This window comes from Schistocerca serialis, chromosome 8 (assembly GCF_023864345.2).
Source record: "Schistocerca serialis cubense isolate TAMUIC-IGC-003099 chromosome 8, iqSchSeri2.2, whole genome shotgun sequence".
In the NCBI taxonomy this organism is placed as follows: Eukaryota; Metazoa; Arthropoda; class Insecta; order Orthoptera; family Acrididae; genus Schistocerca; species Schistocerca serialis.
Genome location: NC_064645.1, coordinates 249113825 through 249258003, shown reverse-complemented (window position 1 = coordinate 249258003; position 144179 = coordinate 249113825). Strand labels below are relative to the sequence as shown.

The window sequence follows — 144179 nt, the reverse complement described above, 5'->3', positions numbered from 1 at the left end:
ATGTGATCTCAATGTCATGGGGTTCGGACCCTGAGAACTGTGAGAACTGGTGGTGTTAAGTGCCCGAGTGCTGCATAGCTGCTGTTCCACCTACAGGATCTTTGAGTGGATGACAGCCAATACCCAGAGTCGGATGAAGAGTGGCGGACTTGTTTTCCCTGACTCCGGGGAAAGCTGCAAAGAGGAGGTAGACTTTTATTGATCATATGTTTATCCAAAAATGTGGCACCTATTTGGCCAAATATTAGAGTCTTTGCCGAAACTCTTTATTATTATTTTATGGTCAATAAAATCAATTCATAGCCAGAAATGGCATATCAGTCACAGGTGAACTCCTTGTGACTGACGTGTTGCTTTGAAGCTTCTTCCTTGGGTTATTACTGGGGGAGTGATGCACAGTACACAGGCCTAGCCCATTTAGCCTCTCCTCTCCCGCAGTCTTACCCCCTTCAAGTGGGCCCACTGATTTCGCTCAGTGGACAACCGCACCTGAGCTTGGGGGCGGTTACAAGCCTTCCCTCGCATTATACCCTTAGATAGTTGAGGGCAGCACAATAGAGAATACGAGCGGTGGCCCTTCTGCTGAAGGCGCCACCACCACCCCGAATCCCATCCGACCAACTGGCCTGGTCAAGGATCCTGTGCGGAGGGCAGCATACACCTGCAGAGTGTGACACCACACTTTCACAACAAAGAACAGTCGCAGGGTCAACTCCACTGTCAATACCATGCAGCCACCAATGAAAAGATTGACATGGAGAGGCACTGCGAAAGGTGGACGGAAGAGGAAGTTCTGTCACTCGCCTTGTCGGAATCCAAACCATTTCTCAAGAGGGACGCCGGGTTCTTCTTTATTAATCAAGAACTAATAAGGATGTTCCCCAACTGCACACTCAAAGCAATTAAGTGCCAAAGATGGAAGCCTGCCTACAAACTGAGGGTCCATGAATCCATGGAGGCACTTAACGACGGTCGGGGAGGAGAGCCGGTGTCCAACTTGGGGGCTAGAGGCTCCTGCTTGATGCGGGCGACACTGTGTCAATGATGCGGGGAGGGACAGCACAACAACCGACACCGAGGCACCACCAGTGGGCCGATCTACACTGCCATCTGGGAGCTCCTGGCAGGTCTACCTGATTTATGCCCAGTAGTTCTCGGCCCTGGACTGCATCATCAGTCTGGGGCCAGGAACACAGCCCAATGTCATCTTGGGTGTGATCCCGGATGCCCTTGTGTCAGTCGGTTCCAGAGAGGAAGAGGAGCAGAGGAAGCAGATGCTGCTCCTGCCACCCAGGTGGCTGTCGTCTGTGGGCTGGTGCAGCAGTGCCTTTGAGGGACCGGTCACCTCCGAGGAGGTCAAGGCAGAGGGGTTTCACAGCAGGCCCTGACAGCCTAATTCCTATCAAGCTGTGGTGCCGGCCTCATGAGGTTCTAGTGAAACTGCTGTATCTTCTCCTGGCAAGGACCCTTTGTGAGCGCCTCCTTCATTACACCTCTCTTCTTTCCAAGCTGCACCAACATCACCCATGAACCTTTCACAAGTTTCTTGCCTCGCACTTGATGTGTGCAGGTTCTGTAGACAAACCTCAGTTGGTGTTCATCCCTCAGGATAGGATGTTGGAAAACACTTGCATCCTTGACCAAGCTCTCATCGACAGCGTCCACTCCTGCTGCTCTGTATTTGTTGCTTTGATCAACATTTCTAAGGCATTCGATTTCGTAGATCATGCTGAGGGTGCATGATCTGCTGGATGAATTTACAGAATACTTGGTGAGATGCCACAAGGGCAGCGCAACTGTGATAACGGGGGCACTTGCCCCCCCTCGTTATTTAATTTTGCTGTGGCCTATGTTTAAGAACAACTTCTCTCCCTCACCGGTGGTCGGACCCTGGGCCACAAAGGCAACGCTGGGCCTTTGCGGATGATGTCTGCAGTCCCTCATTGCAGCCATGGCAGCCTTCATACACCTGGGGCTGCACATCAGTCCGTGAAAGTGTTTCACCCTTTTCTGGGTGGCTTTGGGCCATTACAAGATGGTGAAGGTGGACGGTGGCACCACCTTCGAGGCTGGAAACACCACCGTGCCAGCCCTACGCATGGGTGAGATCTCCGTTACCTGGGGCTGCAGTTCTCAATGTCGAGTCAATGGCTGTTCAACCTTCAATGACATCTGCAGGAGCAAGCTGGAAGTCATCTCTGGAGCTCCACTGAAGCCGCAACAATGTCTCTAAGCGCTCATTAAAGCATTCTGTCTGGCCTGTACCACAGGCTGGCCCTCAACCACACCTGCATTGGTGCCCTGAAGTTGGTGAACATCGCCATCCAAGCTGCTATCAGGAGATGATTCCAGCTCCTGGCGGATGTCCCCTTGGGCTACCTCCACGCTCCTGTGGCCCAGGGAGAACTCGGTGTTCCATCATGCTACTGGATGGGACTAACCATCCAATGCTCTCGTCTCCTGGTGCTGAGGAAGATAGGGCCAGCCATCGAAGGTGTGAGCCTGGACGGGGTGTAGCGCGAGATCATGGCACTGGAGCGGCACTTTATATGGGAGGGGCAGGAGGCAGACACCAGATGCAGCACGGCTGCAGAGCCGTCGAAATAGCCACCCACATCCTCCAGGCTTGCTCCCACATGCACAGGTCCCACATGAAGTGACACAATGCCGTCGTGAAGTTATGTTGCCCATGGACTCGTGCAAAAGGGCCCCACCTCCGCATACTTGGGGGACTGCACAATCCAGACGTCGTGGTGGTCAAAGACTGTGTAGCCTGCGTTATTGACACCCAGATACTCAGCAACCATCTGTGACTCGACTGATGTCACAATGAGAAGGCAGTCTACTATGTCATGCTGTCCATCTGGCATGCTGTCTCCAACCTGCGTCCAGGTGTGCGTGAGGTGACGATGTCCACAGCAACATTGAACTGGTGGGGGGGGGGGGGGGGGGGTGTTTGTCTCCTGTGTTGAGTGCCAGAGTCCTGTAGTCACCTGTAGTCATTCTGTTCATCACACAGGATCTTTTGAACGGATGACAGCGAGAAGGCCAAAGTCTAGAGTTGGCATTGGGTGAAGTGTGCTCTACTTTATTTCTCTCTGACTCCTGGGGAAGCAGTATCAGGAGCAAGCCTTTTTATTGATCTTTTGTTACTCAAAAAATGTGACAAAATGTTTGGCCATATAATTTAGAGTCATGAATTAAACTTTTATTAAAGTATCTTGTTTCAATAAAATCGTGTTATATAATCAGATTATGTTGGAACAGCAATGTGAACATAGGGTCAAGAGATTACCTTGTATGTGAAAAGACAATAACAGTATTACACAATTGAAAGGGGAAACCTGCAGTGATTTGAAAAAAAGTTATGTTACTAACAGCAGATTGTAGAGTTCAAGATAAAAGTTATTTTCATGAGCAAATAGACCATATGCATAAGATCATATTGTTGCAAACAGAAGTTACCATAAAGCAAAAGTGGAGTGTGATCCTGGACTACAGATGACTACATGATACCACCACAAAGCCTTTCCACTGCCACATGTGTCTGAGATGCTAAATCTGTGAGGGCAAGTCAAATATTTTCTGACATTTGATCTTGCAAGCATATGCAATCAGATTTTAATAGATTATAAATACACCAAAAATATAGTGTTTAGTTCCAAGGAGCCCTAAGGTTCCCCGAAAAGCTCATGAACATAGTCTTGTCAGGACTTTTTTCTTTCATAGTCTGGCCCAAAAAAATTTTCAGTTGTTGGATAAACTGACCCCAGATTCATTTTCAAAAATGTGTGCTTTATCAACAGCAGATTTTCATAAATAAACACACGCTCTAGCATCTAGATTGTGTTTTCATCAAACACACACGAAAGCAGATCAATCTCAGAAGGCAAGGATTACTCGTCTTCACAGTTTAAGCTGCACGTCATTTTGTATAGCAGGGTTACCAAGCCTCTAATGTCACTTAACAGTGTTAATAAGCAGAATGTAGTCAAGTTGTCAGATTATCGGCCTCTTCTTTAGCAGAGGTCCTACAAATTGCTCTGGTTTTTGAGTTTCCCCTACGAAAAGATCTGCTAATATGTCAGCACTTAGAAGTAGCACAATTGTGCAGTCTTCTGCTCTGTGTCACCCAAGCTACATAACAGCTGTCTCAATTCCACTACGACCCGCGTGTGTTGTAGTTACTTTAATCTAGTACTTGGACTCCTGACAAGAGTGATCTGTTGGGAGCTGTTGTATGTATTCACAGGACGTGTACCCTCATTCAGATCTCCAAGAGGGGACTAGCAAGGTAGAGGTAACTAAGAGAAGGAGATTTAATAACCAACAAAATTTTAACATTTTAAGAGTCAGAGCATGGAATGTTAGAAGTTTTAATGTGACAGAAAAGCTCAAAATTCTGAGAAAGAAAGTGCAAAGGCTCAATGTAGATATGTCAGCAAAGAGAAATGGAAAGAAGATAACGAATTTCCGATTAGGTAATTATAGCAGAATATCAACAGCAGCAGAAACTGGTATAATGGGAGTGAGATTCATTATGAATACGAAGGTATGACTGATAGCGATTTACTGGTAACAGTTCAGTGATAGCATTCAGCTCATCAGAATTGTATTACTTTTGAATGCATTATGGGAACAGCAGTGATCAATAAAATTGTAAATAATTACTATTAAACACAGTCTTGATCACAATTTATTTTATAAGGTGACCGGTTTCGACCACTGCTGTGGTCATCTTCAGACCATTGAGTGGAAACCCCTTTCTGTTGGAGAATCACAACAGAAAGGGGTTTCCACTCAATGGTCTGAAGATGACCACAGCAGTGGTCGAAACCGGTCACCTTATAAAATAAATTGTGATCAAGACTGTGTTTAATAGTAATTATCATCAGAATTGACCGCAAACTAATGCCAAAACAATATCTTATATATACATGCTGATGTCACTAGCAGGAGATGAAGAGATACAGACAGTATATCAGTATAATGAGCAGGTAGCTCAGCGTACAAAGTGGGGGTGAAGCTGACTCCTGCACGTGGTGCCCCTGCATAGGTACTGGACTAGATTCTCCAGTACTGAACTGAACGTCAGCATTCCAAAAGCATTGCATTATAGGTTTCACTATGAATGGAAACCAAAGGTCTTTATCAAGACCTCACCTTGTGATTGTATCAATCAACATAGAAGGATTGTCTGTTGCCAAAGAAGAACTCCTGCAACATATTGCCAAGGAACCTAGGTGTGATATTTTATGTATACAAGAAACCCATCGAGATGACACCATGAGAAGACCAAAAATCCTTGGGATGAAACTGGCAGTTGAGCGACCCCATAGACAATATGGCAGTGCTATCTTTGTGAGGAACGATATAGCTGTTCTCTCTACCTCACTTACAGAATTCAACAATATTGAAATACTGTCTGTAGAACTGAATGGTTGTATTGTGTCGTCAATTTACAAACCCCCAGGAGCAGATTTCCAATTTTCACCTACAGACAACTACACCAATCAACAAGCTCACTTTATTGTTGGAGATTTCAATAGTCATAGCAGTGTTTGGGGTTATGCTGAGGACGACAGTAATGGTGAAGCAGTTTTGACTTGGGCTGATACCAACCATCTTAATCTTGTCCATGATAATAAACTCCCACCATCTTTTAACAGTGGGCGTTGGAAACGTGGGTATAACCCCGACTTAATTTTTGTTAGCGAGAACATAGCTCACCAATGCAGAAAAACTGTTCTAAATCCGATACCAAATACTCAACACCGCCCCATAGGCTGCCAAGTGTTTGCAGCCATTACTCCTAGAATCACATCATTCCGAAGGCGATACAATTTCAAGAAAGCAGACTGGCAGAAGTTTGCTGATCTCCTTGACTCAGAAGTTTCACGTATAGAACCCTCAGTTTCCAACTATGATGAGTTTGTAGAAGCCGTGAAAAGATGCTCAAGACTCTCAACTCCCAGAGGCTGTCGAGTTAACTACATACCTGGCTTGACAGAAGAATCCGTGAAGCATCTACATAACTATATCCAACTTTTCAATGATAATCCTTACAGCATTGAAACCTTAACTGCTGGCCAAAATTTATCCTCAGCCTTAGCCAAATCCAAAAAAGAACGATGGATAGAGCTACTCGAGAACCTTGATATGTCTAAAAGCAGTCAGAAAGCCTGGCAGTTGCTGCGACGCCTGAACAACGACTCTGTCCACAATCATGGCCATGCAAACATTGCACCAGATCAAATTGCTCATCATCTAGTTCAGAATGGAAGGGTCAATTGTTCTAAAGATAGAACAAAACTCAAAAGAGAACCTGAACGTGAAAACAACCATATATCAAATGACTTCATCTTACAAGAACTCAGAACCGCAATTCAGAAATGCAAAAATGGTAAAGCGCCTGGTCTAGACGACCTAATGATTGAGCAAATTAAACATTTTGGTCCCATCACGGAAAGATGGCTTCTGCAATTCTATAATGGTTGTCTGAAGCGGAAACAGATCCCTGCCATCTGGAGGAAAACTAAAGTTATTCCCTTACTAAAACCTGGAAAGGGTGCAGCTGATCCCAAGAACTACCGACCGATTTCGCTCCTTTGCCATTTGTATAAAATCTATGAAAGAATGTTGCTAAATAGACTCACTCCCATTGTTGAAAAACAACTCATACCTCAACAAGCAGGTTTCCGACCTGGAAAGAATTGTACAGCACAAGTCCTTAATCTGACTGAACATATTGAAGAGGGATATGAGAAAGGATACATTTCCGGGGCTGTCTTCGTGGATCTCACAGCAGCATATGACACCATTCAACATCGACAATTATTGCACAAAGTCTATTACATCACTAGAGACATTAATTTCACCAGAACTGTGCAGACACTTTTGGAAAACCGGCGATTCTATGTGGAGTTCCAAGGAAGAAAGAGTAGATGGAGAAGTCAAAGGAATGGCTTGCCTCAGGGTAGTGTCCTTTCCCCCATATTGTTCAACATATTTACAAATGACCAGCCTCAACCTTCTCTTACAAAGAGTTTCATCTATGCAGATGACCTTGCCTTAGTCACACAAGCCAGAGATTTTGACACAGTAGAAAACCAGCTTACTGTTGCTCTCAAGGACCTATCTGAGTACTACAGAGTCAATAACTTAAGACCGAACCCTGCTAAAACTCAAGTTTGTGCTTTCCACCTACGCAATCGAGAGGCCTATAGAAAACTTACAGTGTTTTGGGAAGATCAAGAGCTTGAACATTGTTTCTACCCCAAATATCTGGGTGTCACCTTAGATCGAACGTTGACCTACAGAAAACACTGCACTAACACCAAGCAGAAAGTTGCTGCTCGTAACAACATCCTGCGGAAGCTCACTGGCAGCGTTTGGGGTGCAGATCCCAAACTACTAAGAACATCAGCCTTGGCCTTGTGTTATTCCGCAGCTGAATACGCATGTCCTGTATGGTACAAGTCATCTCATGCAAAGCAGGTTGATGTGGCCCTGAACGAAACCTGCAGGACAGTAACGGGATGCCTCAAAGCTACACCTATTGATAAACTCCATAAACTAGCAGGTATTGCTCCTCCAGACATAAGGCGTGAAGTCGCAGCCAAACTTGAGAGACATAAAGTAGATCATAACACCGATCACCTGCTACATGGATACCAGCTACCAATTAGTAGACTCAAATCTAGGAGGAGCTTCATGAGAACTACTACACCCCTCACCGGTCGGACTGGAGCAGCCAGACTATCTCAGTGGACAGCAAAATCTGACAGTAACGATTGGATGACTCCTTCTGAGACCCTTCCTCCTGGTGGAAATCAAGTCTGGACAGTGTGGAAGTCTCTAAATCGGCTCAGGAGTGGCGTCGGACGAACTAAGGACAATCTGCTTAAATGGGGCTTCATGAAGGAATCTTCCACCTTGTGTGACTGCGGAGAAGAACAGACAACCAAACATTTAATTAACTGTCCTAGATGTCCTGTATCATGTTCCACACAAGAGCTTGTTGATGTTTCAGACAATGCTGCTGCCGTTGCACAATTTTGGGCTAATACCGTTTAGTTTGTTCTTTTATGATTTGACCTGATTTGTTATATTGTATATATTGTAAATATTGTTGTAATGTTTTTGACTCGAAATAAATAAATAAGCGTACAAAGGGAGATTATAATCTAATAATCACGGAGGACTAGAATGCAGCAGTAGGGAAGGAAGAGAAAACACAGTAACGAGAGAATAGGAACTTTTTAATAAGAATGAGAGAGAAGACAGACTACTTGATTTCTGCAATAAATTTCAGAAAGTAATAGCAAATACATAGTTCAAAAGACACAAGAGAAGGAGACATGGGAAGATTTCAGTTGAATTACACCGTGATAAGACACAGATCCTGAATCATGTATTGGATTGTAAGGGATCTCAGAAGTAGTTATAGACTCGGATCACAATTCAGCAGTGATAAGGAGTAGGCTGAAGTTTAAAAGAAACATCTGGAAGAACCAATTTGGAAAGATGCAGGACACAGAAGAATGAGGAGGAGCATTTGAAGTTCTCTAAGACTGTAGGTAGAGTAATAATAAATATTAAAATAGGCAGTTCAGCTGAGAGGAATGGATAGCTCTGAAAACAGCAATTACAGAAGTTGCACACACAATCACAGGTACATGGAAAGTAACTGTGAAGATAGATTGAGTACCAGAAGAAATTCTGCAATTGATCTATGAAAGAAGCAACTACAAAAATGTTTAGGGAAAGACCAGGATACAGCAATATGTCACTGAGGAATGAAATAAATAGAAAGCACAGGGAAGACAAGGGGAAATGGCTGCAGGAAAAACGTGCAGAAACAAAAATAAATGGTTGTTGGAAGGACTGATTATGTATACACAAAAGTCAAAACAATGTTTGGTGAAACAAAAAGCAATGGTGTCAAAATTGTGTGTGCCATACGAATTTTCTGTTAAATGCAGAGGAGAGAAGGTGAAAAGAGTACAGTGAAGGCATCTGTGAGGGGGGAAAACTGATCTGATGACATGAGAGAAGAAGTGGGAGTCAGTATGAAAAACAAGTGATCCAATAACTGACTTTTGGAAGATCTGTGATAAATAAGGCAAAAAGGATACATAACATTCCTTTGGACAATCCAACATCATTAAGAGAAGTGGTAACCAAATGACTATTCAAGTTGGTGTGTAGAGCCTATGAGACTGGGGATGTAACATCACACTTTGGAAAAATATCATCCACATAATCCCAAAGATATCATGAGATGATGTTTGCAAGAACTACCACAGAATCTGCTTAACTGCAGAGAAGTTGCTGAGAAGAATAACACACAGAAAAATTTAAAATAAAATTGAGAATCTGTTAAATGGTGATCAGTTTGGGTTTGGAAAATGTAAAGGCACCAGAGAAGCAGTTGCGGCACTGCGCTTTGTAACAGAAGCAAGACTTTAAAAAAAAGAAGAAAAAGAAAAAGAAGAAGAAGAAAGGCTCCTAAGATTTGTTAACACCAAAAGAGTGTTTGATCATGTAAAATCATGAAAGACACTCATGAGTAAGTCAAATCATATCCACTATGATCCAGGTAAATAAGAATGGAACACCGAGAACAAAGTTATCAGATAAAAAGTGGTGTAAAGACAGGGATGCAGTCTTTCACACCTACTGTTCAATCTATAAATCAAAGAACTAGTAACAGAAATAAAAGAAAGGTTCATGAGTGGGATTAATATTCATGGTGAAAAGGTATAAATGATAAGCGCCACTGATGACATTGCTATCGTTACTGAAAGTAAATAAGAATTACAGGATCTGTTGAAAGGAATGAACAGTCTAATGAGTACAGAATTTAGATTGACAGTAAACTGATGACATATGAAAGTAATGAGGAACAGCAGAAATAAGATTAATGATAAACAAAATTGGTGGCCACTAACTAGATGAAATGAAGGAATTCTGTTAGCTTGGAAGCAAACTGCCACATGATGTGTAAACCAAGAGGGACGTTAAAAGCAAAAAAGCACACGCAAAGAGGGCGGTCCTTGCCAAAAGCCATTTACTAGTTTCAAATGTACATCTTCATTTAAGAAGACATTTCTGGAAATGTACATCTGGAACATAGCATTATATGGCAATTAATTATGGACTGTGAGAAAACTGGAGAAGCGTAAAACTGGAGCATTTGAAATGTGATACTATAAAAGGATTCTGAAAAGGGCTAATAAGATAAGGAATGCGGAGGGTCTCTGCAGAATCAGTGAAGAAAGGAACACATGGAAAACACTTGACAAGAAGCAGTGATGGTGACAGGACATGTCTTATGACACCTAACTTTCTTGCTGCTAGAGGGAGTGATAAAATGTAAAAGCTGTAGGAGGAGACGGACATCGGAATACACCCAACAAATAACTGAGGATGTAGGGTGCAAGTGCTACTCCGAGATGAACAGGTTAGCGCAAGAGAGGAATCCGTGGCAGGCTTCATTAAACCATTCACAAGAGTGATAACGCAGACAATAAAACACTGACAGATTTTCATTTAATACTGATTATGTGAACTTTGTAAGTAGACTTTTATGAGATTGTTGGTGTCTCTGTACAGAGTATCTAACAATCCAGGTTTTCCAGCATCTCCGTCACTTTCTCTCTTAAGTCAAATAAATCTATGAGCATTTATGGTGTTCTTTTTATATGTTCAATATCCCCAGTTAGTTCTATTTAATATGGTTTCCACATATGAGAAATATACTAACATCAGACACATGAACTTTCTGTAACCATTCTCATTTGCAGACTGACTATTTTGCAATTACCTTACTAATAATTTCCTGTACCTGCCTGGTCCCACGTCATCAGTCCACTTAATATCACCCAAACTGGTACACCCAGGTATTTTTACAAGTAACGAGATTTGGATAGTGCCATAATGATGTTTTGGTCATAGGATACTGTATTTTGCTGTATTTTGTGCAATGCATTATTTTACATTTCTGAAAATTTAAAAAAATTGCAATTCATTGCACCACTTTGAAATCTTATCCAGATTTGGGTGGATATTTGTGCAGCCTTTTTTTTCAGATAGTATGTCATCGTCGTTAATTTTACTGTCAGGTCTTTAATGTGAAACATGAACAGTAAGGGCCACAATACAATTCATTGGGGTATAAGTCAAATTCCTTTTAATTCTGTTGAAGCAGTGGGAGGGCCTTTACACAAACCAGATATGACGTGTCAGTCTATATACATTAGGGTATGCTATCTATTATAACAATAAAGTATAATGGATAGTAGTAAATGTGGAATCAAGTAAGAGATCAAGCACAATTGGGTGTGGCAGACATAGTATGGAGAGAGAGAGAGAGAGAGAGAGAGAGAGAGAGAGAGAGAGAGAAAGGGATGAGGAGTGAGAGTGGTGATTCCATAACATAATCAAGAGCCAATACAGGTCTCACTGATCACCAACATAAGTCAGAGTACTTATCTGCTTTAAAACATTCTATAACAATGAGAGAGTGGAAAAAGTTAACTACCTCTGCCTCCAGATATGAATGATCATCAGAAAGGAACCTCAAGTTACCACAAAGTGTTTTGCGCTTTGATGCATGTTAAATAAACTCTCAGTATCAATCTGCTTTGGAGTTATTGAGAACCCTACTCATCTTCCTTTTCTGCCAGAATTACTTTGGTGATTCCACTCAGCTGGATCTCCCTGACACCTCCTCCTCCTTCTCTCTCTCTCTCTCTCTCTCTCTCTCTCTCTCTCTCTCTCTCTATCTCTCTCGCCCACACACACACACACACACACACACACACACACACACACACACACTAGCAACTGGCAACATGCTGAATCCCTATTCAAACACTGTTAAGCAAATTTTATTCAAAGCAAAAGAACGGATAGTGGTTATCTATTAACCAGACTGCAACAACGAAAAGAAAGGTTTTGTAGAATAGGTGATATGTAGTTTTTGAGTAAATAAAGTTGAGGGTAAAATGCTGAGTATTCTAGGACAACGTGAAATTTACGCTCACTTGACTACCTAAGTCATCAGTATGTTAAATTAATAAACTAACACTGTAAGTTATTTATTGACAATTAGTACACTATTTTGAAAAGTTCTAAGTTGACAAATTTTATCTTCCATATGCATTTTTCTTATTTTCCTTGCACTATCTTTTTCTGTTAAAAACACAATTCACTTCACTTCACTCCACTCCCATTGTTCCCACTGTACATCCACATTTATCAGGTCACATCCAACTTGGCTTTAGGTATTTCATTTGTATAGGTTAATCTTTATCACATAAATTTTATAGTTTACAATTACCAGTTTCGGCCATTAACATCTTCAGATCATGAAAAGTATTCTGATTAGGAATCAATATCAAACTCTATATATCTATGTCACTGTATGCTACTTGTGTACCGAAAATTCTGCTATTTGTACCTGGTTAATGTTCTATAGCTAACATACATCTTTATATTTAAGAGGTTGGGCCAAAAATTTCCTTATTGATCCTAGATGGTCTTTGCTCAGCAGTTCAGCAGTTTTACTCTAGCACACAACAGCCGGCCAGATGCATTTGAAGTATGAGCTGTTTACAAGGTAGAGAGACTGTTGATTATATTCTGTCACTATTCATATCTAAGAGGGTGTGGCACAATATGTATGTGAGAAATATTTTGTGCAAGTGTACAAAATAATGGTGTGACTCAGTTCCACAGTGGTTGTTGTTCTTCCAGAATTAATGACTATATTTTAGTAATTTCTTGTACAAAAGTGTTATTTTGTGAAAAAACTGTTTGGATCACTTAATATAGGTCATTATTTATAATGCCACTTCAGCTACTGACATCACCAGATTTGTAATTAGGATTAAATGCTTAATATAATAATATAATAATAATAATAATAATAATAATATAATAATAAAGACTCAACGAAAGGACTGCTATATGTTTGAGCTTTTGGCCAAAAGCCCTTCCCCTAAAGTAGAAAACACACACACACATTCATACAAGCAAAACTCAAACACACATGACCACTGTGAATGTGAGTGACTTTTCTACTTTAGAAAAAATCCTTTCAAATGCATAGTAGTAATTTGTTGTGCCTGCCTATGACTCAACATTTCCTCTATATGGTGAGTATCAATCTATCCCTTTCATAATATTGTCATTATTCCATCCTTGATTTTCCATTGTTTGATTAATATTAATGGGAACTGAAACAATCCATCTTCTCTCATGTTAACATTAGCAAATACAAGGAACATTTTATCATAAACCAGGAAACATATGACACCGAAATTTGGATTACATGTTCAATGAGCAAGAGGCATTTGATATATAAAGTTATGAAAAGAGTTGATTCCACATGGGTCAGTGTATCTGCAGTGACAAGAACTCTCTTACTCAGTACGCTGGAGGTCTCACAAAGGCCTTCACAGACAGACACTGCCTCCAGGCTTAGTCTGCATACAGATTTCCCGTGGCATATCCCCACATATCCCCAATCCTCCACCACTTCCAAGAACCAGCTACAAAAGGAGCACCTTCTTTGTCAACCAGTACCACCCTGGACTGGAACAACTGAACCACATCCTCCATCAGGGCTTTTGATTATCTATCATCATGCCCTGAAATGAGGGTCATCCTACTCAAGATCCTTCCTATCCCTCCCGAAGCGGTGTTCTATAGCCCACCCAACCTCTGCAGCATCCTAGTCCATCTCTACGCCACTCCCAATCCCAGCCTCTTGGCACAGCAGTCATATCCCTGTGGAAGACCAAAGTGCAACACCTGCCAAATCCACCCACCCATCACTCCCTATTCCAGTCCTCTCACAGGCTTATCCTAGCCGATCAGAGGTCGGGCCACCTGTGAAACCAGCTGTCACATATTAGTTCTGCTGTCATCACTGAAAGTTTTTTTATATTGGTATGACTGCCAATCACCTACCTACCAGAATGAGTAGTCACCACCAAACTGTGGCCAAAAGAAATATCGACCACACTGTGCCAATCACCTACCTACCAGAATGAGTGGTCACCACCAAACTGTGGCCAAAAGCAATGTGGACCATACTGTGGCATAAAAAGCAGCCCAACATAACTTGCTTGATTTCAATGTCTGCTTCACAACCTGAGCCATCAGGATCTTCCCATCCACTGCCAACTTTTCTGAACTGCACAGACAGGAGTTATTCTTACACCTTCTCCCCTCCTGAAACTATCCCGGGCTCAACCTATGGTAACTTAATGTCCCCATAGCCTCCACTCAACAGCTTCCACCCGCTCTGTCTTTTCTTCTCCTCCCAATTTGCATCCCCTCACGCACACTGTGTACCGCTCTGTCAACGCGCCCACCTGTCTTTTCCCTTCTCTGTTCCTTTTCTTTTCGGGTCCCCATTTTCCTTCCTCCCTCCCCCACAGCTTTCCGATGTTGCACCAGGCAGCCTTGTCCTGCCACCTTCTGGTCCCTGCTTGCTCCACCAGACTGTGCTTCTCTCTCCCAATACTCTTACCTTGCTATTCCTTCCCCTTCTCTGTCCTGTCCCCCTTTGCTGCTTTCATTCAACAAAACAGTTGCAGTCTGGCTAAAGAATTGGAGGTATTGGTCACATGTGCATGAAGTGTGCCTGCTTGCATAAATGTGTGCATTTTTCTTTTCTGAATAAGGCTTTGGCCAAAAGCTGAGTGTGTAACAGTCTTTTCATTGTGCCTGTCTACAACTCAACCTGTCATCTTTACGGTGAGTAATGATCTATTCTTTTCATACTTGTTGATGTTCTGACCTGGCCTTTCCATTGTTTGATCAGACAGATATACTTTATCAGGTTACAAAAAAGTTTAGAAAGTTCACTCACCAAATCTTTGAATTTGTAAAAAAGGTTCAAAGTCAATATCAATAAAACATACACCAAACTGAGGCATCAGTTGCCCACTTGGCTCTAAATGCTAGCTGAGATGTGGTGCTACTGTGGGAGACATTGCCATTTTTTTTTACCCCGTTCTTCAGATTATGAAATGACAGATAATGTTTACATTACAAATATTCAAAGTCAAATTATAAAAAACATGATTTAAATGAGTATTGTTGCATATTCATGAAATTAGTTTTTCAGATGGCAGTAATTAGTCCCTGTGAAATTTGTCGAAATGTGACAAGTATTCACTGAATATGATTTAAAATAATATCTATATGACAGCCGCATAAACTGTAGTAGCCAGCCGAAGTGGCCGTGCGGTTAAAGGCGCTGCAGTCTGGAACCGCAAGACCGCTACGGTCGCAGGTTCGAATCCTGCCTCGGGCATGGATGTTTGTGATGTCCTTAGGTTAGTTAGGTTTAACTAGTTCTAAGTTCTAGGGGACTAATGACCTCAGCAGTTGAGTCCCATAGTGCTCAGAGCCATTTGAACCAACCATAAACTGTAGTATTGAGTACCTAGAGCCTTCACACCATGATATGATTCTAAACTTTGTATTTGTTCTTATAATTACATGCATGTCATAAATAAAAACTGTACTAAGAACTAAAGCTTAGCCAAACAAAGTAATAAAATATGAAGATTTGTAAACCATATTTCAAAGTATAAAACAAACTAATTATTACATTAAAATGTTTTGGATGTAACCTACATTTCCAGGAAATCAATAAAAATTGTAAAGATGTCATCAAATTATTTTATTGCAACTATAGTCTAGACATTTTCTGATTGAATGGGAATTTAAGTTTATTATCTTCCCTGATCTCTTCTCATATCCAGATCACCTCATCTCTCTCTTTTCTACAAGTCTTGCAGAAGCTGAATTGCTTTTAATTTTAACTACAGCGTAATTGGAAGTAACCCCACAATCCAAACATCTATTGTTGAATTTCTTGTTCAAAACACTTCACATCACATTCCTTTCAGTCTTAAAAAACAGATTAACTTACACTCAGCTGACCTGGCATAATCTTATTAATAAAGGAAATTTCACTCACAAAGACAGAGCTCCACAAACACTTTTGAATGAGCAGTGTGAATTTAACCCTGTGCTTTTTGAAGTTTCTCGAGAATTGCTAGTGGGATGTGTGCTAACTGATGTGCTCTCCACCTTTCTGCTGGGCCCCACCTTGCTTCGCAACTGCTGGGGCGGTGGAGCTCCCACTGGTTGCAATGAAACTAACATACCTTGAAGAACAAGTTACTAGTTCTTCCCCACGATGTAACTGCCTTCCAAAACATTTTAATCTAATAATTGGAGTGTTTTTTTTCTTTTAATATGATTTACAAGTCTTCATATTTTAGTATATTGTCTGGCTAAGTTTAGTTCATAGGGTACAGCTTTTATTTATTAGACACACATAATTATATAAGCAAATGCAACACTTATAATCACATCATCATGTCAAAGCAAACAGTACTCATTACTAAAGTTCATGCAGCTGTTGTAAAAAAGATTTGATCAATACCTGCTGTCAAATTTTGATGAACTTCACATGGATTAATTATTGCCACATAACTTTGGATGTTTGTAATTTAAAAACTGTCTGTCATTTTATAAGTTTGAAAGGGGGATGGAGAGGTAGGTAGGTTTTTTTGTGTGTGTGTGTGTGTGTGTGTGTGTGTGTGTGTAAGGGGGGGGTTTAGGACTGAAGGCAATGTCTCCGTCACTAGCGCCACCTCTCAGCTAGAATACTGAGCCAAGTTGACTGCTGGTGCCCTGATTGGGCATAAGTTTTACTGATACTGTTTTACACGTTTTAAGTTTTGGTGACTTCTTGGTTTATAATGTATAATAGATGTCTCTAGTTCTTATGCTCCTTTAATTTTAACTAATGATTTGAAGAAGACATTAGTCGAAATGATCTCTCTCATATTTTTAACTTTATACCAGGCATACATACTATGCAGTTCAAACAGGCGCAGTAATTCCAACCATAAAGTATAGACGTGAGCCAATACTTGTTGGGAAGCACATAAAAGTTGGACTGACACCAGAAACCTACATTCCATTGAAGGTATAGTGAACAATATAACATACTGATATAATGAAGTGAAATGCCAGCAAGTGTGAACAAAAGAAGTGTGGTTTGGATGGTAGATGAAGTACTCTTCACCACAAACCATATGATGGCTAGTGCATAAAGGTAAATGAAAGCCTTTTCAGTCCTAAACACAAAAGTGGTGTTAATCAAACTGCCACAAATGCTACAATATGATTGCTATACAACATTCTAAAGCAGATATAGAAACTCCACACTCCTGATTTTCATATGCTACAAATTTATGGAATATGTTAGAATCCTGAACCAAAAGCAGTTATATTACAAACAAAAGCTGTACCATGATGCTGTTTCCAAGAAGCCTTGAGTAAAATATCAGTAGTGAAAACATTGAAACTGATAGAATTAATAATAGCTTGCCAAGAGGCATTAAAGTAAAAGAAATGTGGTGTCTATTTACGATGGCATTTAGTATGATACAATAGAGAGTATGTGTGTTTTTCTTAAGTTTTCTATGCCAAATTTTGTTAAACAAATGTCAATTTCAAAAATTTTAACCATCTCTATATGTGAACATGATTTCCTCTTCATTGTCACAGCTATGCACTAAAAGTACGGTTGAGTGCTACTCACATCAAATGACACAGTTCAAATTAAATGATGCAAATTTTCCTTGTGTTTTGTTTGGTGTTGCAGGTCTACCAGACTGCACTTCCATTATTCACTTTGAAATGAAGACCATAAATACATTTACAATCCATCCTACAGGCCTATACTGTAAGAGTTGAGCCACCATTGCCCTCAAACTCTCAGACTGGCAGCAAATCATATCGGAAGTGTGCTTACATTCCTGAGACATGTCTTGAGAAATCCTGTACAAAACAGATAATGAGATGTTCTCAAGAGTCATTACACATGACTCTCATTTCCCATCCACAGATGAAGGTGCTGATAGTGAATAAAACACATGTGAAGGTATATTCACATATTGTATATCACTTTGTTTCAATTTTTGATGTCATGTGAGCAGTGGCATTTCTTTCCTTGAAGTATAGATGAAACGCAACGTACTTACCGATGTGTACCTTGTTCAATTCTGTCATAGATCTTCAGCCAACAAGTGTTTAATGATTTTCCTTATATTTAATCAGCATGAATGTGAGACACTGACTATGATTCATTCACATTGATGTTAGTGAACTGAATTGAAGCCTGAGGCCAGAGATTATATGTACCTGTTGCACCAATGTCTGGGTGCTTTTCCCTGACCATTACGACAGTAGTTCTCTCCCTGCTATTTTCAACTGTCATTCACTACAGCACAAGAATCCAGGATCTGTTCACTTTGAGGCTTTCTTCCTTCTCTTCTTTTCTTCTTCCTTCTCATGTTCAAAATTTATATGATTTCCATTAACATACTGGAGGGGTTGCTCTTCTTCATAGCAAGATCCTCTTTATCAGCAAATTTTACTGTGTGGCTGTCCACATACCATATGTGCTCTGCCTCAGCCGATTTCGTGACCTATTCCAACCTGCAAAATCAGTTATGTTTGGTGATAATGATGAATCATTCAATCATTTCAACATAGACTTTTCTCATGTACACAATATGCGGTATATTCCTGACATTGCCAGTAGGTTCCTTTTGTCTTTTGCTGTTCTTAAGACTCTCTTTGACCTTCTTGGTAGTCTTTACACCATGTTTGTGTAATATATGGCTGATTCTGTCCATCAACCTGTGGATGCATGGAGGAATGGCTGTGACCAACATTTTTTCTTCTAATGTGTCATTTTCTCAAGTGTTAGGTTTTGTGACGCTTCTTATGCAACTGATCAAGTGCCCAATGCTCCTCAAAATAGATTCCTGGCATTTTATGTCACATATAAGTAAATTTTATGTTGGAATGGAAACTGTTCAGATGTCTCAGGTAGCTGAGGATATATGCATTCAAACCACCAAATACTGTACTGAGCAAAATCACCAGCTTGCACCTCGAAAGAGAAGAGTTACAAATTATCAACAGACTTAATGACAAAGAACAATTAGTACCGTCTGCTGACAAGGGAAATGTGACTGTTGTAATGAAGACCAAAGATTATGAGAGCAAAATATATGTGATCTACTAGATCCGATGACACAGCGAAGGATAAGGCCAGATCTAACACAGTAGATTCCATCAAATACACATTGGTTAATCAAACATTGTCTCCCTCTTGTCAGACATACAGAGAAACCTGTGCAACACAGAAGCTGTACCACCTCAGCTGTATGGTTCACCAAAAATCCATAAAGATGATGAGCCTTTAAGATAGACCGTAAGCATTCCTGGCTCAGCAACTCATAAACTGAAAAAAACATTTTGCCTCTTCGCTTCAGTCACACTTGGGAAATACCAGCACATACAAAAAGCACTTAGTACATTTAAGTGAGAAGCTGAAGAACCAGAAACTTGGACTAAACAACATCCTGATCAGTTCTAAGATTGTTTCTTTGTTTCCCAAAATGCCACTCAGTGCCCCCCTACAGTATATCAGTTCCATTTTCCTGGAGGACATCATCAAGCACTTGCACCCATGTCTTACAACAAGCTATTTTATGTGGAATAGTGATTTCTATAAACAGCTGGAAAATATCACCACACAGACCAGTGGTTGCCAATTTTTTCATGGAGTACTTAAAAAGACAGGTGCTGGATTTGGCACCTTGTAAACTTTAAGTTTTGGTACAGGTATGCCAATGACACCATCATGTAGACTCATAGTGAGAAGCAGCTCAGCGATTTATTAAGACATTTGACAGTCTCTATACAGGAATTCCATGGAAATGTGACATTATTGTCATAATTTAAGATTTTGTGGCACTTAGTCATGCAGCATATCACGTTGAAGCACAGAATGAGTAGTTTTTGAATTTGCCAACACTACAACAATAAACCTAGTAAGAGCTATGCATAATAAACATAAATTGTAAGCAATAACAGTGTCCTATACAACACCCATTATTGGCAGTTTTAAATGAATTAAAACTTAAGTACCTATTTCTATATTAAACATATTTTACATGGCATGCTAAATGATGATCTCTTCTGTCATTTAATGTAGGTTTTTGCGGCATATGGATTATTCTAGTGTGGACAGATAATAATCACAATAGCTTTGATGTCAATGGTACGTAAGTCACCAAACATGCTGTTTTTTCCAAACTACATTGTGTTTTTGGTTATTGTGTCTATAAACATCAGGATAGACATAGACTGAGAAAGGGGATGCATTATATGCTTCTACACACTTTAATAGATGGCATGACAAATGTAATAGGTATTTTGTGACACATGTAACCTCCATGAATTATTACCTTAATCACAGTCTGTACTGATAGTTTGTTACCTCCTCACTTGATATCACCACAAATAATTACACAATATGTATAATTAATAGATTACTTTTTTGGGTAGGAAGTAGTTGAAACACGTATCTTCGAGGATTATGGCTACCATGACACCAGCAGAACTGAAAAGTAATAGGCAATCTAAGCAAGATACACAGAAGAAAGTGATGGAAAGACAGAAAGCACATGAAAATATGAAGAAACTCTGAAAAAGTAGGAAAAGTTGCAAAAAAAAAAATGAAACAAAAGCAAAGGGAAGCACCAAAGAACCATATGAGGGAGATGAGAGAATGCCCCGTAATTCCAACAAGTTCTTATGAAATATCACCATATAAAAGTCCTCGGGCATTGCAAAGAGCTGTCCCTAGAAAACGAAGAAACATTATAACACAATTGTTTTCAAAAAATTTATCTAGCAGGCCTTTTTCTGTGACACTGCCAAGACGCAGGTGGTCAACCACAATCACTGAAGAAACAAAACAACTTGTGCAAGAGTCCTTCTGCAGTGATAGCTACAATTTCATGCCAGCTGCCTGGCAGGAAAGATGTAAAAGTTGTCCGAGATAAACACACAAAGACAAAGACAAGTGTGCAAAAGAAGCTTATGTTAAAGTTTGAAGTAGGTCCACTTTTTGTTTACAGAGAAGTATCCTGCTGTGAAAACATGGTTTTCAGCTTTTGCAAACCGCCTCCCCCACATGTTGACTTGTTTGGCTCTTTGAGACAAGAAGTGTGTTGTTGCTTATACAGTCAAACCTTCAAATTCGTTCTCTATCAAATCCACTTATACACAACAGTAGAAACATCCACAACTGGGTTTGTATGCTCAGTTGTGTGAAACATGTGCAACAAAAACTTTATGACAGCAATATGTAACTTGTGCTTACCTATCGAACAATTAGTACACACCTTGGAGTTTCAAGTGCAACAATCAACTGAAGACCTTGAGAATTGCAAGATCCATATCACTCAGTGGGGCAGGAAAGGAGCAATTTTGAAGAAAGAGTTGAATCTTCTTGAAGCAAGAGATGAAGTAATATCCCAAATTACACCTACATAACATATATCAACAAGCATCGGAATTGCAGAAACAGAAAGACAATCTCCGGCCAGAAAGTGTGATACTGCAAACAGACTTTGCTGAAAACTACTGTCTAAAATAAGAGTGAGGTAATGGCCACACACTGGAACAACAAGACAATATATAATGCAGTCATATGTCCCCATCTTGATTATACTGAGACCGTCAACCATCAAAGTTATGCTGAAATTTCAGATTACACTAGTCACACATCCACAAAAGTACAGATTTTCAACAACAAAAATCACCACACATTTTGAAGAGCATTTAGAAACTCTTGAACAAATTAGTCTAGAATGATGGCACAGACAATTATATAAAAATTAAGTATTCCATGGCAACCGTGTCAGTGAGCCCAAAATACTGTGCTTTAAACTTTTCTGAATCCTATCATGGTACGGGTGCAAATAATGGTGTGGGTGCTGCTGCAAAAAAGATATGTTTGGAGGCATGTCCTCCAAAATGATGAGCATACTGCTGATGTTAGAGAGTTCTATGATGTTCTTGTTGCTGGTCTTTGGAATATCAAGTGCTGTTTGTCATTGAGGGTGAAATGCAAGAACAAAAACATGAACTCAGTAAATTTTTCAAACTTTTACTCTCATCCAAAGCACGAAAAGGGCACATTGTGTGAAACGAAAAGGAAATCTGCAGGTTCTGTCATATGTAAACATAGATGATGTGGTTGTCATTTCTGACATCATAAGATTTAACAATATCAGTGTTAATAATGGCATTAATGATTCCTATAGTGGTACTCCCCAAAACAGTAATGAAAACTTTGATAATGTCTTCTCTTTTGGTGAGAATCAAGATTTGTTAGATTCTATGGAACTATCCTGGTGAAGCTACTGGAGAAGACCCTGAGAATCCTAATTCTGTTCAACTGCCTGTCATGCCTCCTGTTGGCACATCAACATACAAGTGGCCAGACAAAAACAATCTGATTATTTATTGTAAGTGTGCCACATTGAAGAAATTGCAATCGCCACCAACCACACTGAATCGTCATCGTCATTTCAATATCAATAAGGATATATGAGAGTTATTTAATGCTGAATGTTCTATACTTGCACTTGTGTTTCAATCATATGACTGTAGCTTATTTTGAAATAAAGTACGCAGCTATGAACATTGTGCTACATTTGTCGCATTATATTTGTCACACCACCATATTGATAATCTTACTGTCTTCTCTTAACAATTTGCCACACAGCAATCAGAAACAGGTAAGAAGTGAAGTACAGTACAAAGGTCAAAATCATATATTAAGGTAACACTGAATAGTACTGGCATCTGACGAAAGTCTTTGCAACTTCAGTTGATTTTTGTAGTTTTACATGAATTTTACTTTTGTTATGCATTTTTAAGTTTTATCTATAAATAGGATATTGCATTGATACATCGTAAAAGAATATGTCAGCTTCCCATGTGTAGCACAATGGTTGTCAAAAAGTAATTATTGTTACCTATGGGTTAACATGTCTGTTGTCACTAAAAATGTTACATTAGCCATCATGGAATGACCCTCGACCAACATTACATTTACTATGTACGTAGAAAAGGATCAATATTTATGCTTTCTAAATATGCTGGTTAGAAGGAATAGTGAGAACTAGGCCGACAGCCTGTATCAAAAACTGGCACACATGGACGAACACTTGTACAAACTGTCAAATCATCACTAGAGCCAGAAAAGAGAAACAATTAACAAGTTCGTAATGCGTGCAAGCTGAATATGTGAACCACAGCACCCCATATGCAACATCCATTCTGAGAAGCAATGGAAGTGTCATGAAAGACTGATATACTGGAAGAAGAAATATTAGGTACAGTCATTCTGCCTCACATCCCCAGGGTGGTGGACAGAATCAGCTGTATTTTGCACAACCATGGAGTCAAGAGTATTTATAAGCTGAACGAGAAGACTAAGAGTGTTGCAAATCAGCCAAGGACAAACGGGACCCACTCACAACGTCAGAAATGTATGGCATGTGGAAAGTCTATATTGGAATGACTGGGTGATCCATCAATATCAGAATCAGCACACAAATATGAGGTGCTATCCAAAATTTTTGGGACTGGTGTTGCCATCTGTTGAAAAACCTTACCTTTGGACTAATGGTCACCATCACCCTCGAAGTAGTTCCCATCTGCACATACACACCGGTCCCAGTGCTACTGCCACTGGTCAAACGTTTCATGGAAGTCCTGCCCTTTGAGGGTGTTTATCACTGCCAGTGATGCTTCTTGAATCCTCTCTAGGGTGTCGAACCAACGGCCTTTCAACTTGAGTTTCAGTTTTGGGAATAGCATGAAGTCTCAAGGTGCCAAATCCAGCGAGTGCAGTGGGTACAACCCTCGTGTTGTTTTTTGCCAAAAAGGTCCTGGTGAGCAAGAACGTGTGACAGGGCATGTTGTGATGCAGCAGCCAGTTCCCTTGATGCCAAAGTTCAAGCCATTGTTGCCGCATATTTTCATGAAGCAGTCACAAAACATCAAAGTAGTACATGGAATTCATTGTTTGGCTGGGTGGGATGAATTCTCTGTGCACAATTCCCTTGGTATCAAAGAAAATGATGATCATGCTCTTCACCTGTCTCACTTTTTTGGGTCTTGGGAGAGCCCCAGCTCTTCCACTGAGACGATTGTTGGTTTGTCTCTGTGTCATAACCATAAACCCAGCTCTCATCACTGGTGATAACCCGTGACACAAAGGTTGGATCATCAGATGTGGTCTGAAGAAGGTCCGTGCACACTTCAACACGCTATGCCTTCTGATCGGCAGTCAAGATCCTTGCCACAAATTTTGCAGCTACACGATGCATGCCCAATTCATCAGTCAACATTCATTGATATGTCCCATAACCAATACCCACTTCATCCGCAAGATCTCAAATGGTTCGACGTCGATCTGCATGAACCAATTGTTGAAGTTTGGCTACAATGTCTGGCACTGTGAGAGTAACGGGCCTTCCAGTGTGAGCATCATCTTAGATGTAAGTATGGCCGGCCCTGAACCGAGCATGCCACTCAAACACACGTGTAAGGCTCATGCACTGTCCCCTAATCACTTGTTGAATCATTGCAAGGGACTCCATAGCACTTTTCCCCAAATTCACACAGAATTTGATACACACACGCTGTTCTGTTCGCAGATCCATCGTAAAATCGCCACACACAAAGCACAGAGTAATATGGAAATCAATGTGGACACGCAACACATCCTCCCAGCTGAATGCCACTCCGCACACTGACTCATCAGATATGCAGCTCTCGCCACCAAACGGCGCGAAGATCTACTACTCCTACTTTCGAGATGGCAGCACCAGTCCCAAAAATTTTGGATTCCACCTCGTAGTATTGCAGGTTGGGAGACGTCGAGAAATGGGCTATGATGGTGCATGCACTGTGTGTGGGCTACCACATAATAATAAAGTTCATCAAGATGTAAGGTCTCCCTATACAGAAGAGCTAACACACTGGCCTGCTCACAGAAGCCACAGAAATCCACAAACTTGACAATAGTTTACAATAAGGCAGAAAGCCTCCAGGTAAACAGATCCTAGATTCCTGTGCTGCAGCAAATGACTGTATGACTGTTGCAGGAAGCAAGTTGAGAACCACAACAGTAATGGTAAGGGAAAACCCCTTACGTTGGCATGACAGGCACATATGATCATTGGCCATGGGTTTGATTACAGTCTGTAACCAGCAATGGAGGGTGAATGTTTGACAATGCTAGACAAAATATCAGGCTGGCAAAGTATCAGGAAAATTGTTTACATAATTGATCCTGAGACAGAATCCAACAACCAATATGTCAACAGTGTATTTGTTTCAGTTATTTTAACTGAAATCTTGTGTGTTGGTTGCTCTGCAGCTTGAATATACTGTGTGACAGACATCTTGTTGGTACACTTTAAACTGCATTAATTATTAAACTTCACCCAAAATAATGTACACACTCTTTGTAACAGAATATCTCTTTAATTAAAGGAGACAGAAATACAATTTTTATGGATAATAATTTAGAAGGCGGTGAAAAACATAACAATGCTTTCTTTTATTTCAGGATTGTCAGCAAACATGGCATTATCGTTTGAACAATGGAAATGGGTGCTAAAGTGTTACTGGAAAACAGAGAATGTGAGTCTGGTACACTGACATCAGAGATTTGACCACCGACAGGAGTAACAATAACAAGAATCAGAGATAAGTTTGAAGTCAAATGATATGAAGAAGGGACATAGCAGACAAAAGAGAAGTTCAACAGACAATGAGAGTTTTGATGCAGTAATCCAGGCATACACACGATCCCCAAAGAAATCTGTGAGGCAATGCTCTCGTGAGACTGGGATCTGCAGAAGCAGTGTTCATAGAATTTTGTGGTCTTGGAACTTTAAGCCTTACATTCCAAGACTTCTCCATGCTCTTAATGAGGATGATCCTGATGAGTAAAGCGAATTTTGTTGAGTGGTTCATTAACAGTTGTGAAAAAGAGCAACATTTCCAAGATCGAATTCTTTGGTCAGATGAACCAATGTTTAAACTTGATGGAACAATTAACCTCCATAATTGTGTGGGTAAAGGAGTTTTGCTATTTAGGGAGTAAAATAACTGATGATGGTCGAAGTAGAGAGGATATAAAATGTAGACTGGCAATGGCAAGGAAATCGTTTCTGAAGAAGAGAAATTTGTTAACATCGAGTATAGATTTAAGTGTCAGGAAGTCGTTTCTGAAAGTATTTGTATGGAGTGTAGCCATGTATGGAAGTGAAACATGGACGATAACCAGTTTGGACAAGAAGAGAATAGAAGCTTTCGAAATGTGGTGCTACAGAAGAATGCTGAAGATAAGGTGGGTAGATCACGTAACTAATGAGGAGGTATTGAATAGGATTGGGGAGAAGAGAAGTTTGTGGCACAACTTGACTAGAAGAAGGGATCGGTTGATAGGACATGTTTTGAGGCATCAAGGGATCACAAATTTAGCATTGGAGGGCAGTGTGGAGGGTAAAAATCGTAGAGGGAGACCAAGAGATCAATACACTAAGCAGATTCAGAAGGATGTAGGTTGCGGTAGGTACTGGGAGATGAAGAAGCTTGCGCAGGATAGAGTAGCATGGAGAGCTGCATCAAACCAGTCTCAGGACTGAAGACCACAACAACAACAACAATTGTGTGGGCCAGGGAGAATCCATATGTAACCAAGCAATGGCATGTTAATCTACCTGGAGTAACAGTCTGGTGTGGTCTGTCTTCTTGAGAGTTAATCGGGTCGTATTTCTTTTACAACGTTGTCAAGGGTGACTCTTACTTGGAAATTATAACTCCTGGTCTTAGCATTGTGTCTGGAAATGAAAATTGTTACTTTCAACAGGATGGGGCACCACCTAACTTTCACCTGGATGTGAGGACATTTCTCAATCGTACATTCCCTGTCAGATGGACAGGATGAAGAGGGAGTGTGGAGTATCCCGCTCTATCTCCAGTTTTAACTCCTCTACACTTCTTTCTGTGGGGTACTCTCAAGGACACGGTTTACATTGGATGATCATAGAGAGTGAACTGAGCAAGCCTGTGATGCTATTCCATTGGAAACAAAGTTGGCAGGTCGCTCAGTCGTCAGTCATTGTCGACAATTCAGTTGTCAGTCATTGTCGACGGTGTATTGTGATGGACAGACATCAGTTTGAACATTTACCACCTTAAGTCGGACCATGAGGCACCGAACACCACTAAAATTTTATTTCTAACCCCTTTCATTAAAGATATGTTCAGCTTCAAAGAGTGTATACATTATTTTGAAGTATCACCTAGTGGCTAAGTTTCACATATTTTAGTTATATGAAAGGACCAGACTATTCCATCTTTCATAATGTATCAATAAGTGATAGTCAATATTTTCTACTATTTCATTTTGTTCTTGCCTGTGACCTACATGGTAATAAGATCTTCAGGTTTTGATCATCCAGTACAGTTATATTTGTGGGTATTCTATAGCACATTGGATGTTGCATGTCAGATCAATCATACCAATTTTGTTGAATACTGCAGGAGAGAGTACTGTGAAATCTTGGTCAGCAGTTCCAAATTTTCTTGAATTGTATCTTAAATGGGCTAATGTAACTTGGAAGCACAGCCATGACATATGATGTTACTTTACTTGGGAATACATTTATTATAAATTGTATGCTGACTGGCATTATCAGCTGTTCTGCCAGATGTTTTTGGCTCCACTGAGGTCATCTGGATTTGGTTTTTTGTCTAATCACTGTACTCTTACAAGCTTGCATTGGGTTATGCTTTTGGTCCATACTATAATGAATGTTTTCCAGAAGTAATGCAGATGTTCATATTTATGTAGGTTATTCCCTTTGTACTATGTCAATTAGTAAACTGCTTGACAATTGCTAATGGACAGACACACTGTTGGACAGGAGTAATCACTGCCAATGGTGGATGACATGAAACACAGTACATACGTAACAATGAAACACAGTACATACGTAACATAAGTTGAGTGATATAATTGTAATGAAAAATAATACAGGTTTCACCACATGGGAAAGCATGATAACACGATATAAATAACATTCATGTTTGACACAGGTCTGACTACCAACATAAATGTTGATATTGGACTCTCAGTAAGGAATATGCCCACCTCACACACTAATGCACATTTTGCTTATGTTACTCATGCTGGCTATCAAACTATTGAGGAGTCCTTAGTGTACATCGCCCCCCTCCTCTTTCAAGGAGGTCTTCTGGTTATTGCATGGTTTGGGGAACAGGTGTTCATTGAGAAACACATTTGCCAAGGGGATTCCAGGCATGCTCTAAAGGGTTTAGGTCTGAGGACTACGCAGGCCATTTAATATGTTTAATATATTCATTTTCAAGTGTTTCTGATACCTCAGCTGTCCTGTGTGGATAGGCACTGTCATCCATAAACAGAAAGTCAGCATAATGCCTGCCCGCACCATAACATCTAGGCCATTCCAATAATGTTCATGAATATTCTGTGATGTACAATGTGTTCCTGTCTCTCTCCATAGTACCTGGTGGCCAGAATCAATTGCTGCAGTGAAGTGAGATTCCTTCAAGAACACCACTCTGGATCACTGCTGCCGCCCCCAACTAACATGCTCCCTACCCCAGCAACCTCTTTCTCGACACTGACATGGTTGAATGAGATGCATTTAACACGCTTCTGAGCATACAAACCAGCCTGATTTAATCGCCATGAAATGGTTCTGGTAGTGACTGCAAGGTCTGTAGTGATCTGCCTAGTAATGAGATGTCTGTTCCTCTTCGTCACTAGAATTACATATCGATCCTCTTGCTGTGTGGTGGTCCGTCTATGACTACTAGCATACGTTTGCATACAATTTCCACCTTCAATGGCCCTTTCTAATTGCAAAATGGCACTTCTGGACACAACTATTACTGTGACCACAGTAGTGACACTGAGTGGCTTTGAGCTATCCATCTGCCCATCCATAATCTTAAGTACTCAAATGATGTTTTGCAGACATGTTGCCATACAATATGGAATGTCACACTAATCAGTTCCACAACAACTTTTATCAAACACCATACTGCATGAAATGTCAAATGCATACAAAACATTTGCACACAAGCTTTGCTGCAGTTAACATGTCCTGCCCTCTACATTTCCTTTACTATTATGGGTCGTAGTAATTGTTGGTTGTTCCACAGCAACTGGTAGTTGTGCTTTTGTAGCTGTAAAGCACGGAAATTTTTGGTGTAGTGATATACACTGAATAGCCAAAGAAACTGGTATAGGTATGCGTATTCAAATAAAGAGATATGGAAACAGGTGGAATACGGCACTGTGGTTGGCAACGATTATATAAGACAAGTGTCTGACACAGTTGTGAGATCGGTTATTGCTGCTACAATGGCAGCTCTCAAGATTTAAGTGAGTTTAAACATGGTGTTATAGTCAGCGCACGAGCGATGGGACACAGCATCTCCGAGGTAGTGATGAAGTGGGGATTTTCCCATACTACCTTTTCACGAGCGTACCGTGAATATCAGGAATCCGGTAAAGCATCAAATCTCCAACATCACCTTGGCCGGAAAAAGATCCTGCAAGAGTGAGACCAACGGTGACTGAAGAGACCCGTTCGACATGACAGAAATGCTACCCTTCCACAAACTGCACCAGATTTCAATTCTGGGCCATCAACAAGTGTCAGCATGTGAATCATTCAATGAAACATCATTGATTTTTGCTTTCAGAGAAGAAGACTCATTCATGTATCCTTGATGATTGCACAACACAAAGCTTTATGTCTCACCTGGGCCCCGTCAACACCAACATTGGACCGTTGATGACTGGAAACATGTTGCCTGGTCGGGAGAGTCTCATTACAAATTGTGTCAGACGGATGGACGTGCACAGGTATGGAGACAACTTCATGATTCCATGGGCCCTGTATGTCAGCAGGGGACTGCTCAAGCTGGTGGAGGCTCTGTAATGGTGTGGGGTGTGTGCACTTGGAGTGATATGGGACCCCTGATACATCTAGATATGACTGACAGGTGACATGTACGTAATCATCCTGTCTGCTCACCTGCATTCATTCATGTCCATTTTGCATTCCAATGGACTTCGGCAATTCCAGCAGGATATTGTGACACCCACCATGTTGAGAATTGCTAAAGAGTGGCTTCAGGAACACACTTCTGAGTTTGAAAACTTCTGCTCACCACCAAACTCCACACACATGAACACTATTGAGCATATCTGAGATGCCTTGCAATGTACTGTTCAGAAGAGATCTCCATCCCCACATACTCTTACAGATTTATGGACAGACCTACAGGATGCATGGTGTCAATTTCCTCCAGCACTACTTCAGACATTAGTCAAGTCCATGCCACATCATGCTGTGGCACTTCTACGTGCTCGTGGCAGTCCTACATGATATTAGGCATGTGTACCAGTTTCTTTGGTTCTTCAGTGTAGTTTACTAACTGAATAAAGTTTCTGTTTTTCTGTACTCCGTATTTGACACCCATTAAGGTAAACCATGCCAAATACTGGTCTTCTACTACATATAATCATTAATGTAGCTTGAAGTGTACCAACAAAATTATGATAAGATTTTAACTGAGTTGTATTAATGTGATGAATATGGACTTCTCACCCAGATCATTATGCATTCAAATATATTGAACCTTTATTAACATTTTAGTATCTTAATATCTGCCAGTATTATGCTGAAAGTTACAGTCAGCAAAATAATGGAATATTAAAAAAGTCAGCTATTAGATGTTTATTTGCTGACCTAGGCCAAGTATCCTATTTAAATGTGGAAATTAATTTCATAATTATGATCTGGCACTTGTAATACAGACGATGAAACTAACTTTAGTTGTTCCATTTATTCTTGAAGTATTTATTTCAACATTTCATTAACATCTAGCAAAGCTCTATCAGTCCCTAGTACTCTCTCTCTCTCTCTCTCTCTCTCCCTCTCTCTCTCTGCATATCACAGAATGGTTCACTTGAGTATCACGGTTATGCCAATAGCTCCTCCAAAAGGAGTATCAACAACAGAAAAATTATGTACAATGTTCACCATTCCCTTTAATCTCAGGTTTGTGGTGATAGTTAATCTGTACTTAGTGCAGTGATATTTACCTCATTCAGTTTTTTTTTCTATGCTAGTCATTTATCTGGTAAAAATAGGCAAAAAAGAGCCTAATGAAACTATGTTGATAGTAGTAGATGAATAAAGACACACATTGTAGACAGTTAAATGATACCCTTAGGAACAAAAAATGTAAAGTACTGTATTTTAAAGGTTCAACTCAAGCATTCAATAAGTACAAAGAAAAACATACAAATATGAAATGAAAGAGAATTAGAATGTTGTGATGAGTTTATAAATAAAACCTACAATTAATACTGGTTGAAAAGTGGGATGCATATGTATAAAAATATAAGAACTATACAAATAAGTTCACTTAGTTTCTTCTCCATTTTATCAGCATGTCTCTGGACATAACATCTCCTTTACAGAAATTTGCACACATTCTCTTTTCTCCTCATTATGTCCCAATGAGAGGTATTCGGATCTAAAAGCGGAAATTCAACGCCTCCATTGGTTCTCCTTTGAAAAATGTATTCATTTTCAGCTTACTTCCTGAATTATTTTTCCATGTAATCATATATTAGACGGTAAAAGGATGAAAATACTCTGCAGTTAACAGAAATAATTTTCTTGCAATACTTTATATTTTAAGTTTACTGTCCTCTTGGAACTCCTGCTATTGTCTTATCTGCCATACTGGCTAAGGAGTGTAGCCAAAGGCAACTCCAGTAGATAGCCATCCATCACAGTCTTATTGGAAACAATCTCATGCGACAGGCAACTGGTAATCGTGCGAGGATGTCAATCGCTTTCGGGACCAAGAGTCCCTTGTCAACATCCAGCCATGCCGCAGAAGAATTGGTAATAAGAATGCTGCCATAATCAGTGCATATAAAGCACAAACAAAGCACAGTGCAATCCTGCAACAAATAGGAGCAATAAACAGGACACGATTAACATTTCCTGGTTAAGAATTATACATTAATATTTTAGAATACTTTTTTGACTTAACTAGGAATCTGAGACCATCTTAACAAGAATTAATAATTTCTACTAGAAATAAGAAACAAAAAACTCTTCCCATTTCTTATTCTAAGAATCCATAGAATTCCACAAATATGTTGCCTACTCAGAAGTAATCAGTCATGAATAAACTAAAACAATATCCAATTTCTACACTGCTTTACTCGGATGCCATATTTGTCACAGTGATAAGCAATAGGGCATGAAATGACTGACTGACAGACACACACACACACACACACACACACACACACACACACACACACACACACGTTCCACTAGTTAGCATAGAGCAAAATGCAGTAAAATAATTTTTAACAATACAGTTTGATTCTTATACCGATGTTGCATTACCCCCTCATACAATAATAATAATAATAATAATAATAATAATAAGAACAACAATAACCCATTGAGACGTGGGTGACAGGCAGCATCATGAATCGATGATGCTGCTGGACTAAGAAATCAACAGTGTCAACACCTGACTTCACTTTACAGGATTTGGTACTGTAATTTGAATGGAGAAACTTAAGTTAGAAGTCATGATAACTTAAAAATTGCATAGGCATAACTCTGCAGTATTACTGATATGCTGATTCTGTCTCGTATATTCCGGCTAAAGCTGTTTCTCAATATTTGTTCAGAACAGTCGTCACAGGCACTATACTTTCCAATTCTTTGCCCTGAAAAAAAATCTGTAATTTTTATTTCACTGTTGCTTCATCTATTTAAGTCTTATCATCTTACTGTCATGCTGTTCTGTAATTAGTTGGTTGGTTTGTGGTATAAAGCGACCAAACTACAGGGTCATCAGTCCCTTTTTCCAGATGCAAACAAAGGTCAAGGTAAGACAACACCCAAAATTAGTTTGGGAAAGTAAAAGGGGCTAAAAGGAATGGGCAACTACAACAAAAGAGAAAATGAAAGAAACAAACAAGAAAGGGGGAAAACATACACCATATGGAAAAGTAGAGGAAGGTATTAAAACCATAGAGCAGAAGAGCAGATAGTCTGGGTTGGCTGATCACAAGAATAAAAGAGGATGAGCCAGCCACTCTGCAACACACTAAAATGTCCAGAGAGGGGGGGGGGGGGGGGGTGAGATGAGCACTTGTAGAAAAAAGATGAACACCAAAACAAACAAAATGCAAAGAAAGGGTGACAGAGAGTTAATTAAAATGGAGGGAGGGTGAAGGCCTTGGAGAGAAGGCCAGATACCCACCCTTAGATGGTACGATAATAACCCCCCTCCTGTATAAAACGTAAAACTAAATCTGCTGTTGAAGCACTGTCAACCAACACTGTCAGTAGTGTGCTGGGAAGGTTAAAAGTCTGCTGCAGAGTGGCTAAAATTGGGCAGTCCAACAAGATGTGGACAACAGTCATAGGGGAGCCACAGCGACACCGACGTGGGTCCTCGCAACAGAGATGACAATGTGATAGTCACGTATGGCTGACGCGGAGCCAGCACAGGACAACAGATTTCCTGCGATTGGCTCACATAGGTGACCACAACACATCTGTCGTCTCCCTAACAACACATCATTTATTTGGTGTACTGAGGGTGTGCCATTCTGTATCCCAGGTCGCAAAAACTTTGTGGAGTGACAAAAAGTTCTGTATAAAAATTGGGAGCAGGCCCCACAGACCCCACTCATGCAGGGTAGTGAGGATGTGGTGTCGCCAAGTCATATCATAGGCCTTCATCAGGCCTATAAAAGACGGCAATCAGGTGCTGGTGCCAGGAAAAGTCCAAACTAATGGCAGACTCCAGGTGAAGCAAGTTGTCGATGGTGGAGCGTCCTTGGTGAAAACTGCCCTGCGACGGAACCAGCTTACCATATGTTCAATTAGCTTGCACAGAACGTTAGTGAGGCTGATGGGACAGTAGCTATCCACATCTAGTGGGTTCTTATAAGGCACTACAACTGGGATGATGACAGTCTCCCACCACTGCAATTTGCCATCGCTCCAGATGCAGTTGAAGACAGCAAGGAGGCAGTACTGGGAATCTGTTCACAGATGCTTCAGCGCTTGTGAATGGATGTGGGCTGAGCTAGGGGATGTGTCAGGACAGTCAGCAAGAGCACTGAGAAATTCCCATACACTGAAGGGAGCACTGTATGGCTCAAGGTTGCACGGAGAAAAAGAGGGGTGTTGTCATTCCATCCTGTGTTTGAGGAGACAGAGATGGGGTGGTAATTCTCAGACCCAGAGGTGTGAGCATAGCGCTCAGCAAAATGCTCTATGATTACATCTGGATTGGCAGATACAGTTCCAATTGTGGAAATTCCAGGTACAACTGCAGGCGTCTGATGGCAGTAAAATTGGCAGAGCTTGGTCCAAACATGGGAGAGGAGGTTCATATTCCAATGGTGGAGACATAGCATTCCCAACACTCCTGCTTCCTTCGTTTGATGAGGAGGCAAACCTGGGCATGGAGCCATTGGAAGGCAATAAGGTTCTCCAGGGAGGGGTGGCGCTTATGATGTTGGAGGGCCCACCTATGGTTTCTAATGGCCACAGTGATTTCCGGTGATCACCAAGGCACTGACTTCCTCCAGGTGCAGCTGGAGGAACAAGGAACTGCCAATTCAGCTGTGGCAGTAATGGCATTAGTGATGGTGTGAATCACCTCATTGATGGTTGCATGCAATCGGAATTCAATGGCTGTAGCGGACGTGAAAGCATCCCAGTCAGCCTTGGAAAGAGCCCAAATGGCAAGTGTCGAGATGAGGGACACAGGGGTAGGGACAGGAAGAGTGGAAACTGGTCACTAATCGTCATGTGCTCTCCAGTGGATAGATGGAAGAAGGCCAGGACTTCCAACCGAGAGATCAATGGCTGAGTAAGTGCCATGTGCCACATTGAAATGTGTGGGGACACCTGTATTTAGGAGACAAAAGTAAAGGTGAGTTAGTTGGTCCTCAACGTCTTTAACACAGCCAGTAACCTGGGTTCCACTCCACAAAGGGTTATGGGCATTAAAATCATCCAGAAGGAGAAAAGGTTGCGGGAGTTGCGAAATGAGTGCAGACAAGACATGGGGCCGTGTGTCACCATCTGGAGGGAGGTAGATGTTCCTGCGTTGTCCTCACCCTGACAGCCACAGCTTCTAAAGGTGTTTGAAGGAGCACAGGTTTGTTTTAGACAGAGGTAAGGACACAGATGCATACTCCACCTGACGATCTGTCACATGCAGGACGGTTTTTTTTGGTACCCCTGATAGCCACGAAGGGTGGGAGTCTGCATTGCGGGAAACCAGGTTTCCTGAAGGACAATACAAAAAGTAGGTGTACTGTTTAAGAGTTGACATAACTCAGCCAGGTGAGAGAAAAAACCGCGACAGTTCCACTGGAGAATGACGCTTCCTGTCAGCTAGGATGGCATGAAGTGACCAAGGAGGCAAATTAGGCCTCAGCATCACCTGTCGCCACTGGTTGAGTGTTGGCATCCAGTAACAAAGAGCTGTGGAGGAGTTCTGGTGTGGGGACCATTGTAGGTTCCCGTTTCTTAGCGGACTTCTTCTTTGATAGTTTGCCCTCTCTCCACTTCTAAAGGGCTTGCTGGGAGGGCTTCTAGGAAGTAGCTTCAGGCTCAGAGGAAGACCTTGAAGTCCTTCAACCAGCAGCCAGTGGCACTTTCAGCCACTGGCTGGTTTCCCAAAGTAGAAGCTTTGGGAGCAACAGAAGAAGACATGCCCCCAGCCAGCTGGAGGAGTGAGGAAGATGGGCAGCCCTGAGGGCCCACTGGGGCAGGCTTAGATGATAGGCATAATGGCGTCATCGATGGCAACACCGTCACGGCAGCAGCGTAAGAAGATAGCATTCAAATAGGGTTTACCATTCATATTTGAGTTTAGCCTCACGGTATGACAGCCTGTCCAGGGTCTTGTACTCCATGGTTTTCTGCTCCTTTTGGAGTACCAGGCAGTCTGGCGAGCAGGAGGAGTGGTGCTCTACACAGTTCACACAGGTGGGAGGTGGCGCACATGGAGTACTCGGATGCAGCAAACGTCCAGTCTCTACTTGTGGTGCTTGACTTGCACCGGAAGGACATGTGCCCGAATTTCCAGCACTTACAGCACTGCACAGGGAGGGGGATGTAAGGTTTGACATCACATCGGTATACCATCACCTTGAACTTTTCAGGTAACAAATCACTCTCAAAGCCCAAGATGAAGACACCAGTAGCAACCCTATTGTCTTTGGGTCTCCTGTAAATGCACCAGATGAAATGAGCACCTGTCATTCTAAATTGGAGCACAGCTCATCATCGAACTGCAACAGGAGGTCGCGATGAAAAGTAATCCCCTGGACCATGTTGAGGCTTTTATGGGGAGTGACTGAAACAGGAATATCACCCAGCTTGTCACAGGTGAGTAACACCCAGGACTGGGTTGGGGATGCTGTCTGAATCAAAACCCCCCATTGCGCATTTTGGACAGCACTGTCACTTCCCCAAATTTATCCCTCCAGGTGCTCAACAAAAAGTAGAGGCTTCGTATCCAAAAAGGAGTTCTCATCAGCTCTGTTGTACAGTAAGTAACAAGGTAAATATGGATCCCATTGTTCTGTAGCCCAACATTCCTCCCTTGATGTTGCTAGGGAGGGGAACAATTTAGGGTCATACCTATCAGCATTATAATCAACCTTCTCTTTATTACAGACTGCTGGGGCTATTCGGTCCACAGTAAAAGATGACTTGGTCTGCTTCATTGTGTGTCATCCACCCTGATGCCACCCACTCCAATCAAGTGCTCTCCTCACAGGTGCCACCCAGCCACAGCGAAGGCCACCTGGCACGATGGTGGTTGCCACGAGCGTGATCCCTATGTTGTCAGGGGGTTACCACCAAATGGATACATGACAGCCCCACCACAACGGACTGGTTACCATGCTGGATGCTGGGTGCAGAGAAATCCAATATTGTCTTAGGCGAAAGAGGGCAGAGAACTATGGAAGTAGATGGTGTACCCTGTAAAGCGTTCCTTGCCCAGATAACTGGATTGCAGGTGGAGATGCAGATCCAGGACAATATGAGGTGCAAAAGGCCTAACTGCACACTGGATATATGGCGCACCACATGAGGCATCCACCCCCAAATGGTCCGCACTTCTGTAGAATTTGGAAAGTGGGAGGTCAAACCATAAAATGGGACCTGAACTTATAGGGCCGAAAAGTGGGAGACTCCTTTTAGTTGCCTTTTATGACAGGCAGGAATACCTTGGGCCTATCCTAAACCCCGGACCCACAAGAGGACTGTAATTAGTCTGAACAAAAATGAGAGTACTGGAAATCTGTTTCATATTGTCTGCTGTAAAACTGACGGAGGATTATATAAATAGATGATGGAGGAAGGAGAAAGGAAAGGGAGAAGGAACTGTTGATGTCAGTTGTTTCTGGACTTTATGCAGAATTAGCGACGATGAGTGAAAACGTGTGCAGTGCCAGGTTTCAAACCTGGGATATCCTACTTACGCAGTTGTGTTAACCACTGCGCTATGCAGATACAGTGTTTTTCGAAATTGCATGGACTATCCTCCCGGCTAACCGCATTCCCACCTAACGCCATCTATCAGCAATCGCCATCCATGTCCTTCATACTCACTACTTCAAGGTTCCCACTGGAGTTCGAACGTGATTTCAGGCATGTCTCTAAGAACAGAAACTGTGCACTGACATATAATTGATGAAGGATTCTTGATAATGTACAAGGTAAGTGCAGAGGTTTGTTGGGGGATCAGCTACAAAACAATAACTTATGTTAAAAGGGTATGGAGGAGAGAAACAAATGTTTAGTTGAAGTGCTGAGTCAGCATTTTAAGTGTGTACATGTAATGCAATCCTTAGCATACTGCCTGCGAAGTACAGCATCCAAGTTAAGATTCTCAGTCGGGCACAATAGTTTTACTTAATACAAATGTTCAAAAGCTATGAAATACCACTTAACCACAAGAAAGAGGCATAAGAAACCAAAAGCAACACCTGATCAAATATTATGTCAATATAATAGGTAAACAGTGTTAGAGACAGAACAATGTTCCTTACATATTTCAGAATGCCAAGATGCATTTCAATGCATTAAAGAAATAATTATCTGACACAAATGAAACAGGATGGTGAAATTTAAAATGTTCCCAGTGAATTAAATGTTCAAAGAGATTTTGGGATTGCAGTTGGTCATTGTAAACTTCACTATACGATATTTCAACTGGACACCTGCCAGTCATCTTCAGATGAGCCATTGAAGACTGACAAAGATGTTCTCTGCTCCGCCTTGTATAACATGTGTAACACGCTGGTAGTATTGCTGCACGTATGTCTGAGGCACAGTGACAGAAGAACCACACTGTCTGGCGGCAGTGCTCTCACTGGTAGAACTGCAATGATCAACTGCCTTTGGCATTACCGCTTGCCGAAGTCATCAGAGTATTCTGGCATCTTTGTCTGGAGCATATCTTGGAGATGACAGGATTACATGCATTATCCAGTTGGTAGCTGGTGTCATGGTTCATTGGATTTTCCGCGATGTGTATTTTAATGGATTCAGCTACAGATTTTTCTAGCACATTATAATCTTTATCCAATTCCCAGTTATTGGTTTTAGCTGATAAAGCCCTGTTAATTTGCCATGTCGAGTATCCATTGTTTTTGAACACTGTCCTTAAATGTGCAAGCTCTTTAGGTAAACTAATTGCATCTGGCACTGTATGGCCCCTGTGTACAAGGATTTAAGTATGCTCATAGTTTGGAATGGGTGACGGCAACTTAAAGAGTGCAAGTACAAATCTGTATGAATGGGCTTACAGTAAACAGAATGTCCCAGACAGCTGTCAGTCCTCTGTCTCATCAAAACACCCAGGAATGGGAGACAACCATCTTTCTCTAATTCAATAGTAAATTGAATGTTCTCCTGAATGGAGTTAAGATGATGAAAAAACTCCATTAACTTATCTTCTCCATGGGGTCACACTAAGAAAATATCACCCATGTACCTCCAAAAAAACAAGTGCTCTTTCCTCAAAATTGCCCATAAACAGGTTAGCCACCAGGGGAGACAAGGGGCTGCCCATGGTGATGCTGTCCGCCTGTTCCAAATATTCTTGGTTCAACATAAAATAGGTTGACAAACGAGCATGCCGAAAGAAAGCAGTGATGTCCGACAAGCTGTTTTCCAATTAGTGCCAAGGAATAAGCATGAGATACCTTTGCAAAAAGAGATACTACATCAAAACTCGCTAAAAGATCCAAACTACTTATGTGGAGTGAAGTTTACAATGATCGGCTGCAATCCCAAAACCTCTTTGAACATACAAATTACAGGGAAAATTTTAAATTTCACATCAAACGCCTTTATGGGGAGGAGGTGGCCTCATTTGTGAGAAGTTTCGACAAGCTGAGTGGTAAGAGAGCAAAACTTTTAAGTTTTTATAATGAATTGTCAGAACCATGACATAATACCAAAATTTGCCAGAGTGACACATTTTATTAAGACTGCCTCTGAATGGAAGATAACAGAGAAGACCAGTCATACTACTGTTAAGGAGAGAATCTGTTACATGAGATAGAGGTTGGACGGCATTTCAGAAGAACTGTTCAACATAATCTGACGACTGCAGCACTTCTTTCTAGGGAATAACTGCACGGCGTTCTGTTATTAATTTCACGGAGAAGAATTTGGACAATGTCTGCTTTGTCCAAAGGACTCAATTTTGCACCTACACCTAGTTCACTACCTCTGATAAGTTTCATGAGTGACATTGAAGAAGCTGTATGATGTCTTCCTATGGATGCTGCTGAAGAAACAAGAAGAGAAACTTGCTGTGCTCTTTTGAAAGCTCCTCGTCAGTGCAGTAATATAACCTCTGAAGAAAGGGGTGCACTATGAAATCTCTGAGAGGATCCGGATAATAGTGGTGCTGTTACCTCATAGTTTGTATTTGGAGATTTATGGCCTACTTAGTGATATTATGTAAAGGAAGACTGATCATACATTATCCAACGAAGTAAACACAAATTCCGTATTGTTCATTTTCGAATGTAGCAGCATTTCAATGTACTATGAAAATCCGACTGACAAGACTGTTTGGGATGTTTGTCAATATGGCCAACTCTACATTCTGAATTTTTTCCTACCTGTGAGAAGAGATGGTTGCTAATAGGAACTCTTATGAACTGTGAATCACTTGCAGTATTCTCTTCACCATAAGAATAATAGGAATATAAACATTTTGCCATGTATTCTTTCATGTTTACTGCTATCTCATTTAAATCCTGTCTGCCTAATAAACTACGAAACTAGAGTGAGACAACAGCAAATGTGGAAGAATATACGTATCGTGTCATGTTTATATTCGTATTATTCTTATGCCTAATAGTGATACAGTCAGAATTGAAGCACGGCAGTTGATTAGATTTTTAAATCTAAGATGACTTATTTCTGTGCAGAATGTAATGTACTACAGAGGCATCTACAAAGATTTTCAAATGGAGAAAAATTTTCGCTAAACTCTCGTTCAGAACATCTTCTATCATACACAGTCTATTATTTGGTTCTTATTGATCATTATCAAAGAAAGCAGCAGTGTAAGTAACAACAAATAACACTCTTTTGCCATTGTTTCGCTAATGAGACGTTCCCTCTCTCTTTTTTCCTTTTTAATTGAAAGCGGCGGTAGTGTGCACAAAAGCAAGCCATGCCGCGAGAGGCGACATGTCGTTAACACTCATTATCAGAACGCGACAAACAATGCATGACACAGTACAGTAATGCATCTTCATCTTAGAGTGACGTAAACACCTACAACAAAGAGAACGGCACTTATCAGATCAAAGTAAAATAAGCAATCGATTCAAACTAGACGAAGCATGTGAAAAAGGAAAAGTACCCGAATAAATACGGACGGAGCGCCTGACGCATAGCAATGGCTACCTGGTAAAGCTTAACTGCTAAGCTTACAACTCGAACCAAACTACTGTAGCTGTATCGTCATTCATTCCACCTAAATTGTGTCTCATATTACAATGGATCAACTTTGTTTCAATTTGGAGGTGCGGCCTAAAACTTTTCTCTCACCTTGAATTTCGAGTCTCAAATTTCAGGTGCGGCTTAGATTCGGGAAATTTTTTTTTTTTCTTGATTTCGAGTCTCATTTTTCAGGTGTGGCTTAGATTTGAGTAAATACGGTACACTCCTGAATGCTTCCTTGTTACCCCCAGACACCATCTGGCAGTTAAGACCATATGGCAGCTTACCACAAAGACTTTATCGTCTTCCTAAAGTGCACGAAGGTCTTCCTTTACGGCCTGTAGTGAGAAATATTGATGCTCTCATATATGGTTTAGCCAAAACATCTTGATTTCTTGCTATGACTATTCATTGGTAAATGTCCACATCATACATGGAAATCTGCCAATTTTATCAACAGCTGGGGGCTCTCCACCTAAGTAGTTTGGATCTTATAGTGAGTTTTGATGTAGTATCTCTTTTTACAAAGGTTCCTCTTGCTGATTCCTTGGCACTAATTGGTAAAAAGTTTCAGTCAGACATCACTGCTTTGTTTCAACACGCTCTTTCCTCGGCCTATTTCATGTTTAACTAAGAATATTTCGAACAGACTGACGACATCGGCATGGGCATCTCCTTGCCTCCCCTGGTGGCTAACTTTTTTGTGGAGTATTTTCAGAAATGATCATTTGGATCAGCAGTTCTTAAGCCAACTGTTGTTTGGAGGTATGTGGATGATACTTTCATAGTGTGGTCCCACAGAGAACGTAAGTTAATGGAGTTTTTACATCATCTTAACTCCATTCATGAGAACATTACATTTACTACAGAATTAGAGAAAGATGGTTGTCTTCCATTCCTGGATGTTTTGGTTAGACGGAAGAGTGAAGGCTGTCTAGGAGATCCTGTTTATGCATAAGCTCACTTACACTGATTTGTACTTGCACTCTTCAAGTTGCCATCAACCATTCCAAACCACGAGCAGGCTTAAAACCCTTGTACACAGGGTCAATACAGTGTTGGATGCAGGTAGTTTACCTGAAGAGCTTGCACACTTGAGGACAGCGTTCAGAGACAATGGATACCCGAAACGGCAAATTAACAGGGCATTCTCAGCTAAAACCAAGAACCAGGAAGTGGATAAAGAGGAGAATGCACCAGCAAAGCCGATAGCTTTTCTTCCCTTCGTTGGAAATATTTCCTTCAAAATATCAAGAATCCTTGGCAAGTTTCAAGTGAAAGTGATTTTCTGCTTGCCACGAAAGATTTTAGACTTGCTGCAGTCAGTGAAGAATAATTTGTTGTCACGTAAGGCAGGAATTTACCAAGTACCTCGTCTGTGTGGCATGGCCTATACAGGACAAACAACATGCACAGTGGAAGAACATCACACAGAACATAAATGTTGCACCCGCCTTCTGCAACCCAGCAAGTCTGTAGTTGCATAATACTGTATCTCCAATAGACATTCACAGGAGTGTGACAAAACATTAATTTTGGCCACAGCAACACCTTTTTGGGACTCCACTATAAAAGATCCATTGAAATACACATCACGGAAAATCTGATGAAGCGTGACAGTGGCTACCAACTGGATAATGCAAAGAATCCAGTCATCTCCGAGATTTGCTCCAGACGAAGACGCCAGACTACTCCGATGACTGCAGCAAGCGGCAATGCCAAAGACAGCTGATCCTTGCAGTACCTTCAGAGAGGGTGCTGCTGCCAGACAGTGTGGTTTTTCTGTCACTGTGACTCTGACGCATGTGCAGTAACACTATCAGCATGCTATAAAAGGTGGAGCAGAGAATGTATTTGTCAGTCTTCGATGGCTCACCTGAAGATGACTGACAGGTGTCCCGTCGAAATATCGTGGAGTGAAATTTATGACGACCAGCTGCAATCCCAAAATCTGTTCGAACAAAAATGGGATTGTTTGTGTTAATGAGAAATAATCTGTATACTGTATTAGTGCACAACTGTTTGAACCTAGAGCTGTTTCTTCACAATGTGACTATTTTCAAACTGATACGTCAAACCAGTGATTGTTGCATTCCACCAGAAAAAATAATCCGTGTGCTGCTCATAACTGTTGTTATTCCAATACACTGTACTTCAATGTTTGTGCTATAATAATGCCTAAAGGTTTTCTTTGACTCATGAGGGTGTATTGAGAGGCACAAAGACTTCCTTCAGACCACTACAGTTCTCAAAGCTTCCATAAGGGCAATGATGAAAAGCGGTGCTTAGAAACTCAGGATGCATACTACACAGTTGACCGAAGTATGTATCATCCGCATAACTATTTAATTAATAAGACAGACACACACACACACACACACACACACACACACACACACACACACACACACACACACACACACACTGAAACTAACCATTTCTACGCAATCAAAAATATCACAGTTTGGATACAGCTTTTACTTACTCAAGGTCATGATAAACATCACTGCAGTCATATGGCAGCAATATAAAGTCCAACCAGAAGAAAGGTCGGCATACTGATGTGAGAATGAGGATAGAGCCATAAATGAGAGCTCCAGTACCTAATACCAGTGCTGTTATAAAGGCATGCCTGTTGTATTCTCCAATACAGCAGTCTAACCTGAAAAGGAGGAGAAGAAGAAAGGTTAGGTTTGTAATGTCTTGTCAACAATTCCAAGCATGTAGAAGGAAACTGATTGTATACTTTTCAAAGGGAGCAGCTCAGCTTTGTCTTAGGCAATTGCAGGTACCATAAATATGGATGGGTAGGTGAGGATCTCTGCATCAGTTCTTCAAAATGAAAGCACAATATTGAATATTCCATGAGGTAACTTACAGTACTGGTCTATACAAATCTCATATCTTTCAGTCCAGTTTGTGTCCACCCATACTGTTTTTAAAAAGAGCTAAGCTTATCACTTTAACCTTAATAATAATAATAATAATAATAATAATAATAATAATAAATGTTATCTACAGGTTATAAGACAGAAAAGCTGACTGTCGTATATGGTGTAGGGAACCACAGGACTATTTCGAAAAATTACATGCAATATGTGAAAAAGGAGGATGAAGTGTGAGACAAATACAGGCATCATATTACAGTGCTGCAGTTACACCTGGAACCTAGTATGTAAATGATATGCTAAAGTGTCAAATAATACAGTCCGAGAAGACAAATTGAAGAAGAGGAATTATATCCCAGGCTAAGAAGGCTGTAATACAGTGTAATATCTAAATCATAATTTACTATTTTTATTGAATATTACTACATTTTAATTGGTAATTAATTTTTTTCAGCGCAAAAACTGCTAGAACCTTTTTATATTACATCACAGATTGAATTTCGTGCATAATTTGTCTAAATGTCCGAGTTTTTAGTTTTCTGTCATCAGTCTTTCCAGTATCAGTACGGGTATGAACAGGACACAATTCTGATGGCTCACGTTAAGTACATATTATAAGCATAATATATGTGTATCAGAGTGGTGTACTATACTGAGGAACATAGCAATTTATGTGATGCTAAGTGGATGAATTTATTGGATTATTAAAATTAACATACACGCATTTCTTGTTTACTCCAGTAACCTGATTTGTACTCATTGTTAAGTATGTTTTCTTTCTGTCGAGTACTTCTCTTAATATAGTGGTGTTCCACAAGTTTGTGACCTAAGCAACTGCAAGATCCAGTAAGATTTGTACGCAGAAGCAACTTTTTATCCTCGCAGATTGCTTTTATTGTTACAGTGCTAAACATACCTACAAAATAACACAATCCAAATGAATACAATGAAAGTAAAGAATGGAATAACAACGTGAAAACCAAAGCCTTCACAGACACGCACTACCCCTGAGTATGTTCTAGTCAAGGTCCTTCTGATCCCTCCTAATGTGGTGTTCCATCACCCATCCAGCCTACACAACATCCTAGTCCACCCCTACACCACCCCTTACAACATGGGTAAAATCTCTGTCGAAGACCAAGGTGCAACACTTGTCCAATCCACGAAACCAGCACTTCCTACTTCAGTTCTGTCACAGGCTTATCCTACTCCATCAGAGGCCGGGCCATCTGTGAAAGCAGCCATGTCATATCAACTCTGCTGAAAACACTGCACAGATTTTTATGTTGATATGATTACCAATCAGCCGCCCAGCATGATGATTGGCCACCGCAAAACTGATGGTTCAAATGGCTCTGAGCACTATGGGACTTAACAGCTGTGGTCATCAGTCGCAAAACTGACCACACATTGGCACAATATGCAGCTGAGCACAACATGTGCAATGCTTCAGAACCTGGGTCGTCTGGATCCTTCCCTCCACCACCAGCTTCTCTGAACTACACAAATGAGAACAATCCTTGCAACACATATTTCGCTCCTGTAATCCTCTTGGCCTCAGTCTCCAGACCCAACAATGCCCCCTCCCACCTTACAATTTCCCCTTCCTCTGTCCTGTCACCCCCTCCCAAACTTACATCCCATGTTCAGTGCGCACCACTCACCACCAGCTCCAACACCCATACATCACATGCCTAGCCCATGCTCCTGCTGCCCCTACCTCCCTCCCTTGTTCCTAGCTGCAAACCGGTTGCACCCCGTCAAGCCGCTAGCCACTAACTCCCAATCCCTCTCCCTGGGTCCCACCTCCCCCTCCCCCCAGCCCTCTACCCATCCTACTAAACATAAGCCACACCACACACTAGTCCACCTGCTGAAATGCAGCACTGTGCATCCAGCCGGCAGCATGTAGGGGCACTGGAGTGTGAGTGTGAGTGTGTGTGTGTGTGTGTGTGTGTGTGTGTGTGTGTGTGTGTGTGCGCTCATGCCAGCTTGGAAGGAGAACCTTTGCGTCCAAAAGCTTAAGTTTTTAGCTGTCTTTTTATTGTGCCTGTCTGCAACTCGAACCAATCAATCCTTTTGACATAGTTCAAATTTGATTTTTATTTTAGTCCACAAATATTCAGATGTTTATAAGTAACTGAAGTATTTTGTAAAAGGGTAAAACCGAATAATGTTTTTAATCAGGTGGATGCTACTATAGTGCTCACAGAATGTAGAAGGTACTGATTCACTTCTGCGAAATAGCATCAAAATGTCTGAGCTTCTGCCTCCCAGTTATCTTTTAAACTACAAAAGCTTATGTTCACATCATTAAAAGTAGTTATATTACCACACATTGTCAAGGTACTTGCTTGGGATGTTTTAGATTCATAAATCAATACAACATTGTAGTTCCCTGAAGGTTTTTCTTTCCTGCTGTTCCTCCCTTTTCTTCATTTGCACCTTGCAATAGTATCATCTGTTGCAACCTCCATCCAAGATAATTTTGGTGTCACGAGCAATACTGATACTCTTGTGAGCACACCACTGATTAAAAGATGACTAAAAATGTGGAAAAGTTTTGCAAGGGACTAATGATTACCACCAGATGTATTCTCTTATTCAGTGCTGTGGTCCAAGCTTTCTGTCTAGTTGTGTGTTGCTTTTTTACTTGGAAAGGAAAACAACTTTGTTTCTGGAGGAGAATTACTGCATGTCAAGCTACAATCAATGACAGAACAATTACAACTGCCCTTCCTAGATTGGTTGGTTGTTTGTGGAAGGAGACCAGACAGCGAGGACATCGGTCTCATCGGACTAAGGAAGGACGGGGAAGGAAGCCGGCCGTGCCCTTTCACAGGAACCATCCCAGCATTTGCCTGGAGTGATTTAGGGAAATCACGGAAAACCTAAATCACGATGGCCGGACGCGGGATTGTACCGTCGTCCCCCAGAATGCAAGTCCAGTGTGCTAACCACTGCGCCACCTCGCTCGGTGCCCTTCCTAGAGCCTGAAACTCTAAATTCAGTCATTTTCACACCAGCACGCTGGTTTAAATATAACCATTTACTCCTTTAAGAGAGTTGCGAGGCTATTCACTGGAGTATAGCATTTGCAGTTTGCATGCTACCTACAGTGACAGGAAAACAAAACCTGTCCATGTATTTCGACCATGCCGAAATTCTTCCCCTAACATGCAAATGGAGTTATTGTTCTATGTCAATTGCCTAGGCAGTTCTATTTGTATCATACAAAATTTGTTGAAAGCTTAAATATAGCCAAAAGACGAAAAGAAACGAAAATTAATCTTGAAATAACTTTAGAAAAATGTTACTCTGTAAATGGCTATTCTGGTTGCCTTCTTACAAAAGCAAGTACCCTTGGGCATACGTTATCAGCACGGTGGGGAAATTACATTTTTCATTGCAACTTGCTTGCTTAACACTTGCCCATGACATAGTTATGTAACGTTTAACATGAGATAATATTGAAGTTTTTTTGTATGTCCCACATACACACTCTCAAATACACACTCTCACTCACTCATTTATTCTCACAACAAAACAAATAGTCATTAAATAAATATTAATCCTTTCTGAATTCTATGTTACAAAAATGAAAAACAGTGAACATTCTTAATTACAAAAAAAAAATCTAAAAAAATTGTTCTGCCATTTAGTGAGCTTCAATAATAATTCCAAATGATACTAAAAGACCAACTGCTAAGAATCCTAACTGACTTTAATCTTATGAGTGTCAGTTTGGGGTGTTTTAGGTAATTTTCTCTAACTCTGAAAGTATGTCAGATAGAAAGCTGAGATTTTTACACACTCTTCTTTTCAATAGCAAAGGACAGTATATTGACTTTTAACTAAATTAAATAATATTTAATACAGTTTATTTAGATTCTTAGGGGCTTGAATATTCTGTCACTCTAATTGACACAGGTACCGCTTCCCACGACTAGGCTAGCGACAGGTGCAAATGAGTCACGCTAAGATACAAGCGGCTGTTTCTGTCACCACCAATGGCTCCAAAGCTACGAGCCGTACTGCAAAGTAGTGCAATAAATGCTATTGTGTATTGATTCACGACTTTACAGGGGGTGAAGAAACAGACTACGAAGGAATAATCTGAACAGGACGGAAATCAGCAGATGTGATGCACATGTACAGACAAACAAATGATTACAATATCAAAAAATTTGGACAATTTACTCGAGGGAAAAAGCTTCACAAATTGAGCAAGTCAATAATGTGTTGGTCCACTTCTGGCCCTTGTGCAAGCAGTTATTCAGCCTGGCACTGAGTAACAGAGTTGTTGGATGTGCTCCCAAGGGATACTGTGGTGGATTCTATCCAACTGGCACATTACATCATCAAAATCCCAAGATGGTTGGAGAGGCCTGCTGCTGAACTTGCTGACCACTGTTGGGTTAGGCAAGCACAAAGCTACGCAGTAGAAATTCTTGCCTTGTGCATGTGAGCAATATCTTGCTGAAGCGTGAGACCTAGAAGGCTTGCCATGAAGAGCAACAAAAAAGGGTGTAGAATATTGTTCATGTACCACTGTGCAGTGAAGAAGCTGCAAATGACAACCAAAGGAGTCCTGCTATGAAAAGAAATTGCACCCCAGACCATCACTCCTGGATGTCAGGCTGTATGGTGGCCAACAGTCACGATGGTATCCCACTGCTGTCTGGGGCTTTTCCAGACACATCTTCTGCCTTGAATCTCATTGACTGCAGTAGAACTGTCTTCAGTTATGAGCCTCACTTTGAACTGAGTCCTGATGATAAGCAAAGACATGTCTGGAGACACCACAGACAGCAGTGGGATACCAATCTGTCACCTGCAATACGGTCCAGCAACCAGGAGTGACAGTCTTGGGTGCCACTTCTTTTCATAATACGACCCCTTTGGTTGCCATCCACGACACCCTTACAGCTCGGGATGTCAACTATGTTCTATGCCTCACATTGTTGCCTCTCATGGCAAGCCATCCCTGGCTTACATTTCAGCAAGATAATGCCCACCTGCACATTGCGGGAGTTCCTACTGCTTATCTTCATGCTTGCCAAAATCTACCTTGGCCAGCAAGATCTCTGTATCTCTCTTGACCATCTAACTTGTCAATTGGACAGAATTTGGCAAGATATACCTCTGGAGAACACTTGATAACTCTATCAATCAATGCCAAGCTGAAAAACTCCTCACACAAGGGCCAAACATGGACCAACACATTACTGACTTGCTCAATTTGTAAAGCTCTTTTCTTGAATAAATCATCCAATATTTCTGAAACTTTAATCATTTGTTTATGTGTACATGCAAACATCTACCAATTTCCATCCCATTCAGATAGTTCCTTCGCAGTGTTTTTTTCCCCCTCCTTATTGTGTATCACAATGTGTGGGTGTAGACTCAGACTTTTCATCCATGACTGGCATCAAGCTAATGTCGCACTTCATAAGTTACTAGCCGCTTATAGCAAAACTTATCAAAAAACTATAAATACCCAGTTGTTAGCCAATGGGAGACTATTGATCAGTAGATGTTATGATAAGGTATATTGCATGCATTGAATACTACACTTGTAGCTGTGACTTAGTCAAACCTTGGCAACAGCTACTAACTATAATGAGTTCAGTCTACAATACGCCACTTTTTACTTAATATGTCATGCACAATAAGCTGATAGCTAATTGTTTTACTGCGGGTCACTCTTCTTCAATATTTTGTCAGTGTGTCTTCCTCGTAGCAGTGTCCTATTCCAGCGACATCTGCCTGACCTTCCTCTGTCACACACAGCAACTAAATTTTAACAGCACCACTGCAACAATTTCCACAAATATAGCTCATTGGCTACTGACATCACAATCCATTTACACTGAAGTGTATGTCACATCAGAAGGCAGCCCTGTTTTGAACTGTTCTGAGCATGCTCCTCTACTAATCCCCAGTAGCCACTGAGATTTAATTTCCTTGGGATGCCTTACAGTGAACAGCACTAGTCCGCAATAAAAGCTCTCCTCCAACCTGTGATGTGGTCATACTTCAGCAGTGAAGAAATTTTAATCATTGTTGCCTGCAGCAGCACTTTGTAAGGCTTGTCAACGTGAAAGGCGTTCCTCCTTTCTGCCATCACATCTAAGTGAACTTTGCATCCAACCTCCTTCTCTCTCTCTCTCTCTCTCTCTCTCTCTCTCTCTCTCTCTCTCTCTAAACCTGTGGCACAGATGGGAGCGATAAGACCCTAACCTGCTCAGAAAGGAAGTACTAGCTTTCTGCCCTCATATCGAACATTAAGGATCCAGACTTTAGTAGGCTGCAATATGATTGCAAAGGAAAACTACAACTATGTCATTCCACTGAAAGACTACATGTATGACAATTTTTTCAGGGCAAATTCAGAAAATATTGCAAAAGCTGATGCATTTTTAGCAGGTGAAGTAACAGAGTGGGTACTGAATGTTTCAAGAAAGTGTGGAAAACTGTAAGAATTGAAGAATCAATACATAAGCAGTACTGATTACAATTAAATGACTTTAGACGAAATATTAGGAATGATGCTAAATATAGTCAACATGCCACCAGTAACCTGAAATAGGACATAACCGAGGGCTTTACGTATCTAGACTATCTACCAGATGGTGATGAAGTATCTTAAGTCTTTGTAGAGAAACTGCAATGAACAAAGAAAAGTTAGCTAATAAGAGCAAACAGGTTGAATAATTTTCATGGAAAGTAGGTGAGGCTGATTAGGGGCACAATGCTGGTCACTGTGAACAAGAAAATAAGATGATGCTCATGTAGTAAGAAGATGGTTTGATAAGTTTCGTCAACAACTCACCTTACTCCTTGATGTAGTGACTAAGTGAGGGATATACACTTTGTCCAGCAATCCTCCAGCCTTCTCATCCCATAGAAAAAATGTTGTTGTTGTTGTCCTCAGCCCTGAGACTGGTTTGATGCAGCTCTCCATGCTACTCTATCCTGTGCAAGCTTCTTCATCTCCCAGTACTTACTGCAACCTACATCCTTCTGAATCTGGTTAGTGTATTCATCTCTTGGTCTCCCTCTACAATTTTTACCCTCCACGCTGCCCTCCAATGCTAAATTTGTGATCCCTTGATGCCTCAGAACATGTCCTACCAACCGGTCCCTTCTTCTTGTCAAGTTGTGCCACAAACTCCTCTTCTCCCCAATTCTATTCAATACCTCCTCATTAGTTATGTGATCTACCCATCTAATCTTCAGCATTCTTCTGTAGCACTGCATTTCGAAAGCTTCTATTCTCTTCTTGTCCAAACTATTTATCGTCCATGTTTCACTTCCATACATGGCTACGCTCCATACAAATACTTTCAGAAACGACTTCCTGACATTTAAATCTATACTCGATGTTAACAAATTTCTCTTCTTCAGAAACGATTTCCTTGCCATTGCCAGTCTACATTTTATATCCTCTCTAATTCGACCATCATCAGTTATTTTGATCCCCAAATAGCAAAACTCCTTTACTACTTTAAGTGTCTCATTTCCTAATCTAATACCCTCAGCATCACCAGACTTAATTCGACTACATTCCATTATCCTCGTTTTGGTTTTGTTGATGTTCATCTTATATCCTCCTTTCAAGACACTGTCCATTCCGTATAGTAAAAATAGGTTCTGTCAAACTCTGCAAAATACTCATTGACTGCAACTACCGTATTTACTCGAATCTAAGCCGCACTTTTTTCCAGTTTTTGTAATCCAAAACACCGCCTGCGGCTTAGAATTGAGTGCAAAGTAAGCGGAAGTTCGGAAAAATGTTGGTAGGTGCCGCCACAACTAACTTCTGCTGTCGAATATATGTAGCGCTACACAGGCATGCTTTGCAGGCACAAAGATAAATACTGGTGCCAAAACCTCTGCGTCAGTAAGTAAATTTTAAAAAAAGGTGGAAGACGAGCTTTTTTTTCTCCGCCCCGAGTTTTGACGACTGCATTTTCATACATTATCCAATGAAGTAAATACAAATTCCGTATTGTTCATCTTCGAATGTAGCAGCATTTCAGTGTACTACGAAAATCCGACTGGCAAGACTGTTTGGGATGTTGGTCAATGTGGACAACTCTACATCCTGTATTTTTTCCTACCTGTGAGAAAAGATGGTTGCTAATAAGAACTTTTATGAATTGTGAATCACATGCAGTATTCTATTCATCATAAGAATAATACGAATATAAACATTTTGCCATGTATTCTTTCGTGTCTGCTGCTATCTCATTTAAATCCTGTCTGCCAAATAAATTACGAAACTAGAGTGAGACAACAGCAAATGCGGAAGAATATACGTATCATGTCATGTTTATATTTGTGTTATTCTTATGCCTAATAGTGATACAGTCACAAATGAAGCACAGCAATTGACTAGATGTTTAAATCTAAGATGACTAATTTCTCTGCAGAATGAAATGTACTAAAGAGGCGTCTGCAAAGATTTTCAAACGGAGAAAAATTTTCGCTAAACTCTCGTTCAGAACATTTTCTATCATACGCAGTCTATTATTTGGTTCTTGTTGATCATTATCAAAGAAAGCAGCAGTGTAAGTAAGAACAAATAGCAGTCTCTTGCCATTGTTTCACTAATGAGAAGATTCCTCTCTTTTTTTTTGGTTTTTGTTTTAATTGTAAGCGGCGGTAGTGCGCACAAAAGCAAGCCATGCCACCAGTGGCGACAGGCTGTAAACACTCATTATCAGAATGCGACTAACAATGCATGACACAGTACAGTAATGCATTTTCAGCTTACAGTGACGTAAACACCTACCGGTATAACAAAGAGAACGGCACTTATCAGATCAAAGGAAAATAAGCAATCAACTCAAACCAGAGGAAGTATGTGAAAAAGGAAGGGTACCTGTATAAATATGGAGGGAGTGCCTGACGCATAGCAATGGCTACCTGGTAAAGCTTAATTGCTAAGCTTACAACTCGAACCAAACTACTGTAGCTGTATCGTCATTCATTTGACCTAAATTGTCTCATATTACAATGGACCAACTTTGTTTCAATTTGGAGGTGCGGCCTAAAACTTTTCTCTCACCTTGAATTTAGAGTCTCAAATTTCAGGTGCGGCTTAGATTTGGGAAAATTTTTTTTCCGTCATTTCGAGTCTCATTTTTCAAGTGTGGCTTAGATTTGAGTAAATACGGTATCACTTCCTCAATTTATGAAAATGTCTTCCCAGTAAGCCAAAATTCCAAGTTAGGGAACAGGAAGAAGTGACTTGGGGGGCTACGTCTGTTGAATAGGGTGGATGAGGAACCAATTCAAACACCAATCCATGCACTTTTGGCAATGTTTTCACTGATGTGTAGGATGGCCCATTATCTTGGTGAAAGTTTCAACAGTCCAACAAAAAAGCATAATAGTGTCCCATTATGATTCTGCCTTTTTCCAAGTAATCCATGAGGATTACTCATTGGGTATCCCAAAGAATTGTGGTCATCATTTTACTGGCTGACAAAACTGTCTTTGCCTTCTTCGGTGCACTTTAACTCAGCTTTGTCTGTTGTTCTGACTGTCATTTTGACAATGTTGTTTGATGATAGACACAAGTTTCATCAACAGTCACAAATCAATGCAAAAAGTCTTGTAGATTGCAACTAAACATCACAGACATTGTGTTGAAATGTTTTGCTGGATGTGCTTTAGGTCGACTGCAAGCAATCACGGCACCCATCTCACACACAGCTTCTTTACAGTCACTTCTCCGTGATGGATATTATGCACTCAGTGTGTTGAGATACCTTCAGTCTCCGCAACCTCAATTTTTTTATTCGGCATTCTTGCATTACCATATCATGCATTTTGCCTGTGCTTTCCTTTTTCATGACCTCAACTGGATGGCCAGAGCACGCTTCATCTACAGTGCTTGTCCAACCACATTTAAATTAATTAACCCAAACACAAATTGTTCTCAATTATGGTGCAAAGCCCACATGAACTTCATCCAATTCTGCTTTAATCTGTGTGGTAATCCAACCCTCCAAATGAAAATGTTTGATAACAGTACAAAAAACTGTTTTTCCCTTTTCAATCACAGACCAAATCAGATGGCCGTCAACAATAAACTGTACGCTGTACAATGTGAAATTCTTTACATGATCCTTCGAATAACCAAGCTTACCAACCATGAAGGTGTACCAAAAATGTTCCATTCTTTCTCGGAGCTTTACCAGACTTATCAAACCATCCTTGTAACAGAAGGATTTGTTACTCATAGGAATAAGGATACCCCTGAGAGAAGGGAAAGATCTGAAGTGGCACTTGATTGGACTAAATGTGTGATTGGAACAATATGAGATGTTGGTTCATAGGAACAACTGTCAGATCAGGAGTGACTGAAGGTCAAAGAAATGTCTGGAGACTCCAACACACTTAATGGTGATAGTTCAACTGGGGTCCACGATGAGTTAAAGGAAGCCTTGTAATGTAAATGTGCCATACAACAATGCACTGACAGAGACACTGAGATAAATTGTGCTCAGACAATTGTACCAAGCTGTACCAAAATGGTTAAGGTTATGGTAGCTGAAAGTAAAAAATACTGTGGCCAGAAATGTAGTGCTGCATAATGAAAAGTGCCATAATTCAAGGAAGAAATAAATCCAGGCACAGCAGAAATCTGACTCAATTTAGCTCCCAAGATTAGTCACAGTAGCAAAGAATGGAATAATGAAGGCAGCAACCTAGGGCAACAAACTGGAAAGATTCTTGAGAGTTTTACAGAAGGACTATCAGAAGAAGATGAAAGTGGATGAAGTACACAAATGAGCACCCAATAATCCATCAACGAGAAAGAATTATTAGATACCAGAAGTGAGTATTGTACGATTTTTCTTTCCAGAAATATATGAGTACATAGCACAAAAGCTGACAACGACTGACAATTTTCGTCTTCTTACTGTCTACACGTCTAACACGTAAACTACTTTTGAAGTGCGAAAATATACTAGAACAAATAAAATTTCTATAAAATGCCATACTGTGCAATGTACTTGCGGTGAGACTGTCACAATTCATGAAATCCATCACCCATGGCCTCTGGCCTGCTGAGGAGGACCACAGTCCTGGGTCCATGGATAAACCATGAAAATCCGCTCCATTACACCATGCACAAACAGAGCTGGCCTGGGGGCAGATCGGTGAGACTAGATCCAATGGGCAAGGCCTGCACATTAGTGGGAACAGAAGGGCTTCAGATTGGCAGGCCAAATGCATTAGAGATACCTGCAGAAATGGCCTGTAGTTTTGGCTCATTGTGAAAATCCACTTGTGTGGTCAGCTATTCACGAGTCACAGACAGCATATTGATGAAATGAGGCCATGGTGATCAATCCATGCAACAGATAACTTGGGTGAATTCTCTGAGAATCAATAATGATGAGAATAGGCAGCAACTCACCATAAAGATTGTCGCTGAGCCACAGACAGGCATGTAGAAAAGACAATCACACTCTCACAACTAAATTTCCATAGCCATAGCCTTTGTTAGAAAATGAGAGCGCACAAGCATGCACGCACGCGGGTGCGCGGACACACGCGCGCCCACACACACACACACACACACACACACACACACACACACACACACAAAACTTGTGCACACATGACTGCCATCTCCAGCCACTGTACCTACAGTCTCTGGGAATCAAACCCAAACAAACCATTCCAAACACCTCCCAGCCTCTCATCAGCAGCTGCTAGGCTAGCAGTAAGAAGTGACAGCAGCACTGATTGTAAGCTGAGGGGAGTGGTAGGAAGGGGAAAAGCAGTAGTAATGAGGGAGTAGGCAAGTCACGCACATGCTCAGCTGCACCCAGTCAGCAACGATGTATAATACCTCAGTAAACAAACCATTTCATCTACTGAGGCAAAACAAGCTTTTTCCAATGTTTTCTTCAAAGGTCCCTGATATTTCCTTGACATGTTTGAAATTCCCTGATATTCCCTGATTTCCAGAACCTGTTGCAACCCTGATGAAGCAACAAATTAACTACCAAAGCCACACTATTTTTTAAATATGAAATGTGAACACAGTTAATACCTCTAATAATGTATGCCACATTTATCAGATGATCAGTATGTCAACACATTACCGACATTTAAAAGTTACTTAAGTTTTATAAATCAAACTTCCTCACTTTGTGTACAGGCTGTCCTCAATTATAAAAAAATGAAAAAGCTATCAGTGCAGTCTGATTGTGACTGCACATATGTGAAAAACAAACCCCAGTAAATTCTGTTTAATGCACACGAGCAGTTACAGGCCCAATGTGCCATTATAAAATCTATTGGACAATTATGGGACTGGAGGTACAGCTTTCCTTTCAGCCTGAAATACAATTTTAATAAGTTAACCATTTCACTACACAGCAATGTAAGATCTGAAGTCCACAATACCTAAGGGCCTCAGATACCCTTTGTTCTGGCATAACCACAAGTGCCAGAATGAAGATGATGAATGCAAGAGAAGAGAAGGTGGTGAAATGATGTTGGCCAATGGTGTGCTGATTAAGACCGCACCACGACAGGAGTGGCCTCTACAAGAGGCGAATATAAGCGCTGCTCTTGCCAGCCTCGGCTGCTCAGTATCAGGGCAGTATATGGACAGGCATAGCAGAGAACACTATGATAGCCGTTATTAGTGATCCACAAATTGTGTGTCAAACTTGCATGAACATTGCCTATAGTGAAGAACATTACTGTTTGCATGCTGCCCATCACTTGCGGCGCCACTGTATATCCCAAGTTCAGTATTATCAATCTTCTTATTTGTAATAAAAACTATTAATGATATTTGTTTGAATTGTTGTATAGCATTCCGAGAATGCGGTATCCTTTAGGCACCCTATACGAGACAAGTGGGCAAGACCCCACACCATTACTCATCCACAAGAAGCCTTGATCAAATTGGTTGAAACATCAGCTTTATTTCATGTTATAACGTTTAAATATAATAAGCAGAAGGTTATTAAACTTGATGAAAGCACTCAGTTGGTTCAAAGCTGTTATAGAAGTGTTTGATGTGTAGCAATAATCCAACAAGAAACGTATTAACATTCACATTAATAGAAAAATTAATAAGCTACAAAATTCAGATTTAGATTCAAAATTGTTACTTTATACTATAGGAACTATGAGCTGCCAGAAACATAAATACAAAAATCTATGCTCTTTAGCTACTGAATAATAAACAAGATCCATTCTGAACCAATATGCTTAAAGAAACTTTTCTTTTGAAATACTATAATTTAAACTTTGCTTCACATTCTAATAGTACTGACCATATGCAGTGGTGAATCCTTCCGACAGAACAAACACGGCAGTACCTGCAATGTCTGGCGCCCAAAGGAACCCTTCGACGGCAAGCGGCACATGCCACACCAGTGCCATCGACTGGTGCAAGAGGTATTGCTAAGCTTGACCTAGAGCGTCTCCACGCAAAATGCAACAGTATAAATGTTGCCAAAGTAAGGACAACAAGGATCAGGTTCTCATCTGGTAGAATCTCCAACATTGGCACGACACTTGCTTCAAATACCTGAAAGTGTAAGAATACATGTTCTATACCGGTTACATACAAAGAACACCCAGTATTTTAATACAGTAGACTAAAAGCCTCCTACTGCTCTCAATTTGAACTCATAAAATTTACTAACCTATATATTCTCATTCATAATAGTTATACATCAGACAACAAATGCATTGTTTTAGCTAATTTATACATCGCAAATGAGTAAAAACACACACCTACACCCACACTTACAAAGAGAAAGAAAGAAAGACACAGTGTGTGTGTGTGTGTGTGTGTGTGTGTGTGTGTGTGTGTGTGTGTGTGTGTGTGTGGAAAGGGAGGGAGACAGGATGGAGGGCGGAAACAAAACAGAGAGGGCAGGGGATGGAGAGAGTGACACACAGAATGGAGGGGGGGGGGGCAAATGGAACATAGGAGGGGTGGGGGGTAGACAGAATGTAGGAAGGGGGGCAGACAGCATGTAGAAGGGGGGGGCAGACAGAACAGAGGAGGAGGAAGGGGGGACAGACAGAACAGAGGAGGAGGGGGGACAGACAGAAAAGAGGGGGGGGGACAGACAGAACAGAGGGGGGGGGGACAGACAGAACAGAGGGGGGGACAGACAGAACAGAGGAAGAAAGCCGCAGTGCAGATGAGAGTGAAATACAAGGGCATGGAAACACTGTTGGAGATGGGCATGTCACAGGTTAGCAGAGACTGCGGCCAGGAACACTTGAGATTGAAGGATGTTCCGATATGAGGGCAGATTCTACTCACTGTAATGATGACACATTGAACTGCAGACAGGTACAGAGGAAAGACTGTTACAGATTTAGCTTTTGCCAAAGTCTTCTTCAGAAATGAAAACAAACAAACAAACACACACACACACACACACACACACACACACACACACACACCGCGCGTGCGCGCGCACATGCAAGCAAGACAGAAAGCAAGCCAGCAAGCCAGCAAGCCAGCAAGCCAGCCTCAAGCACATGCGTACACCATCTCTGGTCCGAGCTGCTAGAGATGGTGTGCTTGCTTGTGTGAATGTGTGTGTGTGGGCTTTTCTGAAGAAGGCTTTGGCAAAGAACTAAATGTGTAAGTCTTTTCATTGTGCCTGTCTGAAATTCAACCTGTCATCTTTGCAGTGGGTAGCAATCCATCCTTTTTTAATATTGTTGATATTGCAACCTGAAGCTTCCATTGTTTCATATTTACATAACAAGCTGGTATACATGGACGAAGTGGGGAGGGGAGGGAGGATTACATGGCACTTGTTGCAAAACAAACATTGTAATTAAGTATGTGGTGCTCAGGCCCAAGTCCTGCCACTGAATGGTTAAAACTGCTTTTGGCCTTCCTTGACCACAGTTTGATGCTGATGGCAGGTATGTATTCAGGTGGGCCCAAGATGACTCACATATAAGATTGTGCAACAATCAGAGCTGAGCTGGTATACAACATGGCTGCTTTTACACGTAGCCCTACATCTGAAAGGGTAAGATATGCCTGTGACGTGACTGGCGTATAATGAGCTAGATGGGTGTACAGGACAGGCATAAGGGTGGATCAGGATATTTCATAGGTTGGTCAGGTGGTGGAATACTGCTTTTAGAGAGATGCAAAGGTTTGTGAGTAGGATATTTATAATTTTTTAGGAAGGGTGTGGTTTAGGTGTTCCAGTCCTGGGTGCTATAGGGTAAAGAGTGGGAGGAAGGGGTGTGCTTTTGCAGCTGGTTCATTGGGGTGGTTTTATGATTAGGGGCATGATCGGTATGGTGTGACAGAAATGTTTGCAGACTAGGTTTAGAGGGTAGTTCCTGTTTGTGCAGGCTTTGATGAAACAACTGATACTACATGTGAAATCGTGTGTGCACAGTCTCAGTATCAAAAGTGTGCATAAATTTATAACTGATTTGTAACCAAAAACTTTTGAGAAAAATTAACCTCACTAGTACATCTGTTCCCTGATCATATTCTTATTATTGCAGGAGGCTTTAATAACCCAGCACTTGACTGGGACAATTATAGTTCTGTTAGTGGTTGGTATGTCAAGACATCCTGTAAAACAATGTAAATACCTTCTCTGAGAACTATCTACAACAGGTAATACAGAAGCCTGTTCACGAAGGAAACAGACCTAATGACTCCAAACAGAGCTGACTTATTCAGAAATTTCATTGCTGAAACCGATATAAAAAAGAGGAGGTTGTAGCAACAATGATTGCCAAAGTACAAAAAACAACTAAAACAAGCACAAAGATTTAAATGTTCACTGAACTTGACAAAGAGGCAGTATGTCATTTCATCAGTAAATTGAAATATGTAACTCTGGGCAGCAGACTGTAGAAGAACTATGACTCAAGTTTAGAAAAATAACTGACCAATCACATACGAACCTACAAGAATAGCTTTTGACAGGAGAGACCATTTATTGGATACAGTCTATGTAAAGATACTTCTAAAGAAATGACTACTGTACTAGAGGTGCAAAAGAAAGCATAGGGATATAGATAGGGAGATATGTAGAAGGAAACGTCTTCGTCTTTGGCTGCCGAATGGATAAAGTAAAGCCTTCAATGACTAACTGAGTAAAATTTTGTCGAAATAATCTCACAAAACCCAAAGAAATTCTGGTACCAAAACGGCCATGCTGTGCTGGTACTGCGAACGGCTGAAAGCAAGGGGAAACTACAGCCGTAATTTTTCCCGAGGGCGTGCAGCTTTACTGTATGATTAAATGATGATGGCGTCCTCTTGGGTAAAATATTCTGGAGGTAAAATAGTCCCCCATTCGGATCTCCGGGCAGGGACTACTCAAGAGGATGTTGTTATCAGGAGAAAGAAAACTGGCGTTCTACGGATCGGAGCGTGGAATGTCAGATCCCTTAATCGGGCAGGTAGGTTAGAAAATTTAAAAAGGGAAATGGATAGGTTGAAGTTAGATATAGTGGGAATTAGTGAAGTTCGGTGGCAGGAGGAACAAGACTTCTGGTCAGGTGACTACAGGGTTATAAACACAAAATCAAATAGGGGTAATGCAGGAGTACGTTTAATAATGAATAGGAAAATAGGAATGCGGGTAAGCTACTACAAACAGCATAGTGAACGCATTATTGTGGCCAAGATAGACACGAAGCCCACACCTACTACAGTAGTACAAGTTTATATGCCAACTAGCTCTGCAGATGACGAAGAAATTGAAGAAATGTATGATGAAATAAAAGAAATTATTCAGATTGTGAAGGGAGGCGAAAATTTAATAGTCATGGGCGATTGGAATTCAAGTGTAGGAAAAGGGAGAGAAGGAAACATAGTAGGTGAATATGGATTGGGGGACAGAAATGAAAGAGGAAGCCGCCTGGTAGAATTTTGCACAGAGCACAACATAATCATAACTAACACTTGGTTTAAGAATCATGAAAGAAGGTTGTATACATGGAAGAACCCTGGAGATACTAAAAGGTATCAGATAGATTATATAATGGTAAGACAGAGATTTAGGAACCAGGTTTTAAATTGTAAGACATTTCCAGGGGCAGATGTGGACTCTGACCACAATCTATTGGTTATGAACTGTAGATTAAAACTGAAGAAACTGCAAAAAGGTGGGAATTTAAGGAGATGGGACCTGGATAAACTAAAAGAACCAGAGGTTGTACAGAGATTCAGGGAGAGCATAAGGGAACAATTGACAGGAATGGGGGAAATAAATACAGTAGAAGAAGAATGGGTAGCTTTGAGGGATGAAGTAGTGAAGGCAGCAGAGGATCAAGTAGGTAAAAAGACGAGGGCTAGTAGAAATCCTTGGGTAACAGAAGAAATATTGAATTTAATTGATGAAAGGAGAAAATATAAAAATGCAGTAAATGAAGCAGGCAAAAAGGAATACAAACGTCTCAAAAATGAGATCGACAGGAAGTGCAAAATGGCTAAGCAGGGATGGCTAGAGGACAAATGTAAGGATGTAGAGGCCTATCTCACTAGTGGTAAGATAGATACTGCCTACAGGAAAATTAAAGAGACTTTTGGAGATAAGAGAACGACTTGTATGAATATCAGGAGCTCAGATGGAAACCCAGTTATAAGCAAAGAAGGGAAAGCAGAAAGGTCGAAGGAGTATATAGAGGGTCTATACAAGGGCGATGTACTTGAGGACAATATTATGGAAATGGAAGAGGATGTAGATGAAGATGAAATGGGAGATACGATACTGCGTGAAGAGTTTGACAGAGCACTGAAAGACCTGAGTCGAAACAAGGCCCCCGGAGTAGACAATATTCCATTGGAACTACTGACAGCCGTGGGAGAGCCAGTCCTGACAAAACTCTACCATCTGGTGAGCAAGATGTATGAAACAGGCGAAATACCCTCAGACTTCAAGAAGAATATAATAATTCCAATCCCAAAGAAAGCAGGTGTTGACAGATGTGAAAATTACCGAACTATCAGCTTAATAAGTCACAGCTGCAAAATACTAACACGAATTCTTTACAGACGAATGGAAAAACTAGTAGAAGCCAACCTCGGGGAAGATCAGTTTGGATTCCGTAGAAACACTGGAACACGTGAGGCAATACTGACCTTACGACTTATCTTAGAAGAAAGATTAAGGAAAGGCAAACCTACGTTTCTAGCATTTGTAGACTTAGAGAAAGCTTTTGACAATGTTGACTGGAATACTCTCTTTCAAATTCTAAAGGTGGCAGGGGTAAAATACAGAGAGCGAAAGGCTATTTACAATTTGTACAGAAACCAGATGGCAGTTATAAGAGTCGAGGGACATGAAAGGGAAGCAGTGGTTGGGAAGGGAGTAAGATAGGGTTGTAGCCTCTCCCCGATGTTGTTCAATTGTATATTGAGCAAGCAGTAAAGGAAACAAAAGAAAAATTCGGGGTAGGTATTAAAATTCATGGAGAAGAAATAAAAACTTTGAGGTTCGCCGATGACATTGTATTTCTGTCAGAGACAGCAAAGGACTTGGAAGAGCAGTTGAATGGAATGGACAGTGTCTTGAAAGGAGGATATAAGATGAACATCAACAAAAGCAAAACAAGGATAATGGAATGTAGTCTAATTAAGAAAGGTGATGCTGAGGGAATTAGATTAGGAAATGAGGCACTTAAAGTAGTAAAGGAGTTTTGCTATTTGGGGAGCAAAATAACTGATGATGGTCGAAGTAGAGAGGATATAAAATGTAGGCTGGCAATGGCAAGGAAAGCGTTTCTGAAGAAGAGAAATTTGTTAACATCCAGTATTGATTTAAGTGTCAGGAAGTCATTTATGAAAGTATTCGTATGGAGTGTAGCCATGTATGGAAGTGAAACATGGACGATAAATAGTTTGGACAAGAAGAGAATAGAAGCTTTCGAAATGCGGTGCTACAGAAGAATGCTGAAGATTAGATGGGTAGATCACATAACTAATGAGGAGGTATTGAATAGGATTGGGGAGGAGAGAAGTTTGTGGCACAACTTGACCAGAAGAAGGGATCGGTTGGTAGGACATGTTCTGAGGCATCAAGGGATCACCAATTTAGTATTGGAGGGCAGCGTGGAGGGTAAAAATCGTAGAGGGAGACCAAGAGATGAATACACTAACCAGATTCAGAAGGATGTAGGTTGCAGTAGGTACTGGGAGATGAAAAAGCTTGCACAGGATAGAGTAGCATGGAGAGCTGCATCAAACCAGTCTCAGGACTGAAGACCACAACAACAACAACAACATGTGATCCCAAGTATCTGGACATCCACAAAACATACTTTTTTTCATATTAGGTGCATTGTGCCACCACCTACTGCCAGGTAAACCATATCAGCAACCTCAGTAGTCATTAGAGATCGTGAGAGAGCAGAATGAGGCACTCTGCGGAACTTATGGATTTCGAATGTGGTCAGGTGATTGGATTTCACTTGTGTCATACGTCTCTACCTGAGATTACCACACTCCTAAGCATTCCTAGGTCCACAGTTTCCGATGTGATAGTGAAGTGAAAACATGAAGGGACACGTACAGCACAAAATCGTACAGGCTGACCTCATCTACTGGCTGACTGTGATGGCCAACAGTTAAAGAGAGTAGTAATGTGTAATAGGCAGACATCTATTCAGACCATGACAAAGGAATTCCAAACTGCATCAGGATCCACTGCAAATACTATGACAGTTAGGCGGGAGGTGAGAAAACTTGGATTTCATGGTCGAGCGGCAGCTCATAAGCCACACATCACACCGGTAAATGCCAAACGATGCCTTGTTTGGTGTAAGGAGTGTAAACATTGGACAATTGACCACTGGAAAAACGTTGTGTGGAGTGATGAATCACGGTACACAATGTGGCAATATGACACCAGAATGTAGGTACGGCGAATGCCCAGTGAACGTCTACTGCCAGCGTGTGCAGTGCCAACAGTTAAATTCAGAGGCAGTCGTTTTATGGTGTGGTCGTGTTTTTCATGGAGGGGGCTTGCACCCCTTGTTTTGCATGGCATTATCACAGCAAAGGTCTACATTGATGTTTGAAGCACCTTCTTGCTTCCCACTGTTGAGGAGTAATTTGGGGACGGCGATTGCATCTTTCGACACGATTGAGCACCTGTTCATAAGGCATGGCCTGTTGCGGAGTGATTACATGACCTTAACATCCCTGTAATGGATTGGCCTGCACAGAGTCTCGAGCTAAATCCTATAGAACCACTTTCGGAGGTTTAGAAATGCCGACTTCATGCCAGGCCTCACCAACCGACATCAATACCTCTCCTCAGTGCAGCACTCTGGGAAGAATGGGCTGCCATTCCCCAAGGAACCTCCCGGCATCTGATTGAACGTATGCCTGAGAAAGTGGAAGCTGTCATCAAGACTAAGGGTGGGCCAACACCATATTGAATTCCAGCATTACCAATGGAGGGCGCCACGAATTTGTAAATCATTTTCAGTCAGGTGTCCGGATACTTTTGATCACATAGTGTATGTTAAGGCTGGTTAGTGGCACTAAACCTAAGTGTCCAGACACCCACAGATGACACGACCTGAAATTGAAGGTTAGCAAAGGAAAAGCACAAATGCGTAACTACGTTTTGATGTGTTCCTATACAATAGAAATATCCATGAGTAATGACCAAGTTTAATTACAGCTATGAAAAAAATAAGTGACATAGATATTAAACAATAGAAACTCCAGGTAGGAATATCAACAATGTAGAAAGAGACATATTACTACTTACTGTAAAGAGGTCTGTGCTTGAAATGTGCATGCTTTGTGTGTGTGTGTGTGTGTGTGTGTGTGTGTGTGTGTGTGTGTGTGTGTGTGTTTGAAGGATGTGGCCGAAAGCTTTATGTAAGTGTGTCTTAATTGCACCTGTCTGAAATTTGATGTGTCTTCTTTCCAGTAAGTAGCAATCTGTCTTCTCCTGCATTGTTGACATTGATATTGGTGTGTGGTGTTGAGCAGCAGCTGAAATAGCTAAACTAAATGAAGTCCCAGAGCCAAGAGAATCCATAATTGTCTACATAGAATTTGTGTCTGATATAGCATCTTAAACCACAACATGGATCCCTTGAATAAGAAACTTGGGCCAGTGTTTGGAGGGATGCACAACACACACCACAATCTACAAGAGTAGCAGAAGTGACCCCTGCAACTACTGTAGTGATTCGAGAATTTTTGTGTAAATTCTAGAACCACTCAGCCTTCTACCGTCTCGAACACACAATATTCTAGATACGGGCGTGGGATGGTGAAATCGTATCTACTGCGTGTCACATGTTTGTGTGTGTAGGTTTAAAATCAGTTGCAGGAAAAAAGTAGATGCGGCAGTCGAACGGCACCGATAAGTACCTGTCGGGCAATCCACAGATGTGTTAGTGAGAGTGTATGGAAGAACCATGGAATCTATATGCAACTTTGTGCTTATTGTGTCACTGACTAAAGAGAAAGGTATTATGGTGAAGCTGTCAAAATCGTTTCTTGTGTGCCAAGAACTTAAGTTCTTAGAGCATATTGTAGGGGTAGAGGGAATTAGACCAGACCCTGAACGCATAAAAGCTATCAAAGAATGTCCACATCCCAGAAATGTAAGACAATTCATAATATTTATAGGTATGGCCAGATACTATAAAAAGTACGTACGAGAGCAGGAGTTAAATGACCCATGAATTTTACGTTTATTAAAAAAGGGAGTACCGTGGACTTGGGCTCAGGGTGTAAATGACGCATTTGAAAACGTACAAAGAGCACTTGTTGAGGCACCCATATTACACCATCCCATTTATGGGCAAAGTGTTTAAAATTTTGACAGATGCATCTGATTACAGTATTGCTGCTGAACTTTTCCAAGGAGAATGGAATCCAAGTAATGTAGAACAAAGAACCATAGCTTTTGTTGGTCGTAGCCTAAATAAGCACGAACTAAATTACACAGCTACCAAAAAAGAACTAGTGCCGATTGTATGGAGTATTCAAAAATTTCAAACGCTAGTATGGGGATCAGAAATCCATATTTATACCGATCATCAAGCTTTATCCTTTCTTATGAGTAGTAAATTACTGCACAATAGGTTGATATGCTGGATGCTTTTCCTACAGGAATACGATATCAAGATATGATACGTAAAAAATTCCTAAAATATAGTACCTGATGCATTATCGAGGCTACCCATAGGAATGGAAGACTTGTACCGTATGGAAGAGCCCAGCGTTATTTTTGCCATTAATTTTATGTCAGCAGAATATCTTAACATCAGGATAAAAGAGATGGATCAAAGAATAAGATCCTTGTTTCACAGAAATATTTTCTATGTGCATTCAGAACTCGTTACCTCCTAATCAATTGGGAAAATGGAAAATTGTAGATCATAACTTGTTTTAGAGAGGCAGTGTAACATCACAGCTTTGGTGTTTATGTATTACGAAGGTAATGGAAGATGAATTTGTATAGTATGTTCACACAGGGTATGGACAGTTTGCAATCAAAAAAATGCATCTCTCATATGAATAAATTTTATTATTTCAAGAAACTGGGGCACAAAATAGCAACTTTGATTAGAACCTGTGAAACTCGCCAGAAAGTAAAAGAGAGTGATACGTGAAATACAGAATGTATCCTATTATCCCTAAGTCATTACACGACCTTAGAGCAGCAGATTTCTTTGGACCAACACAACAAGGAAAGGGAGGAGTATCATATTTTTGGTTATCAGAGAATGCTGGTCAAAATATGTTAAACTATATCCTATTACGAGAGCAAATATGCAGACAGTTATAAACTGTTTACAACAATACTTTATAGAAGTAGGTAAATCAAAACGGTTTCTTACAGATAACAGAACACAATTTGTGAGCAACAAATTTAGAGAATTTCTAGCTTGCGAAAGTATTCAACAAGTGTTAATGTCCAATTATAACCCATCATCAAATCTGTGTGAATGGGTAACGAAGGAAATTGGGAAATTATGTCATACATACTGCCATGAAAAACATACTTTGTGGGCAACGAAAATTAAGGACTTTGTTGAATTTATCCTAAATGAATTACCCCATTTATCGACTGGGTTGACAGCTTTAGATGTTATAGGCAAACCTTTTGTAGGAGAACCTTTAATTAAGTATTTTAATTGGCCTCAACAACATAGTGTCAACTACGAAGTAAATCAGGAAATAATTTCTAAAAATTTGATTGAAAAGGTGCAACAAAGAGTAAGCAAGCATAATGAAAAGGCTGTGGAACCTCAGTACCAAGTCAATGACCGGGTTCTTATAAAACAACATCTTCCCAGCTCGACTCTGAAGAAAGACACTCATAAGTTTTTTCAAAAATATGACGGACCATACAGGGTACAAACGGTGGTCCATCCTAAGACATTATTTTTAGTAGATCCCACAACTGGATTAGAAAAGGGGAAATACGATATAAAGGATGTAAAATTGTATATCCCCCAGGAACGTTAACACACTGAGTTAATGGGCGAAGTGATGACTTGAGTTGTTTTCAGTGTTTCTTCCAAAATAGTTTTCCTGCAGTGAATTCCTCTAAAATCTAAAACTATCCTATAATCTTATTGCTTTAAATAAAAACAACAAAAAGGAGAGAAAAAAACTGAATATCACCATAAAATAGAGAAAACCTGAGAGAACCACAAAAAAGAGAAAAAGTGATGTCCAGGCAAAATAAATTGAATAGAGTATTATGTTTGTGGAAAATATAATATGATGTGACAAACTGAACAATCGTTATACCGAAGTGTATAGCTTTTCTATTTTGTATTGAGTATTTTACACCTTTCATGAGATGTGATATAGATGGGAGGGTTTGTCTAAATTTTGAAGGGGTGGGCAGTGTAGCTAAAAGCTTGATTTACAAGAACAGATAAATCATGACTAACACAAAACACACATCACACCTTTCAAACAACTCTCACAAACAAGTGTGCCTGATTCTTCTTCATTTGCTGTTTCCATAGGGTTGCTAGGATTTCCTTCCGGGACCTCATCAGCAAGGGCTGGATAAGAGCATTGATTATCGATCAGGGCTGAGTGAGACATCGATTACTGTACATAATTTTAAAAATGTAAGCGACATAACAGCCGGGATTTTCCGAAGTAAAATAATGGTGTGAACAATGTGATTTAAGTCAATAAAATTATGAATGTCATTTTCTATGTTTTTCCACAAGCACCCCGAAATTCATTTACTTGTAAGTATTTGCAAATAATCAACAATAAAACAAAACCAATAGTTCCTTTTCAGGACCACCAAATCTTAAATGGGAATACGTTCATCTTTAGTTAGCGAGGAATTAGTCTTTTCCTCAGCTAGTCTTTTACTTTGTTTACTCTGTTAGTTAATGAGTTCACTCATTAGTAAGTATGATATTTGGTTAGTTAGTTAGCTAGTCAGATGATTTGTTTGATAATTAAAAGTTGTGTGGCCTCATGATCATAAAACAAACAAAACTTATCCGAATCTGCAGAAAAAATTACTATTTCTGTCGACATCTGTAAAACTCTGATTCCTCTCTCTCAAACCCCACCCCAAGGGAGAGTTTTAGTTTAGCAAAGAAGTAAATAAGTGTTTTTTATTTATCCGTAACCATTTTCCATGCAAAAATGAGAACATGGATTTTCTTGAATTACAGCGGCAACTACCAAGAAACAAAACAAATGTTTAAGACAAAATGCATGTAGTTTTTATGTAGAATCTGATTCTGCAATAAAAAATGGGGGTTTCCAATTGAAATTTTAAAGTTGCCTCCCACCCCACCCGCAGGGAGCTGGAGCAGCAGGTTAATTCTGGCAACGGCAGAATCTGATATATAATAATCTTGTTTTACTTCCTCTTGAGTTTGCTTAACTGCATAATGGCCTTTCTCTCGCACAATCTTGATGATTTCATGTTGCACAGTGCATGGAATGATCAACGTCTCTTTTCAGTCACAGAACTTGAAAAGAATTCCATTTATCATACAAAAGTGTTCATAATGCCACTATCTGAGAATGGATTTGATTGCTGCTAAATTATCATCCTTCTCTTGAGCTCTCTATTTCTTGCTATTAAACCATCTGCAAAATCAAGTGGCACATTCACAACAAAAATTTACAGTGTCTACATGTTTCATTCTAAAACAGAACGGTGTAGGAATACTCTTCCAAGGCTAAAGCTCATCTTCATAATCTTGATTACAAGTCCTTCTTATCCATAGTCTTTTGAAATGCAGCAGATTCCATTGCAATTTTAAAACATATTCCTAGCAAATATACCCAGAATTTCCTTACGGCATTAACAACAGCTAAAACTTGAAGCTCTTTATTTTTTTACTCATATACGTGACTGGATGGAACTTGTCATCACCTTTTGTATTCAAACAGCTCCAAAACCTTCTTAGCTTGTGTCCACGTGTAGTTCAGTTTCACATCTTGGGCTGTAGATTTTTGAAACTGGTTCAGATGAAAGAATATCTTTCAGTCTCTTGAATGCTTGCCTCCGTTCTTTCTAAAACCTATATTCTCGACATTCCTCAGCAAATTGCTCAGGGATTTGGCAATTGCAGAGTAATTTGAGATAACCTCGCTGAAATATCCTGTTACACCTACGAAACTTAGTGTTGCTGCAACAGATTTCTGTGAAGTTTTGAACAACACACCCAAAAATTGAATAGTTCTCTTCAAGAACTGGCATTTTGCAAAATTAATTTCCCAGCCATATTCTGCTGCAATTTCTAACACTAAACAAAGCCACTGAAGTGCCTCATCACCACCCTTTGTTGGGATTATGATACTGTCTATGTAACTAGATGTTCTCTTGAGCCAATGCCCAAAAAACTGTGGTCATAAAATTCTGGAACACTGCAGGCGAATTTGATAAGGCAGAATAAACTATCCTGAACTGAACCCACCCAAATATGTCACAAATAAGGTATATTTTTGGCTTTCTTCTTAAACATCAATGTGGAAAAAACCATTCATGCAGTCTAGTGTGGAAGACATACATGCATCTTGCAGTTTATCTAAAAGATCTTATATGAAAGGCACCGGGTAACAACCTTTCACTGTGATCTTGTTTAATGTTCTGTAGTCTATACAGACACAAGTCTCCATTTTTCTTTCATACGACTACAACCTGGATAGCATATTCAGATGAACTTGGTTCTATTATTCCTTGATCAAGGCATTCCGGGACTTGGTTACCAAAAATTTCTAAAAATTTCTCTCTCTCCTGGTGATGGTCTTCTGGGTCTACTATATGTTGTTGTTGTTGTGGTCTCCAGTCCTGAGACTGGTTTGATGCAGCTCTCCATGCTACTCTATCCTGTGCAAGCTTCTTCATCTCCCAGTACCTACTGCAGCCTACATCCTTCTGAATCTGCTTAGTGTATTCATCTCTTGGTCTCCCTCTATGATTTTTACCCTCCACGCTGCCCTCCAATACTAAATTGGTGATCCCTCGATGTCTCAGAACATGTCCTACCAACCGATCCCATCTTGTAGTCAAGTTGTGCCACAAGCTCCTCTTCTCCCCAATCCTATTCAATACCTCCTCTTTAGTTATGTGATCTACCCATCTAATCTTCAGCATTCTTCTGTAGCACCGCATTTCGAAAGCTTCTATTCTCTTCTTGTCCAAACTATTTATCGTCCACGTTTCACTTCCATACATGGCTATACTCCATACAAATACTTTCAGAAACGACTTCCTGACATTTAAATCTATACTCGATGTTAACAAATTTTTCTTCTTCAGAAATGCTTTCCTTGCCATTGACAGTCTACATTTTATATCCACTCTACTTCGACCATCATCAGTTTATTTTGCTCCCCAAATAGCAAAACTCCTTTACAACTTAAAGTGCCTCATTTCCTAATCTAATTCCCTCAGCATCACCTGACTTAATACGACTACATTCCATTATCCTCGTTTTGCTTTTGTTGATGTTCATCTTATATCCTCCTTTCAAGACACTGTCCATTCTGTTCAACTGCTCTTCCAAGTCCTTTGCTGTCTCTGACAGAATTACAATGTCATCGGCGAACCTCAAAGTGTTTATTTCTTCTCCATGGATTTTAATACCTACTACGAACTTTTCTTTTGTTTCCTTTATTGCTTGCTCAATATACAGATTGAATAACATCAGGGATAGGCTACAACCCTGTCTCACTCCCTTCCCAACCACTGCTTCCCTTTCATACCCTTCGACTCTAATAACTGCCATCTGCTTTCTGTACAAATTGTAAATAGCCTTTCGCTCCCTGTATTTTACCCCTGCCACCTTCAGAATTTGAAACAAAGTATTCCAATCAACATTGTCAAAAGCTTTCTCTAAGTCTACAAATGCTAGAAACGTAGGTTTGCCTTTCCTTAATCTTTCTTCTAAGATAAGTCGTAAGGTCAGTGTTGCCTCACGTGTTCCAATATTTCTACGGAATCCAAACTGATCTTCCCCGAGGTCAGCTTCTACCAGTTTTTCCATTCGTCTGTAAGGAATTCGTGTTAGTATTTTGCAACTGTGACTTATTAAACTGATAGTTCGATAATTTTCACATTTGTCAACATCTGCTTTCTTTGGGATTGGAATTATTATATTCTTCTTGAAGTCTGAGGGTATTTCACCTGTCTCATACATCTTGCTCGCCAGATGCTTGCGTTTTGTCAGGACTGGCTCTCCCAAGGCTGTCAGTAGTTCTAATGGAATGTTGTCTACTCCCGCGGCCTTGTTTCGACTCAGGTCTTTCAGTGCTCTGTCAAACTCTTCACGCAGTATCGTATCTCCCATTTCATCTTCATCTACATCCTCTTCCATTTCCATAATATTGTCCTCAAGTATATCGCCCTTGTATAGACCCTCTATATACTCCTTCCACCTTTCTGCTTTCCCTTCTTTGCTTAGAACTGGGTTTCCATCTGCGCTCTTGATATTCATACAAGTGGTTCTCTTCTGTCCAAATTTTCCTGTAGGCAGTATCTAACTTACCCCTAGTGAGATAAGCCTCTAAATCCTTACATTTGTCCTCTAGCCATCCCTGCTTAGCCATTTTGCACTTCCTGTCAATCTCATTTTTGAGACGTTTGTATTCCTTTTTGCCTGCTTCATTTACTGCATTTTTATATTTTCTCCTTTCATCAATTAAATTCAATATTTCTTCTGTCACCCAAGGATTTCTACTAGCCCTCGTCTTTTTACCTACTAGGTCCTCTGCTGCCTTCACTACTTCATCCCTCAGAGCTACCCATTCTTCTTCTACTGTATTTCTTTCCCCCATTCTTGTAAATTGTTCCCTTATGCTCTCCCTGAAACTCTGTACAACCTCTGGTTTAGTCAGTTTATCCAGGTCCCATCTCCTTAAATTCCCACCTTTTTGCAGTTTCTTCAGTTTTAATCTACAGTTCATAACCAATAGATTGTGGTCAGAGTCCACATCCACCCCTGGAAATGTCTTGCAATTTAAAACCTGGTTCTAAATCTCTGTCTTACCATTATATAATCTATCTGATACCTTTCAGTATCTCCAGGGTTCTTCCATGTATACAACCTTCTTTCATGATTCTTGAACCAAGTGTTAGCTATGATTAAGTTATGCTCTGCACAAAATTCCACCACGCGGCTTCCGCTTTTATTTCTTAGCCCCAATCCATATTCACCTACTATGTTTCCTTCTCTCCCTTTTCCTACTCTCGAATTCCAGTCATCCATGACTATTAAATTTTCGTCTCACTTCACTACCTGAGTAATTTCTTTCATCTCATCATATATTTCATCAATTTCTTCATCATCTGCGGAGTTAGTTGGCATATAAACTTGTCCTACTGTAGTAGGCGTGGGCTTCGTGTCTATCTTGGCCACAATAATACGTTCACTATGCTGTTTGTAGTAGCTTACCCGCACTCCTATTTTTTTATTCATTATTAAACCTACTCCTGCAGTACCCTTATTTGATTTTGTATTTATAACCCTGTATTCACCTGACCAAAAGTCTTGTTCCTCCTGCCACCAAACTTCACTAATTCCCACTATAGCTAACTTTAACCTGTCCATTTCCCTTTTTAAATTTTCTAACCTACCTGCCCGATTAAGGGATTTGACAGTCCACGCTCCGATCCGTAGAACGCCAGTTTTCTTTCTCCTGATAACGACGTCTTACCCTACATGTATTACGGCAATTGTATTTTCGTGTTGAGATTAGTTTACTTTGCTGACTCTCAACAAAACTGTCGCATTCAAACTTAACCTAGGCAACTGGCTATGCTATAGGTCAGTCTGCCACCACATCTAGTTTTTTTCTGGACATATTTGTTCGCTTCATGAACTCAAAATTAATCTGTCACATTCAAACCTGAGCTTGGTCTCGGGCTCTGCTATAGGTCAGCCTGGCACCACATTTAGTTTCTTTCCTGGCTTCGCCAAATCACTACCACATTGTCACATTCCAAACTAACTTAGGTCTCGGGCTACACTCGAGGTCAGTCTGTCAGTATTTGTAGCGTGCTTCAACTCGTTTTTTCCCTTCACCAACCTACACCTGAACTGTCAAATTCCAACCTACATTAGTCGATAATCATGACATTAAGCTGTGGTATTAAGTCACAAGGTAATCACTGTAATGGAAATAATGCCACTTGCAAAGAAAACATTATTATTAATAAAACAAATCGACATAAAAAGTATTACTCTCATTCAACAAGTAATTGAAAAATGAAATGAAACAAAATAAAACTTTATTATTGATTATAAATTCTTTTAACTGCCTCCATGAATGTAGTAAGTCTTTCTCATTGCTCCACCTCCTCCACATATACTCAAAGAATATGCATATAAAAATGTTCTTGCATTTATTGGGTCCATTAACAGAATGCTTGACTGCAGACCATGTGCCCTCTATACTACTCACATATGCACTTGTTGTTCGATCTTTAAAATGCATTCTGCATTTCACCAACTTTACAATGCATTCTATGTTTCACCAACATTACAATGCACTCTATGTTTCAACAACAAATGTATGAACCCCTCATCCAACAAACAGTCACAACATCAGAAGTAATCAGAAATTATAACTGTTCCTGGAAGCACATACTTCTTCACCACATTCGGTAGAACACAGTTTTTCTTTCGGGAACAACTTTGAAAAAACACTTCTTGCTATTCATTTTCTGAACTCTGATTTGTCGATTTCTGTAATTCTTTCTTCACCCCTCCCCCCCCAATACACTACTATTTCTAACAGAACATCATACATAAACTTCGTGACATGAACTGCACCAGTCCACATCTCTTCACAAATAAAAGCATTAGTACACTTCTTCACCCACAGGAAAGGCATTCTTAAAACGACTTCCATCTTCAGTCTACTCCCCACAAACCACTCTTTTGCTTCCATAGGCATATTAAACAAGAAACAATATCACCAAAACTCCTGCTTCCATAGGCATATGAAACAAGAAACAATATCACCAAAACTCATGACTTTTCTGATATATGGACGATGCTACAAAAAATATGAAAGTGAGTAACTAATCTTAAAATTCTTAACAATGAAACCAGCTAAGTTAATTTTGCATTGTCCTTTTCAAAAATCAATGTAATTAATCAGCATCTTATGCCCCGACACCATAAGCGCATTTTCACTCACGATTCATCGTATCGAATTTGTTGGTTGTCAGATATATCCAGCTGTTACTTTCAAATATGTCGAGATTTCTGAGGTTTCAATTAGTTGTATTTTAATAGGAAAGTTTAAACAAGAAGAAATGGCAAAATCTTCATTGTCAGATACATTTCATTGTTATTTCCAAATACATGTAGATTTATGAGGGTATGACCTAATGAAACAGATAAATATATGTTTAGAAGCACTTTTATTTTATAAACAACACTTAAACGAACTTACATAGAAACAAAAGCACTGTTTAATTAACCAATAATAAAATAAACTTTCATTATATCACTCTGTTGCCATGGGCGAGGGTGACACTACAGAAATGACCCACGTGAAGCATCTAATAGTGTGGTTGCATCAGTTCAATTACTTATAATCTTGTAGACAACTGTCTCATAGTGGGATTGTACTGCAGGCTCATAATCTGGGTAATTTTCTTGCAAAGTATGATAAATTTTCTGTCACCTAGCCCATTGCTTATTTTATATTACTACTACTGACTTGGATGTAATGCGACACAATTTGTCATTGTGTTAGCTGAAGCAATAATGAAGGAATAGCTATGAGCTCACAATTGTAAAACAACAAATGAATGGCGCAAGACACGGTATTTGTGGTTGGTGACTTTGCAGTCAGAAGCACCTTCTCTAAGGTTAAGGAGATTGTCATGCTGTTTTGACTCACCAGTGCACAAAAACCGGAAAGAAATCGTTGCTTAGCATTTCAGCTCATTTACAGTCACCCAGCTAAAAGTATTTTAGCAAAATTCCACCACATTTATATGCAGCTTTCACTGTCGAAGTCTCTAGCACACCATCAAATTTTTTGCAAGCCACTGCATGGAAGTCTGGCAACAAAACACACAATTTACTCACTGCATACATAGAAACAATACAATCTGCATTTGCCAGATTTCATAATACTGGGACTGACTGTTCTGGGAAGTTCCCAAAGTAATTATCATCTCTGAAGGACAAAAACAGTTTCAACAATAATTGGTGCCAGAATTAACTTCAGAACCAGTAGCCCGCAGAACGGGGACTGCCTATCATTCACAGATAATCTGTCGCTCAATATTTTATTAATATTATGATTGATATCCTTCTCAGTACGACACTCAAGACAGCAACTGAATAAGAAACTGTGCAACAAAGAAAAGGGAGAGACTACAATACTCCTCCTTCCTATTCAAAGAGTCTTAATAATGAAATCAACTGGCACACTATGTCTACTTCAACCAGATGATACTCGGGATGATTAATCAAACAGCTACACATTGCTTTTGAAAGACACAGTGATGATGAGGATAAAACATGATTGAAATGTGATGATGCTGCTAGAACAAAGACCACAGATCCATACTCAAGATGCTGCAATAGGTTCTTAAAAGGCTTCTGTAGTACCTGTTTGATACAATCATTAATAAATAAGTAAAGTGCAAATTCATAACTACTATATGCATCGATAATGAAAATGTCAACAGAAGATGAAGAAAAAGTTCTCCACACAACACAAGAAACTTGCCTTTACGATGTAAGCTATTCATATTTTACGGCACACAGACATCATCTGGTTAACAGATTATTGTCAGCTACCCCATCTAATCCTCTCACTGCTACTATCTTCATTGCACCCATCCCCCTCCCCCACCTCTTACAAGGACAAAAAATGGAGGGTCCATATTTAAGCTCAGCCAAACATTGTAAGCCACATGTTATTCTTTATTCAGTAAACTAACAGCTTGAGACATGTCATCATTTGTCACAAGAAGTAAACAACTTCACCACTCACCAGTACTGGCAATACTACAGAAGAAACCATCCATGCAACAAAATATCGTGGTGGTACACAATGTCGCATTAACCGAGCAGCCAATGGCACAGAACCTAATGTCAAAACTGTCCACCATGGTCCTTGGGCTGCCATCACACCAATTAATGCCAGTAACAGTGGGGGCAGGAACATTTCTGGTGCAAGGGGTCGTGCACCACGTAGCCAAGGAATTCGCATTCGGTCACATATAGTTACCATGACTGCATGGAAAAGAGATACAGGCACTTTCCGGCAGCGGAACAGCCTGAAAAAGGATTATTTTTTTAAATTTGTTGGTTATATTACACAGATTAAACATTAATCACATAGTTATTAATACAAAGCCCTTTGTTCCAAAGGGCTTTTTATACCCTGAACAGCTATTAAACTAGGAAACTGAAACAAATAGATAATGACAAATGAGACATAATTACATGTGTTCATCTGCAATGATGCTAAATAGGTACAAAAGTAACAGTTTTAATCTGATAATCCAGATACTGATGAAATTTTGTACAATTTCAATTATTATTATTATTATTATTATCATTATCATTTTGTGACTGTCCCAACTTCCTGCCCTGTCACACACTATGTGATCAAAAGTATCCGGACACCCCCAAAAACATACGTTTTTCATATTAGGTGCATTATGCTGCTACCTACTGCCAGGTACTCCATATCAGCCACCTCAGTAGTCATTTTTGACACCGTGAGAGAGCAGAATGGGGCGCTCCGCAGAACTCACAGATTTTGAACATGGTCAAGTGATTGGGTGTCACTTGGGTCATATGTCTGTATGAGAGATTTTCACACTCCTAAACATCCCTAGGTCCACTGTTTCCGATGGTGAAGTGGAAACATGAAGCGACACGTAAAGCACAAAAGCGTACAGGCCGTCCTCATCTGTTGACTGACAGAGACCACCGACAGTTGAAGAGGGTTGTAATGTGTAATAGACAGATATCTATCCAGACCATCACACAGGAATTCCAAACTGCATCAGGATCCACTGAAAGTCCTGTGACAATTCGGCGGGAGATGAGAAAACTTGGATTTTATGGTCGAGTGGCTGCACGTAAGCCACACATTGCGCCGTTAAATGCCAAACAATGCCTCGCTTGGTGTAAGGAGAATAAACACTGGACGATTCAACATTGGAAAAATTTAGTCTGGAGTGACAAATCACAGTACACAATGTGGCGATCTGATGACGAATGCCCAGTGAATGTCATCTGCCAGCGTGTGTAATGCCAACAGGAAAATTCGGTGGCGGTGGTGTTATAGTGTGGTCATGTTTTTCATGGAGGGGCTTGCACCCCATTTTGTTATGCGTGTCACTATCACAGCAAAGGTCTACATTAATGTTTTAAGCACCTTCTTGCTTCCCATTGTTGAAGAGCAGTTCGGGGATGGCGACTGCATCTTTCAACATGATCGAGCACCTGTTCATAATGCACAGCCTGTGGCGGAGTGGTTACACGACAATAACATCCATTTAATGGACTGGCCTGTACAGAGTCCTGACCTGAATCCTATAGAACACTTTTGGGATGTTTTGGAATGCCAACTTTGTGCCAGGTCTCACCAACCGACATCGACACCTCTCCTCAGTGCAGCACTCCGTGAAGAATGAGCTGCCATTCCCCAAGAAACCTTCCAGCATCTGATTGAATGTATGCCTGTGAGAGTGGAAGCTGTAATCAAGGCTAAGGGTGGGCCAACACCATATTGAATTCCAGCATTACCAATGGAGGGCACCACAAACTTTAAAGTCATTTTCAGCCAGGTGTTCGGATACTTCTGATCACATAGTGTATGTTCTTAGGCAAGTTGTAAAACACTAGAATCAGCATAAACAGTTTCATTCTTTATCGTAAATTATTTTAAATCTTGTTATGTGGTTTGTACAACCACACACAGGGTTCATCTGAATGACTTTATCACTGCTAATGAACGCCATGTGATTATGTAAGAACTCAACCACAACATTACTACTGTTCATTTTTGCAAATATATTAACAACTTAAAATAACGTTTTCTGTGCTGTTCCAGAAAATACTATTTTAACAGACAGATATAAATATGTTCTAGAAGGTTTTGGCATCTATGTTATGCATACATTGCTTGACTACCTGTAAAGAAGAAGAAGAAGAAGAACAAGAAGAAGAAGAAGCACAAAGTAAGTAAGTTAGGCTAGACTTCTGCTCACCTTGTGAACAGCAAACAGGCACATTTAAAAGTAGATTGTGGGATATCTTTTCAGCATTCATTCATTACATGAAGAATCACACACACACACACACACACACACACACACACACAGTTCTCTAGGTGCTGTGCTCCACTGGCATAAGTAATGATCTTGGCTTGATCAGTTAGTGCAGGTACGAAAGTGTCAGGGGAGTGGGAGGTTTGCAAGGTATGGGTGGGGGAAGATGATGCCATGGGAGGGAAAAAGTGAGAGAAGAAGAGAAATAGAAAAGGTCTATGCAGGTGAGTTGGAGTGATAGAAAGCGTGTGCGAACCTGGAGTAGAAACAGAGGATGAGGAGGACAGGTACTAGTGAAGATTCAGGCATGGGGGTCACAGGAAATGTTGCAGACTGAGTCCCCATCTGCATAATTCAAAAAAAGCTGGTGTTGTTGGGAAGGATCCAGATGGTACGAGCTGTGAAGCAGCCACTGAGGTCAAGCATATTGTGTTGCACAACATACTCAGCATTAAGTGGTGAACTGTCCCTAGATCAGAGTTTGACTGTGGCCATTAATGCGAATAGTCAGGTTGTTAGTAGTCGTGTCCATGTAGAATGAGTCACAGTGGCTCTTTACCCTGGTGGTCCTGCCTGTGATAGGGTTGGAAGTGTCTGTGAAAGGACTGGAGTAGGTGGTATAGCCTGTTCACAGAGAGATGAAGAAGAGCTTTCCAGTTCTGGATCACACTAGTTGGCCAACTTCGGCCCATCCAGAACCTTGTGTATACTGCCATTGCAAGGTGATTGTTGTGCTATGTTGTGTCACAAATTAATACATCTCTCGGTGAGTGATGAAGGAATTCCCTGCCCATCAAGAGCAGTGATAGGTACTCTTTCAATTCTCAGAGAAGACCAATGGTAGTACTTTATGGAGTGGAGCTGGAAAAATAATTAATAACACTTTTGAATGTTGCAAGCAGGAGAGCTAAAATGAAGAGCTGCTCCAACCTCTGTCCCAACCGATGAGGTGAACAGTGACATTCGCGGGAGTAAGCTTCAGCTCTGTGAAGAGAATTTGGATTCTTCCTAAGATAATCCTGAGAAATCAATTTAAATACTGAGGAAAAAGAAGTTCCACTTTTTTGTTCGTGCTTTGAAACTGCTTTCCCCTTTGTCTGAATTACTTTAAAATGGACAGTTTGTTAGTGTGCGTAAGAGCACCATTATTTACTGTAGGAACTGTTTGTACTATTTCTTTTACAAGGAGAGGTCCCAAGGAGTGAGAGTGAATTTCAGAAATCACTTATGTGGTTGTGTAGGTATTACATCACATCCTGCAATCATTTATCCTTGTGGGCCCTCGTTTGTGTGTAATCAACAAATATGTCCAATGACAATCTGTTTTTAATCTGCCAGTGAATCCTTTCCATTAGTAACAGCTGGTAACTGGTGATGGTACTGCAGGAATGTCCAATAACTGACAACAAATTAATGGAGGCTTGGCAGTCCAATCACACTTGCAATAGACAAAATCATTATTGATACATCTGAATTGCACAGTAGTGTAATCAGGAAGATAATGAGACTGATTGTGACAGTGAGTGATTTAATAAATCTTCAAAATTATGAGTCCTTTTAGTAATTTCTATTACTGGCTGTTTTTAATTTCAAATTTTCTATGAGAACTGATACAGAACCAGTAGCAACAAGCACTGTCATTCAACAAGAAACTATCAATTTCAATTTCATGACTACTGTAAGCTTTTGTTATGCCTGTCTCAGTTTTTACTTTTGCAGATGCACAATATTTGACCATTGACAGCTGGTACTGTGGCACTAGATTGTACTGTCAATGTTGTTTGGAGCATATGTCGACATGTGAGCAATATTCTAGTGCCAGCATGTGTGACACAAGAGTGGCTTGTGAACTGTCCCTCACCCCTCGACGGACTATGTGCTGGGAATTGGTGGGCAGAGCTTGCTTCTCTTGCTGCTCTCTGCAGTCACATCAGAATTTGTTCCTCTCTTTGTGAACAGACTATAGTGAGAGGATGTACAGGACATGACTTGTATCTGAGTCTCGCAGGGGTATAAGCCATGTGGCAACAAGTAGGCTGGAGGGGTGGAATAGGGATGGATGGAGACATTGCATAGGTTGGGTGAACTCTGGAATATCACTGTGTGAGGGACGGGGAGGATATTTCTCACTTCAGGGCACAACAAGAGGTAGTCTAATTCGTGGTAGAGAAAGTGATTCTGGTGTTACAGTCTGGATGCTAATGAGTCACAATGGATGGAGAACAATAGATGACTGGGGAGACGAGGCAAAGGAGATCTTTTTCTTATAACTGGACGAGGTGAGGAGGGTAATTTTGGACTGCAAATGCCTCTGCTAGACACTTGACGTCTTTGTAGAGGTACTGCTTGTCACTGCAGATGAGATGGTTTAAGTGCATTTACAGTTTACCTGGCCATTCCATTGTATGCTGCAGTTGATAACTGTAAGCAAGATGAATGATGTGAAGTGAACATGACAGACTGTGACTCAGCTGAAACTTCCTGGCACATTAAAACTGTTTGCTGTACTGAGACTCAAACTCGGGACCTTTGCCTTTCGCAGACAAGTGCTCTACCTTTTCAGTTACCCACGCAAGACTCACGACCTGTCCTCACAAGTTTACTTCCACCAGTACCTCGTCTCCTACCTTCCAGACTTCACAGAAGTCTTCCTGAGAAACTTGCAGGAGTATCACTACTGGAAGAAAGGATACTGTGGAGACATGGAGACACAATATCCTTTCTCCCAGTAGTGCTAGTCCTGCATGTTTCGCAGGAGAACTTCTGTGAAATTTGGAAAGTAGGAGATGAAGTACAGGCGGAAATAAAATTGTGAGGACGGGTCGTGAGTTGTGCTTGGGTAGCTCAGTTGGTAGAGCACTTGCCCGCAAAAGACAAAGGTCCTGATTTCAAGTCTCTGTCCTGCAGACAGTTTTAATCTGCCAGGAAGTTTCATATCAGCACACACTCCGCTGCAAAGTGAAAATTTCATTCTGTAAGTTCTATGGTTCATAAATAAATCTAGCTGATAGTCTGTTCTGTTAGCTTAGAATTTAAAGACATCATCTCAATGTTTGGCAAAAATGGAAACGAGACGTACAAGTAGGTTTCCTCGGAGTCTTTCGCGACAGCATACGTGAATAAAACGTTCTTGGTTTTCACGTGTCAATTCAAATCGAAAATTGAGAACATTTTATTCACAAAGTAGGTTATTGCCATTAGGGATATGTATCTCAGATTACACTATATCTCAGATTACACTACACATCAATCTATTACGCCAATCATATTTTTGTATTGAGATTCATTGGCTTCACAAACTCGTAGCAAATTGTCATATCCCAGCAAAACCTACGGCTTGAGCTTTGCTACGGGTCAGTCTGTCAGCAAATCCAGTTTTCATTTGTTCACATTCACTGGCTCCACCTACTCATGACCAAAGTGTCACCTTCCAGCCAAACCTAGGTCTATGGTTATGCCTCAAGTCTGTACATCTAGTTTTCTTCCCGTTCTCCACATCGACAACAAATCAATTTGTATATTCCACTAAAAGAAATCATTAAATTCAGTAATGCTCATTGGTTACTGTATACTATCAAATAACTGACTACAATCAACAGCCAACAATAGGACAAGTGGAAGTACTGGCATGCTGTAAGTGCACTATAGCTCATGTGATGAGCATGACTAGCTAGATAATATGGAAGTGACTTCTTTATGTGGAGTGGGTGGCAGCTGTTGAAATGGAGGTATTGTTAATGGCTTTAGGTAGGTTTCAACAAAGGTAGTTATGAAGCCACCTGTGAGGTAGTGGTCGAGTTTGGGGAAAGTTGCTTGTTGGACTGAAGAGAGCGAAGTGAAAGGAATGGGAGAAGGTGTTGAGGTCCTGGAGGAATGTAGGTAGTGTCCTTACCCTCAGTCCAAATCATGAATTTGTCATCAGTGAATTTCAACTAGGTAAGGGGCTTGGAATTCTGGGTAGCCAGGAAAGATTCTTCTAATGAAATCTTCTCGGGCTTCCACCCGGGTAGCTACATCGAAAGTCCATGACGTTTCAATGAGTGTCATTCTCATCATCCTCTGGTGAAGATGATGAGAAACATCATAGAAAACATCGTAGATTTTCAACGCAGCTACCTGAACAGAAGATCGAGAAGATTTCATCAGCAGCTTACACTGGGAAAGCCTATATTCACACAGGATTCTTCTAGATTACCCATGAACAGGTTGGCACTGATAGTGCCATGCAAGTGCCTCTGACTGTACTGCAGAATTGTTTGTCAGTGATGTCTTCACAGCAGATGTAATTATGCGTGATAATACAGCTGGTCATGATGCCCAGGAAAGTGGTTCTCTGTTTGGAGTCAGTCAGGCATCGAGGATGTTGGTTCAGAGAGAGCCAGCATTGACAGTGACAAGCAGGACATCAGGTGGTAAAGGGACAGGAACTGTGTGGAGCAGGTAAAAGAAACTGTTTGTCTTTTATATAGGAGGAAGGTTTTGGGTAACAGGCTGAAGGTATTGATCAATAATGGCACAGTCTTACTGTGGGGGCTTAGTAGCCATCCACATTGGGGAATCCCGATATGAGGTATGAGTCTGGGAAGTGATGAAGGTGAGGGACACACACTCAGAAGAGATTTTGGGGTGAGCCTTGAGATTTGAGGAGGGACTTGAGATCTGGCTGGTTGGTTTAAAAGAGGGGGGAAGGGACCAAACAGCTAGGTCATCGATCTCTTGTTCTGAATAAAACAATCCACAAGGGTGAGAGTAAAACAAGCAAGACTGACAACACAAAATGCAGAGAAAGGAAAAACCACAAGGACTATGGAAGGGCAACAAACACTTCAAGGGAAAACCACAGGAGAAGAAAACCACAGAAACACAAGAAACAGGTAGAAGAGATTAAAACAACAAAACAGATTACCGTGGCTGGCTGACCATGAGAATAAAAAGGAGAAGCCAGCCACTCTGCAACACATTAAAACCTCCACCCTAAAAGCACTAGGGTGGAGGACGCAGAGGGACAAAAGACATGCACTAAAACTTAGATCAAATGATAAAACCCACCCTCATGAATAAAACGTAAAACTAAATCGACCAATGAGACGTTGTCAGATAAAATTAGCAGCAACAAGTCTGGTAAGCGAAGATTTTGTCACAGAGCAATCGAAGCGGGACAGTGCACCAGAATATGGCCCACTGTCAACCGAGCGCCGCATCGACACTGAGGCAGGTCCTTCATGGGTCAGGAGGTAGCTGTGGAATGCCCAAGCATGGCCAATGCAGAGCCACCAGAGAACCACAGAGTCCCTGCGACAGGCACGCGTGGAGGACTGACACACATTCATAGTCTCCTTAATGGTACACAGTTTGTTGTGTGTACTGAGACTATGCCATTCCATCTCCCAAAGCCGAAAAACCTGATGACGTAAAAACGAATGCTGTCAGCAAGTTCGTTACCTGGGATTCCGATGTGTCCTGGGGTCCACACAAACACCACTGAAAGACCGGACCACTCCAGGGCATAGATGGACTCCTGGATGGTTGCTGCCAAGGAATGATGAGGGTAGCACTGGTCAATAGCTTGTAGGCTGCTCAAGGAGTCAGTACACAGAAGAAATTATTCCCCAGAGCATGAACGGATGTGCTCAAGAGCACGATATATAGCCACCAACTCTGCAGTGAAAACACTGCAGCCATCAGGCAAAGAATGTTGTTCAATATGTCCTCCATGGACATACGCAAAGCTGACGTGCCATCGGCCATCGAGCCGTCAGTGTAAACCACTTCACGGCATTGGTACATGTCAAGAATCAGAATGAAGTGACAGCGGAAATCTGCGGGGTAAACTGAGTCCTTTGGGCCATGTGAAAGGTCCAGGCAAAGCCGTGGCCTAGGTGTACACCAGGGAAGTGTACGCGATTGGACTTCAAGTATAGGTGGTAAAAGCAACGACTCCAGTTCAGATAGAAGGGATTAGACGCGATGCGCGAGATGAACCGTCGTGGGTGGGAAAAGGAGATGGTAATCCGAACGCCCAGGAGAACTACGAACGTGTGCAACGTAACTGGCGAGCAGTTTTGCACGCCTGACCTGCAATGGAGGAACTCCAGCCTCCACAAGGATGCTGGTCACCGGACTCATTCTAAAAGCTCCTGTTGCTAGTCGAACGCCACAGTGGTGCACTGGGTCGAGTAAACGCAATGCTGAGGATGCCGCTGAACCATAAACCAGACTCCCATAGTCAAGGCAGGATTGAACAAGGGCTCTGTAGAGCTACAGCAACGTAGGGCAATCTGCACCCCAGTTGGTGTTGCTCAGGCAGAGGACGGCATTGAGGTGCTGCCAGCACTTCACTTAAGCTGACGAAGGTGAGGAAGACAAGTCAATCAGGTGTCAAAAACCAATCCTAAAAATCAATACGCCTCCACTACAGTGAGGGGATCATCAGTAAGGTAAAGATCTGGTTCCAGACGAATGGTACGACACACGCAACTTTGCAGATGAAAACTGAAAGCCATGGGCTAGAGCCCATGACTGCACCTTTGGATGGCTCCCTGTAGGCGCTGCTCAGCAACACCAGTGTTGGTGGAGCAATACAAAATGCAAAGGCGTCTGCATACAGAGAGGGTGAGGCGGACGGCCCTACAGCTTCTGCAAGACTGTTAAAGGCCACTAAAAATAGAGATACACTCAATACAGAGACCTCTGGGACCCCATTATCCGGGATATGGGGGTAACTATGGGAGACACCAACTTGGACACAGAAAGTAAGGAGCGACAGGAAATTCTGGATAAAAATCGGAGCAGGCCTCGAATACACCACTCATATAATGTGCCAAGGAAATGATGCCGCCAGGTGGTGTCATACACTTTTCATAGATCAACAAAGACGGCAAAAAGGTGTTGGCATCTGGAAAAGGCTGTTCGGATGGCAGACTCGAAGGACACAAGATTATCAGTGGTAGAGGGACCCAGGTGGAAGCCGCCCTGGCACAGAGCCAGTAGACCATGAGACACCAGGACCCAAATCAAATGCCAACACACCATATGTTCCAGCAGCTTACAAAGAAAGTTGGTGAGGCTGACAGGCCGATAGCTATCCACATCAAGCAGGTTTTTGCCAGGTTTGAGCAGTGGTATGATGGTGCTCTCCCGCCAGTGCAATGGAAAGACACCATCACACCAGATCCGGTTGAAGATCATGAGAAATTTTCGCTTGTAGTCAGACGAGAGATGTTTAATCATCTGACTGTGGATCAGATTGGGCCCAGAAGCTGCGTTGGGGCAATGTGCAAGGGCACTGAGAGTTCCCATTCTGTAAATGGGGCATTACAGGGTTCACTGTGGTGTGTAGTAAATGAGAGGACTCTCGCTTCCATCTGCCATTTGAGAGTGCGAAAGGCTGGGGGCCAATTCTCCGACCCAGAGGCGCGAGTATAGAGTTGAGCAAAGTGCTCGGCAATCACATTTGCGTCGGTAGATAACACACTATTTATGTTAACACCAAGAACACCTGTTGGGGTCTAGTAACTAAAAACTCTGATCTTTGCCCAGACTTGGGAAGGTAAAGTATGGCACCCAAAGATCGACACTTACCTCTCCCAACACTCCTGTTTCTGCCTCATGGTAAGCTGGCAAACGCAGGCAAGGAGCCATTTATAGGCTATGAGGTGCTCCAGGGGAGGGTGCCGCTTATGCCACAGTAGAGCTCACCGACGCTCCTTAATTGCCTCAGCAACTTCCGGTGACCACCAAGAGACTAACTTTCACCGGGGGCACCCTAAAGAATGAGGGATCACATTTTCCACCACAGAAACGATCATTATAGTTACCTGCTCAACCACCACATCAATGTTACCGTGTGGGGGAGATTCAACGGTGAAAGTTTCCCAGAGCGCATTGTTTAAAACCCATATGGGCAGGTGTCCATGGTCCTGATGCCGGGGCAGTGACAGGAAGATGGGGCAATGGTCACTACCACACAGGTTGTCATGTGCTCTCCAGTGGATAGATAGGAAAAGGCCAGGACTGCAAACCAAGAGATCAATGGCCGAATATATGCCCTGTGCCACACTGAAATGTGTGGTGGCCCAAGTATTTAAGAGGCAGAGATCGAGTTGTGACAGCAAATTTTCGACAGTAAGAACTGTGCCACCCCACAATGGGTTATGAGCGTTAATATCTCCCAAAAGTACGAAAGGTTTAGGGAGTTGATCAATCAGTGCAACCAATGCATTCAGACATACTGCATCATCTGGAGGAAGATATACATTGCAGACATTTATTTCCTGTGTCGTCCTTATCCTGACAGCTACAGCTTCAAGAGGGGTTTGAAGGGGCACAGGTTCACTGCATACTGAGTTCAGGACACAGACACAAACTCCACCTGACACTCTATTATTGTTGCTACGGTTCCTGTAATATCCCTTATAGCCACGGAGGGTAGGAGTCCGCATTGCCGGGAACCAGCCTTCCTGGAAGGCAATGCAGAAAGCAGGTGTAAAGCTTAACAGTTGCTGTAGCTCAGCCAGGTGGTGGAAAAAACCGCCACAATTCCACTGGCGGGTGACGTTATCGTGAGGCTGGGAAGGCATGAAGTTTGCAAGGAGGCAGGTTATGCCTCAGGGTCACCTGCTGCCTCCGACTGAGTTTTTGTAGCCATTTTTTTTCTATGGTGGATGACCAGAGGGTCCTGCTTCTTAGCAGACTTCTTCTTAGTTTGCTTGCTCTCTCACTTCGCTTTAGGGGCTTGCTTGGAAGATTTCTCCGAAGCAGCTTCAGACATGGAGGAAGACTGCCAACCTCTTTGTCCAGCAGCTTTTGGCTCCTTGATCCACTGGTGAGTGTCTGCCATGGCACTAGTGGAGACCTTGGAAGAGAGGGCCCCAAGGGACCCCTTCCACACGAGAGGCTGTTGCTTCTTCGGCTGAGGAGAAGGGACCGATGTCCCCTGCATTTGGGGGGGGGGGGGGGGGGGGGCTTGCTCCCAAAGTAGGTGCTTTGGGAGCAACAGAGGAAGATTTGACCCCTACCACCAAGGGGCAGATGTATTCTGGTGGCTCGAAGGGCCCACTGTTCATGGCACATAATGAGAAAACACTGGCACTTGGGACGGAGATGGTGATGTAGCTGCAACATATGTCAACGTCAACTGAATGGGATGTAACATTTCGAATTTAAGTTTAGGCTCTGTGTAAGTCAATCGGTCCAGGCTCTTGTATTCCATAATTTTCTGCTACTTTTGGAGTACTAGACAGTCTGGCTAGCAGGAGGAGTTGTGCTCTCCACAGTTGATGCAATTGAGAGGTGGCGCACATGGAGTATCTGGGTGCAGTGGACGTCCGTAGTCTCAACATGTGGCTCTGGAAGTGCAGCAGGACGACATGTGACCAATCTCCCAGCACTTAAAGCACCACATAGGGGGAGGGACATATGGTTTAACGTCACAGGGGTAAACCATCACCTTGACCTTTTCAGGCAATGAATCACCCTCAAAGGCCAAAATGAAGGCACTGGTAGCAACCCTGCTATCTTTGGGTCCCCTGTAAACGCTCCGGATGAAATTAACACTCCACCGTTGTAAATTGGTGCGGACCTCATAATCAGACTGCATGATGGAAAATAATCCCCTGGACCATGAAACCCTCTGGCAGATTGTGTGCCGGATGGAGACTACCTTGGGACCTTTGCCTTTCGCAGGCAAGTTTTAATCTGCCAGGAAGCATACCAGCGCACACTCTGCTGCAGAGTGAAAATCTCATTCTGGAAACATCCCCCACGCTGTGGCTAAGCCATGTCTCCACAATATCCTTTCTTCCAGGAGTGCTAGTTCTGCTAGTTTCGCAGAAGAGCTTCTGTAAAGTTTGGAAGGTAGGAGATGAGGTACTGGCAGAAGTAAAGCTGTGAGGATGGGGCATGAGTCGTGCTTGGGTAGCTCAGTTGGTAGAGCACTTGCCCCCGAAAGGCAAAGGTCCCGAGTTCGAGTCTCGGTCCGGCACACAGTTTTAATCTGCCAGGAAGTTTCATATCAGCGCACACACCTCTGCAGAGTGAAAATCTCGCCCTGGACCATGTTGAGGCTTTTATGGGGAGTGACGGAAACAGAAATATCACCCAGCTTGTCACAGGTGAGTAATGCTCGAGATTGGGCTGGGGATTATGCCTAAATCAAGATTGTGCCGTTTCGCATCTTGGACAGCACTGTCCGTTCTCCAAACTTATCCTCAAGGTGTTCAACGAAAAACTGAGGCTTCGTCAGTAGAAAAGAGTCCCCATCAGTTCTGCTACAGACTAGAAACCAAGGCAAATATGGCTGTCTCCGTTCTGTAGCTCTACGTTCCTCCCATGGTGTAGTGAGGGAGGGAAACGATTTAGTGTCAATACCTGTCGACATTGTATTCTATCTTGCCCTTCTTAGAGACACTGGTGCCATACGGTCACCAGCAAGAGATGACTTAGTCCGCTTCATTGCAGGTCAATTGCCCTGATGCCACCAACTGTGATCAGGGGCTCTCCCCATGGGCACCACCCACCCACAGCATAGGCCAACTAGCATGATGGCCGTTGCCGGGAGTCCTGATGACCCAGGAAGACAGGCATCTACTCCTTGGCATACATGGGGAGTTTACAGCTCAGGCATCAGCAGTGCGATGCCTGTGTTGTCAGGGGGCTACCTGTGGCGCAGGGGGGGGGGGGGGGGGGAAGGGGGGGATGAGGACAGGAAACAACAGAAGCAGATGACATACCCCGGAAAGTGTCCTCGCCCAAATAGTTGAAATCGCAGGTGGAGAAGCAAAGCCAGAACAAGATATTCAGGAGATCGAATCTAAGTGCACTCATGCACCACATAAGCCATTCTTCACCATATGGCCCGCACTTCTGTAGAATTTTGAAAGTGGCTGGTCATAGAATGGGACCTGAACTCATATAGCCGAAAAGTGTGCCTCTTACGACAGGCAGGAATACCTCAGGCCTATTCTAACCCCCGAACCCATAGGGAGTGATCATGTTGGACTTCTGGAACAGGGTCCCTGTGGCAAGGCTTTGGTGGACATGTCTGACTGTTGGTGGAGGCCTCAGCTAGGTAGCCTCTGCATTTCACAACAACAGTTGTGGAGCCTTGTCAGAAGGTGGGATTATAAAGATGGAATCAGTTCTTATCATGGTTATTTCGGTAGATGTGAGGTTGGTTTACATGTCGAGGGATTTGGGGAAACATTGTGAAGCAAGATTTGACCTTAGGAAATTCTGGAGAATTATCGGGGGATGATTCATGGTAAGATGCAAGAGTAAAATGAATGGTGCAGGGTTAGTGGTGAAAAGGTGTTTCAACTGCAATGACCATGAGAAGGAAAGGTCTTTAAAAAGCCCAGCATGATTGAATTTGGGAGTGTGGCAAAAGGTGTCACATTTGGAAAGGACTGACTGAGGCTTTTAGTGGATAGGTCAATAACTATATTGCGGGTCTCTTTAGGCTCTGGGTTCTGTAGCATGGCGGGAGGGGTTTTTGAAAGTGGAGCATATATAGTAGGTACAAAAAAATGCTATACAAGAAATTATCTTATGAAAGATTACTGGATTCCAGTTAAGAAGAAAACCACTCTATGGATGCTTGCAGAGAAAAAAAGGTAACTGCACAGCCAGAGAATGATTGATTTCTTGGCAAATAAGATCTGGATCTGGACCTGGCAAAACAATTTAGCATTGTGATGCGTACTTGGCTTAATTACATGGCAATTACAGTTAAATACAGCAGCAAAAATATGTATTTAATCTGAAGCATAGTTTGAAATCAAAGATGCAGTTACAACATAAATACATTTACAGTAATTTCTGTTGTATCATATGGAAAGCAGCCACTTTCTATCCACAGCTTTTCAACCAACTATATCACACTCCCCATACATAAGCTAAGAGAGGATGTAATACTGAAGTTATGTTTGAGACCTAACACTCATTCTTCAGTATACTTATTCCTTATTGGTATTTGTTGGTAATAATACATTGTTTTCATTACTAAGCACAACACAAGAAAACTATTTCCATGGAGCCTTTGCCTGCTTGTCTATGGTTCCAAGTGAAGTCATATATTCGGATGCAATGGTCTCTGTTGACCACCCACCTGATTCGCTAGATGTTGCAGACCCCCTTCAGATTGAAAATTTAATTAGAAATGTACCTTATTAGCCACTACTACTGCAAATCACCTGATTATATATATTTCAACAACGGAGGAAACAAAGAGCGGGACAAACCAAAACTTATCCACACTTCAATATGGCACAGTGAGTGCACGTATGTAACTTTTTTCACCTTATATATTAACTAGATCACACCAACAACAAAAATTAATGAAGCAGGTCCTTGTATATATACTAGAGGACATCAATTTTAGTCTCATTCTGGAGATGGCAGACTTTCAACTGAAAGTAAATTAAATTAAAATTTATAAGTTTTTGACACTTCCATGTTCGAAAAGTGTCTTCAGTACCATACTGACTCTTGATAATTATATGAATTTTGAAAACTGTACATGTCTACAGTTGATTTCAGTTAGAAATTAGGGCACATTTATGCCAAGGGCAAAGGCAACAATATTATGTTACTTCAATTCAGTTTAACATCATACTGGTATATGAAAAAAATGTAATGTTTCACAAAATCCTGAATTGACTTTACTCATTCCTTAACTATGACACACCAATAGGTCAGCAGCTTTTTATTTCTATGACTTTGTTTCTGAGGTGGTAATTGGAGAGGGATGTGACAGTATGTAGCACTCAAACCAACAGTCTTTTCAGGAAGTAACTTACTGAGTTTCAAAGATGAGATGGGATATTTTGTAAGCCGGTATGATTATCTACTGACTGGCAAAACAGAAAATTTAGAGTGCAAGCATATGTTTTATGGCACTATGGATTTTTTATTGGTACCAACTAAAGGGTAGTGATAGATTTATTTCCTTGGTGGTTTTTATTTTGCTGTGATTTCAAGGACACTTGGAATAAAAGCTGCATGTAGAGAAGTGATTGTTGGAGGAGAACCTATATTTATGAAAATTAAAAATAACAGATGGTGGATTGAAAGCAAAAGTCAAGAGTCTATTTGAATGTGTACAATCTTCAGTACAACTAATTTGTGTTGGCTTGATCTAGTGGATGTGAAACAAATGCCTTCAATCTATAGTGGTCACACACATTTGAAGTTCAGACTCAGATAATAACCTTCTGTCCTTCATACCTGCCACAACTGCATAATGACGGGCACTCAAAATTTGAAGCAATTAGAGATGGTGCACCATAACACTCAATATTAGGTCTGCTGTTGTTTCTGATATACCAAAATTATTTTCCATTTTAAGCTTCAGAAGATTCTCTTTTCATCTCTCTCTCTCTCTCTCTCTCTCTCTCTCTCTCTCTCTCTCTCTCTCTCTCTCTCTCTCTCTCTCTCTTGCAAACGATACAGGCATAGGAATAAAATAAAAAAAAAAAAAAAAATAAAAAATAAAAAAAACGAAAAATACAATAAGGGCGATTTCATTTCAAAACTATACTGGTTAAGAGTGAATGTGTGACTTCACTATTTCAAAGTTTGCTGAGAAAAATATACGTTAAAGTTCCACACCTCTCCAAAACTACAATATTTTGATTTTCTGATGATTTGTTAAAACGCTGCTGACCTCTCTAAATGAAAGTATTTGTGAAAATGTCTTAATGAATGGGAAAATTGAAAAATTTTAATGAAAAAACCAAAAGTGAGATATTATTATTATTATTATTATTATTATTATTATTATTATTATTATTTTTTTTTTTTTTTGGTGAGGCAAACGATGAACATTAGTAACATTTTGCAAATTTCAAAACTATGTTTTGAAAATATGAATAGTCACAGGGTGTTAACTGTCTTGAGCAATGATAAAGCAGGACTGGTAACTGTCAGCTATGACATTAATGCATGAAATTCTTGAACTCAAAATATTTGTACATAAAGATAAAATAATCTGAAATTTTTTTGTTATTTAGAAATTACTTTCCAAAATCCCCATCCTACACGTTACAAAAATTTCATGATATGTTAGCTGGTCACTTATGGAATGCACAATCAGAGTGGTCAATACTTGTCTGTATAAAATGTGAAAAATTTTTTTTAGGTAGACCTAGCTCTACTCTCACAGTCAAAAAATCATGGACACTTCAATATTTAAACCAGTTGCTGATTTTAAGGAAATTTCATGCAAAACTGGTATTTCTGACTCAAAATAATTACCTTACAACATTATAAGTGAGTGGGAAAAGAATTCATAATTTTGTTCGAAAGCATTTTATAAGAATATAGAATATTAATATCCACTTTTCTTTTTATGATATTATTCACAAATTATTATTGTCTTCTGTCATGATTCTACTTCATGATTTTCCATGAATTAAAATTGCCTACAATGTAACAATTAACATTGCATTGTTGAAAAGACTTCATTTGTTTGTTTGTTTTTCATCTGCTTGAACTTGCATAGCTGAGCTGAATTTGCACACAGACAAGGATGATGCAACAAGAGCAATGCTTGGGAAATGGAAACTGCAAACTGATTTTTTGACGATAGTCATTTGAAAGCATTAGCAGGACCATGAGGTAACATAGAGGAGACAGTTATATCTTGAAGTTCATGAGACGCATTATTATCTGTCCCACCAACCACTGACTGTCATACACACAAGAAATGAAGTGGCTTACTTCAAAGTATGCTAACGTATACTGTGGTCTCTGCATTTCACACGCAGTAACAGGCTGCATTTTGTGGAGAACCGTTCTTGCAATGTATGTGCTACTCTGGAATGCAACCCAGTGGTGACTTGATTGAATTCCTATCACAGGCTTCATAGCAGACCATACTTTTTAAACGGAGTTCTCTTAATGTACTTTCATTTAGAATTATGAGTTTCATATTTGTTACTTATGTTGATATGGTGTGTGCAAATCCACCAGCATCTTGTTGCAAGGTATTTACAGAGAGCTTCTGCCCCAGCACATGCACTTTTTCCATGGCCTGTTGCTGAAAATATCTTTTCTTTGTCTTAATTTCTGTACTGCAGTGTTGACCAAGCTCATAAATCTGAAAGCAGTTTTTAAAACGAGATGCTGCACCATCAATAACATACACATGTTTAAGAAATGCATAGCCTCTAGATGCTATGTCATCAATTATCATGCTGACAGCTTAGCACGCATGTGCACTGTCATGAATGAGATTGCTGACAATAGCAAAACAGTGTGATGTTCCAAGGAAGTGGGCAACACAAGTGAAAATTGATACTTGTGATGGGTGGAAGTGGTAATTTTGAATTTCGTCCTGCAAAGCAACAGACAGTTCTCAGCAAAGTGGCAATGAACTAATGTGTCAGTATTCTGGGGTGTGGCTGATTTTACTTCTGCTATGGCTTGCCTCTGAATCCTCTGGTTATGATGGTGAGCTATTCCTTTCACGACCCAATGCCTAACCTCTGTAACAATTTTTTCTGGCTCTACTGTCTTCTCCGCCAACTCTCCTTCCTCCCACAACACATAGGTTATGCTATTGTCACTATCCTGAAGGTGTAATGCTTCAACAGTCATCACTTCAGCACCAGGACACATTGCAAACTCCTGCAATCAACATTTATTTTGCAGCTTGTTACATACACACAAAAGCATCTGGTCCATCTCTGTGTACTTCTTTCCTGTGGCACTGCTCACGGTGAAACAAGTAAGTTTCAAATTAGTGCAGTAAATACATGTGCATACTTCCTTCACTGGCTGGCATTTACCCTTTCTGGTCATAAGGAGTAGAATTTTTTGAGACCTATTTTTAAATTTGGGTTCTCCTTTTTCATTAGGAGATATGCTTCTCTTATTGGTCTTGTCATATATCTTTTTACCTATTTCACCATTTTCACTAACAGAGATAACATCACCTGGTTATGACTTTGCCTGCTGCAAACTTTGTCAACACTCAGGTAATATTCCTGAGCAACAGTACGCATTTCATCTTGCAACAGATGCCCATAGTAAGAATCTAGGCATGCCAAAAAGCTCATTCTTTATTTTACTAGCTTTTGAAATCAGATAATGTGATGGAGTGGGTATGTAGTTCTGTATCTGCCGCTTAGAGTAGCTACATGGTATCAGTGTCAGTAACTGTACCTTCTCAGTGTAGGTGGCTGCTGAGGTATCAGTATTTAGTTTAGAAACCACACAACACATTTTGTGCACATTCTTCAGGTACCACTAAGTGCATCTACGTTATACACTTCACAAAGTTTTGCAGATGCTTGTGTAAAACTTGTTTCAATTTCTTCCACCTTTTTTTTAACATACTGTTTTCTTCTTGTGCTTCTTACTTTTCCCGGATGTTTAAGGGGGGATGTAGTAGGGGCTACAGCAAAAATGCTAACATTCAACACGTCAACAACTTCATGTCCAGCAATATAAATATCTGCACTGTCTTCTGCAGTTCACATTTGTGCGATGGTGATCATTCAGGCGGATTGTCACTAAATTTCTTCTATAGTAATTGTAGCAATTCCTGCAGAATGGATGTGATGGTAATACTGTGATGTGAGGACCAAGATATTTATGCAATACCTCTGACAGATTTCCAACAACTGTGAAGCATTTTTTACTTTTCTTAAACACCACCTTATTGTGTCTTTTTTCATAGTCCACATTCCTCACTCTTTCACTACTGTATTTCCTACTGTATCTACCAAAACGTTCAAACCAAACACAAAACTTGATGAAGAATGGTTTATGTGCAAGCTCTCACTCGTTTATCATTAACAGAAGAGACTGGAAACATTGTTGCCAACATCCATATTTTATACTAGAAATTCAGTAATGCGAAGTGCGCAGAATGATGAAAAATTTTTAACGCTTTACGCGGAAAAATATTGCCCACTGCGTTTGCTCTGACTACAAACGTATTATCCAAACAATATTTTATGTAACTTTCAAAAGTTTTGGATGGAGGTTTTCCAGTAGATAATTCATAAAAACTCATAATAATGCAATTTTTTACATTTTTAGTAAAAAATAATTACATATTACAGACAGCTGGAGCATAGAAGGTACCGTTTTGTATCCGGTAATACAGAAAAGATATCATTCAAGGAATTTCCAAATTATATAAAAAAAATATTTAAGTGGAAAAATTAACTTAAATTTTGTTATTTTTTGTCTTAAATTTGTCAGTTAAAGGAAGCCCATAAGTGTGTGGGTGTCAACTAAATTTCAACACAATAAGAGGGAGCTTTAATGCAAAACACCTGCCATGTTTCCAGTACTTTTAGTTTATTAGATTTTTAAAGAGTTATTTACAAAGGGCTGTATGATTCACAAAAATTAAGATAAAGCGAAAATACTTTATTTCTTAACATTTATGATATAGAGGCCTAATATACTTTTTTTTTCCAGAGAAATTCATGACCACGAGTTGACATGACCTGTATAATTTGAGATGAAATCACCCAGAAGTCCTCTTACTGAAAAGATAGCTATTGAAATATTTATATTGTGATACATCTATGTCTATACTCTGCAAACCACTGTGAAGTGTATGGCAGAGGGTACATCCCATTGTACCAGTTATTTGGATTTTTTATGTTACATTCACGTATGGAGTGAAGGAAGAATGCTTGCTGAATGCCTGTGTGTGTATGCTGTAATTTGTCTAACTTTGTTCTCACAGTCCCTATGAGAGTGATATGTAAGGGGCTGTAGTATATTCTTAGAGCTATTTACAGTCAGTTCTTGAAAGTTTTTTTAAGTAAGTTTTCTTGGGACAGTTCATATTTATGCTCAAGAGTCTGACAGTTCATTTTCTTCAGCACCTCTGTGACACACTCCCACAAATCAAACAAACTGTGACCATTCTTGCTGCCCTTCTCTGCATATGCCCAATGGCCCCTGTTGGTCCTGTATGATACATTTCCCACAAACTAGAGGAATGTTCTAGTATGAGTCATGGAGGTCGTTTTTAAGTAATCCCCTTTGTAGACCGAAGGCATTTCCTCAGTATTGTAAAAATTAAGTTAAGTCTGCCTCCTGCTTTACCCACAACTGAGCTGCTGTTCATTCCATTTCATATCCCCACAAAGTGTTATTTGTACAAGTTTAGTGATTCCAACAGTGACTCACTGATATTGTAGTAATAGGATACAATGTTTTCTCATTTTGTGATGTGCTCAACTTTAGGTTTCTGAACATTTAAAGGAAGTTACCAACCTCTGAAATCACTGAATAGTTATACAGCTTCTTTCAGACACATAGCTGCATCATCTGCAAAAAGTCTGAGATTGCTATTAATAATGTCTGCAATTTCATTAATATACAACATGAAGAACAAGGGCACCAACACACTATACTGGGGCACACCCAAAGATACTTCTACATATGCTTATGACCCTCCATCCAATACAATTTGCTGCATCCTCCCTAGCAAAAAATCATTCACAAATGTTGCTTGATATGTATATGGTCATACTGTTGATAAGGTCAATGAAGCATCAGATTCCACTCGTCTGCTTTGACCAACGACGTAAGGGTGTTGTGGTGTGTGATGTCATTACAGCGCAGAGTTTGTGTGTTGGTTGTGTTTCTAAATGTCGTCTTGTTGTGTTTGATGGTGCCCTCTGGTGGTGTGTGTGCATATACTGAGTGCAATGTGTTGTATTAGCTTCATTTGAGCCTTGGTGTTGGATATGTGATGTCATTGGAAGTGCTTGTAGTAAGGTTTGGAAGTTTTTTCAGTGAGTCATGAATTAATATATTTTTTTTTTTTGTTTACATGTTTGGTGTTTTCATGAGGTGTTATTGGTTTGCTGTTTGTGGTGCAGTAACGCGTTTAGTTTACTGCGTGGCTTCTGTTGTTAGGTATGGGTATGATGATGAAATATAACATAACTCTGTTGCGGTCGGAGATGGGGGAGGATGTCCTGTTATTACATTCCTCCAGTTATATGGACTGATTGCTGGGATTGTGAAGTGTAGTCATCTCAGACTAGAGACTGGGGTGACCAACCTAGTTTACAGCTCCGGCATATGTTGCTACTAAGTTAATTTTTTTTTTTTTTTTTTTTTGGGGGGGGGGGGGCTATTCTTCTCGGGTTGTGATGTTTTGGTATTAATGGTCTAGTGAATGTGTTTTAATTTATGTAGGGATGTTGGATTTTTAGATTTTTTTAGGTGTTGTGGTTTTGGTTTTATTTTTCATGGTTGTACGTGTTGGTTTTTTGGTATCAATAGTTGTGGTTGATCTATATAAGACAAGGGAAATGACCGACTTCAATTTTCATAGTTTTAGCTGTGGTTGACCTTTATAGGTCAGGGAAAGTGTCCAATTCCTGTAGATTTTGTTGGTGTAGCACAATATTGTAATTTTTTTCTTTTGTTTGCCATTTTGTGTGTTTTGGGATTGTGGTGTGTTTTTTACTGTTATATTTAGCTTGTCCCCACCCTAAAACCCCAATTTCCCATGGTAGCCCCATTAGATTGATCGTATTTTTGGAGGGAGATGTTATCGTCTTATTTTTATGTATTTTCGTGTTTGCTGCTGCATTTGTGTGTTGACATCATAGGCGCCATATTGCAGACACTTAGAATAGCCATTTCCACCACACTGATGATGTCATGGGTCAATGCAGACGGGTGGACTCTGAGACTTCTGCAACACAGATGTAACACATGTGACAATGAGTCAAACGCTTTTCATGAATAATAAATAGGCTACTGCATCTGCTCGATTGCCTACATCCAAAGCTTTCAGTACATCATGCCTGAAAAGTTGGAGTTGGGTTTCACATGTTCCATGTTTCCAAAATCTGTGCTGGTTGGTGTGGAGGTGGTGTTCAAGATACCTCCTTATATTTGAGCTAAGAGTATGTTCTAAGATTCTACACCAGATTGACGTCAAAGATACTGAGCAGTACTTTTGAAGATCTTCTCTATTACCCTTCTTGTAAATGGATATGACTTATGATTTCTCCTATCTACTGCGCACAGTTTTCCGTTTGAGAGATCTGTAACAGATTATAGTTCACTGAGCAGCTGACGCATCTGCAAATTCAGTACAGAATCTGACAGCAGTTTTATCTGACCCTTGAGCAGTTTAAATGATTTCAACCGTTTCCCAATGTCACTGCCAATAACACTAATTTCACTCATCTTTTCAGTGGTACAAGGATTAATCTGGGCAACTCTACTGAGTATTCCTGTGTAAAGTAATATTTGAAAATGGGGTAAAGCATTTCTATTTTTGCTTTGCTACCCTCAATTTCAGCTGCTGTTTTCCATGAGAGACTGGATACTAACTTTGGTGCCACTAACAGCCTTTACATAAGATCAGAATTTTTTTGGGTTTTGTGAAAGATCATTTGACAATATTCTGCAACAGTCGTCATTAAAGGCTTAACGCATTGCTCTCCTAACTGCCAAACACATTTCATTTAGCATCTCTCTAGCCACAGCTCTATGCTTGTTTAAACATATGCAATAATCTGTTTCTTTAGAAATTTCTTTACAGCAACCATATATCATAGAGGATCCATCCCATCATGAACTGTTCCACTGATTATGTATCTCTGCAGCATATGATCAATAATTCCTTTAAACTTTATCCACAGTTCTAAGCAAATACATTATCACTGCCTTTTGTCAAGATCCCGCACTTAGGCCTAAATTTAAGTATTTCTCAAGAACTATATAAAATGGGTTTCTCATACAATGAAATACAAAAACTAGAAAGTATCAGCTTTTGAGACTACAGATATATCACATCCATAGTTGAAAAACACACTGCCTAGAACTAATGAAACTGGATAAACTGAAAACTACTTCACAGAGATCTTGACTTTGATTCCCAGTAATTCCTAAAAGTTTCACCGGTTTACATTTTGCACCTCTGGAACTGTTGGTTAATGTAAAAAGATGCCTAACTGCACTGGTGTTCAGAATCGATGCTAAACTGTGGGTCTGCCTGTAACTGACAAGTCAGAGGAAGACAACGCGCAGTACCTGTAATAGTACCATGCTTAGGAAAGAACTGTGGTGTGTATGTAAACCACATATACAACTAAGTCCAAAAACAACTTCAACAAAGACTTAAACGGGTTAAAATTTGTATAAAAGAAAAGTCATATGCATGGGTACATATGTCTTCAACAATCAAAACAACCTCAGCATATTAAATGTCATGTAGATGGTGCAGTGGGCCGTAAGTTCAATTAAAGAATTTTGTGTTAAATGACTATTATTCCACTAAACTGTATCAACATGGCAACTCTTAGATTTCATATTTTAAGTTAATTTGTAATTTTCACTGTAATATATTATTGTAATGTCATTTCACTGTACCACACTTGAATTAAATTTACATCTTTGACTGTTTTCTGCATTCGTTACCATCCATCATATATGGCAAATGTAATGTTACACACCAGTACCGCAGGGGAAACAAGGTGTAAGAAGAAATAAACGCAGTCCATAGGTGCAGCATAACACATCGTTTTAGATGCGATTCGTTGTACCAATGCGACGTCAGTGCGTCATACGTTACCTCGCATATGATTACTTCGTAAGTATTCAAAATTACTGGAAAATTATTTGTAAATTATAATCTGTAAGCACTTTGTTCCTGTAAGTGTTTAAATTTCCCACACGTTCTTCGTGATGGTATGCCATACATAACGATGTGATGATGACTGAATGACACTTTCTGGTATTCTTGGGTACCAATAACTGTACTGAATATAAGTTAAGAGAATTGTAAGTAATCAGAAACTCCAGATAACACGTAAAAACTTTTGTGTTACCAGTAGCATCATGCTCGTTACGTTTTGCGACAGATATATGTCATTGTCTATTTAAATTCAGCTTCAATGGCATCTTATAGGCAAAACAAAGATTTTTAAATCAATTACATTAGATTTATGTTAGGATCTCGCACGTTTGAAGTTCATCATATATGGTTTCTTTTTTCCAGAACTATCATCAATCTCACCTGTCAACGCAGATATCAAGTTCTTCACAATTGCAACAACACTCTAACATGTGGTATCTTTCTTGGTTGCGATTAATATACTCGCAACAACATAAGCTATCTCTGCCATCCATTTCTCCTTATGTTACCCATCAAAAACTGTCCACTTTTCCTCATGTAAACAATTTACATACGACAATAACATGCCACCGGCGCACTTGCCAAAGAACTTCGAGTAGTTGGCACTTCGCTATGCTCACCATACGCACTTCGTTTCTCGCACACCCAAGGCGTTTGTCATCTACATGAAACATGTGGATGAGTCGCTAAAATGAGTGCCCTTCAATAGGCGTTCGTCTGAAACCGTTCGATTTAGTTGTGATGACAGACTGAAGGCCAATTCACACTGGCCGTCATATGAAGTCCCGTCTCTACAAAACAATCTGCAATACATTTCCAACGTTGGCATCCACACTGGCAGTGCCGTCCCGTCCCGTTACGTCACGTTACGGCACGGTCAAGGTTTCTCTGGATGAAAGTTTTGACTGCTGACGTCATCCGTCCGTTACTGATCATGTGATCCACAAGCTCATTTCTTCCCAGACAAGGTCATGGGCGGAACTCCACATTTCGTTTCATCGTGGTTGATATCAGTTGTTTGTTGGTCGTTATCTGCTATAAATTGTTTAGTTTTGTTATTTTGTTAAAATTTATAATAAATGACGACACATTAATCGAAGCAGTGAGACTGCAGTCTCAAGTGTAGAGTGCAGGCAGGATAAATTGGCCAGTAGATGCTCAAACGGCTGGGTAAGCGTGGTGGGAGCGGTAGTGCTGGGGGTAGCAGATGGGCAGTGAGCGAGCACTCGAGGGGAAGTACTTAGCGCTACAGGGGAAGTGCCGCCCTACAGCGAAGCCTAAGCTTGACCATCTGGCCTAATGCGGAGGAACTGCACACCAGATAATAAAAATAATAAGCTTTTTTAAGTACTACAGCCAATTTTATGAACATTATTTTATTATTTCTATTATTATATTATTAACATTATAAATCTTGCTACGAAATACATGTTAGTTAAACATTAGTTATGTAATGTTTGCGATATAGGTTATGGACTGATTTGTGGAGCATGCGGGAAGTATGGCGTTTCTGTTGAACCTGCAAATAGAAAGAGTTTTCATTAGTGGTCACTCTACTGCATTCGTCTGGATAGTGCTTAAACAATCAGAGAGGACAATGCTAAATCACGAAGCACATATCACAATTCACATGCTTCACAGTTAATCTGATAATACATGCAGTGGGTGACGTCCCTGACTACCATGTTCAGACTGTAAAACAAAGAGAATGCACAACGTCTGTTGTTTGTCTACTGATCTTTTATTTGTTCACCGTCCTCAGACTGGAAAGGTTGGAAGTCATCGTCATCATAATCATCGCTAGTGTCATCAGTATCGCTGGCACATATCTCAATAACCATTTCTTCCAGTTCGTCTGTCACTTTTTCCTGATTTGCCTATGTTTCTTCCACATGCCTGCAAACTGCCTCCCATTCGTGTACAGTAATGTAGAAAATTTTTTCTTCTGCTAGCTTCCACACATCCTCCAGCTTGAACATAACATTCTTTGTACCCACCCAGTTCTTTACCGTAGCCCATACAATTTCTATAGGATTTAGTTCAGGATGGTAAGGAGGTAAACGGAGAACAGAATGACCATAATGTGCCAGAAGTTTAACCACAGTGTAAATCTTTGTGGTTTTGTTGCTTCCCATTAAGGCAAGCAGTTCGATCTTTGTGCTTCCATGGTCGAATTGAATGTTTCGGGAATTTAGCCAATATGCATTGTCAGCTCTCCTGCCAAGCATTGTTGGTGGTTTTTCATGCAGAACATTGTGATAACTATCATTGTCAAGCACAACAATGGAGTTTTGCGTCACATTCGGTATTAGCTTGTTTTCCAGCCACATGATAACAAATATAGTCATTCAGTCTAATTATGACACTACTTTACATGTGTACCACAATCAGATAGTAAAAGATAAAACAAATACCTTGAAAAACTTTCAGCATTCATTTCTGCATGATAATCTCCTGTTTTAGTGCCGAATTTGAAAATTAAAAGTGTATTTGGCACAAAACCTGATTTGCCTCCTGTGATCAGAAAAACGACATAAACGCGTTAATAACACTGACGTTATTTCTGTCGCTGTTTTGAAGAACATGTTGAAATTTCAAAGGAATGCTAAAAATGGTTCAAATGGCTCTGAGCACTATGGGACTTAACATCTACGGTCATCAGTCCCCTAGAACTTAGAACTACTTAAACCTAACTAACCTAAGGACATCACACAACACCCAGCCATCACGAGGCAGAGAAAATCCCTGACCCTGCCGGGAATCGAACCCAGGAACCTGGGCGTGGGAAGCGAGAACGCTACCGCACGACCACGAGATGCGGGCAAAGGAATGCTCACTATCTCCTGATCCACAGTATTGTAGATCAGAAGAATGCGAATGTTTCCTTTAACGTTTAGACACATTAATATGTTACAGTCTACAGAACTACTTGTCCTTATCTGATATTTTTGTTACCTGTGTGTACTATAATCGGACGTTGTCCTTTTGAAAGTGGCGCCTTTACTTCCTTACTTGAGCCACCATCTGTCCATTCTTTGGGCCTTGTATGCGAACTGTGAATATAGGTTCCATCGACATATATGATAGGTCCACCCTCTTCACGGTACTTTTTTATTTTCTTTAAATATTCAACACGTTTAGTGTGTATTTCTAAACGTTCCACAAGCACCTTCCTGTTATCTGTTGTTTTGCGCCACCTGATAGATATTAAGCAGGTTAATTACACAAAAATTGACGCATATAAATAATACATTGACATTAAAAAAACCAACGTACCCGGAGCCTAAAGTTTGAAGTAGGTGCCGTAATGAAGAAATACTCTCTGTAAAAGACGTATTTTCTCTCACTACAGGATAAAGTGCCTTTTTTTTGGGACGCTGTTTGTTTGTCACGTGGAAATTATGTATCGGTCTCCACACAACTTGTTCATCAAAATCATCTAAATGTAAAATCTTTTTCTCTTTATTCCTCTTTTTTCCGGGAGCAGAGAAACCCTTGGAACTGCTGGCAACTACTTTTTCTCCCTCTTTCGTTATTCTACGTATTGTTTGAAGTGACACACCAGCAGCAGCCTGCACTCTTTCTAGAACGCTTTTTACTGGGATTTGTCTCCTCTCTTTTGCCTCATCTGGCATAAATGTAATTACATTGCAAATAATCTCTCTTGCCTGGCTATGCAGGACTCTTCCTGTCCCTATAGTGATTGCAGATGTGATGCCATGCCGTGTATACCGCTGAGCTCACTCGATGTGCACTAGCTGACAGGTGGAAGTACAATGAGACGGTCTCCCCTCCTGCATGACAAAATGGACTCACCCAGAACTACGGTCAGAAACTCATGTCTGCACAAGGGCCACCTTATCCTGTGCGGACTCAGCGACATGAGCACTGAATTTTGAGATACCAGTACCGTATTTAATATTTTGCAGCGAAATGGAGTGCAACATGGCTGCAACTAGAAGTGAAAAAATTACTCTGGGTAGAACCAGTTTGATTAGTGGGTGGAATTTATTTGTGTGAGGCATTTTTAGTGTTAGGTAAAGAAATGCACTGCAACATTCAGACACTGCAACTTGTTTATTTAAACACATATTTGTAGTAGGTCTATTTATTGTTAAGCAGTTCTCTAAACTGTGTGTGAAACTGTTTTGCAAGAATCAGTGTTTAATATTTATGTGGTTTCACTTGGTAAACCCAGTACAAATAAGACACTTGAACGACTAAAAGGTAAATACAACATACAAGGAAAAATATATAGCTATCTTGAAGGGAAAGATATTGAGGGAGATATGACTATGTGCAGATTAGATTAGATTCAGTTTTCGTTCCACAAACCCAAAAAATTAGATGATTCTCTTTGGTGTGGAACATGTCAGAAAGTATAACATAAAACATTTGAATATAATACTTACAACACTGATCATTTGTCAGAAGACTGTCGAAATCGGTGAATACAAATGCGGTAAACTGGAGCAGCTAATATTTACAGAATTAACATGCTGTCAGAATGAAACATTGTTATGCACTATTAATAAATTTATCATACACAAAATGCCTAATCTTGACTATTGTGACCAAGTGCTGTCAAAACTGAAATCTAACAGATATTTTCACTTAAGCTGGCTTAACAGTCTCTGTTAAGATATTCATCTATAGAGTAGAAGGAGTTGCCTATCAAAAAGGTCTTTATGTAGGTTTTTTATTCCTAGTATAGATTCTATGTATTGAGCTATTGGTTGGAAATAGTGATGTATTACTTGCAACAAATTGCATTAGGGAATGAATATACTGAGAAGAAGTGATTAGAATACAAAGATCCTTGAAAAGGATCTTCAATTAACACCACAAATGATTCTTTTGCATCCTAAAAACTTTTGCTCAGTTTGATGAATATGATCCCATATGACACAATAGAATAAAAGTAAGCAAAGTATGCAAGTTTTTTATATTTATATCTCATATATCTGACATCATTCTTACTGCAAATACAGACTTGTTTAAGTGCTTTAGCAGTTCTGTGGTATGCCCTTCCCAACTGAATTTATTATCAAGTTGTAATCCAAGAAATTTAATACTGTCAACCTCTTCGATCTGCATGTCTTCATATGTTACACACATGCAAAATTTTGTACTGGACTGGAACTAAACTTAACCTTAAACCAATTTCTCACAAGACTTGATGGCCACTTCTGACAGTGTGTCTCTTATAGTAATTCTGGGTGCAATTTGACGTAACAAATGAAAAAACTGACACTTCCCCTTTCCAAAACAAAAAATGCACATTCCTCTTTCTCAAGCTCCTTGTATAATGTATTACATTCCAAATTTGTAGTACGTAATGACATTTTTTCACCCTACGCACTTTCTTTGGTTGTTTTGCACTTCTGTCTCCCTTCTCTAATATAAAAGCTATCCCTGCAATGTGCAAACCATTTGAGTCTAGGAAATGTCATTTTTGTACAAATTTTAGACACCAGCACCCACATATATAAGCTATTGCGTTGTGTATGTGCACTTCACACATAGAAATAACAGCAATGCGAATTGAGACCATGTAACTTGAATTGACTTGATGTGCTATGATCTGAAGGTCTGTATGAATAAACCTTGACGTTACAGTGTCATGACGTGACGATGCCATGATGGACAGTATGAATTGATCTAGATCTGTAGCACAGCCCAGTGTCTAGATTAGGTTGAAAGTTAATAGCCTAGTTGTGAGTTGGCAAACCCAATGAATGTGAATGCCAAATGAAGATTGTGATAACAGATTAACCTGTAGCGTAGACTAATATTTACGTTTGTGCTATATCTAAGGCCGATTCACACTGGTTGCCCCATCACATCACATCCCATCCCCTCAAAACATACTGCAATGTATTTCAAATGGCGGCACCCACACTGGCCGTCCCATCACGTCATGACACGGTACCATCAAGATTTCTTGGCAAGAAAATTTTTACAGCTGAGATCATCCATCCATTGTTGATCACATGACCCCCAAGGTCATTTTCACCCTATATACAGCCATGTTCAGATACCCATAATTCGTTTAGTTGTGGTTTTAGCTGTTAATATCAGTTGTTTTTTGTTCATTATTTGTTAAAAAACTGTTTCGTTTCGTTTTTTCTTTCGTTAAAATATATAATGAATGACGAAACATTAATTGATGCAGTGAGACAGCAGTCTGAATTGTATGACGTGAGCGTACTAAATTACTTGCCCTCTACTACATTTATAAAATGTATTTTTGTTCGTACCGGTATGGTATTTCATACTTTACAATGAAATACTTTAAACATGTGTTTGTAGCAGGCTTCTTATTGTTACGTAGCTCTCTGGATTCTGTGTGAAACAGCTTTGCAGGCACCTGTGGGTATACTAGCTAAATCTAGTAGAAATAAGGCACTTGAAGTATTAAAAGCCAAATACCAGAAGTAAAGAAAACCTATCAATCTTGAGGGGAAAGGTATTGAGAGACGTATGACTATTGCGCAACAATTTCCACTGAACTAACAACGAAACTTAACCTTAAACAAACCAATTTTTCACTGGATTCAATGGCAGAGCGTAACACTTTGTTTATTTCAGTAATTCTGGATGCAGTTTGATATAACATGTAAAAAACTGATGATTTGAGTTTCTAAAATATAATATGAAGATCCCTCTGCCTCGAGCTCCTAGTATAATGTATGAAATACTCTTTCTGTACCACATTACCATGTTTTTCTGACCCACACTCTTTTTCGTGTTGTTTTGCATTTCTGTCTTCCTTCTCTAATATACAAACTGTCCCTGAAAGCTGCAAACCATTTGAATGCAATAAACGTCATTTTTGTACAAATGTGGACTCAAATATCCACATATATAAGTTATCACACTGTGTATGTGCATTTCATATGTAAAAATAGTTGAAAATCATCTTGCAAATATCGCAGTTTCTGTGAAAAAGCAGTTGAGGACAGTCGTGTGAGTTGAGATCACATGACTTGAACTGAGTTGACATACCATGATGTGATGGACAGTTCGAATACACCTTGATGTGATGGTGCTGTGACATGGTGGTACCACAGTCTAATATAACAGTCGCGACACTTCGCCTCGATTTTGTTGCCTACAGCGCCAGCAGCGCCCCAAGCGGACGGTAGGTTGAACTGTGAGTTCGGCACGATCGTGAAAGCGAATAGTGATTGTTTATTTTGATTTATACAATGGTTTTTACCATCGGGGGCGTTTGTAGCGCAATAAATTGCAGCAACAACAGGAAGAAGACACCACAGCTGTCTTTTTTAGGCTTCCTAAGGATCCTGAGAGGTATATACCATCATGTTACTAAACTGTAGCGTCAGGATTCACTTGCAAACTATATGTGTATAAATGATGAATGTTTCGTTTTAAGAGCAGAAAATGGCTAGTTAATAGCAGACGAGAAGACCTTATGGAGAAAGACCCAGTTTACCTGTATAATAATATAAGGTTTTGTCCGCTACATTTCGAACAAAATCAGTTCATGAACACAGACAATAACAAACTCGTGTGGAATGCAGTACCCACACTGTTTGACATTCCAAATAAGCCACCTCAACTGACGATGAAGAGGAAACTGCCACAAGGATTCGACAGTCAATCTAAAGTTGTAAAACAGTCCTATGACACAGAAGCAGCCAGTTCAACTCTCCATGTATCAGTGCCAGATTCGTGTGAATTATCAACACAGACCTGCTTTGGCGATGAAGTGGTTAGCTTAAGTGCAGCTGCTCGTGTCTTACAAAGCGTGTGAAATGTCAGAATGTGCAGATTGAACGAAACTATTACGGGACAAGGAAAGTGCCTACAGACAGATTGTTTGAAAATTATTCAAATATTTGGTTTTTCACCAAATGTAATCAGCTCATTATAATGTTTTTAGCATATTTCTCCCACTATTTGGCACTTGCTTGTCCCACTTAGAATAATATAAAGATGAAGGGCGTACTTGTGGCAACAGGCGACAATGACACACACACACAGTAGGCCTACAGAACGATAAACGAGCTGTCGATCGCTTTTGCATGTAGAGGTACATGTCTGTGCTTCTTACATATGAATCTGTGTATTTATATTCTTTTGATATCAACGTGGTAAGCTGCAATTCTGTCCAATGTCACAAGTGTTTCTTCACGAATGTGTTGTAGCTTGCCACTCTATTCATGGTTTTTGTCCATACTTGCGCTTATTTTAGAATCATTTTTAGAACCATATATGCCTTCTGATGCTACACAAACTCTTGGATGCAAGAAAGTAACTCGAATAATTCGGAAATTACGTAGGAAATGGATGCAAACAAACATTATGCTTACGACGCGTCTGACGTTCACCTTACCTGCCGCTTGGAGCGCTAGTGTCGCTCCATCTGTCAAACGGCAACAACTTTTACATCAGTGAGTGTCGCGATTGTTATGTTAGACTGTGGTGGTACCATGATGAATAGTGTGAATTGGCTTTTAATCAGTCGATTTCAGCATAACATCAGTTGTACTGCACTCAGTCTTATCGCTCATAGCAATGGTGGACCCTCTGGAAAAGACAATCTGTATTTCATTCCATACAGTATAACATCTATAGAGAGAGCATCCAGATACACAGAACAGATTTGTTGTCCCCAACAAACGACAACTCCAACAGTTACATGATTTTGCTGAGGAATAATGTTTGCCCATAAGCACCTAACAGACCTTGAATGGAAATAAATCCCTAATACAAACTTATCCCACTGAAAAGTATCCTGTATTTTTACATGCCCTCCATAAGCATCTTAATAACTTGCATTCGCTATCTGTACTGGACTTGGATTACAGATTTTAAGAGATAAGCACAAGGGCTTTCTGCTCTTATGCTGCTGTTTTTTGTTGTAAGGAAACAATAAGTAACAACCACCATACTTAAGTTCTACAATACACTTTATCATATTGGTACATCTCTGTTTTGGTAAATTATTCTGCAGCAGCTCTCTGAAATAGCTTTCCAATATGCCAAAGTGAAAAAAACCTACAAAATATCTATTTGGACTTATGATGTGCAGCAATTGTTGAACAGACAGTAATATTGGATTAGATAAGATTTAGTTGTCGTCCCATAGACGCAAAATGAGATGATTCTCGTGGGTGTGGAACAAGTCAGAAAGTATAACATAAAAACATAGAGTATTTGAATATAATACTCACTCCCCTTATCATTTGTGAGGGGATTGTCAGAATTGTGAATACATTGCAGTAAACTTCAACTGCTAATGTTTGCAGTGTGGAACACAGAGTGAAACATAGTTATGCACTTTTAACAAATTTATCATACACAAAATACCTAATCTTGACTATTGTGACCAAGTGCTGTCAAAATTGAATTCCAACAGACATTTTTACTTAAGATGATCTAACAGTCCCTGTTAAGGTATTCATCTATAGAGTAGAAGGAATTGCCTATTAAAAAGTCTTTCAAACTCTGTCCAAATTGTGCTTCACCTGAAACCAAATTTTTAATGGTTGCTGGCAATTTATTGAAAATGTGTGTTCCTTAATATTGGACCCCTTTTTAGCCCAAAGTAACTGATTTTAGGTCTTTATGTAGATTGTTCTTATTCCTAATACTGATCCTATGTATTGAGCTATTGGTTGGAAGTAAAGGTGTATTACTTATAACAAATTTCATTGAGGAATAAATATAATGAGAAGCAGTGGTTAGAATACAAAGTTCCTTGAAGAGGTTTCTACATAATGTTCTTGAATTTACACCAGAAATGAGTCTTATTACATGCTTTTGCATGCTAAAAACGTTTGCTCACTTTGACCACTTATCACAGAATATGATTCCATCTGACATAATAGTTTTAAAGCAAGCAAAGTATGCAAGTTTTTTTATTTATATCTCCTGTATCTGACATCATTCTCAGTGCACACACAGACTTGTTTAGGCACAATTGTTGGTATACTCTTCCCAACAGAATTTATTATCAAATTGTTATCCAACATTTAACATTGTCAACATCTTCGATTTGCATGTCTTCATATGTCATACACATGCTGGAAGGAAATCTTTTGTATATTCTGAACTGTATATAGTGGGTCTTTCCAAAGTTTAATGACAATGCATTAGCCTTAAACCATTTGTTAATGTTAGTGAAAATTTGATTAGCAGCCATTTCTAAAGTGGTACTTGACTTACTACTTATTGCAGTGTTTATATCATTTGCAAACAAAACAAACTTAGCATCTGGCAGTGTAACAGATGTGAGGTCATTAATGAAGCCAAGATGGAAGCTTCAGGAACACCACATGTAATTAATTTCCAATCAGATGAAGATTGATTGCCTACTCTCAGATATTTTGCAACAACGCCCTTTGTTTCCTGTTAGGTAAGAGTCGAATCATTTTGCGGCACTGCCAGTGACACCATTATAGTCTAATATACTTAAGAGAATGCTGTGATCGACACAGTTAAAAGCTTTTGGCAGGTCACAGAAAATGCCAGTAACCTTCGATTTCTTATCTAATGAATTATGTACATTCTCACTGTACGTGTAAAAAGCCTTCTCTATATCAGAACGCTTAAGGAACCCAAACTGTGGCTTCATTAATACGTTACTTGTAGCCAGATGCTTAAGGAGATGCTTGAACACAACCTTTTAAAATATTTTTGAAAAAGCTGGCAAAAGTCTAATTGGTATACAGTTTGATGGTATCTCTTTATTCCTCCTCTTGTAAAGAGGCTTAACTTCAGCATATTTTAGCCAATATGGAAATGTTCCGCTGATAAGAGATTGATTACACAAGTAACTTAAGAGAGAACCCAACTCACATGAGCATGCTTTGATTAACTTCATCGATATGTTGCCGTAACCACTACAATACTTTGATTTTAACGATTTTATGATGGATGCTACTTTGTAGGAGACGTGAGTGTCATTTCCATTTTACTGAAGTTATTTGTTAGGACTGCTCTCAGATACTCCATTGCACTGTTCACTGAACCTGATAAACCTAAGCTGTCAGTAACAGAAACAAAGTACTTGTTTAAGAGGTTTGCAACGCTACTTGCACTTGACACTTGTTACCAATGTCTCCTTTATTTTTAGAGCTATCTGTTCCTCTTCCTTTTTGGCCCCATCTATGTCTTCGATATATCCCATATAGTTTTTTTTGTTCCCTGATGTAATTATCTTTTTTATAATAAAGTTGCTTAGATTTCTGGATTACTTGCTTCAATATTTTGCGGTATTCTTTGTAATGCATTACAATGCTAACGTCAGAGCAGTTCCTACATAGAAGATACAGTCTCCTTTTTGTCTCACATGATAGCTTTATTCTTTGTGTAATCCATGGTTTATTTTTAGACTTCTGTTTGATTTGAGTTACCTGAGGGGAGAACAATATTCAAAAGAGGATGTAACTTTATTAATGAATGCTTTGTATTTTCCATTTGAGTCAGAAGTATTGTAAAGCTAATTCATGTCTGTGAGGAATCTCCTATAATTCTCAATTTTTGACTGATTTATTACCCTTCTGTACTCAGATTTAACATATTTTTTGTCCTGACGAGTTACAACATTTAACAGAAGATGCTTCATATCATGATCAGATAGTCCATTTACTACTGGTTTTGTGATATGACTTTTTTCCCTGGATTCATCTACAAAGATACTATCAATAGCAGTCTCAGAGCATTTACAAAGTCTAGTTGCAAAGTTCACAGCAGGAGTCAAATTGAATGCCGGTGTTACTGATTGCAATAATCGTTCACTGACAGGGTTTTTCAATAAATGCATATTAAAATTACCAGCAACAACTATGACCTTACTTTTTAATGTGAGATGGGGCAAAAGCGCTTCCAGATTTTTTTATGAAGAGGTTAAAGTTTCCTGAAGGTTCTTTGTAAATACTTATTATTATAAAGGACTTATTATGAAATACTACTTCTGTTGCACAAGCTTCAAAGTGTTGCTCTGAACATGTGCCAACTCCTCCTTTCTCCATATTTCCTCTACAGAAGTAAGAATCGTGTAACATTTAATATATCTATACCAAATTGTGATCAAGTTATTCCGGTCTGAGATGAATTAGTGTTATTACTTGAATAAAGAGGAATCCACTTAAAATGCAAGAGACAAAACAGATTGCATTAACAATGGTAGTAAGTCAAAAAGGTCTCAAAGGAATAAAAGATCACCTTTCAGTGGGAAGTGGGAAGATACAAAAAAAGTCAGGTGCACTAATGAGATATTCTCCAACCATCTACAGACATCACAATATCTTGTTGTCTTGTTTTAAAGACACAATTAATAATGATCTACAATTAGGTCAAAACTTTTCTTTTGTGAGAGCTATTGTAAACATGTCTGCCAACCATTGTTCTGACTTAACATATTAAAATAGAACCATCATTTACTCTCCATGGAGTACTTAAACTTTATATCTATGTGTATAGTTCTTTTCTAATGTTCATTGTTTTTTTAACAATTGCAGTGCACTCTAGCTGTACTCAGAGTAGAGATGGTTGTTCCATGTTGACACCGAGCACCTATAAGAATGTGTGCAGCTACATTACTGCAGCTGCAGCATTGTATGCTGAAATGCAGGCTGAGCAACATATTTTGCCTGCGAGATGTTTGTATAACAGGTCCCTAACCAATTGTGATGGTTGGTGAGTATCAACACCTCCAACAAACTAATTACAAACACTTCTTGGCAATCAACTTGGGCACAAAACAGACAATTGTTTGAATAAAGCTGTTTGAAATAAAAAAAGCTTTGTAAACTGAAAAAAATTTGGAAGCCAGCATCAAGGCGACTGCTTCACTCCACAAAGGGTTTCCTCTGTGGTTGCACTGTCATAACAGTAAGGGTGTTACATGAAAATGTCCTGAAAATAGCAACAGTGAAAGGCAATTGGGTCCAACCACATGCTCCAGCCAAACCTAAAAGAATATGAATTGGTTCATACCTTAGAATAGGCGATAAAAGTTTCTCCATAATAAAGTTCAAATTTGTGGGAATATCCTATTGCACATAATTTAGCTTTATACCTCTTTATATTACCATCTGGTTAACATTTATATTTCTAAATCCATATGTAGGCAGATCTACTAACTCCCAGGAATTATTTATTGCCAATGAGGTCATTTCATCTTTCATTACTTTGCACCAACGCTCTGCGCCTCTGGGTGCCATCACCCCTTGAAAGTTTGTGGTTTATCAATGACTGCTGCGCAAGTCACACACGCTGAGGTAACACAAGTCATGGGATATATATGTGCACATTACAGATGGAAGTAGTATTGTGTGCACAAGGTATAAAAGGACTACGCACTGAAGGAGGGGTTATTTGTACTCAGGTGATTCATGGGAAAAGGTTTCCAACATGACAGGAAGTAACAGGCTCTGAGAGCAAAATAGTAGTTGGAGGAAGACACATGGGACATTTCATTTTGGAAACCTTTAGGGAATTCAATATTCTGAGATCCACAGTGTCAAGAGTGTGGCTAGAATACCACATTTCACGCCTTACATCTCACCACAGACGACACAGTAGCCAACGACCTTCACGTAATGAACAAGGGCAATGGAATTTTTCTTGAATTATCAGTGCTAACAGACAAGCAACACTAGATAACCGCAGAAATCAGTTTGATGTGGGGAGGGGGGGGGGCGTACAATGAACGTATCTGTTAGGACATTGTTATGAAATTTTGCATTACTGGGCTATGGCAGCAGATGACTGACGTACAGCACGATGTCACCTGCAGTGCCTCTCCTGGTCTCGTGGCCATATCTGTTGTGCTACAGACAACTGGAAAACCTTGGCTGGTTATATGAGCCCCAGTTTCAATTGGCAAGAACTGACTGCAGGATTCGAGTGTGGCGCAGACCCCATGAAGCCATGTACCCACACTCAAAAAGGCACTGTGCAAACTGGCTCCATAATGGTGTGGACCGTGTTTTTGCACAAAATTCTGCACCAGAACATTTTTGTAATTATGGATGGCTACAGAGGCAGCGGCTCAGTATTTCCGCATTGAACTTCCAACAACTCGTTGAGCCTATGTCACATCGTGTTGCTCTGCACTGCACCAGACAAAGGTGGTCCAGAACGATATTAGGATAGTCCCATGACTTCTGTACCCTCAGTGTTGTTTTGGAAACGAACTAAAGGGCAAAATTCATTCATTCCAAGATGAATAACCTTATCAGCAGCACAAGGTCCTTGGTCTTGCACAATTTCATCTGTACTGTCCAAAACCTATTGAACTGCATCTTTAAGAACAACAAGATAGTTGTCTCCACCTAATGTTGTGAGTGGCATCTTTCCACACATCAACATGAATAAATAGTCCTGGATTACAGGTATGAGTTGGCAAATTTGATCAAGATTCCTTCTTATGTAGTTTATCGTATCAACATGGTTTACAAAAAAATTGTTTAAAACAGTTGATTTTAAATTTGGACTCAAGCCACAGTCAGAATGCTTCAAACTCTCGAAATTTATATGTCCCAACCTCTTGTGCCGTAACTGAGCTATGTGAAACAAGCTTTATAACAGCCTTTATAACAATTGCCACTGTCCTCTCTCAATGTTCTTCAATTTCGTAGTCTTGAATATTATTTTTAAATCTTTACTGATTGTTGCTACTATTGAAAAAAAAAGACATTTCTTCAAAGCAGGTACATATAATGCGTTCTTCAATGTTTGGGGTTCCTGTACAGGATTTACTAGTGCACTAGTTGTCATGATTACTGCAGCTGCAGCATTGTATGCTGAATTGCAGACTGAGCAACATATTTTGCCTGTGAGATGGTTGGATAACAGGTCCCTAACCAATTGTGCCCTGATCATACTGAAGGTTGTGTCTCAGGCCTTGCTTATACGTTCAGTATAGACAACTGAAATATCTTCTAGCTGAACTTTGAACTTTCCTAGTAGATTAAATGCAGAAAACCATTTCTGTATGAGCTTGTGTTCTGATGTGGACTATTGGTTTTTTCTTTGTCTCCCCATGACAATTTAATCTTTTTTGCTCTCTTTCTTACAGTGACCTTTCTTTTGACATTAATAATACTTCACATTGTTCTAGTTCACAGAATTTTTACGTAAATTAAGTGAACACTAACTGTCAGACTTCCTGTGAGTAGTCCTAACAGCAGCAAATGCAGTTGTCATTTCTTCCAACTCTGACAAATGCTCTTCTTTTCGTAATCTCACTGTAAAGCTATCGGAAGTCTTTCTACTTTCAACACAGGGTTTCCAAGCAGTAGCAAAAGAACCTTAATCTGCCAAAGTCTCACCTAAAACTTTGGCAGTCTCCTATGTATCTCCCAAAGATTCATCAACATCTGCAGGAGAAAGTGATTATGTTTCCGCTTTATGAATATGTTGCACAGCTGTATCACAATGGGACATTTTCTAGTTGAAGAATTCGTAAACACAACCTGCAATATTAAAATTACGAAATACAACACCACCCAAAACCAATCAGGATGGAAAATGTTCCAATCATAGCACAAAAAAGGTGATTATGTCCTGGGAAGAGGTGAGGATGTAAAAGAAGGGAAATAGCTTTTCGACTTATCTGGCAACTCTGAAGACATTTAAATCAAAACATCTTGATATACAGGGTGTTTCAAAAAGAATATACGTATTTCTAATGCGTATATTCATTAAACTTTAAGACATACGAATATGAAACTTTACAGACATATTTATGAACCTGTCAAGTTCAGATTACAGATGTTCAATATGTCCTCCATCAGCAACATGAAGCATATCACATCAATACTGAAATTCCTCCCAAGCATGTTCTTTATCACTGATGTTATGGCTGTGTGGCTGTTCAACTCTTCCAGGTTCTGTGGGAGTGGTGGTACATAAACGTTGTCTTTAACGAAACCCCACAGGAAGAAGTCAGAGAGTGTCAAATCTGGTGACTGTGGAGCCCGACTGAGACATGCGAGGTCGCCAGCTCCTTGACGACCAATGCATCAGTTTGGTAGAGTTTCATTCAGATATTCACGCACTTGGCTACTCCAGTGAGGGGGTTGAAAATGAAGTTGCCTTCGTGCAGCCTCGGAAACAACCAGTTTTGTAACATAGCGAGATAATGCTGACCGTTAACCGTGTTTCCATCAAAGAAGAATGGGCTGTAAACAGATGATCGGGATATCGCACAAAACACGTTTATTTTGGGCGAATCTCGTACATGTTCAATGGCTACATGTGGGTTCTGTAGGCTCCAAATTGGAACATTATGTTTGTTTACCTGACCACTAACATGGAAAGTCGCTTCATCACTGAACACAATGCGTTGTGCAAAAGCGTTATCATTGTTAATAACATCAAGAATCTCGTTACAAAATGCCACACTTTCGCGTTCGTCATCAGGATGCAGAGCTGGTAACAGCTGTATCTTGTATGGCTTCATAACCAACCGGGGTCTCACAACACGCCAAATTGTTGTTGTAGGAAATTATAACACCCGACTGGCACGACGAGTTGATTTTGAAGGACTATGTTGGAAAGCAGTTTGAATTCGTGCAAGATTTGCTTCAGGAACACAAGGGCGGCCAGGGCTCTTTCCTGTACATACACATCCTGTATCTATAAACTGTCGATACCATCTGTGAATGTTCCACACATTTGGAGGATCAGTTTGGTACCTCAACCTGAAACGTCTTTGCACTGTAATCACGAAATTACACTTCGCAAACTCGAGAGCAAAAAATGATTTCTGCTGCAGAGTAGCCATTTTAAACATATGACGGCTAGCAAGCAAAACAGAAGACAAGTGACATCTAGCGGCTATTAATATAAACTATACTATGTATTTGTTCTGCAATAGCCGAGCCGAGGCACAGCGATCGATTGTTTGGACAAAATAATACTTTGTAATATGTATATGCCTTTTGAAACTCTGTATTTGTGCTTTCTTAGTGTTAGCACCCATTGCATGTAATATAATTCATCCCGTCAAGTAAAGTAACATGACACATGACGTCATGTCGTATAACATGACACGTGCCAGCACGTCTTCCAACAGGCATTTGTCATTTTGTGTAGTATGGCACAGTGTGTCATTAAAGTTTAAGATATCTCGGCAAACCGACTTCTTACCATCTTGATGATGGGTGATATTTGCTGGGTGCTGCCTTTATATCCTCACCCCCTGAATCCACCACCGCCTCCAGTTGGTGCCTCCACCCACAGATCTAGTGCGATGGTGAGGGAACCATTGCTCAGTGCGTCTATCCAGGCCTTCAGTAGCACTGCAGCAGGCGCTGTATGCGGCTTATCTCTGCAGTAGGTCATCCTTGACTGATCCTGATGAGCTTTTCATCTTGGCTGGTAGTGGGAACCCACACATGACACTGTGTTTCCATAGTATCTCCCAGATTTTTGCTGATGTATTCCCGACATAAGAAATAATCGCCGTTGCATCCGCTTTTTCTTCGTCTTCAGCAGGCTTTGGTGTTGGCTTATTAGGTTGCAAGACATGTTGTATCTTGTAGTTGCTGTGATCGTTCGTAAAGAACTTGAACTGTAAGTGCTGTCGCAGTCCAAGAGTTCGTGTGCTCAGTGCACTATCTGTGCTTAGGACACCCTCTCGCTGTGATAGGGGCGTGACAGCTGGCGACTTGCAGGTACGAATCTGTATATTTTGGTTTGCTGTAGACGCTGTGCTCTAGCGTGTCTTGGTCGTCGATCGACGAGCACTCCATCTCCATCAATAATTTGACGTCCTGGTGCAGCGAATTCAGGTGTTGCAGAAATACTTGTAGGTGATGGAGTCCATGTAGCCAGTTTACGAATGTTTCTACAAGGTACCACAATAGGTTTTGGAGATTTTACGTGCATTTTACATGCAGTTTTAGACCGCTATATCGTGGCAACAGATAAAGTTTTCACAAAACAACAGCACGACCATTAATTTCATCTAGTTCTCTCCCTCCTAACAAAATTTGAAACGAACACACATTTCTTAAAGCTCTTCTGCCTTGTAATAATAAACCTCAAGATATAAAAATAACAGAAAAAGGAACAGAGATATTAGAAAAAGTGCTCAAACACAACATCAGTATCAAGTCAGACAAACACTACATATAAAACCTAATTGTAGAAACAGATATCAATCTGATAGAGGAAGTGTGATGTGTAGAAGTGGTGAACATAAACGAACTTAAAAAAATGTGTTTTTTGCACGTAAAATCCGTACGAAGCTAGACTGTCGAATGCGTATTTTCAATGTTATCTTATGAATCCATTTTTTATTTGTTTCTTTGAACTGTTTCAGGACATTTAAGTCACATAAGAGCGAGTTTTATGGTTACACTTAGCTCAACTTTATACCATTGTGTTTCAGCAATGGATGAAGGTTATTGGGTAAAAAAATCAATTGTACTTTATCCATTTATCTACGTTCATGCTAAGTTTGAACCTATTCGTACAGATTTAAAGTATAGAAGTAGCATGCTTCAAAAACCGCAGAGGAAATTTTTTTTTTTTTTGCATGAAAAATACGAATCAATTAGCTGAGCAGTAATTTCAGCCCAAGTAAAATCTTCTGCAAAAGGAATTAATCGATTCGCACCATTTGCCAGGACACCAGCCCCTATTTGTCTTTCAAATCTTGCTTAATAAACTGCAACATAGCTACTGTATGACAGATGTTTGAATGGCTATATAAATGACCTCTGGTCTGGGATGAAGCAAAAACGTTTCACTCAGTTTTCCTTGCTTAAATATGAACTGAGCACCAAGACCTCCAAACCGCAATTCTATGTGTATCCTTTTTCGACATATTTCTTACAGTAATGGTAAACCTCAAGATACAGAAATAAAAGAAAACAAACAACAGTATTAGAAAAAGTGCTGAAATACAACATGAGTATCAGTAACAACACAGACATCCACTTCATATTATATCTAATTACAGAAACAGAAAGCAACAGGCTAGAGGAAGAACTAAACTGAACTCTGTTCAAACAGGTCTTGGAAGGTTTACTGTTAGCAACTGATTGCCGTGTCATCCTCAGTCGATAGTTATCACTGAATGTGCACATGGATTACATGTGATCAGCACAACACTCTCCTTGCCATTGACAGTTTTTGTGAGCAGATGATAGAGGAAGAGAAACAAGAGAACAGCACAGTATGTCTACAGCTAACATGAGAACTGGTGAAGGATGATATGAACAACATAATCACTGTATGAAAGTAAAGAGCATAATAGAAAACCTCAATTAGAAAACACCAGAAAAATTTAAAAGAAAAGTACACTCCAGTAACATCATAGACACCAAAGCTGATAAAGTGAACACAATGACACTGATCAATAAAAAACAATGTGCAGAAATTAACCAATGAATTCAGCTCGTCAAATAACATCACAAAACTGAAATCTGATCCAACAGCACCTTTTCAGACACACACATAAAAGTTCTTCAAGAATATCAAACATTTATTCAGGGACAAAGAGAAACAACACATTGCCTAAAAGTGACTTACAGCATCAATTCTCAGATGCCAACCCAAAATTCACAAATAAAATAATCCTATAAGATCTGTCATAAATTTCATAAATGCACCATCATACTAGATGGTGAAATACACAAACAAAATGATAAAAATACTATGAAATGAACAACAGTAGAACAGCAGAAACCATAAATGAACTTACAAAGCAAATAAGAAAACTATACATTCCATGAACAGCATGACTCATTTCTTTTGACACAGAGATCATGTACACATCAGTAACAACTGCAGATACAATAAAACTAACCAACAAGAACCTAATAACTACAAATATCTATAGACATCAGAGAAAAAACCAAAACCCTAAAAGTAACCACATTTAAATATACTTTCAGCCTCAAAAGGAAAATTACTTACAAAAAGATGGCCTTGCAGTGGGATCCCCAATTCCCGAAATATTGGCAGACACATTCATCTACTGCACAGAAAATGCAATCTTCGACACAATAATTGCAAAGAAAGGATACAAAATTGTTTACTGGTATATATTTGTGAATGATGTTACATGCATGACAGGTTAACTAACAGAGAAAATAAATCAACTCCATGCAGGCACAACCAATACACATAAAAGTGTCAAGTTCACCACAAAAAAGAAACTAAAAAACAAATAGACTTTATTGATGTAACAATAAAGACGGATGACAATACATATATCTTTGACATTTTCAGAAAGCCAACAGAAACAGATACAGTAATGCACACCACATTAAACCACAAACTGGCAGCTGTTCAACATAATACACAGACTACATAAAATCCGGTTCAGCAGTTAACACTATGAAAAAGAATTAGAAACAATATAGCGCATGCCCAAAAACAATGGACATAACACTGACACAATACAAAAGCTCAACCACAAAATCAAAGCAAAGTAAAGAAAAATTAAAATAAACAGAGGACTCCACGAACAGCACTGACACCACAATACACACAAAAGTACATAACAAGAACCACAACATGACAAACAAAAAGAAATGGTACACTTTAACCTAAAAATATAAATTAACACACAGAATAGGGAATATGATAGACAAACAAGAACTACACTTAGCATACAGGACAAGAAACATACCCTACTCAAATTTACAGATACCAATATACCAATAGAAAAACCAGACAAATACCAAGGATCTAGTATATACTATTAAGAAAGAAAAGACTGGAAATCAGTATCTGGGGGCGACAGGCAAAAATTTCAAAACTGGATATACACAACACATAAGAAGGTGAAAATATGAAAACAGCCATTCTACTTTTGCTGAACACCTTATTAGGTGTAAGCATAGACATGAACCACTTAACACAGAAAAGGATGTGAAAATGGGAAGGATGAATGATCACAGAAAAATTTTTACTTACAAAGATCACTGACAATGAACAATAAAGAAATAAATGATAAAATCATTATAAGTAACAACTCACAGACCATCTTAGCCACTAAAAAGTAACAAACAGATCTTTAGAACATAACCAGACGAAATAACTACTAAATAACTAGATACAGATACAACAACACACACGAAAACGCAGAGTAACAATTGGCAAAACTACGTACCTTAAAAATACCAAACGAAAACAGATGTACAGTGGAAGTGAGGTGTGGAAGTCCTGGATATACAGGTTAAATAAACGCACAAGTAAACAAATACAACAAGAAAACCACAAAATGATATATGTCCCTGTGGTCTGTGCACTGTGCTGTGGTACTTTGTAACAGTAATATTCAACATGGATTTCGTAGTGGAAGTTTTCAAACGTGTACATCGGATATGAAATGGATTTACAAAACTTCTTGTTGCCATCAGAGCATCGTTTGCGGCAAAATTTTTGTGGCGAGTTTAATTTTAATCGTCATGTTTCTTTGATTCTGAGGAGGTTTACACCTGTGACAGAACTGAACTGTGTCAAAAGTTTGGCGATGCAAATTGTATAAGAAAAACGATTCACAGCATTGACGCTAATGTGAGATTAGTATGGAACAGAGACTAAGAGATTAGAAAGTGCAATTTTCGGAAAAAAATGGAAGATCCAAAATGAAAGAAAACTAATGCCAGCTCTGTAAAGCAGTGTGCTTTAAGAACTGTTTAAGAGGGGCTCTATGGTGATGACTTGTTATGAAACGCTTGTGGGTCCTGTCTTTAAATGTTTCACAGGCGTATGAGACCCATACCAAATAGAAATGGTTTGTCGAATTTTACTTGAACTCCATACCATGGTGTAACTTGTCATTTTTCAAGTTAACAAACACTATCATTCTGCTTTTATTTGTTTGACATCATACATCTTTGGTCGTTTGTGTGGCAACAAAATGGGCTTTGTTTTCAGTTTAGTACGCAGATGAATGCTTCGTAAAGTGACACATTCTTCTTAAATATGATGACAGAATAACAGAATCTCATACAAGTGTTCAGGAATTCCTTATAGTCACTTATCTGTAATAAAGTGACACGGCGTCATTTGAAGTAAACCAACATATTCCAAAAGTATCGTAACTGAAAATACAAACATTCTGAGTTTCCTGTTAGGTTAGGTTAGGTTAGTGTTGTTTTAACGTCCCGTCGACAACGAGGTCATTAGAGACGGAGCGCAAGCTCGGGCTAGTGAAGGATGGGGAAGGAAATCGGCCGTGCCCTTTAAAAGGAACCATCCCGGCATTTGCCTGAAACGATTTAGGGAAATCACGGAAAACCTAAATCAGGATGGCTGGAGACGGGATTGAACTGTCGTCCTCCCGAATGCGAGTCCAGTGTGCTAACCACTGCGCCACCTCGCTCGGTAGTTTCCAGTTACTCCAGAACAGTTAATATTGTGAAGATATATTAATTTCAGGATAAAAGTACTAAGTTTTCACTTTATTTATTGAGTGTAAATATTATGATGAAATGGAAGTCCAAATTTATTTGTACTGTGGGAGCACGCAGACGAATAGTTGCGTGTGCACAGTACAGGGGCAGCGGCAAAGACTCTAGACTGCACATAATCATTTACTCTTTGCTTTGTTTTTTGTTTTTTTTCTTAGATGTTCTATGTTAATGTCTGGCTCATTGCTTCAGAATAAAGTTAAACATTAATAATACGAACGAGTGTATCATTAATAGAATGGAGCTACGTAGTGGCTACAAAGTGGTGACCCCAAAGTCAAAAGAACACGTACGCCAAGAGGCAGAGGAGAAGGTCAACGGAGGTATACTACAACATATGCCAAACGGCAGAAGTTCTACAGCACGATCAGTACACCGGCAGGGTTCACTGCGCGGTCAGGTTCGGGAGTTATGGAACGACGTTCGACACCACAGAATGGATTCAGCGGAGCGGGACACTGATATTACCAGGACAAAATCCGCGGCCGGATCGCGAGAGGATCGCTGGGACAAGGCATGAAAGTACGCCCGCCGCCGTTCCTGGCCGATAACCGGAACTTTGATTCTCCATGTCAGAACTGGCATTCAAGCATTATCGGGTAACTGACGACCGGGAAAAGTTCATGGTAGCGGCAATCAGTCTGGGTGCCAGGGCAGCGATACTGGTTTAAGAGATAATTAGACGGCCACCGGAAACTCAGCAATATATAACATCGAAGGGATTTTTAATAAGCTGGCTTACTAAACCGCTAGATCAAAGAATCTGCCAGGTGTTGCGAGGTGAACGTAGAGGTGACAGAACTCCCTCCGAATATTGGAGGCATTTGCGTGGAATCGTGATGGAAAATGAATTTTCGAACACTACACTTCATTCCGTTTGGGCAGCACAGCTTCCGTCTGCAGTAAGAGCAGCTGCGGCAGCGAATGACGGATTCGATATACAAGCACTACTCCAACTCGCCGACAGGGTTCATGCGACGGTTGATCCAACACATTCTCTCAGGATAGCAAAGGTGGAGGCGACGACGGAAGAATACGAAGCGGCGGCGATTAATAAGCAGCGGCGCGCTATTACTGGTATACAACTTCAAAAACTCAAGGAGCAGCTAGACGGGCGGCAGAGGCAGATAGAGGCATTGAGAGCTACCGGTTCGGAGGCCCGGCCGACGCATAAGGACAGAGGAGATGCCGGGCAGGAGCAGTTGTGTTGGTATCATCAAAGATTCGGGAATCGAGCCTCAAAGTGCATTCTTCCGTCCAGTCACGGTACAGATGTTTCTTTATTAACGGTATCTCGGCGACTTTATGTTCGGAATGTGACGGCTTCGTGTTATTATTTGATAGACACGGGGTCTGATGTCAGCACGTGGCCAATGGGGAAATGTACTTCCCTCAGTGACAGGACATCATTTTGCCTCAAGGCTGCAAATAAACAGCCCATAATGACGTATGGCAGTTGTGTCGAAGAAGTGAATTTAGGATCTAGTATTATTTGTCGCTGGACTTCTGCCATTGCAGATGTGGCAGAGTGCATATTAGGAGCAGATTTTCTATATGCATTAGGTATTGCGGTGGACATTTGGTTATCGCAGCTTAGAAGGGACAAAGAGGTGGTGCATGGTCGTGTAGGATTAATCACAGAGAAGGTACACGGTTCGGTTGGAGTGAGAGAAGTATGCCGAATTAGAGAACCGTCAGCGCAGCCGATAGCCAGAGTGGCCCATCATACAGTTCACCTCATAAACACCGTGCCCGGGCCTCCAGTCTCTCTCAGACCGAGAAGGTTGGCCCCAGACAGATTTGCAGACACAAAAGCTGAGTTCTGAGAGATGTTGGAAATGGGAGTGATACGAAGATCTCATAGTTCATGGGCCTCGCCTTTACGTTTAGTGCGGAAGAAGGAAGTTGGAGACCTTGTGGTGATTATAGGTTGTTGAATGCCCGTACGATAACTGATCGGTATTCAGTTCCCAACATTCGCGACTTTACAAATAAATTGTCTGGAGTTGAACGTTTCAGTGTAGTCGACTGTAAAAAAGCATACCACCAAATACCGGTGGCTGACAGTGACATACCGAAGACAGCAGTCACTACACCTTTCGGTCTTTTCGAGTTTTTACGCACGCCATTTGGTTTAAAAAACGCTACACAGACATGGCATCGTTTCATCGATGAGGTGCTGCGAGGGCTAGATTTCACTTTCGCCTATTTAGACGATATACTGGTGTTCTCAGCGACAGCAGCCCTCCATGAATAGCACCTACGGACAGTTTTCGAGAGGCTACGTACTTATGGTGTAGTGGTAAATGACACCAAATGCAGTTTGCGTAAAGATCGGGTGGCTTACCTGGATCACACAGTCTCAGCAGCTGGCATCCGTCCTTTGGAGGAGAAGGTCGAGGTTATACACCAGATGCTTCGCCCGTTAGATTTGCAACAGTTGCGGAGGTTCCTAGGTGTTTTAAATTTTTACCCGCAGACATCTGCCTGGAGCTGCGCCTTTACAAGCACCATTCACGGAAGCTTTGGCGGGCACGAACACCGGGAAAAATCAGAAGCTACAATGGACAGCAAGCATGCAGTGCGCGTTCGAGCGGATCAAGGAAATCCTAAAGCAAGGTTTTACTACCTCACCCAAAGAAAGATGCGAAGCTAGCTATTGTTGTTGACGCAAGTCAGGTGGCGATTGGGCAACGTTGCATCAGTGGACTGCTGGTCACTGGCAGCCTTTAGAATTCTTCTCCAAGAAACTCACAGACCCACACCAGAACTGGAGTGCGTATGATAGAGAGCTGCTGGCTGCTTACGAAACCATAAGTTATTTCCGGTCTTACGTGGAAGCCAGACCATTTACATTGTTTACAGATCACAAACCGCTCACTTTAGCATTCTGCAAGCGTACGGATGCTTTGTCACCTAAACAATTCAGGCAACTGGAATTTATAAGCCAGATCACTACTGATTTACGACATATTAACAGGGCAGAGAATATGGTGGCAGATTACTTCTCACGAGTTGCGGCAATAAAGTATTCAGTGAACTATGCTACAATGGCGAGAGAGCAGAAGGATGATGCACAACTACAAGTTTTCGGCAGAGTACGCCCACAGGGTTGAAGTAAAAAAAAAACTGTATCTAGAGGGTGAGACAATACAGTTATGGTGCGATACCTCACAGGGACGGCCGAGACCTTTTGTGCCGCAGAGTTTGCACCGGGAAGTATTCGAAGGGTTACATGGTTTGGCTCATCCGGGACCCTGAGCGAGTGTAAAATTAATGACAGAGCGTTTCGTGTGGCCAGGAATTAAGAGAGACTGTCGGCAGTGGGCGCAGACGTGTCTGGATTGTCAGCGATTTAAAGTGGGACGCCATGTGAAGAAGCCAGTGGGTAAAGTTGATGGGCCAACTGGTCGTTTCGAATATGTGCATCTGGATATTGTTGGACTGTTGCCAATGTCCGAAGGCTATCGGTATCTATTGACAGCAATTGACAGATTTACGAGATGGGCAGAAGCAATCCCCATTTCAGACAGAGACAGTCGGGCGTTCTTGACGACGTGGATAGCACGGTTCGGATGTCTGGTACATGTCACGACGGACCAAGGACGTCAGTTCGAATCCTCCTTGTTCCCGGAGCTGGCAAACATGTGCGAGTTCCACCGTCACCGTACCACAAGTTATCATCTGGAAAGCAACGGCGTGGTAGAGCGGTGGCACCGAACACTTAAGGCCGCGTTAATGTGCCATGGCGAGAATTGGTCAGCAGCATTGCCACTAGTGTTACTATGCTTAAGCACTGTTTTCAAACCCGACCTCGGAGCATCTACAGCGGAATTAGTATGCGGGGAAACCTTACGCCTACCCAGAGAGTTTTTTCAAAAATGTACAGGAAAGACGGACCTAACGTACTTGTTAACGAGAGTAAGGGCTCAACTGGCCGAGCTTCGGCCACAACCAGTGACACGGCATGGCGTTAGGCCGTCGTTCGTACATCGAGAATTGAGCAAATGCTCGCATGTAATGTTGCGAACCGACGCAGTCAGAACTCCGTTGCAGCCGCCATATACGGAACCTTATAAAGTACTACACCGTAAGGACCAGGCCATGACTATCCTTGTTCGCGGTAAGAGGCTGTGTCAATAGACTGGGTGAAGCCGGCTCACTTACTGCTAGAAGATGTAAGACAAGAAGAGGAGGCGGGCCTGCAGCAAGACGAGGGGCCCCTGCAGGGTGCAACGGATGGTTGGACAGTGAGCCGGATGAAGCCACGAGAGGATACGACGATGGAGGAAGTACAGCCGGAAATTCGCACAAGAGCCGGGCGAAGGGTCCGGTACAAGTTTCCGCACATTCCTGGAGCTCCGCTCTTCAGGGAAGGGGCTTTGTGGGAGCACGCAGACGAACAGTTGCGTGTGCACAGTACAGGGGCAGCGGCAAAGACTCTAGTGTGCACATAATCATTTACTCTTAGCTTTGTGTTTGTTTTGTCTTTGATGTTCTATGTTAATGTCTGGTTCATTGCTTCAGAATAAAGTAGAACATTAAGAATACGAACGAGTCTATCATTAATGGAATGGAGCTATGTAGTGGCTACAGTACCATCAGAGATACAAAGCTACCCTTGAGTTAACTGAAGTCGCTTGTAAATATAATAGTGTTCTTGCTGGCATAATCACTGAGTGATGACACATTCTATACTGTAATACAAAATTAAACGAGTGCAACGTTATATTTACAGCACCTGTGCCCTATCAGAACTACCTCTGAAAATAAAAACAAAACAGAACTGTTGAGATAAAAGCCTTACTTCCAATTTATACTTAGGGAATTTTAAATAACAACCAGAATTTCGCCTAAATTTTAGAAATTGTGCCTTTGGAAGTGCAGTATGCACACTGCAATGATAATAAAAAGGTCTCCACATGCAAGGCATCTCAGTGTTAACAAAAACTTAAGGGAAGCTGTGATATTATTTCAATTATGTGTATCTCAGTTCTTTGCATCGCAAGAAATACAGTTCAAAAGGAATTCAAATGCATTTTTACATACTGCTTTTCGTTTACTTTTCGAATAATCTAACGCTTTGGACGACTTAAAGTGGCGAAGTATCTATGCAAAATCCCATTTCTTTGACGATAGACTCACCTGAGATGGTCGGCCGACTGTCCTGTCCTTGCTGGTTAGCTTGCTGCTGCCACATTCTTTTCTCTTCTTCCCCGAAGTATATCTGCTGGGAACAGGAATTTCTCAAGACTCTTTCTACCTATAAAAATAAGCAGATGTGTACAGTTTCTATTGCTTAATTTCACAACGTATATTTGAACATCAAACTTTTACAAAACTCATTCTCCACATAAACAAACAGTATCAAGTAAGTCTCTTCAAGTGTGCAAAGGTTAAAAACAGAGTTCATTTACACATAAGAACAGGTTGGCTTAAAACCGAAGTCCATTCTCATTCTGAATCTGAACACACATCTTATCCTCTCCAAATCCTAAACGAACCTTAACTAAAAGTCTTTTTCAAACTCCATTGTTCTTTTGTCACTAAAATCGTCAAAGTTACAGAACAGCACTGACAACATAAACATTCCTTGTTCTTTTACTATGGCTTCCATGGCGCGACCGGCAGGCACTTGTCAGCACTGTTCGACTGCCATGTCTATAGTCATCTCACAATAAACGTTAGTCCTGCACACAGACAGGTGATGTGCAGTAAATAGGCTCTCTCGCACTTATATTTCAAATATCGTGTGTTCGAGTCGGTAGTTGGCCGAGTGGTTCTATAATTTACGTGGAAATTCTCGAAACACTACGTATCCCCCTTCTCAGATCGAACACGCGAATTTTATACATAATCATTATGTACATTAATACCATACTTAATAACAATTAACATTTTAAAAGTATTCATCTATTACATATATATATATATATATATATATATATATATATATATATATATATATATATATATCTCTTCACTCATAAATCTTTGTACTCTATAGAACAAGCATCCGATCGTTGTCTTTCTACTGATTCCTTAGTCTACTTTGTTTTTTAGAACATAAGCATTTATTTATGATTTCAGTCCCCATTATTATTACATAGGAATTGTGAGGACTCTTTCTTTAACTCCAATTGCAAACTTCAGGTGTTCATAGCACTTGAGTACTTTATTCTTTATTCTAATTTTTTGTACTACTTCTTTAGTATGTAATAGTCTCATTATTTATAGACTGTAGTCCGGATGAACTCTGGGTAAAATAAAGGTGTTTCCTTTTGACACTCATAAACTTACTTAAAACGTGATAATGCTAGTGTTACATAGAATTCAAACTTACCAGAATAATACTATAAAACATGAGACTTCTGTCACGATACTGTCCCCTCCTGCTAGTACCTATACCTTACTTGTGAGTTGAATATATGAGCGCATGTCCTCGTTCTGTTCTGGCAGGTACGCTCATTTATACAACATCCCTATTCCTTAGGGCACAGGTCGTCCTATCTCCATGTAGGTACACCTGCCCTTCATATTCAGTAAATGCTGGATACACCCCCCTCATCCTTTCTGACTAGGCCTCATGGTTCATTACCTCCAGTATACATTACTATGTATACTATAATTAAATATTTTCTGGTAAAGCTACAAATCTATTCTACACATCACATTCACTTCTTTTTACGTCATCAACTCCCTGGAGTCCTCCCTTACTCATCAACTTCTATACCTGTAATAGATACCATGTCTGGAGGTACTATTCAGTAGACAATATGTTTACTTAGAATTTACAAGTCCCACTATCCTACAATTCTTTGGCTTGGCGGTTCTCTTTCATTACTCATGCCTCCTTCTTATGTACACCCATTGTAGAATCATCATAGTTCATAGTTCTTATCTGTATATATGGATGTGACAGTTTTTATATAAATAAGCGATGTAGAACTGTCATAATAAAAAAAACGATGTGTGCATATTTCCTGATGCACACATATCTCTCCCCCCTACAACACTTGGCGGTTCTCACATTGCATCAGGCTTCTGATTGGTAATTATAATGTTTGTGTTTAAGTGTATCTTTGTGTGTATGCAAGGAAACCACAGAAATTAGGAAGGATGTCTGTGATAGAAGTAGATGAATATGGAAAGAGGGAAAAATAGATAGGTCCTCAAATGAGAAGTAAGAAAGGAAATAAATAGAAATGGTTGCTAAGATCGAAGAAGAGAAAGAAGATAGCCACAAAGGCAAGAAACCCTTCCCACCTCCCTTCCCCAGGATCCTGACCTCGCAGGTACTTGAGTGAGAAGTCGGAGGTGTTAAATCGTCTCCTACAGAACAGACATTCCCACCTTCACCCTTGAGGTCCCCAAAGGAGATTTTAGCAACCCTATGGAAACAGCAAATGGTGAAGAATCAGGCACATTTGTTTGCGAGGTTTGTTTGAAAGGTGTGGTGTGTGTTTTCTGTTAATCATGATTTATGTGTTCTCGTAAACCATGCTGTTATCCACAATTCCCAACCCTTTCAAAACTGATGCAAACCCTCCCATCTACATCACATCTCATAAAAGGTATAAAATATTCTATGCAAAATAGAAAGTCTATCCACTATAGTCTAATAATTATTTAAATTGGTCACATAATATCATGTTTTCCACAAATATAATATTCCATTCAGTTTATTTCGTCTAGAGATCACCTTTTATCCATGATTCTCTTAAGCCAATCCTTAGGTTATCGTCATGTCCTAGGTAATCAGATTATAGGACAGTTTAAGAATTCAGAAATAGATGACAGAATAGTTTAAGCTTTGAAGGGAATTCGGTGCAGGAAAACTGTTTTGGAAGGAACACTGAAAACAACTCAGGTTCCAACGGTCGTCACGCTGCCCGTTAACTCAGAATGTTAACATCTCTGGGGGATATATGACTCCGCCCGGATCCCATGGGTCTAATATTAACCTCACTTGAGCAAGTGCAGACCAGTACCTTTCGTTAAATTCAGTTTGAAAGTCTCCCCACTGCAAAACAGTCACCACCTAACTAGATAACACCACATTAGGTGAAGTTATTCTATGTTCTAAGAGTTTAAAGAGTTTGTTACTTCATTGTTTAATTCTAATTTCAAATCCTCTACTTTATTATTTAAATCATCAAATTCAGTCTTTAAAGCCCCCATGCTTTCGCATAAACTACCAAATTCTTTGCTTTGTGATTCTATTATGACATTTATCAAATTTAATTGAGAATTTACTGAGCCTAGTTCTTTCTTTAGAGTTTCATTCTGAGCATTAGAAGCTTCATTTAATTATAACTCTGGGTTTCTAGTTTATCATTTAGTTCCTTTCTCAAAGCCTCTGAATCTGCACTCTGTGTGTCTAATTTAGCATTTTGAGCTTTGATTAGGTTTAGTAGCTCAGACCAGTCTGGAATTTCTCTACTGATTCTCGTAGCCATAGCTGGTTCTTGGGCTTTTTTTCCATTTGCCCATATTCTTACTAGCTTTAGACCTAGTAATCATTAAAAAATTTCAACTCTGAGTATAATAACTACAGTAATATTGTTCACTTAACAGTTCTTACTAGTTTATACTAAAACAATAAAGTTCTCTTTTACACTCACCTGGCGTAGAGTGTAGGCTGCATTGGCAAGCAGATGTGTAACCAGCACCGGTGAACAGCAGCTGGTGCTGGTGGCGTCGCTTATTGGTTTCTGCGTAGGCGTTGGTGAGCAAACGTGGAAATAGGTGAGCATTGGTGAACAGCAACTGGTGCTGGTTGTATAGAAGTTGGTTTCTGCGTCTGCATACCCACGATGTGTGAGAGCTGTATACTCCCCACACCAGATCTTCTTAGTCGAATTGTTCTTGGCATATCTCTTCTTAGTCTAATACAACGAGATCTTCTCTCTGTTCTTTTAATGTTATTACTTTCTTACGTCTTCCTTTTTTTTTGCATTTACTAATTTTCAGCATTTGAATTTATAGGCAGAATACAATTCCATGGACTGGTTCTTTTGTCTTGTTAGCCTCGGTTGCTATGGCAATACATAATATCTGCTTATCTCGTTTTTGTCTCAAAATTCCTGTTTTCTTCTGTCCTTTCACACAGGTCGCCACGTTCTACTGCTTTGTGGCATGTGAGGCAAAAAATTAAATTTCTTATCTTTGTAATATGATGATCACATACACAGACTTTAGTGTCACTGTGCTCGTCGATTAACGATGTATTTGACTCGAAACCAAACAGAACTTTCTGCAGAACATAGATATACGACTGCCAGAAACAAAGTAAATAACATTTATGAGAGAGCTGGTTTAGTAACCATGTCCTTTTTGAATATGAATCGGATACACGTCTTATCCTTTCCAAGTCCAAAACGAACCTCAGTTAAAAGTCTTTTTCTAACTCCATTATTCTTTTGTCACTACAATCGTCAAAGGTGCAGAACAGCACTGAATACATAAACCTTCCTTGTTCTTTCACTATGGCTTCCACGGCGCTACTGGCAAACACTTGTCAGCGCCAATTGACAGCCATGTCTATAGTCGTCTCACGATAAACTTCAAGCCTGCATAATTTTCCTCACATCTCAAATATCTAATTAACGCCAGTTAACTGTTAATGTAACAACCACACATTTACTTTCTTTATTAACTTTACCCTTTTTCAAAATGAATTTTCACCAATTCCATTTACATTTTTCCTTTCATTTAGACATAACCCTTCCTCCCTCTTTGGTGACGATTGCTTTTCACAAATTTCCATTGCGTACACGTGGTTTAATTTTTCACTGGCATGAAGGTCGATAAGTGGTTCAAAAATGGCTCTGGGCGCTATGGGAGTCAACTGCTGAGGTCATTAGTCCCCTAGAACTTAGAACTAGTTAAACCTAACCAACCGAAGGACATCACAAACATCCATGCCCAAGGCAGGATTCGAACCTGCGACCATAGCGGTCTTGCGGTTCCAGACGCAGCGCCTTTAACCGCACGGCCACTTCAGCCGGCTGGTCGATAAGTGAGGGGGAGGTTACACACTGTCTCAGTACAGGACACAACATGAGCTACAAAAGCACCAAAATTGTCTCATCAGCATCTTTGTACTGGAACGGAGGAATTGAAGAAGTGCTGGAAACCTGTAGCTATAAGAATATATGGGTTTCCAACTTATCATAGGTTAAGATCAACTGATGGCAATATTAGAGTCACAGCAATATCAAAGGGAACTTATTGGTCATCCAGGGGATGATGGTTTGGTGGTGATCCAAATTTTCCGCTGACAGCAGCAAGTGTAATCATACATCAGGCTGAACGTGTATTTCGGCATGCAGCTTATGAAAAACGGTTGGTGGAGCGACCAATGGCAGCATCAGGATGAACGACAGCATTTATGCAAGCGCTGAACTCCTTGATTCATCATCTGACAGGTGGAGTAGCTGTTCTCCAGTATACATTAACAGCAGAATTATACCAATTCTGTTTAGCACCACAGACTATTACATCATACTGGTAACATCTTTGACTCGATGCGGCAGGTGGCCATATTTATATATTATGTATTATGCCATTTCAAGGCAACTGTGCATTGAAAATTTATCACAAACGTGTTACATTTATTCATGACTCATGCTTAGCGTAATGGCTAGTGTTATTGAAAAATTCCATCTTAGCATTGTCGGCACATTCTGGAGTTTCTTATGAATGTAATAAAAGTATGTACTTCAGTATTTTGTGTTATTTACATTTCTGTCTGACTAGAGAACAAAGGATGAAATAACTATTAGGCTTTTTGTTTACAAATATGGGGCGATTTCCATGTGTGTGGTTAGACAGGAAAGTGAGGGTGTAAGTAGGCTGTTTAGGTTTTTTTATTGGTAATGCCACGTAGTGCTCTGTTTGAAAATCACAAGCTGTGCTGTGTGCAGTCTGCGGCTGGTTTGCATTGTTGTTTGCTATTGTAGTGTTGGGCAGCTGGATGTGAACAGCGTGTAGCGTTGCACAGTTGGAGGTGAGTCACCAGCAGTGGTGGATGTGGGGAGAGAGATTTGTAATATTGGATATCATGGACTGATATATATATTATGACTTTTGAACACTATTAAGGTAAATACATTGTTTGTTCTCTATCAAAATCTTTCATTTGCTAACTATGCCTTTCAGTAGTTAGTGCCTTCAGTAGTTAGAATCTTATATTTAGCTGGCAGTATTGGCGCTCGCTGTATTGCAGTAGTTCGAATGACGAAGGTTTTTGTGAGGTAAGTGATTCATGAAAGGTATAGGTTATTGTCAGTCAGATTGTGTTACGCTAAAAATATTGAGTGTCAGTTTAGTGATGATCTGAATAAGTAAAGAGAGAAATGTCTGAGTACGTTCAGTTGTGCTCAGCTGTTTGAAAATCAAATAATGTAAGGGATTTATCAGCACAATCATTCATAAATTTTTCTAAGGGGAGGTTTCACGCGGAGAGCTTAAATGGCTGCGAATGAAACGAGAAGCCATAACATTAATATTCTTCCATGTCAAGTTGTCACAAATATTTGGATGTTTGAATCCTAGCATATGCAAAGATCATGAAGAGAAAGACACTTCATATCTACAACCAATAGCTTTTGTTGTTCGTATATTTGTGCTGCTAATGTCATGTCTGTCCTTCCCACTACCAGTCAGGAAATCTTCGCTGTTGGCTACCGAATTTGGCGCCATTAGAAGTGTGTATTTCCCACTTAAGAATGGCATATATATAAGATTTCAATCATGGCTTAGCTCTCTCTCTCTCTCTCTCTCTCTCTCTCTCTCTGTGTGTGTGTGTGTGTGTGTGTGTGTGTGTGTGTGTGTATGCATGAGAACATTATTTGCAAATCGTTTTCAATTGTGAACCAAAGGTTGATAGTGCTGTTCTCATTCTCAAGTCTCGTGATATATAGATAAATTGAAATACAGATTTTATATGTCCCTTATCTAAGAATGACTATGTTCCTGCTGTCTGTGAGATCGCAAAACTCTCAACATAGAAGAAGACACTATAGATCTGAAATGTACTAATGAAAATCTTTCTCTTATGTGATATTGAACATTGCATACTTCTTTTGTTATGGCTGTTCTATTTTTGTAGACATGTTCGGTCTTCCTTCTTTTCAACGTCGTTTCTGTCACTAATTGTTGATTTCCAGTATTTTTTATTCTAATTTTATTCTTCTGTTTAAACCACTTTTTGAAATTGTTGTTATAACATCATTGGGGTTTCTCTGCATCTAATTACGTAAAAGATCCATGAGGGTATAATTATGTGAGCGAAAATACAGAGCCCTCGTCATACCGTTGGAGGGCAGCTGAAGAATCCTTTACAACGCCAGCACTTACGTTAGGGAGGAAAGCAATAAACTGCTGTAATTCGTTGTACATCAGCTTGTTCTCAATCATACAGAATGGCCAGAAACAATCTGAAAAGCTTGTGAGGGTGTTGCAGGATAGTATGTGCTGAGGAATAATTTTTAAGAAAAAAAATCGATACATTGCGCACTTCCGAGTTAATTAGAATTGAAATTAGCCAATCAGGCCATTGTGCGGGTAATTCAAATGTGTCTGTTGTTCTTATAATGTAGATGACAGTGCATGAGACTGCTCAGCCCTTTGCTTGGGTTCAGTCCTTACTACCATCCCATGTCTAATTTTTGTGTCACTCTCTGGTCTGTTTTTAGGAAACAAACAAAGAACACATATGGCGACACTGTCTCTGGCAATCCGCTTGAATTTGCATGTGGAATGCACTGATTGACTAACTTCAATACTAATTAACTCAGAAACTCCACAACACATCGAAATTTTTTCTTAACAATTATTTCTCAGCGCAATGTATGCTGCAACACCCGTACAAGCGTTTCAAACTGTTTCTAACCATACTGGGTTTTTTAATGTTTCTTCCTAGGCGTACCTAAAACATTGTTATGACATTTGAACAATTTACTTTCTGCATCTAATTACGTAAAAGATCCATGAGGGTATAATTATGTGAGCGAAAATACAGAGCCCTCGTCATACCGTTGGAGGGCAGCTGAAGAATCCTTTACAACGCCAGCACTTACGTTAGGGAGGAAAGCAATAAACTGCTGTAATTCGTTGTACATCAGCTTGTTCTCAATCATACAGAATGGCCAGAAACAATCTGAAAAGCTTGTGAGGGTGTTGCAGGATAGTATGTGCTGAGGAATAATTTTTAAGAAAAAAAATCGATACATTGCGCACTTCCGAGTTAATTAGAATTGAAATTAGCCAATCAGGCCATTGTGCGGGTAATTCAAATGTGTCTGTTGTTCTTATAATGTAGATGACAGTGCATGAGACTGCTCAGCCCTTTGCTTGGGTTCAGTCCTTACTACCATCCCATGTCTAATTTTTGTGTCACTCTCTGGTCTGTTTTTAGGAAACAAACAAAGAACACATATGGCGACACTGTCTCTGGCAATCCGCTTGAATTTGCATGTGGAATGCACTGATTGACTAACTTCAATACTAATTAACTCAGAAACTCCACAACACATCGAAATTTTTTCTTAACAATTATTTCTCAGCGCAATGTATGCTGCAACACCCGTACAAGCGTTTCAAACTGTTTCTAACCATACTGGGTTTTTTTATGTTTCTTCCTAGGCGTACCTAAAACATTGTTATGACATTTGAACAATTTACTTTCCAGCCTAATTAAAAGCAGGAATTCTCCGAAATAAAATCCTCACTAACATAAAAAGTCTTGACATAAAATTAAGCTGAAAATAGAAAGGATTGACGTGGTAGTAGGACCAATTTTACTGCAGCGACTAACAAAGGAATTAATGCACCAAGAAGATATTTTTGGGTGCAATCTAACTTTGTACCACACACAATATTAACAAGTATATGCACGATTAGAGTTTCTATTCTCTGTGACAGATAGGGCTGTTAGGAGAGTTAATTAGTGTTGTTTTTGTTTAGTGTTGTAGGTTACATAAGATGCATGGACTCTGCCTCATGTTAAATCGTTACTGCAAAGGATACTGAGATGATGTGTACTTGTTTGTGTGTGATGGCATTATCAGCACCTGACAGACTCTGAAAGTGGCCTGGTTGTGCTCGACAGCACAACACAGCAGTAATTATGTGATGGCTACCACAATGTCGTAAGGCTTACAGTGCATAATTATTATCAGTGATAACAGCAGTAGTAGTAATTGTTGTAGTACACTCACATTCAGAAAAAAAACAGAATACCTAGGACGACTAGAGATAGGACGTTCATGTTTTCAGGACATGTGCATTAGTATATTCTGCAGATATGATTAGCTATTCAGCCACCTTGGCTCAGTAGACACAGGGTCTGCCATGGGCCCTGATAACTTGCTCTATATATGATGGCATCGACACATATAAAGCGCGAATGGCGTTTTGTGGTATAGCCAGTCATGGTGCATTCACCTAGTTCCAAGGGCCATCTGTGGTGATTGGCATTAGGTCACAGTGATGCACCAATCGTTTCACCATATACCACACATTTTTGATTGGCGACAAGTCTAATGATCTGGTGGGCCATGGCAGAAGGCTGACAAGAAGCCATGTGTTCGTGCCACAACATGTGATCATGCATTGTCTTGCTGAAAAATGGCGTTTGGGGTGTTGTGCAGAAGATGTATGGCTTTGGGTCGCAGGATGTCATTCATGTAGGTCACACCAGCCACAGTGCCATAGATACGCATCAACTGTGATTTATAGTTGTACCCAATAGCACCCCACACCATAAGGCCGTGAGTTGGTGCTGTATTTCTTGCACGAGTGGCACTCACTGTTATGCTCCTTCCCCTCTCGAACTGAAATGTGGCCATGATTTTCAAACAAACACAACCTGGATTCAACTGAAAACACTATCTGATGCCATTACTGTCACCAATGACATCGTTCCATACTCCATTGCCGTCTAGAACGTTTCTGCTCATTCGTCAAAGGAAGGCGGAGAAGTGGACGACGTGCACATAACCCATGGAGTAATAAACGGTGACGCACTGTCACCCCTAATAGTGTACGATGTGTTACATTGCTGCACTGTTGAGCCAGAGACGAAGAGGACGCAGAACTGCCTTGGAATACCACTCGATCAGGTATCGATCTTCTCTGGGGATAGTCTGAGTGGTGCGACCTGATCCATCACGTCGTTTTCTACGGCCTTCCGTGAATCATTCTGCAAACACCCTTTGCACTGCCGAAACACTTCGTTCCACAAGAGCACCAATTTCCTGGAATGATGCATCAGAATCTCTCCCACCAATAATGCACCCTCTTTCAAACTCACTGATTTGATCGTAGGGTTTGCACATAAGTCTGCAAGGCATCTTGCATGTCTGCTTAAGTCTCACTAATCAATAACCTTCGGTTTATAGTGACAACGAAAGCCGCAGGCACTTTCTACCGATATGTCGTGTTGCGCCACTATATCGATTCAGGCCTTGAACCCGAAGGCCGACATGGTTCAAATGCTGGTCATTTATGCAGAACATACTAATGAACATGTCCTGTGAATTTTAACCTCGTATTTCTAGTCGTCGAAGGTCTTCTGTTTTCTCTGAACATGAGTGTAGTAGGGACAGTGGTCATACAAAAAGCATCGGTCATCTGAAGTCTTCCAATTTCTACAAGTACAGAAGTAAAGAGTCCAGTAATCAAGTGGTTTACGAACAATAGGCCTAAGCATAGCACAAGCATTTGAATTTGGTCCATTGTAAATGGGGAAGTAGGGTATGAGTCAGGTAAGTGTCGCTAGGGAGAGGTGTAATGCAGAGAAAGGATGTTTTGTGACAAGTATCTACCGTCAGTGAGAATACCTAGCTTTCTTTTATGAGAAGGAGCTTTAGGTAGAGCTCATGGTACACTAAGCATTTTACATAGTTCTATAAAGAACAAGTTGTTAGAAATAAGGAGTAGAAATTGTATCACAGACCCATTAATTCATTTATTCTTGAGAACTGAATAACGAAGCAACTTATGGTCTATGATGGGAACTACCTGCATCTGGGAAACAGTGTTTTCGTGATATATTTATATATATGTCTCAGTTTACTGTCACTGATGCATGGTACAAAGTGCAAAATATGTTTGTAGTGGGTAGCGCTACCATATTTCCATATGAAAAAACTGGCGGTATTAGACACAATCGTTATGTGAACTACAATGTTTACTTTTTTACAAAAGCATATTTGTCGTTTCTTTGGCATTGTTAAGTAACTATTTCATGGCTTTGATGTTGTCATAATATAGAAAACAAGAGAGATCTTCAACAAATTCATTACACATTAATAATAATAATAATAATAATAATAATAATATTTCATTGTCATTCAGCTCATTGCAGCAATAGACAAAGTCTAGAGCTTACATTTCTCAATGTCCATTAGTTTTAATGAAATGGATAAAAGTACAAACCAAATGTTACAAAGCAGTACTTTGATCTAGAAAAAAATTCGACAACAGTGTAAAAAGTATTGTTTACTAGTACCTTATACAATTTGGTTTTAAAATATTTACGGGCAATCCTTAAAATATTTGCTTAGTCTGTTAAACATCCTTAGTCCAAGGACTAGGTAGGAGTCCTGTGACTTACATAATCTAAGTCACAGGCATGTCTACACATGTTCTATTTCTAGTGTTATGGTAATGAATTTCACTTCTCAGTACAAATTTTGAAACATTGTTTCTAATGTACAACAAAACATTATAAACGAATAAGTTTAGTACAGTCAGACATTGCAATTTAATGAACATAGATTTACCAGAGTCAGTAATTATTCTTAATACTTTCTTCTGTAAAAGTAGAATGTCATTTAAATGACAACTACTACAATAAAATTCCATATGATATGATGCTTTGGAAGAAAGCAAAATATGCTGGTCTTACATAGTTATCTGGAACATGTCTTTTTAAATTTCTAAATACATGAATAAGTCTTGAAAGTCTAGCCAATATATTTTCGATGTGTGGTTCCCAGGTCAATTTGTTGTCAATAGTAACACCTAAAAATTTAATGGTTTCTAATTCATGGCAGTTAGAGATCTGCTTTAAGTTAAAGTAAAGTTCCTGGGTTTTCCTTTTGTTTAGCAAGAAACCGTTCACTCTGAACCATAATGAAGATTGAGCAAGGGTATTTTCAGTCAAAGTTTTCAGTGTGGCTAGATCTGAGTTTTTATTTATAAATGTTGTGTCATTGGTATACAATATTGTGCGGGAATTAATGAGTAAAGACTGATCACTAATCATTAACAGAAGCAATAAAGGTCTGAGCACCGATTCTTGTGGGCCTGCAGACCTAACATAAACCGAATTTGATTTCTTTCTACCAATGCACACAACTTGTTAGCGGTTCTCTAGGAAAGATTTAAACATATTTACACTGTTGCCATCAAAACAGTAATAGGGAGCTTATTCAACAAAGTATTATGCTCTACACAATCAAAAGCTCTGCTCAAGTCACAAAACATAGCCTGGGTGTAGTCCCTAGCCTCAAACACATCTAGGACAAATTTTACTAGGGGATCCATTGCGTCAGTTGTGGATTTACCTTTCCTAAATCCAATTTGTTTATCACTACCTTGATTATATATTATAGTTTACATTTTTTTGGAGAGTACAGGAGTGATGGATATGGGCTAATAGCTAGTGGGACAGTACTTTTCACCTTTTTTATACATGGACAGAACTCTAGAAATTTTTAGTTTATCAGGGGACTTACTTTCAACAAGACATTCATTTACACAATAAATTAAAGGGTAAATTATACAATCAATAGCATCTTTCAACAAATTACATGACAAATCATAGTAATCAACAGTAGATGAAGGTTTTTAAATTTTTCCCTATTTTTCAGGATAGTATTTGGACACACTTCAGTCAAAGTGCTTTGGAAAAGCTTTTCTAAGCCTAGTAGAGATTCCTTTATTGAACTACTAATTTCTTCAATGGATTAGGTACACAATTTATTAAATTCTTCTGGGATTATGGCAATATCATCATTTTGTTTAGAGTGAGCAATTGCGTTAATTACACTCCAGGCTTTTTTGCATTTATTTTTGGGCTTTGCAAGGGGATTTAATTAAAAAGAAAACACTAATATTAATGAATAAATGCAATAATTTTACCAGCTGTGTGACCGGTTACAAACTCTCACAACCAGTTGGCCCTGACTAGTATTAGCACGCAATCTGACTACATACAATAGAAATAAAGAATGACAAGGAATTTCCATTAACACAATTAATTAATTAAGTTCCCCACAACTATAAAAGCTACGAAACAACAAAGCACAAATGTAACTGTTCTGTGTGTGGTAGTGTGACTCAGCGTACATGTATCTGGCTCGGTTCTTTCTCAATATGACAAAATATTTTAAACACCATTTACAATGAACTAATTGAAAAACCAGAAATACTATAATTGCATGTAGAAACCAGAATTACAAGTCTAATGAATGAACACGAGCCAGATGCTTTGTTGACTGTACCTGTGAGCAAGAGAGATTGTTATTAAAGAAAACTGTAATATCTTTTTACTTCATTATATATTGACGAAAATATTCCATTACATCAGCATCATAAATCAAAAGCCCATCTCCTTTCTCAAATATATTCTGAGAATTTCATCTTCTTCCATCTATACATTACACCAACCGAACAGTACAACATTTCAGTCAACACTCAGATTGTCTGCTCTCTCGCCCAACAGAACAATGACTGCTCTCGACATCCTCTGAACTACTACTGCGCCCAGTGGCGGCGGCGGAATAATAATCTTTGGCGCAATCTCTGGTGCTGTGACTCAGTGTAGCCACCTTTCAACTTTTCAATATTTACTTTATTATATACTTTCTTTGCATCACTGACTGCCTGCCTACACTTATGCTTAGCTCGAGCATACAATTCTTTATACATTTCTGATTTACCATTTTTGTTCAGGCCTGTATATAATATAACAGTATTTTTCAGTGGAGTATACTGTTCCTTGTCTTTCCTTTTTTTGTAATTACTACTAATATTTTGTGTACATTTATTCACAGGAATGTTATTCCAAATATATTAAAAAATACAGAGCAAGACTTAGTGAAAATAATATCAGGGGAACAATGTTGAAGCCTACTAAAAAGGGAGTCCCAACTGAATCAACTGAGGGCATGTCTAAACCTGTCCATTGTCTCTCTACTCACTCATCTAATAGTCAACATTTTGGATTCTGGGTCAGTACAATTTGAAGTTACATTACTAATACTAATAAATGCTGCATCATAATCTGAGAACAGTTAACATAGTACAGGGTAAATTGTCGAAGCAAATTTATGAGCTCTGTCACAGTTTTTTTTGTCCTGCAGAACATTAAAGCTTGAATTGACGTCCCCTCCAATGACAATATTATATTTCTTCCGTTTTGTTATACCAAAGTACATTAAGAGGTCCTCAAATTTCTCAAGGCAGACATGTGGGTCACCACTAGGTGGCATGTATATTACTACTACCACTAGCCTAATACTCTCAGTCACTAGTCCTGATATTTCAAAACGTAATTCAGCGCAAACGGTGCTGAGATGTGCAAGAGGTGTTTTTGCATATATTGCTACATCTCCATGTAAGTGATATTCTCTACTGTAGCAACTAAGTAATGTGTAATCATCCAATACTTTGTACCCGAGCTCATTCTCTTTACGTCAATTTTCATGTAACCACAAAATATCCACCATGTTTTCATTGGAAAATTCATTAACTATTAATTTTTTATCTGCCATACCTGTAATGCTGCTTTTGGCATTGCTTTATTTGCATCTTTACTTAGTTGATGCAACATAATGTTACCATATAAAAGTTGAGTAGGCAGTTCCCTGTACTACTGGAAGGACCACCCTGATCCATACCTTTAAGTTTTTTGTCATTTCAGTTGAGACATAGTCTAAACAGAGCAGTGGTCTTTCTTTGTTCCCAAGCTTATCCGATATTACTCTGAGAACTTTATCACTTAAAAAATGTTTACCTAGGTTGTCGAAGTGCTGGGCATGCTTGCTGGCCAATCTCTGCTACAACTACTGGTGTTAATTATGGTAACAATTTTAAAGTGCCTACAGATAGCTTTGTACTCCTTGTTGGTTTGTTCCACTTCCTTATTCACACATAACCACTGAGGCAAATCATTTCAATGAGGCAGGTTAACACTTCGAGAGTCTTCTTCAGTGTCGATGTCACCATCTTCCTCTCGTTTATGCTGGCGTCATTTGCTCCGGCCACTAACACTACAAAGTCTTTTTCCATGAGGGCTATGCTGTCTTTCTTGATTGATGTTGATATCTCTCGTAAACCAGCCCCTGGTTTAACGATTCCTTCTATTTCAGATTCGTTAGTCATGGAAGGCCTACTTTCCATTATCATAGCTGACAATCCTTTTGAATAACTGTCTGCACAAATTTTGATTTAAATTCTTTCTTACATATTAGTTTGTTATTTACTACGTTCTGAGTCTCAAGCATGCTGATACAATTTCGATATCATCTGTGTTTAGAAGGTACTGCCCATATTTATTGTTAACAGGTTTGCAAGAATTCCCCTTCGATGTTACAGTTACCCACCTACTGTCTAACTTTATAGTGAGCCGTTATAGTCGGAACCTCACTCTTTGGCACTCCTTCCGTGGGTTAGACATGTTTACACGTATCTGCTGATCACTCTCTTCCAAATAAAGTTTAAGACTTCTGTTTTCATCGCTCAGAATTTTTGTCTTCTGGTAGTTCAGCAATAATTAACAATAAAGAATTTTTATCATCATCAGATACCATGTTAGGTTTTACAATGCTATCTATCGTGCTGCAGTGAGCATCAGCACGCTTTGCACAGATTCATTCGGTACTATCTGCAGGTAGGTCATTTTCGGTAATGTTTGCACATACAAAATGATTTCAACGATCGCATGAATCAAACAAAGTACCATTCCTCACGTTTCTATTACTTTCATACGTTTAATATCACGGATGAACCTGTTGTTTTTGGAAGTTGAATCACTATCTACTACATCGATCGGCGCCATTTTGCCATTTTGTACAGAAAGTCTTTCTTTTGCCAGTCCAATGTATCTTCATAAAGAAAACATTTTTTCCATAGCTGTACTGTGGCAGGGACTGCAAAAGAAGTGTTATACAGTTTTTCAAAGTTGTGAATAGTCATCTCCAGAGTCATTCTTCAGGAAATCACACCATCAAGTCGCTGTGCCCCGATACTTTATCTCTTCTCCTGAGGTGCTACTAACATGCTTTTATCTCTGCCTGTGGAGTGGCGGGCTAATTTTAGCACCA

General features: G+C 40.2%; 1 protein-coding gene and 1 non-coding gene across 3 annotated transcripts; one reads left to right on the top strand and one right to left on the bottom strand.

Moving 5' to 3' along the window:
* Positions 1-31389: 31389 nt before the first annotated feature.
* Positions 31390-101272, bottom strand: LOC126416458 (palmitoyltransferase ZDHHC23-B). 2 transcript variants are annotated; one of them, XM_050084193.1, is made up of 5 exons: positions 100802-101272; positions 76494-76779; positions 57367-57578; positions 43597-43773; positions 31390-32035 (listed from the first exon to the last, which is right to left on the bottom strand). In XM_050084193.1, the coding sequence occupies exons 1-5, from the start codon at positions 100912-100914 to the stop codon at positions 31882-31884; spliced, it is 942 nt and encodes a 313-aa protein (XP_049940150.1). In that variant the 5' UTR covers positions 100915-101272; the 3' UTR covers positions 31390-31881. The 2 variants fall into 2 exon arrangements, with proteins under 2 accessions (XP_049940150.1, XP_049940149.1); XM_050084192.1 differs by having other exon boundaries at positions 57322-57578; positions 100802-101268.
* On the top strand, positions 88695-88769 carry Trnas-cga (transfer RNA serine (anticodon CGA)). Its single transcript has one exon. It is a non-coding gene; the product is annotated as a tRNA-Ser (tRNA).
* Positions 101273-144179: the final 42907 nt, after the last annotated feature.

Bases quoted from the DNA above. Each gene is read 5' to 3' on its own strand.
- LOC126416458 (XM_050084192.1), bottom strand. From the start codon at position 100,914: ATGGATGGCAGAGATAGCTTATGTTGTTGCGAGTATATTAATCGCAAC. The intron at 43,774-57,321 runs GTCAGTACTATT...CCTCCTTTTCAG, and splicing joins AGGATTCACCACTGCATATG to GTTAGACTGCTGTATTGGAG. The intron at 32,036-43,596 runs GTAAGTAAAAGC...TATTTGTTGCAG, and splicing joins GATGTTTATCATGACCTTGA to GATTGCACTGTGCTTTGTTT.